At 36.7% G+C, this 120,900-nt stretch overlaps 7 protein-coding genes across 7 annotated transcripts; 4 read left to right on the forward strand and 3 right to left on the reverse strand.

The window, feature by feature from the left end:
- Positions 1-10,939: 10,939 nt before the first annotated feature.
- LOC113199145 (olfactory receptor 4M1) lies at positions 10,940-11,881 on the reverse strand. Its single transcript, XM_026412030.2, has one exon. It carries the CDS (start codon positions 11,879-11,881, stop codon positions 10,940-10,942), a length of 942 nt encoding a protein of 313 aa, XP_026267815.2.
- A 15,077-nt stretch (positions 11,882-26,958) lies between these two features.
- Positions 26,959-27,897, reverse strand: LOC113199165 (olfactory receptor 4S2-like). Its single transcript, XM_026412043.2, has one exon. The coding sequence runs from the start codon at positions 27,895-27,897 to the stop codon at positions 26,959-26,961; it is 939 nt and encodes a 312-aa protein (XP_026267828.2).
- A 22,496-nt stretch (positions 27,898-50,393) lies between these two features.
- Or4q3 (olfactory receptor family 4 subfamily Q member 3) lies at positions 50,394-51,347 on the reverse strand. Its single transcript, XM_026412033.2, has one exon. The coding sequence runs from the start codon at positions 51,339-51,341 to the stop codon at positions 50,394-50,396; it is 948 nt and encodes a 315-aa protein (XP_026267818.2). The 5' UTR covers positions 51,342-51,347.
- An 11,536-nt stretch (positions 51,348-62,883) lies between these two features.
- LOC113199164 (olfactory receptor 11H12-like) lies at positions 62,884-63,867 on the forward strand. The gene has a single exon (XM_026412042.2). It carries the CDS (start codon positions 62,884-62,886, stop codon positions 63,865-63,867), a length of 984 nt encoding a protein of 327 aa, XP_026267827.2.
- A 12,111-nt stretch (positions 63,868-75,978) lies between these two features.
- On the forward strand, positions 75,979-76,953 carry LOC113199128 (olfactory receptor 11H12-like). Its single transcript, XM_026412016.2, has one exon. It carries the CDS (start codon positions 76,006-76,008, stop codon positions 76,951-76,953), a length of 948 nt encoding a protein of 315 aa, XP_026267801.2. The 5' UTR covers positions 75,979-76,005.
- A 3,932-nt stretch (positions 76,954-80,885) lies between these two features.
- LOC113199112 (toll-like receptor 11) lies at positions 80,886-88,441 on the forward strand. The gene is made up of 2 exons (XM_026411991.2): positions 80,886-80,952; positions 85,623-88,441. Exons 1-2 carry the CDS (start codon positions 80,886-80,888, stop codon positions 88,439-88,441), a joined length of 2,886 nt encoding a protein of 961 aa, XP_026267776.2.
- An 8,163-nt stretch (positions 88,442-96,604) lies between these two features.
- On the forward strand, positions 96,605-97,558 carry LOC113199163 (olfactory receptor 11G2-like). The gene has a single exon (XM_026412041.2). The coding sequence runs from the start codon at positions 96,605-96,607 to the stop codon at positions 97,556-97,558; it is 954 nt and encodes a 317-aa protein (XP_026267826.2).
- The last annotated feature ends 23,342 nt before the right edge of the window (positions 97,559-120,900 follow it).

The following is a 120,900-nucleotide window of genomic DNA, read 5'->3' on the forward strand; positions in this document are numbered from 1 at the left end:
AAACTTGGGTATTGTGAATTGCACTGCTATCCATGAAGTGCCTGTATTCCTATACTATGCTGATTTTAGTTCTTTTGGATAAATAGCAAAGGGTAGAATAGCTGGGTCATACGGTGGTTCCATTCCTGCTATTTTGAGGGATCTCCACTGGAGACATCTGTTTGGTCAATTTGATTAATGTTCTTTTAAATTCTGAAGAGTCTTTACTTAGTTTATGTCTAGATGACCTATGTCATGGTGAGAGGTATGTTGAAATCACCTGGTATTATTGTATTAGGGTCTATTTGATTCTTTATATTAAAAAGGGTTTTGCTGTTGTTGCTTTTTCTTTATTTGTTCTTTGTTTTTTATGTATGTGTGCTTATGTTTGGGGCATAAATATTTACAATAATTATATCTTCTTGTTAGTGGATTCCTTTAACCAATATGATATAACCTTTTCTCTTTTGATTATTTTTGGCTTGAAGTCCACTTCAGCTCATATTACAGTAGCTAACCCTGCTTACTTTTGTTCTTTTTTAAAAGGCATACCTTTTCCATCCTTTCACCTCAGCTTGCAACTGTCTTTGCCTATCAAGCGAGTCTTGCAAACAACATGTGGTTCGGTCTTGATTTTTAATACAATTGGCCAACCTATGTCTTTTGATTGGAGAATTTAGACCATTTACACTCAGTGTTATTATAAAGAGATACTTTTAATTTTTAGTTTTTTAAGTTTTTAAGTTTTATTCATTCATTTGAAGTATAAAACCTAATGTTTTGGTATATTCATGGAGTTCCATATCTATCACTACACTCAATTTGAGAATATTATCATTGTCCCAAAAAGAAAACACACACTCTTAACCATTCCTCCCAAATATTCTCAATCAATCAATCAATCAATCAATCACCTGATGGGATTAATTAAGGGGTAACTGAAGGCTGGTGGGGTGTGGCTGGAGGAGGTGGGACATCAGGGTGTGGCTCTGGGTATATATCTTTATCTGGCAAATGGAGTCTCTCTCTCTGCTATCTGATCATCATGTGAGCTGCTTCCCTCCACCACACTCTTACACCATGATGTTCAGCCTCACCTCTAGCCCTGAGGAATTAAGCCAACTCTCTAGGGACTGAGACCTCTGAAACTGTGAGTCCTAAAATAAACTTTCCTCCTCCACAATTATTCTGGTTGGGTCTTTAAGTCACAACAGTGAAGAAGCTGACTAAAACAGACTGTGAGCATTTTTTATTACTGAACATGTGCATATCTCCGTCCGAGAAATGTCTGTTTAGATCCTTAGGTAAGTCAACTTACAGAAAGATGATTTTCATTTTCTGCTATTCTGATTTTTTTCTAATGTTTAATTCAGATTTGATTTTCCTTTAATTTACTAATATTATAGTGAGATTAATCCCTACAGGTTCCCTCCCTTTTTTTAAATTTCTCTGCATGAAATATTTCATTGGGTATGTTTGTGGTGCAGGCTTAGTGGTTACAAATTCTTTTAATTTCAGTTTATCACAGAGGGTTTTTATTTCATCTTCAATTCTGAAGGATTGTTTTGCTGGATATAGTAATCTTTGTTGGCACCCATTTTCTTACAGGGCTTGGTACATATTATTCCAAGTTCTGACTTTTATGGTCTGGGTTGAGAAATCAGTTTAAATAAGAATTGACTTACCTCTAAATGTTGCCTTCTGTTTTGCTCTTGTTACTTTTAAAATTCTATTCTCATTCTGCATATTAGGCATTTTATTTTCACTTTAATGTGTCTTAGAGGAACCTTTATTGATCTTGCCTATTCAGTGTTCTAAATGTGTCTTGTACTTGGATATCCATGTCATTCCTAAGTTTTGGAAATTTTTCTGGTAGTATTTCTTTAAAAAGATTGTGCATTCCATTAGTTTGTATTTTGGTGCTTTCATCTGTGCCAATGATTCTTATATTTTGTCTCAGTGTTATTCCAGTTTTGTTTTGTTTTGTTTTTAATATCCTGGTCATGGTCTTTTAACATCTTTTCTTTATTGCCAACTTTATTTTCAAAACTATATACTTTGTCTTCTAAGCCTGAGAATCTGTCTTCAAAATGATCTAATTTATTGGTGATGCTTTTCTCTGATGTTTTAATGTGACTTATTGTATCTTTCATTTCCAGGATTTCTGTTTAGTTCCTTTTTTCAGAATCTCTCAATATTGAAATGATCTTTTACTTCCTGTATTTTCTTTCTAAGTTTATTCCTTAAATCTTCTCTGAGTTCCTTAGTTATTTTAAGCATAAATTTTCTAAATTCTTTCTCCAACATATCTCCCACTGTTGAAGTGTTGTGAGCTGTTTGGGTATTTTTTTCTCTAGCTTTTTCATTTTATTTCTATGTCTTGATAGGATTAGCATTGCTTCTTCTTTTATCAAGTGACTATTTAGTGAGCTTCTTTCCCTGAAGAGCCCTGGGCTGAGCAAATATCCAGGTAATGATATTTTCACTAAATGTGTGTCCTCTGGTGTCCCCAGTATCATCATCACTTGAAGAGAAGACAGACTCTAAGCCCTATTAATACAATCATTTTAGAGCAAATCTACATACTAATAAAATAAAAATTGTTGAAAATATTTGCCACACTTCCTCTAATCCAGGTATAAAATTTTAGTAATGTCCTGGAATAGGTTGAGAAGTTATTAAAGGTAATAAAATTACTTTTACATTAAATAGGAACTAAAAGTGGAGGACAAAAAAATGGCCAAGAAAAGAAAATAGAAAAGAATAATACAAACCAAGATAAAAAGAAGAAAACAAAGGTGAAAAAAGAGATTTATGGCAGTAACAGGTAATGAATGAGGGAAAAGTGAGGCTAAGAGGATCAAGTGTACATCTGAGCTTGGAAAGCAGAGATAGAATGATTTCAGTTAATGCTTTAAAATATTAGTAGCAGATGGTTTGAGGATACAATACTAAGGGGAACAACTACCAATCATAAAGAGTAATATATAAAAGTACATAAATGATGTTAGAGATATTTATAATAATCCATGACAAGGTGGAAATTTTTCTTATTGAATCTTCTTGATTATGATCTCAACAGAACTTGGGACCTTTAGAACTTGCCCTCCACTCTTCAGTTTTGGATCCTCCAAGGATTACTGGGCTACAGGAGCTACATCCCTGATTGCTATGGATTTCTCACCAGCCAGTTCTTGCTCATCAGCTCAGAGACTTGAGCCTTCATACTTTGAGGGTGCTATAGTACATCTGCTGACTCCTTTATATGAATACAGGGCTTAAGGCTGTCAAACTGCTGCAGAATACTGCACCCTTCTGCAGAGCCTTCTTTAAAATGGTATAGAGCCTGGTGACTACCTGCATGTGCAGTACTTGTGATTGTGGACTCTGTGTGGGTAGTCTGTGGTACAGAAGCCTCCCCTGTGGCTAATATAAATCACTGAGGTACTATCTCCTTGGGATTTACAGTCAGTGGCTCTCCTGCATCAGAGATCCTACTACCTATGGTTATGAATCGCTGGTGCCACTTCCCTCTGCTGGTTATTTTTTAGAGCATTACTATCTAAGCCCTTGGTGGCTGCTGGAAACTGTGAGTCCTGAAGCTGGAGGCTCTCCATGGACTGTCTGTGGCAAGAAGCTTCTGTCATGGCTGGTGCAGCTCACCGAGATTTTACAAATCGCCATGATGGGGGTAAGATGTCAGTTGATCTGTCTTTGCCTGGGCTCCTGCAAAGACTGCATGAAAAGTTTGGCTGGGTTAGCACCCCCTAGAAGTGATAAGCTCTCCAATAAACTCCACACCACTCTCCTTTTCCATGTTGGCGGGGCAGGGGGGCCGCAGTGTTTGTTCAGTAACTTGCAAAAACCAGTGATCCCCCTGCAAGTATCTTCTAGACAGATTACTAAAACAACCCATATCAGAGGTATTCCCCTCTGGTTTTATTTGTGGCTATCTGAATGTAGGGAGAAACTGTGTATATTTAATTTCTTCCAGGGAGGATGGCTAGCTGTGGACTCTACAAATTGGCTACCATAATCAGTGCAATGTTCAGTCCACAATTTGGGTTAATCTGCTTAATTTACCTCACTATCTTTGCTATTCCTATCCCATTTGAACTTGGACTGCTTTTCTTTCCAGCTATTGTTAAGTAAGTTGAGCTTATGAGCTTTTCCTCTCCCTCTTTCTCTCTGTTACCCCTGCCCCCTAACTTCACCCTGGTGAGGGTTTGCAATCAAGTCATTCTGTCCTTATTTTCTGCTCTGGTAACCAAACTAACTAATATTAAGTTTTAGAGCATTTAATCTGTTACCTGCCTCTCTGATTAGCTTTCTTTCACTGCTTCATTTCTGGGCTGTAGAGCGGTTGAATGTTGCCACCTAAATCTCTCTGCTCCTCCGTCTTCAGTTCTAGTTATTACTTTTTATGCTGAATAAAGTTCCATTGCATGTATATAGCCCACATTTTGTGGAGGAGGAGGGTTCCAGGGATTGAACTCAGGGGCCCCCAACCACTGAGCCATATCCTCAGCCCTACTTTGTATTTTATTTAGAGACAGGGTCTCACTGAGTTGCTTAGTGTCTTGCTGTTGCTGAGGCTGGATTTGAACTTGCAATCCTCCTGCTTCAACCTCCAGAACCACTGGGATTACAGGCATGTGCCACCACACTTTGCTCCAAATTTGGTTTTTAAAATAGGTTTTTTAAAATCAGTTTATGGACATTTGGGCTATTTCAAATCTCAGGCTATAAATAAGGTTTCTGTGAGCATGTTCATATAAGTCATTTTGTAGATGTGTTTTCACTTGTCTTTACTAAATTCTTACAAAATTTGGGTCATAAAACAGGAGTATCCGTATGCCTGCCTGAAATTACTTGAAACTTCCACTTGGTTTTCCAAAGTGATTAACCATTTAAAGTTCTGAATAGCAATGTATGTGTGTTCAGATTATTCTATTACCTCACCAACATATAATGTTTTGCATTAATCGTGACTTTTTATTTTCTGAATTTCTGATACTTGAAAATTTCAGACCTCCTTAACACTGGAGAAACTGCCCTTCTGCCCTTCCATGCAAGGCAATTCTTGAAGATAGTGAAGGCCTCATCTGCAATTAATCCAAAACCCATTTTCCAATCACTTATTTTATCAAGAACTCAAAGGGCTAATACATCCCATATCACTATCCCCCTGCTGTGATCACCCCAGGGCCATGTGTCAAGCAGCAAGGGATAGCCCTATGCTTCAGAGCCCTCTGAATTTATTAAAGCTTACTAACTAATCTTAAACATATTTACCCTGCCTCATTCATTTTTTCCCATGGAAACTATGACAAAGGCTCTTGTCCAATTTTTTCTCCTCTCACATTGTCACCAACCCAGCCAAGGTGCTTCCCCACATATCACCCAGTGTGATGTGTCATACCCTCTGTTTCTAGGATTTGTGAATATAAAAACTTCTCTTATGATAGTCAATTCCATAACTGTGTGTCTTACCATACTTGATTAAAATAAATCCTGTGTACTTTTTTTAAATTGGTGAAGCAAAAGGGCCTGCACCTTAGATTACAAACTTTCACACTCCTGCGTTATGACAATTTTGTTAGTAGTTGATTTTGTCAGATGTTGCCACAGGTTCCAGATCTAAAATTGTGGAACTTGAAAAGCTAAGGCTTTTCATACTCTCCATGTAATCTAGAGTGTCAAGTGCCTTGAAGTGAGTACCTGGAGCTTATATAGCCTCCGAGGTCAGGGACAGAGCACCTGAAATTGTTTCAAATCTCAGTAATTTGAAGCATCAATTTCCAGGAAGTCCAGAGGAGATGAGATTGCTGTTGAATGAGTCTGATCCACTAACCATGCAAGACTGATAAGCAATGAGGCATTTAAGTCATCTATATGAAAGCGTCTAGACTTCAGAATGGGCTCATTTATAGAGGCTCTTGATAAACCACTTCCTTTTCTACTCCCAATATTGCTGAAACAAACTTCAGCCTGTTGTGCAGAGTAGTCAAAAAGTACTAAGGCTGAATGCCCAATCATGTGTTGTGGAAGATTTCTCTGATGATTAATCTTACTTTCATGAGCTTACCATTCATTTATATGCCGTCTTTTCTGAAGTATCTGTCAATTCCAAACTTTTGCCTATATTTTTAAACTTGGGAGAGAGACAGAGACAGAGATTTAGAAAGTTCAGGGACTGGGGGGTGCAGCTTAGTGGCAGAACATTTGCCTAACCTATGTGAGGTCCTGGCTTCAATCCCTCACACCACCATAAATAAATAAATAAATAAATAAATAAGAAAAGAAAGTCCAGATTTCCCTTCTAGTGTGTTGAATTGCTTATTAATTTAATAAGTGACTATTAATGTCAGTAATTTTTTTAATTTTTGAGGTTTGTTTTATTACTTTTATGATTATAGCTGTTTTCATGATGTTAAAGAAATCGTTAATCATCCCAATTTTGTAAGCAAACATATTCTTCGGTTTTCTTCTAGGAACTTTGTATTTCTGGCTATTACATTTGGGTGTATGATCCAACTCAAATCAATTTTTTGCATAGGCATTGAAGTAGTGGTTCGAGTTCATTATTTTCCAAATAAATATTCAGTGTTCTGGCATCCTTTTAAAAACTTCCCTTTGTCACATAATACCATGGCTGTGTTTATCAAAAATAAATTTATCGGGCTGGGGATGTGGCTCAAGTGGTATCGCACTAGCCTGGCATGCATGTGGCCCGGGTTCCATCCTCAGCACCACATACCAACAAAGATGTTGTGTCCGCTGAAAGCTAAAAAATAAATGTTAAAAATTTCTCTCTCTCTCTCTCAAAATAAATAAATAAATAAATAAACTTATCACTTGGTGAGTCTGAGTCTGCACATTTTATTTGGTTCCACCTTTTTATATATTCATCTTTGCATCAATTCCATGTTCTCTTGGTTACTGTAGCTTTTTAATTAGCCTTGAATTCTGGCAGGAGAAGGTCTCTAATTTTTTTCTTCTTCTTTTCTTTCTGTTAATCTATATCAGATAAAAGCAGTCTTATAGTTGTAAAAGAAAATATTTAAAACTAAGTATTACATTTCCTGAAATAAAGTGAATATATAAGAAAAATTAGTCTAGAATAATCAACTCTGATATCTAATGTGGTAAAACTATAACATTTTAGGGCTGGAGTTGTGGCTCAGTAGTAGAGTGCTTGCCTAGCACGTGGGAGGCACTGAATTTGATTCTCAGCACCACATTAAAATTAATTAATTAATTAATTAATTAAAGGTATTGTGTCCATCTACAACTAAAACTATATATACATTAAAAATATTTTTAAAAAAATAATATTTAAACTATATAAAGAAGAAATTCTATGAATATCTAGATAGTTCATAAAATCTTTTTTCTCTTCTGTAGCTCTTGGGTTTGTAAGGAACTATTGGCTTTTTAAAGAACTATTTTACTACTAGCCTGAAAATATATCTTTGGAGACCTCTGCTAGTTGTGAAATATATCACTGGGTGAGTCCTGGGCTTTGTCTCCCACACATCTCTACCACCACCACATACACTTCTGGCCTTGAAGAAAAGAATGCAAATCTTTAGAGAAATAAACTACTAAACAGCTATTTCTATTCATTTCTCTGAATTCCCAATTTTATTTGATTTTTAGACTCTAAATATTCTATGTAATTTGGGCAGTTCAGTTAATTTTGATAACTTATCAAGATTTTTATTTCCAAAGATGCTTCTCCAATATATGTATTTGTTTATAATAAAAGGTTCAGTAACTGTGACATGCCACTGGGTGGAAACGGCATACAGTTTTCTGGTTTTCACATTGTCACAGTGTTCTCTTTCTCTCTGCCTTGCAAATCGCTACGTTAGTTTCAGTCTTAGGCTTGTAGTTTAATGTAGCTTCATAGACCTAACATTGTACTTAATATAATATATTTAATATTCAATACCCAGCCTTTTAGCCTAGTTGCATAGTCTTCCCATTGTTAGCCAAAATTTCTTCCCTGGTAATTTCTTAAAAAGACTTCTTTGAAACAGCATTCCTAAATTTTTGTTGCATATATAAAACTATTTTAGACATTTTTATTTAAACAACAATTTTTCTGGATATAAAAACTGAAGATTACACTTACTTGTCTAGAGAAGTGTGTAGCTTTTGTTTCACCCCCACTTTCATTTACTTAATGATATTAATTAGCTTATGGATAAAAGCATGATAGGCTAACTGGCCTGATTCCAGCGGAGCTGGGTGAGTGAAACTTTGTAAACCTTGTCAAGGGAAAACCCCAAATCTCTGAAAGGGAAATACAAAGACTGCCAATGATATTTGTGCTTTTCTTTATATGATCATATATTTTTAACTTTTAATGAATATGCATTAGTTTGGTAATTTTAAACAAAATGGAACTATAGTTTATTCGGATACTAAAGCTTTTATGTTGAACGTAATAGTAAAATCTATCTCCTTAAAATTAAGATTTGGAAAAAAAACATGACATGAATGGAACTTAGGTTCCAAAATTCACACAAGTCAGTATAATTGAAAGGAAAATAACAATCTTGAGCTAAAGATTATTAGTTGACTCGGTCTAGATATTGATAATTTGGAAATAGAAACTCAACAGCACTTTCTGAAGAAGGTGACTGAAAGACAAAAGAAGAAGAAGATTAAAAAACATTTAAAACTAATCTAGAGAAAATAGAAAAGAGTTATGTGGGAAAAAGATGTCAACTGACAAATTTGTCATTTCACTGCTAAGATTACTGGGTTATTTGGAGACAGCATTATATATAAGATTGTATGTAAGATTGTTTGATAACTATTCTACTACAGTGTCCTACCTTATCCCTTCTAATTTTTTAAGTAGGACTCTCCCACTCTTGATACTACTGATATTTGGAGCCAAATACTTCTTTGAGTGGGAGGGTCTGTCCTGTGCCTTGTAAAATATTTAGTAGTACAAGGTTTCAATGGCTGTCCCTAATTGTGACCACCAAAAAAATGTTTCTAACTTGGCCAAATGACCCTGACGTGATAGCAAAAAGGCTCCTTTGCCAATCAAGTCTTCCACGTCTACTAGCTCATTGCTGAATAGTTTCCAAAAGTTTTCCCCATCTCTTGTCAAGACTAGTTTCTAATTTCAGATAATATTTCTAAGTAAGCAATTGTTCACCATACTACTGTCCTATCCTGTTTATTACTATAAACCTTTAACTTCAACAAGTATCTTCTAGCAGTAACATTATACTGATGTTTGAAAAGCATAGCAAGTCAGTAGTCTCTTTCTCAAGAATATTAAACCTAGTAAGATGAAGCATAAGTTTCAAGATGAATAGAAGTTCTGGCTGTTACAGATATAAAGAAATGACAATAACATATTGTGAAATTCTAGAAACATACATAACTCATCCTTTTATTGTATATATGTATATCTTTTGTATTTTTTATTTTGCATTTTTAATGTTCTATTGCATAGCATTAAAGAAGTTTACTTTTATTCATTTCCAGGTGATGAGAAGCCAAATCAAAATTCAGGAATTATAACTCCAATCTGTGCCTTTGGATTCCTAGAAAAGCCATCATGTAGCACTGAAGATAAAAGGTCATCATAAAGAAAACTCCCTAAGCAAACAAGCTTTATGTACCAGCATTCCATTTTGTGTACCTATGTCACACTGCATCTGATTACCTCCTCAATTAAGAAGATGATCTCTGTAGATAAACAGTAATTCTGGGATATCATTCATATTTATTTATTTGTGATGTTGGCAGGAATATATTTCCTCAAAGCCTAGTCATATTACATCATCATATAGTTCACTTCATACAAAGTGCTCCTGTCATTTTATAAAAAGACTCTAGCTTTGAATTTGAAACTTCAGTTTAAGGAATTAAACATATTCTATGAACTCAAATGCTCTAATCTATCTTTTATCTTCTGAAGCATGGTCAGTAACTGAGTTCTTAGTGTCAGGGAATAAGAAATCAATCCCCAGTAAATAATTCACTAGTAGAGCACGAGACTCAATACATCAGGTTCCATGTGCAATAAAAAAAAATGGCTTATAGAGCTGACAAATGAACACGGGAGACAGAATTAGCAAATACAGAAAACAAACAGAAGTGTCAAAGAATATTACTTTTTTATTTTAAATCACACAGTTAGATGTCTATTGAGCTCAATTAACAAAGAACCTGTTTTCACTCTAAAGGTTGTTAAGTAGAGACTTGCTATAAAAACTGACAGTTGACTGGAGGCTCCGGGTGAAAGGAGAGGAGAGTTATAGAATAACCAAATGGTATTCTGTTCTGAATGCATAAAATTTTTTCCATAATGTGGTAAAATCTTGAGTTTGTCACAAACATTTAATGGATACCACCTGAAAGTTGAGACAGTTTGTATAAATGAATCCTCAGTTTCTGTGAACTCTGGGAAGAGCAAGAGATAATGGACAAAGTAGAAAATCTGCTTTCCATACCCAGGAGGATGGTTTACGAAATACTGCTACTGGGCCAAGATTAAAATATGACAATTTTAATTTGGTAACATGAAGTTAGTCATATTCATGTGCTGGTCACTTCTTCATATTCATGATTGATGTGCCTCCAAGGTCTTATTTATTTCATTATTTCTCAACCCACATTTTCCTCACAGCCTGAGTCTCTCTAGGGTAGTTGATCAATGAACAATTAATGAAAACATTTTTGACAGACCATTATTGTATCTCAAATTCTAATAATGATCTGCCAGATACTTCAGGGTGCATGTAAGTAAACTTGTTTCCATTTTAATGCCTTTTTTTTCCCATCGTCATAAAGAAAAACAGAAGAAAATAATAATGAGAGAAACTCAGGTAAAATGAGGAAGTAAAGCAGCATTATTACCACTGCAAATGCCTCCTACTTTAACTCAATGATCATCAGAAGGATTGGAAAATATGTCATTTATATTTCACTTCTCTTTACATAAAATATATCTGTTGACCAACTTCCTCATGGCTGTCTTTACTTCTTTGTTTCGCAATGTGTATATGATGGGATTAAGTAAAGGGAATATTACAGTATGGAACACAGACACTACTTTATCTAGGGAAAACGAGTCAAAGGGACGAGCGTAAATGTAGATGCTTGGTCCAAACATTAGCACCACGATGGTGATGTGGGAATAGCAGGTGGACACGGCCCTGTTGGTACTCTCACCTGAGCCTGAGTGCTTCTTGAGCATAACTAGAAGGAAGGCATAGGACATTAACAGAGCAATGAAACACACCACGGAGATCAGACCGCTGCTGAAGATCATCACCAACTCTTCTGGGAAGGTGTTGGCACAGGCAATCCGGACAACCTGTGTGATGTCACAGAAGTAGCTGTCCAACTCATTGGGCCCACAGAAGGGAAGTCGAACAAGGAGAGCCACCTGTATTATAGAATGGACGAAGCCCCCCATCCAGGAGACAGCCACCAGAATACAGCAGAGACGTCTATTCATGATGGTAGCGTAGTGGAGGGGACGACAGATAGCCGCATAGCGGTCAAAGGCCATCACTGTGAGCAGGAACATCTCTGAGGCTCCAACAAAGTGCAAGAAGAAGAGCTGAGTAATGCACCCACCAAAGGAAATTGTCTTTCTTTCCACAAAGAAGTCCACAAGCATTTTAGGGGCTGTGACAGAGGAATACCAAATATCAAGGAAGGCCAAGTTAGCCAACAAGAAATACATAGGAGAAGTCAGATGGGGATCAAGTCTGATGGTGCAAATGATAAGAATATTCCCTGGAAGGATGAATAAATAGAAGGATAGAAATATAAAAAAGAGGATTAGTTGTACCTCCCGAGTCTGGGATAGGCCAGTGAGAACAAATTCTGTCACCCTGGTGTAATTTGCAGTTTCCATTTCTTCAATTAGGTTTTTTTCCCCATAATATGGCTATGAAAAATAAAGAAATGATAATTACTCCAAATATCATTTAACTAGAATTATATCACTGTTTTCAAAGATTTTCCTCTATTCGCTGTTGTTGAGATTGCATTAGGATACGAATAGATTTGCTTACCCTGTCTTGTATTTGAAAAACCAAGATAGGGAGAAGTAAATGACAACCTTATACATTAGAAACATTGAACCATATGTAATGTATCAAATGTCTGAAAGCCAATCAGCTCTTCCATTCTATAAAATCCATTTTTTTTGAAAGTCAGAAGTAATCCTTCCTCCAAATATTTACATTGATAGGCAATATGTGCAATTTTTCTGAGTTTAGCCAAATTTCAGACTGGTAATTAGAAATGCAGCCTATTCTTTCTAGATCCTTTTTGTTGGGAAAACTTGCCAATTTGAAAACTTAACCTTGTGTTATAACATCACCTACACTGATCTATCCATATTTAATAACAGTGACCCCAGGGTTTCATGTGTATTGAATAACAAAAGCTGTCAGTTTAATTCTTGCCAATAGGTAAACAGCCACCACTGACAGTAATCCAGGTTGTCTGTATGAAAATCTTTCTGACTGTGACCAGATCTTCAGTACCCACTAATACACTGATCTTGAAGTTTATCCACTGTCTTAGAAAGGCAGGAGGAAGGTATAGTCATCTGAAAAATAACTATGCTCATCAACAAAGCATATTTTTTTATTGGTTATTCAAAACATTACAAAGATTGCAGAATCACATTGGTTATACATCCACATTTTTACATAATGCCATAATAATAACTGTTGTAATCTGCTACCATTCCTATCCTCTACTATAATGATCCACTTTGCCATTTTAAGGAAAAAGTGGGGCAAAGATTACATTTAGATTTCTGCGTAAGGTCCAATATTGAATTTGACTCTTTATGTAGAAGAAACCCCATCAAATAAAAATGAGATAATCATTCTCTATCCAAATACATTTTCCCTTTTAAATAATGTTCAAAACTGCCACTCCAAAGCAGATATTTCTTGCAACCAACAGTCATTGCTAGAACATTGCTTCTGTTTTCCTGATGTGATGACTTATAATACTGTCTCAGTGTTTCTTAAAACAAAAACAAAAACAAAAAACAAACAGAAAATATGAAAAAGATAAGGTTTTATAAAAACAAATATATATATATATATATATATATATATATATATATATAACAAGTATTTACAGACACTATGCATACTATCAACTAAAAAAGCCCAGTGTTTCTCCCTTGGAACCTACTGATTCAATTTGCACATAATTTTAATGAACATAAATATATCACTTTCAATATGCTGTATAAGAACTGTGTTATGATGATGAGAGACTTAATAAAAGTAGACACACCAAGAAAACACCAGTATTTTCCAGGAATCTGATAGCAAGAAATGAGAGACGAAAATGAAAGCACTCTGAAAGCCCAGCATTGTGAGACTATTTAGCAAAGAACCAAGTGTTCCCATGCTAGTGAATTGCCCAGTATGGACCTCAGAGAGACAATCATGTTGAATGAGACGACATTTAAAATTCAGTTTAGAAGGATTTTGATAAAAAGAAAAATAATGCCTCCGGTTTTCAACCCTTCACCTTCTTAAAAACTTGGCTGTCTGCAATGACATAGTTTCTAGATTCCAGAAAACATTACTTTAACTTTATTATCTGGAGAAAGCTTTCCATAGCCTTTGTAAGTAACAACAGGGCAAAGATATGGTTGCAAATTCACGAGATACTCATTTACATACATTGATGAGTAAATTAAGAGTTTCATACCATTAAGAAAATATTCACATGGAGCATTTGGCACATTATGATTATTTGGTTCATTTGGATATTTTGATATTATGCAAACAGATGAAGTGATTAGGTTATTTGCTCATTTTTGTTTTGTTTTGTTTTCATTTTTGTTTCTTGTGGTGCTGAGGATTAAACCCCGGTGCTCCACATTCTAGGCAAGTGCTGTACCACTGAGCTATACCCCAAACTTTTAAATTTTATTTTGGGACAAGATCTGGCTAAGTGACCTAGGCTGACCTCAAATTTGCCATTCTCATGCCTCAGCCTCCTGAGTAGCTGTGCTCACAAGGGTGCACCACCACAACTGGTTAGGTTTTTTTTTGCTTAATTAAATAACAAATTTCTTATTATTAAAAGGAGAAGAATATTTTGAAGCAGTAAATGCTATTACAAGACCCTAAGCATTTTTTTTTTCATTTTCACAGGGACAGCAATAGCATTCCAATCTTTGTTAGAAAGTCACCTTTTTCTCCTCTGTCCTATTCTGTACAATCCCATCAAAAAAAAAAGAAGTGGAAACTGTCACTAACCTACACAGAAATAATTTAGGTGAATGAGTGTTGATATCTTGGAAAGACAGATGCACCTCAGGTATATTGAACAGAAAGGATCATTTTACCTTAAAAGGTATCAAAGAGATTTCCTTTTCACATTTCAATGCTCAGGATACAAATGTCAAATTAGAAAGTAAAGATACATACTTTGCATTAACAACCAAAACTAACCTGATTTATTCCTTAGTGAGAAAATATAAAGCATTCATATCTCCCTCTCTCCTCATAATTATCAAGTTGAAAAGAAACATTTAACTGCAGCATCTCAATCCAACAGTCAGGCAGCCAATGAAGCCCTCTATTCCCCAAGCTAACAATGGTCAGTCACTACACATAACAGACACATGCACACACACACACACACACACACACAATTATAACATACCACTTCAGTAAATATGAACATGAATTTATAAAACATTCAAAAATTGTGACCCTGGCCATCATCTATCATTTAACACATGTCAAAACAAATCTTTACATGTGATATCAAAAGCTCTATCCCAGAATATAGAGTTCTGTGTCACTGTAAATTATAAATTTGTTTGTTCAGCAAATGTTTATTGAGGAACTACTGTGTGCTAACTGCTAACAATACATCAATGAGCAAGTAAGATGCAGCTTCTACCTCATTGAACTTCTGTTCTAGAAACAGGGACAATAGATCAGTAAACAAATGAGTGTATAAGTACAGTAAATCATTACAGCTAGTGACAAGGGACAAGAATATAAGATAAGGGAATTACAATGGAGAGTAAATGGTTGTGGTCTATGGTGGTATATAGTAGTGTAGAGATGGAGTGTTTTGAAAAGCTTCTCTGATTTGACAACATTTCAACCAACTCTGAAGGTCAAGAGAAACACATTTTAGAAATGGAGAACAGTAAGTGTAAAGGACCTGCAGGAGGGGAAGGTTTCTGAGAACTGTAAAAGACTTGAAGCTGATAGAGGTACAAGAGCAGACTAGAGTAATTTTGAGTAATGGAACTCACGATAAGAAAATCTGATTTTAACAGCTTCCAGTAAGGTATAGAATAAAGTCCAGGACGTTTATGAATAAGATTTTATAATTTAGGAATATCACCCTGGCTGCTATATGATTAAAATTATAGTGAGATATGTTTGCAGAAAACATGAAGCTCAACTAAAGAGATAGCAACAGTTATTTACAAAAATGAATAGTTTGTTTAGAAAAATACAACTGATAGGATTTAGTAGTGACTCTGCATATTTCTATTTTCAACCTACCAAAGTCAGCTGAAATTTGAACGCAAATCCCTATTTTAGGGGAAGGCCTTTCTTTTCCTCTGTGTCTAAAATGAGGCAGCTCAGGTACTATGAACAATGATTGGATTTACTACACATATTTAGGTATGCTCTGTCACATTCTAAGAAAGACTGGGAATTGTGCCAATAAAATCCAGAGTGAGAAATTGCATTTGTGGGGAATTCTTGGGGGATATGAGCCATCCATGGAGACTGAGTTAGGGCGTTTCTTTCTGAAGCTGCCATTCAGGAAGGATATCTATTCCAAACCATTGCTTACTTTAAAGCACCTGAGTAGGTTGGTTAAGGAAATTTCACTTCATCCTGCCATCCATCCTGTACGCCTCCCCAGTTTCTGGATATAAGCTGCTGTCCTTCAAATACCACCCAGTGAATTCCCGTTCTTCACTTAGTCTACAGGGACGTAGTATCTAGAGGATGACAGTAACACCTAGGAGTACAGGTTCCTCCCTGTAGTGAGTGAACTGTGAACTCTACTCAAGGGAACCAGTGGTTTGGGGAAAACTAGGAATCTGTGCAGAAATTCTTCCTTACTTACCATACAATATTCATCCATGAATCTAGCCAGCCTCTGAGCAACCACACAGAGAATTCTTATCCCATTAATTTGAGGAATCTAAGAAGGCTATCACATAGATCCCAAAATAGTGAAAAATTAATTGAATCAGGAAATACTGGCTTACTGAGATACAAGAGAGATTTTTTTTTGAATCATTGTCCATTCATTTTCCTCAGATGGATATGTGAGTGACTCAGTCAGTATCTCCCAGAGTCAGTCAGTCACCCTGACCACTCTAGGTAACTGCAGAGCTCACAGCCAGAAGGAATGCTTTCAGTATCTACTTCAACAACATAGGAAGAAGGATTAAGCTGAAACTGAGAGACAGGGAAAACAGAGTCAGAGAGGGGGGTAATATTTTTTTTTTTAAGAGAGAGTGAGAGAGGAGAGAGAGAGAGAGAGAGAGAGAGAGAGAGAGAGAGAGAGAGAGAATTTTTTTTTTAATATTTATTTCTTAGTTCTCGGCTGACACAACATCTTTGTTGGTATGTGGCGCTGAGGATCGAACCCGGGCCGCACGCATGCCAGGCGAGCGCGCTACCGCTTGAGCCACATCCCCAGCCCCGAGGGGGGTAATATTAATGAAGGAAACAAGCTATAAAAGGAAAAGATAGCAGTACTATTTTTTCCTAAGGATGGCCACATTACATTGTTATGGGTTACACAGCTACCAACAGGTAGATTTTTTAAAATATTATATAATAGAGAAAAATCCCTAAATAGATTCCTTCAAGTGATATTTTATTGAAAAACCTTCCCCAGAGAAGGAAGACACATTAACCTCTGTAGTATAGGAGCTGTCTATCAAAGTAAAGGAAAAACTGAGGGATGGGTGGTGAAATTGGGGTGGGAGTGCAGGGGAGAATGTAAATGAGTGCAGCAGGAAGGTACTAGATTTTTAGAAAATATATAGATATGAGAAATTATTTCCAGACACTGTCCTACACCATTTTTGAGGATAACCTGGTACTGAGGTATTTCTCTTATAACAGATACAGAGCATTAGTGCCTTGTTCTAACACAGCTAAACTACTTACTAGAGCATAAAGTTAAAAAAAAATATCTTTGAAATAGTGGAGTAAGGAATCAAATAAACAAGGTCATTATTTAAGGCTTTATTGTATCTTTACAACTTATAAATGTTCCATGCATGGAGACACGCATGCACACACATCTGTATTTTTTAAAATATTTCCAAATCTTCTCAAAGAATTCAGATTTTTAATAGAGTGAAGTACTGACTTATACCCCAGTCTGAGATGCACTGAGAAATAATTAAAGCTTTCATTCACATCATAGATCAGCCACACAAATCTCTGTGATGTTGAGAAAGTCATTCAACCTTCTTCTAAAGCAGTTTCTACATAAAAATATGAAGAATTTTAACTAGAATGTTAAGAAATATTCTAGGTCTAAAAGGTTCTATGAAAATAAAATTAGATTGAGAGAAAAATCCACAAAGGTAAAGTAAAAATTATGTGAGAACCATGTGGAGGAGTCACAGTGTCACCATTGTAGATGTGTACAATACCTAAATAACGTGAAGCAGTTTTCCTACTCAAGAGAAATGGAGCTCGCCTGTCTTATTGTGTAACACAGTGAGGAGGGAGTAACAAAAGCATCTTCGTTATCTAGCTGGGTATGGGGGAAGCTGGGGACCTTGAATTTCATCAATAAGCTAGTAACAGAAAATACCAAGATGCCTAAATTACCTTCATTTCCTGTACACATTATTGCCTATGCATAGTAAACTAGTCAAGAAAAACTTATTTAGATTAGGGAAGGGTGGTTTTTAACATGACCATTTTTTAGAATAACCTGGTGCTGGGGTATTTCTCTTATAATAAATATGAATCATTAGTGCCTTGGTTCTAACACAGCTGAACTACTTACCAGCTGTGTAATCCTGGGAACTCATCTCTCTCTGCCTCAATGTGCCCCATCAGGGCAATGGGATTACAATAGCACCTACTTTACAGGTATTATTGTAAGGATTAATGAGTGAATCCATTTTGGAAAGCTTATAAAAATATCTGGGACATAGATCAACCATAATAAAGGATGATTATTGTTATCATTTCTCCTTTCAATATGGAAACCATCATCCTAACATATGCTTCCAAAATATTGCCCCTTAATATTTGCTTTATTATTCTTGTATCTGGAAAACAAGGAACAAGACTAAGAAATAACGTAGAAATAACAACAGGAGCACCTGACTTCTAAACATCCCATCTTCTCCCATTTTTCCCAAACCAACAAACCTATGGCTATTCATAAATCATTATTATTCAATCTCTTAGTCACTCTCAGAAAGTCTCCTTTCCAAAATACCTGAAATTTTGTCTGAGTCTGCCCTTCAACTGATACTGGGGATTGAACCCAGAAACCCTCTACCCTTAGCTACAACCCAGTCCTTTTTATTTCATCTTGAGAGAAGGTCTCACTAGATTTCCAAACTTGCAATCCTCCTGCCTTAACCACAAGTTACTGGGACTACAGTTGTGTGCCACCACATCCTGTTGTCTCTGTTATTTCTAACAAACTCCATAAAGTTGTCATTTGGGCTCCCATGAACTACTACTTTGTTCACACTTCCAATAGAAATTTTAACTCATTGCATCGTAATTTTCAGTGTATATTTTGACCAAAATATTCCAGAGACTCTGAACCCTTTCAGGTCATGGAGCAGGTATACATCTGTCTAGTGCCTAAGTCTTGGCACACTAGGTACTCAATTTTTATGTTGTATGGATAGATGGATAATTACATGGATTTTTTTTTTTTTTTTTTTTTGCTGGGGATTGAACTCAGGGGCACTCAACCACTGAGCCACATCCCCAGCCTTATTTTGTATTTTATTCAGAGACAGGGTCTCACTGAGTTGCTTAGTGCCTCACTTTTGCTGAGGTTAGCTTCGAACTCAATGATCCTCCTGCCTCAGCCTCCTGAGCCACTGGGATTACAGGCATGCACCACCATGCCTGGTGATTACATGGATTTTTAGGTGAATAAATAAATTAACAAATTATTTCAAAGGGAAAAAATTAAATAATTTCAAACATAATTGTTTTGCTAATTCATTTAGCAAATTTTTTCTAGCTCTCCTTTATAAGACCTGATCTTGTTTCCTGGATTTTTTTAAATACCTATTTCACCCTCTACTTTTAAGAGAGTTTTTTTTTAATTTTAAGTTTTTCTCTTGTTTTTAATTTCCTATTCAATTTCAACATTGTTATTACTACCAGTTCCAGTCCCTTCAAAATGACATGTCAAAGACCTCCCTTCTCTCACCCCCTTCACAGTACTCACTTGAAAAGCAATCACAAGAAGTAACTAAAAGTCTCTGGGTATCTCCTGACTGTTTTCCAAGAGGGACAGTATTCAATTTTTGGAAGATCCTCTTTGAGGACCCATAAATCAGAATAGTGTTCTGTTTGAGCTTATTCAAGAATAGCTCATGTTCTAAGTATGAAATGATCCAGATGTCTTCTCCATGTCCTATTCAGATGCCAGTCTAAGCTGATTTATTTGGTGGGATCGAGCCAATGAAGAATCCGTTTGTTCACCACTTCCAGGGCTAAGCCCTGCTCTACCACATCACTGTTTTCCCCTAAGACACTTCTTTACTTGATACTTACTGCTTCTTACCTGTAACCTCTGAGCATTTACATTGTTATCCCCATCATTTTTACTATCTTGTTGTCTCAAAGATAAAGTGATTTAAGGAAACATTGAACAATATTCTTCCACCTACCAATTTACTTTGCCAGTCTTGGTGTAGTCAGAGGCTATGAATGGTGGGAGGTAGAAGATGCCTCTTCCCACATCCATAATAGAGGGCTTTGTCACCTGTGTTTTGGCATATATCAGTTCCTGTCCTGATGTAACAATGAGATAACTAGTACCATGGGTTTTCACTATGAAAATCAAGTCTCTGGAGGCCAGGGACAGCCAAGTAAAAATAAGACCCAGAGGGAATAATTTTAAAGTTTATGTGTGCTTCATCCAATGAGCATAGAAACACAACTTTTGTGTTACACAGAACAAGACAAGAATTTCCCAGGCTTCAAGGTAGAAAATTGATGACAAATAATAGACCCGCTAGTATAAAATGTGCATTTCTAATCCACTGTCCAAGACTGTATTGTTTAGAGATGCTTGATCCTTGGGGAAGTGGAGATATGTCCAAATGCAGTATTAATACTGTATAAATTGTTTAAATATTTTGCCCATGTTTGCAAGAAAGGAATTACATATTAACTCCTAAGCCAAAGTATATTTCTAACTTAATTCAGTGTTTTCTACATGTGCTTAATAATTACCTACATGTCAGACACTGTTGTAGTCACTGAGCATTCAATGAATAACAAGAGAAAAATAATCTACAAATAATAATAATAAATAATTAATAATAATAAACAATAATAATATAAAAATAATAAAAATAATCTACAAATCAACTTATAATTGACTACCCTATATGTAAAACCAAAAATAGTTGTCTGTATCTATAATCAAGAAATAACAGCTTGCACAGCAATTATCCTTCCACTTATGAATGTTGTGAGTTATAAGCTATATAATCAGTTACAGGAGAACAAGAATTTTGTTGCACCAATCCTGCCCAACAAAATTGACCACAGTAAGTAGTATACTGTAAATATTAAGTTAATGTATGATTAACTACATTGTATTTTATTACATCTATGGTCTTCATTCTCATATGTTAACATTAATTACTTTCTCACAGTGTCCACTTTAACAAATAAAATTCTATAAGGAATATCAATGGGTTTTGCCTCAGTTTTATTCTATCAGTCTGATCACAATCTCATATCTTTCAGAAATTATTCTCCTAAAATCACTTGTTTGAGACCAAATAAAATAATCAGTATGAGGTTGATAAAAATACAATGAAGAGGAGCTGGGGTTATGGCTCAATGGCAGAGCACTTGCCTCAAATATGTGAGGCACTGGGTTCAATCCTCAGCACCACTTGAAAATTAACAAACAAAATAAAAATATTTTTTAAAGAAATTATATAAAAATACAAATATACTTTTTTTTAAAAAAAGCAGTGAAGCACAATGGAAAAGGAAAAACACAAATATATTCAACAGAATACTATATACTTAGAAATATTCTATATGAAAATACAAATATTGCCAATTTAACTTCATTTGAAATTTCACAAAATATTGATTTTTTTATCTTATTGTTTTGGCTAAATAATCACATGAAGTTTGATCAACAAACATAAAAGCATCCTTTTTTGTATTTACATTTGAGAACTGCAGAATTTACAATATTTTAATCAAAATTAATAGCAAAATATTTTTTTAAAAACCACCTAATTTAAAAATCATAAAATCAACTCTGAGTAGCCAAAGAGTTGTTTAAGAAGCTAAAGCAGTAAGTAGGAGAAAACCCCCAAGTACAAGCAAGCAAAGAAATCGGAGAACAGTTTTATTTTGCCTGGATGATCTCATTTCTCAGACTGGCAGTGCTCAGCATAGAGAGAAAATTACCTGGCTCTCACAGGGAAAAGGCAAGGGAGGTGAATAATCAGTCTAACCATCCTACTGGGACAAAGCTCAGGAAAAAATTTTCAGTTTCTCCCTAACCAGATTGCTAGAGAGATTGACCATGACATTTGTGTGACAATGGATAGAATAAAAAAGAAAGTATCAGGACCATCAATATCAGCCATATGGTGAGAATCAGGTGGTCTCCATATCCCACTCTAAGCAGGACTCCAGTGGCCTTCTGTGCTGAGGACCTCAGTACATCCTGCAGTTACCACGAGAACCTACAGATTTCACCACCAAGGAGCATGAGTAATTTCTGCTGTATACTCTATAGCAGTTGACTTCAGAGTATCCCAGCAACTTTTGTCACTGAGATTAGTAACCAAAGATCACCACTGTTTTAGTCAGCATTTTTGTCACTGTGACACAACAAGAACAAAGAAGAAAATGAAAAGTTTGTTTGGGACTCATGGTTTCAGAGGCCTTAGTCCACAGATGGCCAAACCATTGCTCTGGACACAAGGTGAGTATGGATATCATGGCAGAAGAGGGGAAGCAGCTCTGAACATGGCAATCAGGAAGCAGAAAGAATTCCTGTCACCAGGAACACAATATAAACCCCAAAGGCATGGCTTTCCCAGACACACCCAATCTGTCTACAATTACCACCCAATTAATCCATGTCAATGAATTAATGCAGAGATTAGATCAAGGCTGTCAAAACCCAATAATTTCACCTCAAAACTTTCTTCAATTGTCTCACAGATGAGTTTTCAGTGAACACCTCATATCTAAATCATAACAACCACAAAACAGGGAAATATGACATCACCTATGAATTGCCTAACAAAAATTCAAAATAACAGACGCATGGCCATGTATGGTGGCATGTGTCTGCTGTCCTAGCTACTTAAGAGGCAGAAACTAGAGAATTGTTGAGCGCAGGCAGAAAAAAAAAAAAAGGGCAAAGTAGTGAGACTCATAATTCAAAAGTCAAAAAAAATGAGCAAGCAAAAAAATCAAGGCAAACCAAATGGAACATAAACCAGACACATGGGCCAATGGAACAGTTCAACAATAACTCCATGCATTTACTCAAGTGATTTTTAACAAAAGAGACAAGAAGACCTGGGCACAGTGGCACACTCCTGTAATCCCAGTGCTCAGGAGGCTGAGGCAGAGGATTGTGAGTTCAAAACCAGCCTCAGCAACAACAAGGCACTAAGCAACTCAATGAGACTCTGTCTCTAAATAAAATACAAAATAGGTCTGAGGATGTGGTCAGTGGTTGAGTGTCCCTGAGTTCAATTCCCAGTAACAAAAAGAAAAAAAAAAAAAAAAACAAGAAGACATACGGGGAAAAGGCAGTCAAAACAATAAATGGTACTAGGAACCTGGATATCCACATGCTGAAGAATAAAATGACCTCTATCTCTTAATAGTTACAAATATCAACTCAAAACAAATTAAAGGCTTAAATGTTAGATTTGAAACTATGAAAGTACTAGTAAAAAACAAAGGACAAATAGTTCAGAATTTTGGATTGGGTAAGGGCTTTTTTAGAAATAACTCCAAGTGCATAAGAAAGAAAAGCAAAAATTGATAAATAGAATTCTATCAAACTAAAATTGTTTCTTCATAGAAAATGAAACAATCAGAGAGCAAAAAGAAAAACTACAGAATAAGAAGAAATATTTTAAAACATTATATCTAACAAGAAATTAATATTCATGATACATAAGAAAGTAAAAAAAAACCTCAACAGCAAAACAAAAATAAAAATCAAATAAAATACACCATAGATCTAAATAGATATGTCCCAAAGGAAGTCCTATAAATGGTCAACATATATATGAAAAATACTGAGAATTAGTAATCATCAGGGAAAAGCAAGTCAAAACTACAATTAGATACCTCACTTAGAACTGTTATTATCAAAAATACTAAAGATAAAACATGCTGATGAAGATGTGGAAAAAAAGAAATCCTTACACACTGTCTGTGAGAAATTGAATTAATATATCCACTATGGAAAGAATACAAATGCCTCAAAAAACTAAAAACTACCACATGATCCAACAGTTCCTATGTGGGTGTGTATTAAAGAAAAGGAATTCACTAAGTCAAAGAGATAGGTATCTGCACTCCCATGTTTATTGCAGCACTTCCATATAATCCAAGAAATGGAAGCAACTGTAGTTTCCATTGAAGTATAAACAAAGAAAATATGGTTCATGTACACAATGAAATACTATTAAGCCATAAACAAGATGAAATTCTGTCATTTGTGACATCATAGATGGGCTTGGAGGACATTCTGTTAAGTGAAATAAGCCAAGCACAGAAAGAAAAAAGAATGCATGATCTTACTCCTACAGGGAATCTAAAAAAAGTTGATCTCCACTCACAGATGTTCTAGGAGAGCAAAGAAAGCAGAAGGGAGACATTTAAAAGAAACAATAAATAAATAAATAAACCTTTAGAACTGAAAGGTTTAAGGCTCTGGATATTAAAGACCTACTGAGTGCCACCTCAATTAATTTTCAAAAATGCCAAGACATGCTATCATGAAATTTTGTTACCCTAGAGACTGAAATTATAAAATCATTAGGAAAGAGAAAATACACTGGCTACAAATAATGAAGCAAAAATCTGAATAGTGTAAGAGCAAAACTGAACCTACAATACAATACGAGAGGATCTTCAAATAGATTTTCAGACTAAAAAATCTACATAGGACAAGGCCAGCCTTCAGATTCAGGAAGAAAGAATAAACATTTTGAATCATGCAAGACTAATAAAATTTACTTCCCAGATGTTCTTTGAGAGTGTGGAGCATTGTGACACAGCAAAACAAGAGGAAGAGACAGGATCAAGAATTCAATGCAAGCTGGGCACGGTGGCCCATGCTTATAATCCCAGTGACTCAGGAGGCTGGGGCAAGAGGACCGTGAGTTCAAAGCCAGCCTAAGCAATTTGGTAAGCCCTTGTTTCTAAATAAAATATAAAAAAAAGGTCTGGGAATATGGCTTAGTGGTTAAGCACCCCAAAGTTCAATCCCCAGTACCAAAAAAATAAATAACAAAATGCAAGGAGGAGGCAAAGGCACGCACTCTTCAGGTGACAGCTGTAGTTGGCACAGTGGGCAACAGAAATGGAAAAAAGAAGAAGGATATTTGTTTTGGTGCCAAGGATTGAACCCAAGGCCTCCATGCTCCCCAGCCCATCCTTATGTGTCTTAAAGCCAAGATGACAACGTTCTATTTGTAAATCATATGTCTCTGTTGGCAACTAGGGGTGAGTTATAGAAAGACAGCACAGGAGAGTGAACTATTTCTTTCTCTTAATCTCCATTACCACCCCTGCACCTGACCATTTCCCTGACCAGTGTCCAAAACACCTCAGAGATTCCAGGAGGTGAGTTTCTCCTCATCATTCTTGTTAGTTCTTTAGAACCAGGCTCATCGACCCTGCCTTGTCTTTGCCTTCTCTCTTCTTCTTGGAACCTTGTCTGCTGTTCTAACCTCTGTCCTGTCTTCTTTATCTTGTTGATCTGAACTTTTCCCCCGAGTATTGTTATTGTTGTTGTTTATATTATTATACTTAGCTCCAAGGAGAACACCCAATATAACTGGCCATTTTAATTATAATTTCAGTGTTTTTCTGATCTATCTTAAAAAATCAGGAGTTATAAGAGCAAAAAAGTGACTTTTGGCACAGGGAAAAAAAATTAAAAATGAGTATAAGGAAATACAAAGAAACGTTAATGCTGATGGTGTGTGGAAGGGCTAAAACATGGAGAAACCACCTCAAAGGGTTCTCAAAAGAGCCCCACAGTTACTATTGGCATCCCCTAGTTCATGCCCAGCTGCCAAAGACAGACAGAACAGAGCAAAATTTCCCCAGAACTACCAGAAATAGTCAGGTCTCAGTTACTAAGAGAAATAAAAGGAATAGTGAATACTGGATCGGCAACTGGGAAACTGACAAGTGCCTAATGTGAAGCCATCGCTACGCAGTACGTTAAGAGCAGAAAGCAATGTGCATTATTTATACCCTTGATCAGTTGTAGAAATGAGGTTAAAACCACTAACAACAAATCAAAAATAAATGTCTAATAATGTTTTATGAGTTTATACAGGGTTTCATAAAGCATACAGAAAATAAACATTGGACAAAAATAAACATCTCTGAACTCTTGAAAGATACCAGACAAAATCTAAAGTAATTCCTCAGAATAAAAATGCCTTTTGAGGATATCCAGCTGTTTTCTAGCTTTCCAAATAAAACCCCAGAAACAAAATGAATTTTTTCCATTTTGTCCTTTTTGAGTATTGAAAACAGTTTTAATCAAAATTTATAATAGAACCACAAGTTCTTGACTTAGTCTTTTCAACAGTTCAAATACCAGTTCATTTGGTTTTAATTAATCTAGTCTGTGTGTTGGGGAAAATAAAAGTAAGATTGCTTTAGTAAAAGTATGACTACATTACTGAAGTGGGAAAGTACTCAAATTCTCCAAAAGGGACTTTTTAGAAAATTTCTTTCCATTTCAACATATGTAAAATTCCCTCATTTTTTTCCCTAGACAGAAACCATTCTTTGAGCAGTTCTTCAATTTATACTAACTCCTTCATCATAGGCAGCATATATTTCTATGTCTACATTTGTTATATATTATATTAAAATTATTTTTTATAAATCTGTCTGTCCTACTAGATTTTATGATATTTGTGAGAAAGACTTAAGAAAGCAGGAAGGAGAGAGGGAACAAGAATGCAGCTCCTGGGAAGTTAGGCTTTCTCTAAGAGAAAGAATATGATTCCCTGGGACTCTCATTCCCTTGTACCACCATCCAAAATTGCCAAATAGTAGTTTACTGCATGTTTCACGCAGATAAAAGTGATTTGAAGGCAGGGGCTGTAGCTCAGCAGCAGAGTGCTTTCCTAGCATGCGTGAGGCACTGGGTTCGATCCTCAGCACCACATTAAAAAAATAAATAAATAAAAAAGACATTCTGTCCATCTACAACTACAAAAATAAAAATTTTTTAAAAAAGAAAGTGATTTGAAGCAGGGAAAGGAGATGCTAAGGAGTGTCTTCCACTATAGGTAAAAGAGGATAAACCTTGTGTGGAAAAGTTTAAGTTTAACCCACCATACAGTAGATTCAAACTGTTCTCTGCTGGATGAAAAGTACAAGATAGTTTCAGGAACTAATTATTAAAATTTTGACAAATTAGGAATCACTGAAGGTACCAGCTAATTCTCTGCTTTTGCAGTTCTGACAACTATCTCTTCTGCTTCTCCTTCAAAGAGGACTTGTGGCTCCAGAGACGCCTCATGGCATTCTTCACATCTCCATTCCTCAGAGTATAGATAAGTGGGTTTAGCATTGGGGTGATGGTGGTATAAAACACAGACACAGCCTTATCCAGTGGAAAAGTGGTGGATGGGCGGAGATAAATAAAGATACAAGGGACAAAGAAGAAAGTTACTACTGTCAGGTGAGATCCACAGGTAGAGAGGGCTTTGCGACGGCTCTCTGCAGACCGTTTCCGAAGGCTAAATAGAATGACCGTGTAGGAGGTCAGAAGAATGAGGAAACACCCCAGGGAGATGAGACCACTGTTGGCCACCACCAACATATTTACCAGGGTTGTATCAGCACAGGCAAGTTTTAGGACGGGGTGGACATCACAGAAGTAGTGGTCAATGACCTGAGCATGGCAGAAGGGCAGCTGAAAGGTCAGGAGGGTCTGGACAAAAGAATGACCCAGGGCCCCCAACCAGGACAGTGATGCCAAGAGGGTGCAAACATTGGCGCTCATGATGGTAGTATAGCGGAGGGGGTGGCAGATGGCAGCATAACGGTCAAAAGCCATGACAGTCAAAACAAAAATCTCAGCACATCCAAAAAAGTGGAAGGTAAACATCTGAGTTATACAGCCCCAGTAGGAAATGGTCTTTTTGTCAGAAACAAAGTCTGCAATCATCTTGGGTGCGGTAGCTGAGGAATAGGCAATGTCCACAAAGGACAAATTACTGAGAAAGAAATACATGGGTGTGTGTAGCCGGGGATCAGAAAAGACTGTAAGCAAAATTAGTGAGTTTCCCACCATGATCACAATGTAGAAGAAGAGGAATAGGGCAAAGAGTATCAATTGCACCCCAGGGTCTTGGGAAAGTCCCAGGAATATAAACTCAGTGACATTGTTGGCGACTTCCATGGGTCCCCAGGCAGGATGGACCTGCGAGTGGCTCTGGTTCACTGCAAAAATAAACACAAGTTGTAACCACTGTAAGCATGGGCAAACATAACAAGAACAATTGCATGAAAATATCTAAGTGATGCTACGTATGGTGGAGACAATGCTTTATATTTCCTAAACATGATTTATGTATGTTTTTCTCATCAATTTTATTGACTCACATTAAACATTTTGTCCTACTTGGTTTTTCGTTTTCTGGTTCTTTTCTATGAAACAAGAACACACCTAGGACTAGCTCTAGCTCAGTGGTTCCTTCAACAGAGAATCTCCAAGAACACACCTCTCTCTCCCTTTTCTCTTCCTCTACTTCCCTTCTCACCTCCTTTGTCACCTCCACTTCTTTCTTCTTTCTCCTCAGGAATTCTCTTTGGAATGAAAAATCTAAAATTATTTATTAAGTGCATAAATTAAGTTTTGAGACCTTAGATAAAAACAAGAAGTCAGAATCTGAGATTGTGTGTCTAAAATTATCGACAAATCTTTTTAATACAATATATAGGCAAAACACCTTTAGAAAAGTGATATTCTATTTAACCAAGAGAGGATGACTCCATTTCCAGATTTTAAATTGGATTAAAAGGTTCAATGCAATTAAAATTTAAGTTACTTTCAGTGTTTCAGAGCAACACAGACAGCAGCCTCCTCCTTACACACAACTCTTGCTTGTAAGTCAAAATTGGGAAGTTTGAGTCCTTACCTTTGACCTGCATGTGAAAAATTTTTTACTTGCCAATAAGGGACACATGAGGAGTGGTTAAATTATATGGAGAAATACTTTGTCCTATGCTGCTCTAAATAATGGAAAAGTTTAAAATGTTGAGGTCCATAACATTCTCAATCTCTATGACTTGAAAAAAAGACTCAAATAAATGTCCTTGTAATCATAGATAAGAGTTAGGAATAAAAGTTTTCATAGAGATAATGTTTAAATGGTGGTTAAAAATTAATGTCCAATGCCATTTTATATAGTATATATGGAGGCTGAAGGCATACAAATAAAAGTTGTAAATAAGAATAATCAGAAAAGAATTATTAAAAGAGACTGTTCATAAGACAAGATCTAAAGAAGTTCCTCAGAATAATAATGGCTTTTTATGACATATTACAAATTACTACTATTCTCCATCATTCCTAAGAACTTAAATTTTCAGCATGGAAAGTGGAGAGAACATTGTCCAGGAGCTGAAGGGTATAAGTTTGGATATGTCTACCAAATGGATTACTTTGGGTAAAAAAATCTGTCTTCTCTGAATCTGTTTTCTCATCTATAAAAGATGGATGATGAAATTATTGTTTCAGAATTAAATGAGATTGTAAGGGTAACTGCTTTGTATTTATTGTTTTTTTTTCATATTTTGAATCTATAAAGTACGATCTCTATGAGTAGAATCCATTCAGTTATTATTAAAAGTTAGATAACTAGAAATTATTAAAGTTTTTATAAAACTTTATTCCCAAGATAATAAACTATAATATCTTCCTGTCTTTAATGTGGGGATACTATGAGTACTGGTACTGATCAACGTTTACTGAACACTCTTCTATATGCAGAATTTTGTATTAAACTCCTGACATATGTTGCCTTATCCTCATAACAACATCACAATTTTATTATCTGCATTTTACACAATAAAACACAAAAGGCTAAAGAAACTTTGTAAATTTTCCAACATAATGGTCAGAGATACACATAATACACATCTCTTTAATAAATGATAGAAATATTATATAGATAGATAGATAAATGCACTAATTTAAAAAACTGAATTTTAAAAATCAATTGCTCTCTTATGGTACAAAGTCCTTCCATTGTAGAATATGCTTCATATCTCTAAATTCTTTGAATATTTTGTACACCATACCAGCAAAGCTCCATTTTTCTCAGTAATCACCAATAAGAAAATCATAAAGATTAAAAAAGAAAGTTTAGGTCAATAGAAAACACTTAAGTTCTGCTAACTATGTGCAAGGTATTACTTTAACCACTTTCCTTATACTAATTCATTTAATTCCCTTAATAATTGTGTGTAGAAGAGTACATCAATACTTTCAGACTATCAGTATTACCCCTCTCAAATATAAGGAAACTGAAGCACAAAGAAACTTACCCAAAATCATAGTGCAAGTGGTTGGCAGAGTTGGTATTTAAACATATACAATGAAATTTTAAAATTTATTTTCTTAACAACTTCTTTGGTGTTAGCTCTGATGGCATCCACACCACCAAATATCTCACTTGAAATTCTTAAACCTGGGGCTGGGGTTGTAGCTCAGTGGTAGAATGCTAGCCTAGCACGTGTGAGGCACTGGGTTCAATCCTCAGCACCACATAAAAATAAGTGAATAAAATAAAGGCATTGTGTCCATCTACAACTAAAAATATTTTAGAAAAAGAAATTCTTAAACCTTTTACAATACTCAAAATAATATTGTTCTGCCAGTTGTGAAGAGTTTGGTTTTTTTTTTAACTAAATAAGACACTCTTTAGAGACAAGAATACAGTTGTAAATGGCAGTATCATTGTAGCATGCAGGGTTTGTGCCCAAATTTTCTCAAACTAAACTTACAGGGGAGATCAACAGCAAGTGATGGGATGCTCCTTGTTAATCCAGACTATTTGCTTTGACATGTGTCCACAATCAAATGGAGGAGGTCCACACGTAAACTATCTTGGCTCTCAGGGATAAGGGGTAAGGTAGCCCAGGAGAGTTGAGGTCTTTCCAGAAGAGGTCATGCTGAGTGAAATAAAAAATGAGTTAGAGTTGACTCAATGATAAAGAGGGTATGGAGCGATCTGAGAAGGTGGGCAGAAAAGAGTGGACAGGGCAGGAGAGACGTTCCAGGCCTCATGAACAGTGTATGCGAAGTGTAAATCATGACAACTTCTATGGAGGATGCTAACAAGTTTGCTCTGACTCACCACAGAATCTACACAAGGAAGTGTCTGGAGATGAGACTAAAAAGAAAACCTGACCAGATCATAAAGGTTTTCATGAGTTAAATAGAGGAGGAGTTTGAAATTTGTCCTGAATAATCCAGGGTACCATAAATTATACCATAGCAGCAGGGCAGCTGGAATGGGAAGTGGCGGAGAAAAGTTAAAAAGAGGACACCTTCAAAATGGGGTCTACTGTAAATAAAACTAACAAGAACCAACTCAAACAGAGAAAATCTGTGAGAAAGTGAAAATAAGGATTCCTGGGACTCAGTTTGCTGAGGTTCAAATTCCAGTTCTATCTCTTGTTAATGGTATAGATTTAGGCAAGTTATTTAACTTCCTTTTGCCTCAGTTTTCCTCAGGAGTGAAATGAGGGCTGGAGGTGTAGCTCAGTGGTAAGACATTTGCCCACCATGTGCAAGATCCTGGGTTCAATCCCCAGCACACACACACACACACACACACACACACCAAGGGGAAATTGTGGCTAAGAATAGTATACATCACACAAAGTGTTATAAGAAGTAAATATATATCACAAATAAAGCACTAATATACATGATATGCTTTAAATGAATATGTCATCCTATTACACATCTTAGCTATTGGAGAACATGGAGACTGAGTGGAGAAACGCAGGCCCAGATAGGAGTGATCTTAGTACACTAACCTTCTTACCATGTTCATCTCCTAATTCTAGTCAGCACATATATTCGTTTGAGTGAAGCCATAGGAAATATAAATCATATTCTTGCATTGCTTTCTTTAAGAGTTCAAACAAAGGTATCCAAAGATGATTTGCAGGCCCTTTGATCTTTCTGAATGGTAGAAACTCAGTTTTATTTAGGAACACCCACATCAGGTCATAAATTAATCAAAGTTCAGAGATCAAAGTATTTCTACTATCCTCATTGTGAGAAAGAGCACAGGATTTAAAAAGAGAACAACTGGGGCTAGACTCACTGCTCCATCTCTTTCAGGCTTTGTAACTTTAACACAATTTTCCTACCTTCTGTTAACTTCGGAGTCCTCTTCTGTGAGATAATGCCACAAACAGTGAGCACAAATTAGATGACAGACATAAAAGTGACCTGCAGATCTAATCACTAGCATTTTAGTGGTGGCATTTCAGAATCAACAGTAGCAGAAATCTGAACTCTGCACCACCATCTCTAGGGCATTGATCAGTTCCACTGTCCTGCCTAGGTGCTTAGGACAAATTTGGTCTCTTTAGGAAAAAGTCAGAGAATGTACACTAGTTTTAATGGGATCTGTGCAGTTAAAGAAACACGGTTGTTCCTTAAATTCTGTGAGCTTGCCTAAATTGTTTAAAATAGAATAATTAGTTTTAAAAAAGGAAGAAAGAAAATGTAGCTTCTGAAATCCTCTGGAAAAAAGATTTAGTCTTAGTTGCTCCAATGGATGAGTTAGAAAGGGCAGAGAGCAAAAATTCTGGATCTCCATCCTAACAGCAAGCTCCACCCCATGGAAAACTCATTGAGCAATAGTGTCCTTGACTTGAACATCCCTCACTAGACATTACCATACATGTGCCTGTTTTTATTTGGGCATTCAACATTAATTTATTATCTATCCATCCTAACCTGTTCCTCGCCTTGGCCACAATTGAGAAAACAGTGTATTAATAGTTTATGAAACTAAAAGGTACAGAATAATAACTTGAGCCAGTAAAGTTTTGAAAATAAATCTGCAAATGAGTTAATGGAACACAATATAGAAGCTGTGTAAGGTATTATCTCATTGATATTCTATGTTTTATACAGTATCAATATTAATTTATCCTTTCATCTAACAAATATTTATTAAGCACATTCTCTATTGCCTGGTATTGGGATGTGAACATAAAGGATAAATAAAACCCAATGCCTGATATAAACCCATTCATTTTAGAGTAATACCTTTAAATAACTTCCCCAAATCCTCTGACTGGGACATAGTTTATGTAAGTCACATACTTTTATAGATAAAAAGAATCTTAGAAATCACTTGATTTTTATTCCACTCAATGAGCAATAGGTAAAATAAATGAATCACAAAGAAGTAATTGAATTACCTAGGTTTTTATTGTTCATGGTAAAACTAGAACTATATTCCAATTCAAATAATATTAATTCATATTTCAAACTGTAATATAACCTATTTCCAAAGTTACTTAGTAGAATTACTAGAACAGATGTTAAAAAGCAGGCAAAGAGTTTTGAGATTTCTTTTTGTCCTTTAATGTAATTTGAATCAATGAAAAATTGCCCTTGCCTCTTACACCCATGGTAAAGATGTCACTGCAGATGGAAACTTACTCTGGCTGTCTTCTTGGGTGTGGTCCACAATTCAGATTCAATAACCTGAGATCTCAGATCAAGAAAATTTTTTGAGATAAAAATGTGATCTGTACTCAGATATTCACACTAAAAGGTAGAGATATGTACAGTGACATAAATGATGATTCATTTGTGAATGTGTCATGAGTCCTTTCCTACAGGCTAAGAGATCCTGGTTCATTCCTCCTGCCTCCCCTTCCCTCCCCTCCTTTTCTTCTCTATTCTCTTATTCTCATTCTCTCTCTCTCTCTCTCTCTCTCTCTCTCTCTCTCTCTCTCTCTCTCTCTCTCTCCTTTCTCTCATAGAATTGTATGAGTTCACAACCATGCCATGGCTTCTGGTTTTAATCTACAAGAGCTTCCATCTGTGTTCCTGGTTGCCCAGAGGAAAAAACCTTCTCAGCAATTTTTATGCATCATCAGAACCCTGAGGGAATCACTGGGCAAGTGGCTGGGTAGCATCTGGAGATTAATGGTAGGTAGAGAATGTGCAAGTGTAATCTACCCTAAATAACTCCTTGCAAAACTATATTGAAGGTTATTTGACACGTAGTAGTTAATAAGTAGGCAATTCCCACAGTTTTGCATAACCTCCTCAAAGTTAGGACAGAGGAGGAGAAGGATGATGCTTAGTGTCATCATCAACCCAACAACAGAATAGTTTATTTGCTTATGAAACTATTAAAACATTTGAATCTATTTAAATTTTGCTGTAGGCACCTGAAAACATTGCCTTGGTCCTATTGTTGCATGAATGTGTTTCTAAGGGATTTGGGTCAAAGAAGCTTGACAGGAGTTGAGGATTATACCTGTGAAATTTAATAAAAAGTTTTTTGTTAAATTGCAGCAGGAACTTTCAGGTGAAGCCTAAAATTTGACCTGAAAATGTCTGAATAATACAATCATAACAAACATAGCATTTACTTTGGTTAGAGTGCTTTTTCTGAGGCAAAAAAAGATTACCATGTTACCACAAAAATAATAAAAGTGCCATTTGTTGTTAACATTGTATTCCTCTATTACTCTAAGTTACAAATAGAGGGGTTGTTTAAAGAGGAAAAAATCAACTTGTGGCAGTCCTGTTTTTAACCAGGTTTCTCCACTCAAATTTCTTTTGATATGGACAGTGTCACATGCTTCAGTGACTGGCATGATACTATGTCAAAAATGGATAGTTTGATTAAGCCCATTACACAAAATATTAAAATAAAATGTGAATAAAAGGTGGACTGTAATTAATCATCATCATCAATATTGCTTCATTAGCTATGACAAATATGACATAATAAGGTAAAGCAATAAGAGAAGAAATAGACTGAGGTATATACACTCTGTACTATCTATGAAACTTTTCTATAAATCTCAACTTGTTCTAATTTTTTATTATTTAAGTTAAGAAATAATTGCATAAAATCCTTGGAAGTGTATTGTCAAACAGAACATTTTAAAACCACCTTGCTGACCAGCAGTCTTACCCTGGAGCCCAAGCCCAGGCCTAGGACCACTCCTACCAACCCACACAGTAGCCCAGGGCTGGGTTAGGCCCAGCACCATCCTACCGGCCTACCTGGGGGGCCCAGGCCTAGCCTACCTCCAAAGCTAGTTAAAAAGGATAAAGAAGGACATTTTATACTGCTTAAGGGATTCATACATCAACAAAACATAACAATCATAGACATCTATGCCCCAAACAATGGGGCATCTGTGTCAAACAAACCCTTCTTAACTACAAGAACCAAATAGATCACAACACAAAAACATTGGATGACTTTAATACACATCTCTCACCACTGGATAGATATTCCAAACAAAAATTAAATGAAGAAACTATAGAACTTAATAATACAATCAATAATTTGAACTTAACAGATATATATGGGGGGGGGAATATTTCATCCATCAATGAGCAAATACACTTTCTAAGCAGCACATGGATTTTTCTCCAAAGTAGACCATTTGTTATGCCACAAAGACTTAGCAAATGCAAAAAAGATAGAGATATTACCCTGCATTCTATCTGACCATAATGGAATGAAATCAATGGAATGAAATCAATGATAAAATTAAAAATAGAAGCAATTCCAATACCTGGAGACTAAACAATATGCTATTGAATGACACATGGAGACATCAGGGAGAAGATAAAACAATTCTTAGAGGTAAATGAGAATTCCAATACAATTTATCAAAATATCTGGGATACTTTGAAGGCAAGTGCATTAAAGTTCATTGCATTAAGTTCATTCATTAAAAGAATAAAAAATATCAATAAATGACCCAACATAACATCTCAAAGCCCTAGAAAGAGAAGAACAAGCCAACACCAAAAGTAGTATAAGACAGGAAATAATTAAAATAGGGGCTGATGGGCTGGGGTTGTGGTTCAGAGGCAGAGTGCTCACCTAGCATGCATAAGGCACTGGGTTAAATCCTCAGCATCACATAAAGTAAAATAAAGGCATTGTGTCCACTTATAACTAAAAAATAGGTTTAAAAAAATCAGGGCAGAAATCAATGCAATCAAAGCAAAAGAAAGAATTCCAAAAAATTGATAAAACAAAAAGCTGCATTTTTTAAATTTTATTTTTAGTTGTGATTGGACACAATATCTTTATTTATTTTTATATGATGCAGAGGATTGAACCCAGTGCCTCACACATTCAAGTCAGGCACTCTACCACTGAGCTATAGCCCCAGCCCAAAAGCTGCATTCTTTGCAAAAATAAATAAAATTGACAAACCCTTAGCCACCCTAACAAAAAGAAGGAGAGAGAAAACAAAAATGACTAAAATTTATGATGAAAAAGGAAATATCACAACAGACACTATTGAAATACAAAAACAATTAGAAACTATTTTGAAAATTTATACTCCAGTAAAATGGAAAATCTTGAAGACACTGACAAATTTCTAGAGGCATCTGATCAAACCAAACTGAGTCAAAAGGACATACACAATTTAAACAGATCAATTTCAAGCAAGTGAATATAGATGCTATCAAAAGCCTATCAACCAAGAAAATCTTGGGACCAGACAAATTTACAGCTGAGTTTTACAAGACCTTCAAAGAAGAATTAATAACAATACTCCTCAAATTATTTCATGAAACATAAAAGGGAGGAAGCCTTCCAAACTCATTCTGTGAATCTAGTATCATCATGACACCAAAACCAGGTAGAGATACATCAAGGAAAGAAATTTTAAGACCAATATCCCTGATGAACATTGATGCCAAAATTCTCAATAAATTTCTGGCAAATTGCATACAAAAACATAATTTAAAAATAGTGCAACATGATCAAGTGGGGTTTATTCCAGAGAGTGCAAGTTTGATTTAACATACAGAAGTCAACAAATATAATTCATCATATCAATAGACTTCTAGATAAAATCATATTATTATATCAATTGATGCAGAGAAAGCATTTGACAAAATACAGCACCCTTTCATGTTCAAAACACTAGAAAAATTAGGCATAGTAGGAACATACCTCAACATTGCAAAAGCTATCTATGCTAAACCCAAGGCCAACATCATTCTAAATGGAGAAAAAAAAATGGAAGCATTCCCTATAAAACTGGAAAAAAGACGTGCCCTCTTTCACCACTTCTATTCAATATAGTCCGTGAAATTCTAGCCAGAGAAATTAGATAAAATAATTTAAAGGGATAGAGATAGGAAAAGAATAACACAAACCATCATTATTTGCTGACAACATGATTCTATACTTAGAAGATAAAAAAAAAATAACCCCCACCAGAAAACTTCTGGAATTCATAAATGAATTCAGCAAAGTAGTAGGATATAAAATCAATACCCATAAATCAAATGCATTTCTATACATCAGTGATGAATCCTCTAAAAGAGAAAGTAGGAAAACTGCCCCATTCTCAATAGCCTAAAAAAATAAAATAAAATACTTGGGAATCAACTTAACAAAAGAGGTGAAATACCTTTACAATGAAAACTACAAAACCGCAAAGAAAGACATTGAAGAATATCTTAGAAGATGAAAAGATCTCCCATGCTATTGAATAGGCAAAATTAATATTATCAAAATGGCCATACTACCCAAAACACTATACAGATTCAAGGTGATTCCAATTAAAATTCCAACATTATTCCTTATAAAAATAGAATATCAATCATGGAATTCATTTGGAAAAATAAGAGGCCCAGAATAGCCAACGAAATCCTTAGCAAGAAAAGTGAAGCAGGACGCATCACAATATCAGATCTTAAACTATACTACAAAACTATAGTAACAAACACAGCATGGTATTGACACCAAAACAAACATGTAGACCAATGATACAGAATAGAAGACACAGAGACAAACCTACATAAATACAGTTATTTTATACTACCCAAAGGCACTAAAGACACACATTGGATAAAGGATAGCCTCTTCAACAAATGGTGCTGGGAGAACTGGAAATCCACATGCAGCAGAATGAAATGAAAACCCTATCTCTCACCATACACAAAACTTAACTCAAAGTGGAACAAGGACCTAGGAATTAGATCAGAGACACTGAGCCTAACAGAGGAAAAAGTAGGCCCAAATCTTTATCATGTTGGATTACTCCCCCACTTCCTTAACAAGATTCCTAAGAGGCAAGAAATAAAATCAAGAATTAACAAATGGGATGGACTATAAGTAGAAACCTTCTTCTCAGCTAAAGAAACAATCAATGACAGAGCCTACATTTAGGGAGCAAATTTTTGCCATATGCACATCAAATAGAGCACTAATCTCCAGGATATATAAAGAACTCAAAAATCTTAACATCATAAAAAAAAACAACCCAATAAATAAATGGGCTAAAGAGCTAAATGGACACTTCTCAGAAGAAGATATACATTCAATCAACAAATATATAAAAAAAGTTCAACAACTCTAGTAATTAGAGAAATGCAAATCAAAACTACTCTAAGACTTCATCTCACCCTAGTCAGAATGGCAGTTATCAGGAATACAAACAACAATAAGTGTTAGTGAGGATGTGGGGAAAAAGGCACACTGATACATTTCTGGTAGGACTGCAAATTGGAGCAATCACTCTGGAAAGCAGCATGGAGATTCCTTAGAAAACTTGGAATGGAACCACCATTTGACCAGTTATCCCACTCCGTGTTCTATATCCAAAGGACCTAAAATCAGCATACAATAGTAATGCATCCACATCAATGCTTATAGCAGCTCAGTTCACAATAGCTAAGCTATGGAACCAACCTAGATGTCCTTCAGTAGATGAATGGATGAAAAAAAATGTGGTCTATACACACAATGGAATATTACTTAACATTAAAAGAGAATAAATGACATTTGCCAGTAAATGGATGGATTTGTCTTACTTGCTAAGTGAAGTAAGCCAGTCCCCAAAGCCAAAGGCCAAATTTTCTCTCAGCTAAGTGGATACTGATCCTTATTGGGGGGTAAGGGGGATGGGAAAAATGGAGGAACTTTGGGCAAAAGGTAGGGTAAGATGGGGAGCGGGCACGAGGGCAGGAAAGATTTTGAAATGAGATGGACATCATCACCCTAAGTACATGTATGACTACACATATGGTGTGACCGGAGAAATGAAAAATTGTGCTTCAGTTGTGTACAATGAATCAAAATGCATCCTGCTGTCATATAGACCTAATTAAAATAAATAAATAAATATTTTTTTAAAACACTTAAAATGTGACTTTTTAAACATAATTTTGAGGGCACTTGTATCATCTAAACTAAAATTTCTTGCATCAGGTTTGCTTCAATATGACTGGAGAGTTATTAGGAATTTTGCTGTCACATGGCAGAGGACTGAATCAAGTTCATCTTTCTGCATTGTGCTTCTCTAGGATCAAACAATTGTACTATTCTTTTGGCTTTGTTTCCCTTTCAATTTGTTAGAATAATTAGTATGAAGTCTGACTGTATGTAGATACTCTTATTAGAGCTTCATCAAGTATTGTTTTGTCCCATTTTCTGAGAGCCTTTTGAGGTAGATGCTATTATTGTCTTTGTTGCATAAACAAAGGGATGCTGAGAGGTTAAGTAGCTGGCCCTCTGTTAAGAGATGAAGCTGGACCCCAAGGAGATTGTTGGACTTTGGAACCTGTACTTTAAAACTCTCACCCCCATCATCTCAGCTCACATCTTGTTTGAGAGTTCCATTCACCTCCCTCTGTTGGATATTGAGAGAGTCTACGATTGATATTTGGGTGATCTGTCAATCCTTGGGAGAATTCCCAGGGTGTGTACCACATTTCCAGGAACATAGCAAATGGTTGTAAATTTAATGAAAGGAATTAACAAATTAATAATGAATGAATTATTAACCCATTAACTCCCAAGTTTTTAATTCTATAAATATTTCAATGAAAATGATACAGATGCCAATAGGTTGTAAATAATAATCTAAAGTTTAAATATGTTTTAATATTATCTTATTATGTAATTAGATCATATATTACACAATTATATTGCATACTATATTTAAGTTTTTAATCTGATTTTGTACATTGCCGCAGTCTGGCTGGGCACAAATCACGAGCCACTAAAGCAGGAACAAATTTTATTTTTTCTACTGCAAGAAAAAACCTCACACACGCTCCTGGGGAATCCTCCCGAAAAGCCACGAGGCTCCTCCAGCAACCCCCAGCCGGAAATAACTATCCGGGAAAACCCTCCTCCTGCACTTCGACAACCAATGGGAACTCCCGGGGAATCCCCGTGAGAACTAAAAATACTGCGAGAACTCAAAATTAGCGCTAGAACTCAAAAGTAGCGGCAGAGGCGGATATTAACGCCTTGCCTGTCAATCAATACTGTTGGCAAAATGCCAGGGGCCATACAGACTCGGCCACGGCTCTCAGCATCTCCCCCCTTCTGTTTAATTAAACAACAAGTAATGTGGCTTAGGGACCGTGCCTGTTAGGTAGTCCAATTCAACATATGGTCCTTACCCGTCATCGGATGAACTGACCTCTAGGCGTCAGCCTCCTGTCTTAGGTTGGTACCACTGCAATCGGATCATACCCGTCACTGACTACCGGTCCAGCATACAGCCATACTTGTGGATAGGCCTTTGCACCAGTGGGGGGGGGTGAGGTTCTTTGCCTCACCTCTGTTGGCCCCCAAACTTGTCCTTGGTGCCAATGGGGGGGTGAGGTTCTTTGCCTCACCTCTGTTGGCCCCCAAATTTTAGACCATCACTAGTAGAAGGGAGGAGGATGTAAAATGCCATGACACCAAGCCAATTGAGGGCTCCTTTGAAAAATTGTACCACCAGTGACACCATCAGCAAAGATGCCAGCATTACCACAATTCGCTGCACCAACAGATAGTTCACAATGCATACAAGTGATACATAGTCCAGGCAAGTTCTGCAAGCAGTTCAAAGTAGAGGAATCTGTCAATATGTCCATTTCCTTCCAAAGTAAATCTACTCCTTGATTGAGCATTACTTGTTGAGTTATTATTCACTGATGCATCAGTTTATACAGTTTGTTGTGATAACTACCGAAGAAGCTGTAGTTTGGTTTTATCTTTGTCTTCACCGGCACTGGGATGAAGATAGGAATTCTGGCAATGATGCTAGGAAAAAAATTATGTAACATTCCAACAGGCATTAAGAAAACAATTTTTTGAACAATTTACATTATCCTGAACAGAATTATTAAATATAATGAGAAAGAAAGGTGAAAGCAAACAAACAGATCTGTTAACCCCCTTATTTGTTCACATATCAAAACAATTTTCAACAGCTGTTTACCCAATCTAAATTAAACCATTAAAATCACGTGAATAAAAAAAATTCGGATCCATTTATTCATGAGCGCTCCTCATATAAGATATATGGACATACACACATACAGACATACAACACAAAACAGAAGTGTGCGCACATAACATACAACATATAAGACAATAATAAAGGCCTTGTTGCTTTACCTAGGTGAAATCTCCATTGCAATGTTTAAAAACTCCACAGTCAAAAAATAAAACACAGTCAAAAAACAAAACTGATCAGAAAAACATTAACCTAGGTTTGTATGAGCTCAAAAAATAAAATAGAACTTTATGATGTGGGAAAAATGCAATAATAAGATAGATATTGAAAAAAGGCACCGTGGTTAATCACTGTCGCAGATGTAAGAATAGCCAAGCTGGAGCTCTGGATATCAGCTGTTATGGATTTCAGTCAAATCATCTTCTTTTTCTGTAGAAATTGTTTTGGTTAACCTCTCTGGAATCCAAATCGGCTGCTGTTCTCCCTGTGGGAACACACAAACGGAACCCCTACTCCAGACAATAACTGGGTCGGGACCTTTCCATTGTCCTGTTAGAATATCTTTCCAAAGTACCTTAGGCTTATGTACATTTTTCGGATACATATGTCTTTCCGCAGCACTAAGTCCTGATGAATCCAAATTTAGAAAGTTTAGAGTAAAAAGGGTTATTTTAAGTTTATCTTTGGGGGATATATACCCCTTTCCAATTCCCTCTTTTTGCTTTAATAAGTACGTTTTAATAGTTTGATGAGCTCTTTCAACTATGCCTTGTCCCTGTGGATTGTATGGGATTCCTGTTATATGAGTAATACCAAAAGATGAGCAAAATTGTTTAAAAGAGTTAGAAGTGTAACCAGGACCATTATCAGTTTTTAACTGTTTAGGAACACCCACAGTGGCAAAATTTTGTAAGCAATGAGCTATAACATCTTTAGTTTTTTCTCCGGCATGAAGGGAGCCCATCAAAAATCCAGAAGAAGTATCAACTGTAACATGTAAATATTTTAATTTTCCAAATTCTGGCAAGTGTGTGACGTCCATCTGCCAAATATGGTTAGGTATCAGTCCTCTAGGATTGACTCCAAGATTAACTTGTGGTAAAAAGGTCACACAATTTTGACATTGTTTTATTATATGCCTGGCTTGTTCCTTAGTTATTTTAAAACACTTTTGTAAAGTATTAGCATTAACATGAAACCTTTTATGAAAATTTGTAGCTTCTTCTACAGTAGAAAAAATATGTATATCATGTGTAGTTTTATCTGCTAAATCATTGCCCAAACTAAGGGCTCCAGGCAATCCTGTATGTGCCCTGATATGTCCTATAAAGAATGGATCTTTTCTATCCCAGATTAGACTTTGTATAGTGGAAAACAAAGAGAAAACAGTAGAGGAAGGGGAAATCCTACCAGCATCTTCAAGGGATATTATAGCATTAACTATATACTGACTATCAGAAAATAAATTAAATACAGAATCTTTAAACATCACAAAAGCTTGTAAAACTGCATTGAGCTCTACCTTTTGAGCTGATTGTTTGGGAACTAAAAATGTAAAAGTTTGATCAGGGGTAACTACTGCTGCTGTACCATTATTAGACCCATCAGTGAATATATTTGGAGCATTCACGATAGGTGTTTTTCTTGTCATTTTAGGAAAAACTACAGGATGCTTAGACCAAAAAGACAACAAAGGATTAGATGGTAAATGATTATCAAATGAAACATTTGATTTACACATGATTATTGCCCATGTATTTAACTCATTAGCTAACTCATCAATTTGCTCCATAGTATATGGAGTAATAATTTTATTGGGAGAAATTCCAAACACTCCCTTTGCTGCTTTTATTCCTTTCAGTATTAATTGTCCTACAGCCTCAGGATACCTAGTAAGAATAGTGTTAGGAGAGTAAGATAAATGTATCCACAATAATGGACCTTCTTGCCAAAATACTCCTGTAGGAATATTTTTTGTTGGTATTACAATGAATAATAAAGGCAAACTTATATCAATTCTGTCCAAATGCATATTTTCCATATATGTTTCAATAATTTTTAATGCCTTTCTTGCTTCAGGAGTTAATATGCGGGGTGAATTTGGATCTGATGGACCTTTTAGGATATCAAATAAAGGTCCCAACTCTCCTGTTGGTATGCCTAGATAAGGCCTTATCCAATTTATATCTCCCAACAACTTTTGAAAGTCATTAAGCGATTTGAGTTGATCTACTCGTATTTGAATTTTAGGTGGACGGACCATGGTTGAGGATAATAGAACTCCTAAATAATTAATTGGAAAATTTAATTGTACTTTATCTATTGCTATCTCTAGATTATAATTTTTTAACAAATTTGTAAGTGTGGCATAACATTCCAACAATGTGTTTTTATCTTTGTGTGCTAACAATACATCATCCATATAGTGAAATATTTGTAGTTCAGGATTTTGATTTCTAAGTGGCTGGATTGCTTTATTAACATAAATTTGACACATAGTTGGGCTGTTAGCCATCCCTTGAGGGAGCACTTTCCATTCATATCTCTGATCAGGACCTTCATGATTCAGTGCAGGGATAGTAAATGCAAAATGTGGACTATCCTCAGGATGAATTGGAATTGAAAAGAAACAATCTTTAATATCTATAGCTAAAACATACCAGGTTTTTGGTAAAGCAGACAATTGAGGAATCCCTGATTGAGCAGGTCCCATAATAACCATCTCATTATTAATGGCTCTTAAATCTTGTAATAATCTCCATTTACCAGATTTCTTTTTAATGACAAAAATGGGAGTATTATAGGGAGATACAGAAGGTTGTATATGTCCCTCCGCTAATTGTTGTTTGACCAGGTCATGGGCTGCTTGTATCTTTTCTTTAGTCAGGGGCCACTGAGAAACCCATACTGGTCTATCTGATTTCCAAGTGATTTTTATTGCCTCAGTGACCCCTTCTGAAAACCCAGTCCATGTCTATTTATTCTTTGATCTATTTGTATTGGTGCTGCTATACCTTGTTCTTGTTTTTCTAATCTTTTTCCTTTCCTAAAACCTTGTCTAGCCATAATAGTGGGTGCATTTTGATTGATATTATTTGTTAATGTCAAACCTAATTGATCTAAGACATCTCGTCCCCATAAATTTACGGGAAGATGATCCAATACATATGGCTGTATAGTTCCTTCACATCCTTCAGGATCCTTCCAATCTAAGACCATCGCACTTCTATGGGGATTAGTTGCCACTCCTAGGCCTCGAAGCGTTTGAGTGGCTTGTTGTAATGGCCAATGTTTTGGCCATTCTTGACGAGATATGATGCTAAGGTCTGCACCTGTATCCAGTAGCCCATTAAATTCATGTCCTTGAATATTTAGTTTTAGCATTGGGCGAGAATCTAAATTCAAAGACAGCATAGCCCAATCTACACCTGTGGAGCCTAAACCCCTGGAACCTCTTTCCATAGTAGTACTGGAAAATTTATCATGTAGGCTGGATATTATTAATAACTGTGCTATTCTATCTCCTGGTGAAATTACTGATATACCCTTTGGAGAACTAGCTATAATTTTTATTTCACCTTCATAATCGGGATCAATTACCCCGGGACTTATCATAAGTCCTTTTAGCGTAGAAGAACTGCGTCCTAACAATAAGCCTACTGTTCCTTGGGGAAGAGGTCCTTTTACTCCTGTGGGAATGATTTGAACTCCCATCTCTGGAGTTAGTACTGCTCTGGCGGAGGCGCAGATGTCCAACCCTGCGCTCCCTCTGGTTCGTCTGATGAGAGATCGGATGGATAATGTGTCCTGGGTACTACCCTGATGGGGTTGCTGGGTTCCTCCATGGTTTTTCTGGGTTCCTCCAGTGCCCCGTACATTTGTGGTCGTGGGCCCCGGAGCATTGGGCCCCCCTGTCCGTTTTTTGGCAATGGAGCCTGATGCCTTTCTCCACGATATCGTGGGTAACCACCTGGTCCTTGTCCATTTTTTGATAATGGAGTACCCTCTATGGTGGTTTGAGAACGGCATTCATTAGCCCAGTGTCTCCCTCTACGGCATCGTGGGCAAATATCTGGTGTTCTATTCCTTTGATACCTAACTTTGTTATACCTTCCTCCTATGGGGCAACTCCTTTTAAAATGTCCTGTTTGTTCACAATTGTAGCATGTTTTTGGCCTGGCATCTAAAGCCTGTTGTACTGCTGCCAAGACTTGTCCTTGTTCATTAATGTCTCTACATAATTTAATATATGTGTTTAAATCTTCATGTTTCCATGGTCTAATGACCTCTCTGCAGCAACGATTTGCTTGGTCATAAGCCAGTTGTTTTATAAATGGCATTGCTTGTTCTGTGTCACCAAAAATTTTGGAGGCTGTTTGAATAAGCCTATCTACAAAGTCAGCGTAAGGTTCATTAGGTCTCTGTATTACCTTAGATAGCTGACCTTGTAAATCTCCATGTCCTTGTAAAGTCTTCCATGCCCTAACTGCATCTGCAGCAATCTGTGCATATACAGCAGGATCATATTGAATTTGTTGCCGCTGACCCTCATAAGGTCCTTTTCCTAGCAACATCTCTAGACTTCTTTGAGGGTAACTGGCTGCTGCATTTCGTCTAGCTGTCTCCCTGCAAAATTCCTCATTGGCAACCTTCCATAACAAATATTGTCCTCCATTTAGCACAGATCTACACATGCTAGCCCAATCTGCTGGAGTCATGTCCAAGTTAGTAATGGATTCGACCATGCTTACAGTGAAGGGTGCATGAGGACCATAGGTTGTTACAGCCTCCTTTAATTGCTTCACTGTTTTGAACTCTAACTCACGGTGAATTCGCTGCCCTCCTGCCTGCTCAAGTACAGGGCATGCTAATCTTTGAGGTCCTGTCTCAGGATCCCATCTATCAACTACGGGGGTTGAGGGCCACTCAGCTATCTCCATAGGTGGAGCTGTTGGCTGAATTACGCCCTCTGGTGATAGATCGGTGTTAGTAGCAGCCTCCTGTTGTTGCTTCCCCCCTGATAGCTGTTTCTCCTCTAAGCTTTCTTCCTTTAAATTTTCTTCCTCTGTCTGACTAGCTTGAGAGACCTTCTCTTTTGCTTGATCTAAATTGTCTTTCTCCATGGTTTGAACCTCTAACAATTTATTTAACACTCTTTCAGTTTGTTTTTTACTAATTTCTAATCTGTTACAAAGATAACGCAACCCAAAAAGATAACACAAAACAAGACCGAAACAGAATGAAACAAAAATGGAACAAAAAATCGTTGTATCAATTTTCCTATTTTCTGGACATGTGCATTTGTGGTCTATTTCTATCTCTTCCTCAGGGGCAAACAACTTCAAACCTTGAGCCAACCATTTTTCCCAGTCTGCCTGAGAAAATTCTAGGGATAGGCAGCTTGAAACAAAACCAAAACAAATCAAAGCAAGAACATATTGTTTTTTAAAATGGTCACCCATTCTCTTGCCTTCCCTTAGGGGTAAGCAATTTCACTTACCCCGAAGCTTCAGACGTTCCCCGTCCGGGCCGCCAAATGCCGCAGTCTGGCTGGGCACAAATCACGAGCCACTAAAGCAGGAACAAATTTTATTTTTTCTACTGCAAGAAAAAACCTCACACACGCTCCTGGGGAATCCTCCCGAAAAGCCACGAGGCTCCTCCAGCAACCCCCAGCCGGAAATAACTATCCGGGAAAACCCTCCTCCTGCACTTCGACAACCAATGGGAACTCCCGGGGAATCCCCGTGAGAACTAAAAATAGCGCGAGAACTCAAAATTAGCGCTAGAACTCAAAAGTAGCGGCAGAGGCGGATATTAACGCCTTGCCTGTCAATCAATACTGTTGGCAAAATGCCAGGGGCCATACAGACTCGGCCACGGCTCTCAGCAGTACATGTGTGTGGTACTAGGAATTCAACCCAAAGCTTCACACATGCTAAGCAAGTACTCTACCACCACACTACATCTCCAGCCCCTACATTTAAGTTTTATAGGTGTTCCACATCTGGGACAATGGGACAAAATTGGTTGATGAATTAATGAATATTGAAAGATCCAAATACTAGTGGAAGTTATTTATTAGAGGAACATCTTCTATCATAGTGACTTCCCTCTAATAATCTCTTCTAGTTTCTAGGGTTCTGAGGGTGAAAATATTGGCAAAGCATGGGTAGAGTTTCCTAATTTAAATTGGCCTCTTCACAATGTGTACTTTTGAGATAGACTAGAAATGCAGACAGCCTTACTTCCCATGATGTGTTTTGAAATATGAAGCCAATCATTCTATCATGATTTCATAAATTAGACTTATCTTTGTCTCCTTTTAGTTATTTTAGTACCCCAGAGGGTCATAAGAGCTGGAAAAAAGAGGCAAATCCACTCCAAATAATTATGGAACCCAGACCAAGATGATCTCAGGTAATATATATCTGAAAGTTTTAAATCATGCTAACAAAATATAACTATATTCTCATATTTTCAAAATTACTGGAGGATCAGTTTCCATTTTAAAATTCTCAACATCTTTGAATTTCTTCCACCAGAATGTGGCCATGTGAACAAAGCAGACTTTTGGCCCTTGTCACAGTCCTCAAGACTAAAACACTCAGGGTCACTGCAGGTGAACTGGGCTGCACGTAATAACCACACAAGAAACAGAGATACCTTTTTCTTTGGGTCCTATGAAGGCTCCTCTGACCTTAGGATTCCGGAGAGAGAGAGAGAGAAAGAGAGAGAGAGAGTGTGCTGACCCTTTTTATTGAGAAGAAGCCATTCAAATGAGGCAAGGGGTCAGGTTTCAGGGGTATGAATTTAGCTTCCTGATGTCTGCTGTCAGCAGGTTGACTGACATCTGGGAAGGCTACACCCAAAGGCAGAGCAAGAGAAGGGGACACACAAAGTGCATTTCCATGGAACATTCTATCCCAAACAGGGCAACGGGATAGTATTACAAAGAAAAGATGGGTATAGCTCAACCCCAGAGGTGAGACGCCTACATCTAAAGACATGCCCTCAACTTCCTGAGCTGGGACAATGCCCAAGTCAGTAAGAAATGTAGTGATAAGTCAGAGCCTCATTTCAGGATGGAAGGCGTGGGTCATACAGAGTGTCCCTCCACAAGCCCTCAGCCTCCAGCCCACCATTTCTTCTCGTTCCAAACCTTATCACAAGAAGTCTCTCAGGTATGAATGTGGACCCTGAAACCCAGATGTCCAGGCCCTGCCACACACTTCACAGTGTCCCTCAACCACGTAGTCTAGGGGTACACACACAAGTGGTGTGGTCCACTGTCAGAACAGACCATGAAACTTCTGGAAGATAGCCATGGTCTGAGCAGCAAACTACTGCATTGGACACCCAGATAATACCAATCATATACAGTCGAAAAAATGCAAACTATTTATTTATTAGTAAAAACAACTTTAACACAGATCGTTGGTTAAACAAATATTTGAAGACTGCAACTGCAAAAGAGAATATATAAATTCTTGCTTTTCTGAATATAATGCTGCCAACCCCAGATATCAACAAAACATTTAAAATAATTTGCCAAGACCCAAATTTTGCTAAGAAAGAGGAACATCAGGAAAGAGGGGTGTTGTAGCCATCTTGATCAGAATGCTTGAAGCTTTGTCCTTGCAATGTGCCTGGCTGATCCACAGCACTACTTAAATCTTTCTGTCAACCCACACAGCACTCTTTGGCTGAGAGTTTCCCACTCTTAGGGATATTACCTTCAGGGTATTCTCCTGATCTTCAGAGTGTTCATTGTAAGCAAAGAACATCTGTTGAAATGTTGAGTGGATTAAAAAGGAAAGAGGAACAACTGCCAGGGGTGCCACTCCCACCCCTACCTGCCCTGTGCTGAAATTCCCCAGTGGCCACCATGCTCCTGGTCTGTGAAGATTCCTTCTATATCAAAACTTAGGTACATTCAAACATACACAGTGCCTTAAACATAGAGTCTCAGCACAAAAATAAAAATGCATGATTTGTTCCCATATAAAAATAGCTTTTACATGTCCAATAGTATTGCAAATTAGCTATAAAATCCTAGTAATTATTAGAGTTTCAGATATTCCGTTCTTAGGTATGCTTTTCAACTAAGTAATCAGGAAAACTTCTCCATAGCAATTGATTAGGGAAGAAAGGGAGAAAATATAAAAATATTGCTAAGAGTTTATCATTGTCTTTTTATACAGCAAATAGAATAGATACATTTCTATAGGATAAAAAGTTGCAAGGAGCCTTATATCAGAAATAGATAACTTTAAACATAAACATTAAGCAAACTTTTTTTTTAAGCATCTCATAGCTTTGGAGCTCCTATACAGATACAGTACAAATCAAGAAGTTAGTCCATATAAATTTGATAAAAATATTTTTCTGAGGAGGGAAAAAATAGCTAAATTATCTAAAATTACTAGCTTTCTTGGTTAATTACACTGTTTTCTAAGCAATCTTGGGAAAGTTGCTTACAGCACTGAGTTTCTTGGTAAAAATGAAGTTCAGTGATATTGTCTATTCCTCAAAGCCCATGTGTGACTCAGGGGTCCTAACTATGAGCACCTCAGGATGGGGATAATGCTTTAAATGATGGATCATTTCTGCTTCTTTTTCTTTAGAGCTCAGAGCTCTTAAACATTATGATCAGCTAAAGCTTATAAAGTTCACCCTACTGTAATTTCACTTAAAGAAAATCTCAGAGTGAAAAAGAGATGTCTCTTCCAGAGAATTCTCTGCAGCAGAACAGGGGCAGCTTTCATCATCCCAGAATTCTCAGGCCTCCTGTCCTTCCCATGTAAACACTGTGAAGAGCATATGTCCATTCACCCAAGTTGTCTGACCATATTTTTAAAATTTGGCACAGTATGGAGCACAGTTCCTGGGTGAACACTAACTTATGGGGAGTTCAGCATGGTTTACAGGCTTTGTTAGAGCAAGGACAAAGGGAATTCACACTGCTTCAAAAGAGATTGTGATGAAATGTCAGGAGGATCCTCCTCACACTTGGAATCTTTCAACCCTGGAGAAGCAGGACACAAAAGGAGATGTAATGTCTTCTTTCGTCCAAGTAGGGACAAATAGTAAAATGAATAAGTAAAGACTTTTTGTGGACAGAATGATAGAAGACTTGATCTTTTAAGGTTCCTCTAATTCTACCATTCAATTAACCTCCATCATTGGTCAGCCATTAAATAATTCTGAGTTCCCTGCTTAATATTTTGTACCCAAGAAAGCCACTGTGTCTCCCAACTCTCATCAAGAGGCATGCATTATAATGATATCTTGTCTTTTGTACCAAAGTCACCAGAATTGTATATACATGAATGTGTAGAATAAGGTAAGAGAATCCCAAGAAAAACTGTTTTCCAAGTCACCTCTTCCCGTTTATCCTTCAAAAGGGCAACAGGTTGCCACGTGCTTTTTTCTCAGCTTCTTCATAGCTTTCTTCATATCAGCATTTCTGAGAGTGTAGATGAGTGGGTTCAACATGGGTGTGATCACTGTGTAAAACACAGAGAATATCTTATCCACAGAGAAGCTGCAGAAAGGTCTCAAGTAGATGAATACACATGGCACAAAGATCAGGCTGACCACTGTTAGGTGGGAGGCACAGGTAGACAGTGCCTTGCTCCTTCCCTGGTGGAAGCGAGTCCTTAGGGTGATCAGGATGACAGCGTAAGAGAAGAGCAAGACCAAGAAGCAGACGAGAGACAGCAGACCACTGTTGGAGACCATCAGCACCTCTACCACATAGGTGTCCATGCAGGCCAATTTGATGACCTGGGGAACATCACAGTAGAAGTTGTCCAGTTCATTAGGGCCACAGAAAGGCAGCTGGATGACCAGGATGACCTGTGTGATTGAGTGGATGAAACCCCCACACCAGCAAGCAAAGACCAACTGAAGACATAGCTGGCGGTTCATGACTGTCAGGTAGTGCAAAGGATTGCAAATGGCAACATACCTATCATAGGCCATGACTGTCAGCAGAAACATCTCACTGGCTCCCAGAAAGTGCAGGAAGTAGATCTGGGCCAGGCATCCTAAAAAACCAACAGTCTTACTCTGCTGTAAGAAATCCCCTAACATCTTGGGCACAGTAACGCAGCTCAGACACAGGTCAATGAAGGAGAGATGGCCCAAGAAGTAGTACATAGGAGACTGGAGCAGGTGAGCATCAGCTCGCACTGTTACCACTATCAAGAGGTTTCCCAGGACAATTGCAACATAGAACAACAAAAATATTAAGAAGAGAAATAGTTGTAGCTCCCAGGAGGATGACAGGCCCAGAAGTACAAATTCTGTCACCTTAGTGTCATTTTCCTTTTTCATCAAGCCAAGAACAGACCTAAAGAAAGAAGAATTGCATTGGAACAAGAGAAATTAAATCAGGAAAATATGATGAAGAAAATTTCTTATTCATCTTTATATCTATACCACAGTGCTTACTGCATAACAGAAGTTCAATAACTTAACAAACCAAATGGAGAAACTTTGTAAACAATGAATTTATATGTCGTGCAAAGGTCAACACATCATAAATATCTGTTATGAAGTGTGAATCACTTAGGAAGAACTAAAAAAGGAATTTGTTTTCTTTATATTTATTATTATTATAATTATTATTTTTCCAGGTCACAGAGAATGGGAAGTTTGTAGAGACTGGGTAAGAAGAAATAAAATATTTATCTTTAAAGTTTAGAGAAGTATACAGCTCAGTGGAAGGTAATGACTAGAAGACACTAATCAACAAGAGAAAAATACCAAGGACAATAACTCATACCAATGAGACAGGCACAAAAGGCCACTATGGCCTATTTTGTATGAAAATATAATAAAAAAAATCAAGGCCACGTTGTTCTAGTCTCTTCAACAATCATAGATACACATAAAGGATACACTAAGACATAATTCTATCCATTTTGTCATATTCTACATTCGCATTCAGACCCAATATTGGGTGAGAATATCTTGGAATATAAATAAAAAATCAGGGAACACTGACATATTTTTTTCCATTGAAGTAGTTAAAAATTAGTAGCTGCTTCCATTCTAAATTAGACAATATTCTCTCTAGAACCAGTTCTAGACAAAATGTAGAATGAGACAAGACTTGTACTTTTCTATATCTAGTTACCTATTCCTTGCTGTAGTTAGTTCTCGCAAGCCATTCAGAGAAAGATATTTGATAAAATTATTTATACTCAGTGCCAGAGATTTGCATAAACAATAAAAATGTACTTGAATTCCTGAAAGAATAATCTTTAATGACAAGAAGTCTTCTCAATAATGTCTTTCACCAAGACATTAGTAATATAATTAGGAAAAAATTGTGATTACTTCTTAATGTGAAAACATAGTACATGACAGATATATCATACCCTTGTTACCGCCACAGAACAGATTTAAAAAAAATAAGTTTGTATCTAATTAGACAAGATCAAAATTAAACAAATCAGAAGGGTAGATTAAACAAGAGAAACTATTCAAAACATAACCCAAATTACTATAAATGATCCTTAAACCCTAGTTTACAACCTACTTCTTTAGTCATATTTAGTATCAGAGACTTTTAGTACTATAAATGTTTGAACAGTTCCTACATATTTAATATAAGAAAAGATTTTGATTAATAGTGATTTCAAAATTTTAAATTTACATAAAAATAGGCAAGATGTGCATTTGCTGTGGATAACAACAATGTAATACACATTTCAAAAAGGTAAAAGAAAAGCTTTTGAAGATTTGCATCATAAAAAATGATAAATGTTTGAGGAGGCAGATATGATTTAAACATTTCACAATCCATACATATATTAATGCATTGTGTGTTATCCCACTAACATACACAATTTTTGTGTTTATGTATCAGCTAAGAAACAAATTCAATTTAAAGACATTTTCCTTGTCAAATTTCTGCAGGGCCAGAGGAGCCACATTAAAAAATGCCAGTTCCATTATCACTCTCTTAGTAGAAGGACAAAGCCCTATCAAGGATTTTGTTACAAAGCCTAAGAATAGCAAAAGAATTTGTTTTTAGTTTACAAGATAGGCCAAAGAAATTTAGAATGCTTAATGAGAAATGCAAGCCTTCGGGGAAGGGCTGCACTGCCAAAAGGGAAAAGAACAAAAATCAAGCTTTTGAAATGACACAGGATTACTCATGATCAGCTGAGCAGCTAGTCTCTACTTTTCCTGAACATAGACTCAGAAAGGTCTATGAGGAAAATACTAAGAAAGATAGTAAAGTTCTCATCATAGAATTTGTGTGTGTGTGTGTGTGTATAATGTATTTTTTGCTATTTTACATATATGTTACACTCAAAGTGTTCTTATAGGGAAAAAAAAAACTTGACCATACAAACAATGTGAAATAATTTTCTAGTTGGAGTTTAAATGCCATCTGAACTCCTTTTGGAGAGGTCAGTTGTGTTTCTAATTTCCCTTGAAACACCAAGAAATGGTATCCTTGAAGATGACACCATGGCAGCATTTCTTCTCAAGAAAAGCATACTCTCTTCTGTAAACATTTTGGGCCTTGTTTGAAATATTGAATTTTAAATTGCATTTGGAATACATAAAGAAGATTTAGCAAAAGCAAATTTAATGATTACAGAAATGGAAAAGAGGAAGTGTAGTAGAATTAGGTAGTCTGTTCTTTTTTTTTTCTTTTTTTGCAGAGCAGCAATGGTTATATTCAAAGCATAAAGTGGACCACTGTTAAATTTCCCCAATATCAATTTCTACATTTCATTTCTATGAAAAAAAAAATGGGCAATGATGTCTCCAAACTGCTTCCTGCTGAAAAGGGGTGAAGTTGGGGGAAGTAACCCAAAGTCCTTATTCTCTATCAGGACAAGTGTGTCCAGTTTAAGGGCATTTAGCATCAGAGTGGTCCAAAGGTCCACAGTGAATTAGATCATCTCAAGACAATATTTTCACTTTCCAAGATACCACTAACCCCAAAATTCCCTGATGCTATAGAAATTTCATTTTTCTGTCAATGCTTGTAAGTGTAAGAATCTAGAACAACAAAGCTCAAATGATCATTTAAATAGAAAATGATGAATGCTAGAGTTACAGAGAAAAAGATCATGGACTATAATAAGCATAAAAATGAAAATGACATCCAAGATAGAAGAAGGAACAAGGAGGTGAGTGGATTATGAATAAACATGTATGAGAAACTTACATCATTGCTTGTGAGGAGCTATGTGGCTTCGAGGAAGGAATACTTTATATTGCCTTTCATCCCACCAACCCCCTTCTCACAGTCTCAAGCTCTGAAAATGAGCAATCATAACATGACCATCACAGTTGCCCTGTCTAACTGCTTCCTTATAAGCCAAGCTCTCACTGGGGGCTGATTGTATAGATTGCAACAATCTTCTGTCCCTAGAGCTCTGGCTGTAGCTGAGGTTTTCAAGGTCCTTACACCACTGCTCAGCCTAATGATCCCTGATATTCCCCAGACTGCTGCTGCTGTTTGAGTTGTCTGCATTTCAGTTCTTGCCTGAAAATTGACCCTGTGCTCTCGGATATAGTCAGACCTGATGCATAATAGTCCATGCCTTTTACTTACTTTCTATTGATTAATTTGGGACTTTGTATGCCACTCATTTTTCAGGTCTCAACCTGTACCTGAGCAAAAGGATTCCCACTGGTTTCTGTCTCAACCATGTGCCTTGGAATGGTAGAAGATGAAGGATTAATACCAAGCCAGTCCTGGAACCTGAAGAAGAAACACTTCCTTCATGTTCCTTAATAAAACACCCGAGTGACCTGACACCTCAAGCAACTTATCTACTGGCACCTACTGGTAGATTTCATCTAGAAAACAAAACTGCTGTCACTATAATATAATTGAATATTTTTTATAAATTGTTGCTGTCAAAGTACAATATTTTAAATGTCATGCACATAATTCACTAATAGATGATGAGCATGTCAAAAATTGTATTTATCTCATTAATGAGAGACAGCAGGATAACACAGTCATAGCAAAAGAGACTATAAATATGTGATTTTTCAATAATCTGAGCACAAAAATAACACAAAATAAATTTTTTAAATTCTATGTAATCCAATTAATGCCTTAAAGGTAAATACAACCCTAACATTTGGGTTTATCTTTTCTACTATGAATAAAAGGATATGGAATAAATTATAACATTTTATGTCATCTAACCAAATATAATTAGACAATGTCTGAAGATCTCAGAAATAGTAATGAACAGCAAATAGTATGATAAACAAAATTACATACTTCTAGAATCAGATGACTTGTAGACAGTCTTGTTAAGCAATATTTGAATATGATATCAACAGGTCACATAATCACTGCTTTGCCTTATTTAGAAATTTTCTTAAATGGTGAAGAAATTATCATAGCCTCCAAAAATATTCTAAACGACAATTTTTTTACTTCATTGCATTTAAATTTTATTCATCTTAATTGGTTTATATATATGTAGCAATATTTTTTTCATTAACACAAGGAAATCTCTTTGTTATACAGACATGTTCAACCACTAATGCCAAATGTTGAGAGCCACAGGCAAAGGGGCCCCAGCAAACTTCCAGCTGCCGGCTGATGATTGGCTCACAGCGGCCCAGCAACATCTAGCTGATTGGCTCCTCTACGGTGATGCTCATTGGGCTGTTTCCCTGCCCTTCCAGACCACGGAGCTGCTCATTGGGGGACTTTTTTGGCTCCTCCCACATGACTCAGCTAATCGGCCTCAAGAGCAGGAGGATTGTGGGAGGTGGTGAGAGGCTTGGGTTGGTGAGAGGCTTGTGGGAAGATGGTGGTGGCAGTTGGGCTCTGAGGGTTTTTCCTGAGGAGCTGTTTTGTTTGGCATGTATAGTTCTAAAAAGTTTCTTTTGACAAGTGGCTCCTGAATTGTGCCCAGTCAGACTGCAGCAGCCAAAGAAATAATTTCTGAAAATCACATGAGTAGTCCAGCATTTCATTTTCATATCTTTATAATCCCAGAGAATATTTTTATTGATTTTATTACTTATCAATTCAGAGAAAAATAAAATCAATAAATATACATTAGATTTTTCTACAGCTTATCTACCGGCACAAATGTGAATAAACTTCCTTTTTCTTCATATCTCTTTATTTTCTAAGGTGTTTGGCTTACCAGGAAATAGCTTTCCTTATTACATGTAAAGTGGGGCCCTCCATAGGCCATGAAATAGTACCAAACCAGTTTTTTGGGAAGGCTTTGAAGGCATTGTTTCTACATATGCAGTATAATCATTGTCTTGAAGTGGTGAGCTGGTCATTATCATTTGAAGAAAGTAAAGAGAAGTTTAACATTGCAATAATATGACATGATAATAAAGAATTCACATTTTTTAAATTTGATCTTAAACATAAGTTAGGGCTAATAATGTAGCTCAGTGGCAGAGCACTTGCCAAGCATGTGTGAGATTCTGGATTCAATCCCTAGCACTGGGAAGAAAAAAAGAAGTTCACTAATACAGAATCAATGTGGTATGATTTATACCATGTCATTGCTTTTCTTCTACAGTGGACTTGTAGTTATAAGAACCAAGAAGTCCATACTTTGAATTTCATTCTAAGATAAGGATGGGAGGCAGAATATGCCAGCAAAAGAGTATCAGACAATTCTCTTCTGCAGGAGTTCTCACATCAGTCTAGTTGATAGAACTTTCCCATTCCCAGAAAGGTAAAAGCTCAATGGGAGAAAGAAGAGATGAACACAGCTGGGTGCAGGATCCTCCATGACTTAGAAAAGTCAGGTCCCATCTTCTGGAACAACTCCATCAGCGTAGCTTCCAAGGCCCTTAGAATTGTGGATTTCAGAAAGGTTCAAATCTAAGTGTCTCATTAGGTATTAATAGATTACTGTTTTCTAACTCTAGATAAAAAATTTACCAATCAAGTTGTTTCTATCATAAGCAATATTTCCAATAGCCTGATTGACATTTTCACCTTTCTCATATTTTCAATGAAAAAAAACAGAGAATTAATCTGAGATCAAATTTAGTCTTGGAAAATATTATTTGTAGATAATTTAAAATAAGACAAATGAAATTTTTTTTCTTCAAACTTTTATAACTCACTGAATTATTTCAAATTTTGTCTTTTTAAATTTTCTTTTATAGTCTGATACAAATATTATTTAAAACAAATTTTAGATTTTAATAAATAAAAACATCCATTATCTTGCACGCACATTTATATTTCCCTACAATGATACATTTAGTATTGTGTCATCTGTCCATATTAATTAAAACTTTTAAACAAAGTAATAAGTTCTGTTTCCTCATGAACATAGAAAAACCACAGGTTAATGATTGACAATTATCTGTCACACAGAAGCATCTTAGCAGAGTAATAATAAGCATAGATTTTTATGAACACCTAGGGTCACACTTTTTTCCCCACATTTCTTAATAAAAGGCAAAAATAAGCATGTACCAACATGTTCTATGAGTAGCTAAAAATACTATCAAAATGTTAACTGATAGTCTTCTGTGATGTACAAAATTAGGCAAATTAATAACATGCCTGATTATTAATGTTTCTGCATTTTCCCTTAGTAATAATTATCAAAGTATCCACACATTTTTTTAAAAATTGATTAACTCAATTTAATACTAGTTCAAGGTCTTAATGTGAACAAAAAATGTTGGAAATAATGTATTAGATGAGTATATCATAGAGCAACAAAATTACTATTGATATCAATCATTTATAAGAATCACTCACCAAAATATTAAATTTAACACATAACTTTTTCATTTTTAATAATACTAGATCTGAAGAAACAACATTAGTTTATCTGATCAGTGAAACCAGTATAGGAAGATTATATAGTTCTGAGTAACTTGTTTTTCTATTAGAAAACAAAGTGTCTCCAATTCACAATATCTAAATTGTGGACCAGCCTAGATGCCCTTTAATAGATGAATACATAAAAAAATGTGGCATATATATGCAATGAAATATTACTCAGCAATAAAAGAGAATAAAATCATGGCATTTGCAGGTAAATGGATAGAGTTTAAAAAGATAATGGTAAGTGAAGTTAGCCAATCCCAAAAAAACAAATGCCAAATGTTTTCTTTGATATTCATAGTGGGATAGGGAACGGGAGCATGGGAGTAATAGAAGAACTCTAGATAGGGCAGAGGGGTTGGAAGGGAAGGGAGGGGACATGGGGTTATTAATGATGGTGAAATGTGATGATCATTATTATCCAAACTACGGTTATGAAGACACAAATTGGTGTGACTATACTGTGTATACAACCAGAGATATGAAAAATTGTGCTCTATATGTGTAATAAGAATTGTAATGCATTCTGCTGTCATATATAAAAAAAGAAAGAAAAAAAGTATCTCAAAAAATAATAAAATGTATTTGTTATATTACAAAATGTATCTGTTATATTATAAAATGATGAAAACATAATAGTTGGTTCTAAACCAAAATGATCAAACCAGTTTGATTGGACCAAAGATTTATTCCAAATTCTTACAAAGAAATTCTTCTTAGAAGTTTCTATAAGAAGTTTGGTTGATGTTCTTGTTTTTATTAATAGCCTAGCACATTTAAATAATTAAAAATTCAGTGTATTTTTCTTATTTTAAAATCATACAACAGCATATTTTCCCTTTATAATCAGTGAGATGCTGATTCACAGTAGCAGGAGTGGGGGGGGGGTGGATGGAGGTTCACCAGATTGGAGAGGGGAATGAGGGAAAAGAAAGGAGGATAGGAATGGGAAAACAGTAGAATGAATCGAACATTGCTTTCCTATGTTCATATAGGAATACACAACCAGTATAACTTCACATCATATATAACCACAAAAATGGGAAGCTATACTCCATGTATATATAATATGTCAAAATACATTCTACTGTCATGTTTAACTAAAAAGAACAAATAAAAAAAATTTAAAAAAATAAAGAGCCTCTACAACCAGACAGGTCAAGGCACACATTTTGTTTTGTTTCTTCAGTCAAGGGCTGCTGTTAGAGCCAGGGGTATTTTGTAGGTGAGCTGATCTGACAGTTTCACTAGTTGGTCTTGTATTGTTCTTTGACATGGCATTCTCATTTTTTGGTCTTATTTCTAAATTTTTGATGATATTTCTTTGTATTATAATGTCTAGTTATATTAATGTTTGTAAATTTATTGTCATCAGCAGGAAATATTTATTAAGCCACTGGTATGTGAGGAATGCAAAACTTCAAGAAACATATTTACTTATTGAAACTAAGAAGGCAAAATACAAATCCAAATACTATTTTAAAAAAAGAAGACGGCGGTAGCTCAAAAGACTCAGGCAGGAAGACCACAAGTCCAAAGCCAGCCTCAGCAAAAGCAAGGCACTAAGAACTCATTGTCTCTAAATAAAATGCAAAATAGGTCTGAGGATGTGGCTCAGTGGTTGAGTGCCACTGAGTTCAATCCCTGATAACCACCGCCCCCTCATCAAAAAAAAAAAAAAAAAAAAGAAAGAAAAAGCAACTTTGTAACATGCCCCCCCCCAAGAAAAGAGGAATTCAATAGTATTTCCCTAATAGTATTTTATACCACACCAGTCCTAAGATTTTTTTTCTGGGAAATAAACCAATGTGTCTGGTTTCACATAAGTTTAGTCATCACTTCACTGTACAATTTCATTTAGAGGGTTAAACCCACATTCTGACAATCGAAATGCTCTAAGCCACTCTATTAAAAAAAATCAACTTATTTAACTTTATTCAAACTAGTATTTATCACCAAACTTTTTTGTTAATGCCTATTAATATCTCCTGAAAACAGTGCTCAAAAGAGCATTTTTTTATTCAAAGATATTTACTGAACTACAAATACATGACAGGTTCTGTGCTAAATAATGACTGATATTGTTCTAATTTTGAGTAGAAAATGTACTATTCCCATGCTGCATGTGTTGACCAAATAGGTAAGAAACAAGTTAGAGAAAATATTTTTGGAATAGGGTTACTTGGGCCCTTTCTATCAATCAAAAATTACATCTCTTGCACCTATGTGTGTGTGCATGCACACTCACACACACACATGCACACATCCACACACAAAAAAAATATGATATATATTATTATGCTATGAGACTGCCGAGCTATTAAGATTAGGCCATTGACTCTAATAAAACTAGAAATATACCATAATGGTGTTTTCCCTTATGCACTATAAACAAAATATTCTTTAAGTCAGCTCTATTTTCTTCCTCACAAGAGGAAAATATATTATTTCTTTTTTTATCTTCTCCATATCTCTGGGGATTTATTTCTACATCAGTCTATATGGCTGTCACCTTTCCCTAGAGAAATCTTAGTTTTACAGAATAAAAGACAAATCATAATTGGCTTTGGTTTCAGAAGATATATCCATATATTTATTTCATATACCTCCCTTTTTCCCATGGTTCTTTTCCCTAAGGCATTTAATCACAGAAGTTAGAGGCAGATGCAGGACTGAGAGATGGGCCTACCCTTAGGCTTTCTGAGATAAGCAATCATTTTTTAAACACAAGGGATCAAATCCCTGGAAATACTGGTCAAGGACAGAGTCCTCTGCAGTCTGTTTGAACTATTAATATAGGCAATACTTGAATCCTTCCTTATAAATAAAAAATTGAAGACTACTCCCAAGGTCTCATCTATATTATCTTCCCAACATCTCCCTTGGTGAGACTCTTGGCAGTTATTTGCAAAATTAATTGTACAAAAGGAGGTTTGGTTTTGGTGAAATTTGTGGAATACACTTTTGAGACTGAGGCTGAGAAGAAAAGACACATTTGACATTGGTGTGTGGCTCCTCCCAAGCTAAGGTTCCCAGATATGCAGAAATCACCTTGCCCTTTTTTTCTAGAGAGAGAATCCTAATTTGTTGTGGTGGTGGTTATTTTGGTGGTGTTCTTAATGAAAGATCTGAAGGACAATATCCAAACAGCTTTAATTTTTGGAAAAACTGGTGTTTGTCATTATCCAAGGTAAGAAGAGATGAATATATTTTCTAAAATGTTAATTTCTATTTTTATAACTATATTACAGTATGATATCTTTTGAGATAAGAGTTCAGTTATGACCAATAATCCACACTAAATAATTTCAGACAGGATTAAAAGGTTGTTCCCCTGGTTACGTTTTAGAGGTTATATCTACATGTAGTTACAGGGTTCCAAATAGACTCAAAACTAAAACAAAAGATTCATTAAACGATTACCACACACTGAGAAATCCTGGTGGGTTATGAAACAAGGAAATCAAACTTAAACTAATCAAAAAGTGTACCACAAATGCATTTTAAAGAGCATTAGCTCTTTGTGTTTTGTTTTTACTTACATTGCATATAAAATAGTCTAACTAGTGAATAGCATGGCTGGGTAAATCACACTAATGGTTTTATATGATAGAAATAGATTTAATGATATCACAGCAAGTAAAGGAAGCACATCAGTCAAAAAACTTGGCCAAACCAAAGTATTGACCAACAGGGAGAAATTCAAAATTCTTCTGAAGGAAGGATCAGTCATAGATAAATGTACTTAATACCAATATCAGAACAGTCTTTGGAAAAAGACGTATTTCTTCTCTTAAGTGAGGAAACCAAATTAATTATTTTAGAGCTTTCTCTCTCCTAAATGGTTACACCGTTCTTTCATTAGATTGGTCATCAAAGACAAGACCATTAAATATTTTGTAAGATCATCAATTCAGTCTAGACCAGAATACCAATTCCTAAATCCTTCTTACATACTAAGTCCATCAGTCTTATTGGTTAATTCCTCCAGTAACAGTTTCCCTTTTCCAAGGGCTTCATAGAGTCCTTTACTCAAAAAAAAAAAAAAATAGCTTTAGAAAAAAATGAACTAAGTGGTAACTGAGCAAAGAACAAAGAAAAGAAACCCAGAGGAAAATTTCTGGGTCCAAAAGTGCTGGAACAAGGGGGTAACTCAGTCTTAAGGAAAATAAAATCATTAAGTGGCATCTACCCACCCTAGGACCTTTGCCATGTATTTCCACAAAGCTCAGCATCCAAACTGTGGCCTCAGTTGGCAAGTAAGTGTGGCACTCCAAACCTCAAGCAGTCCTCTCTGCACCAATAACAGAAATGAAAAATATGACTTTTCCCTTCATGAAACTCACAGTGGTAAAGAAAGAAAGTGATCAATTATCATAAGGCTTAGTATAATAATGTTTTGTTTTTGTTTTTTTGTTTGGGGGTGCCAGGAATTGAACTCAAGGGCACTCGACCACTGAGCCACATCCCTCACCCTATGTTGTATTTTTTATTAGAGTCAGGATCTCACTGAGTTGCCTGGAGACTCACTAAATTGCTGAGGCTGCCTTTGCACTCGATGCTCCTTCCTCCACCTCCTGAGCCGCTGGGATTACAGGCATGCTCCACCACGCCAGGCCATTAGTATAATAATTTCTACACAGAGACATCGGCTATTATGGCAGAACAAAGAATTAGGACATGATTGTGAAGTACAGCAATATTTTCTGAAGGAGTCATTTGATGAACAATGTAAACTGAAAGTACCAGTAGTCCAAATCAAAAAAGAAAGACTAAAAGTCAAAACAAGGAGGGAAAAAAAGGAAAGGGCATAGGAGGAATGAACAAACAGAGAGAAAGAAGAAAGAAGCAACATCTATGTTAAGTACAGAGAACAGCAAGTCATTTAGTGGAAGTACAAACCACCTTAGTGGGCCATATGATTTGAGGGGACAGAGGGAAGGAGATGAGGTTAGGGAAGTAAAGATCAGATCAGAAAGGGTTTTGTTTGTTGTGTTTGGTCATTTGGATTTGGCCTCATGGTCACAATGTCTCATTGCAGCACAGTTTACAGACTCAATGAACGTCTCTGGATCAGGATTCTCTTCTGGATCAGTGAGTGAATTCATCCTTCTGGGGTTCCCTTGCAGCAGGAAGATTCAGCTTATGCTGTTTATGGTCTTCTTCATCGTCTATCTCCTGACTCTCATGGGAAATGGAGCCATCATCTGTGCTGTGTGTTGGGACCAGCATCTCCACACCCCTATGTATGTCCTGCTGGGGAATTTTGCATTCCTCGAGATCTGGTATGTCAACTCCACTGTCCCAAACACCCTGGTCAACTTCCTCTCAGAGACCAAGAGCATCTCTTTCACTGGTTGCTTCCTACAGTTATATTTTTTCTTTTCCATGGGTTCTACTGAGTGCTTCTTTCTCTCAGCAATGGCCTTCGACAGATACTTCGCCATCTGTCATCCTCTCCATTATGCCAGAGTTATGACTGGACAACGTTGTTTCAACCTCGTGGTTTCCTGCTGGGTGTGTGGCTTCCTCTGGTATCTGGTACCTGTTATTCTTATCTCCCAACTGCCTTTCTGTGGTCCTAATGTCATTGACCACTTTGTTTGTGACTCTGGCCCATTGCTGACCCTTTCATGTGCCCCTGCCCCTATGTCCAAACTCACTAGCTATACCCTAAGTTCCCTGGTCATCCTCCTTAGCTTTCTTTTTATCCTCATCTCCTATGCCCTGGTTCTACTAGCTGTTCTTCAGTTGCCCTCAGCATCCAGTCGGCAGAAGGCATTTTCTACCTGTGGGTCCCACTTGGCTGTGGTGCTGCTATTCTATGGTACCATTATGGTAATGCATGTGAGCCCAGGGTCTAGCCACTCTACCTTGATGCCCAAAATCATGACCTTGTTCTATGCAATGGTAACCCCACTCTTTAACCCCCTGATCTATAGTCTCAGGAATAAGGAGATGAAAAGCGCTCTGTGGAAAGTTCTGGAAAAGTTTAAAATTTCTTTAAACATCTTTGGCAGCAGGTCCAGAAGTGTGGAATAATCTAGTTTAGTGTGATGTGGGTAAGCTGGCAAAATATTCACATTTAGAATCATCCAGTCAAAAAAAAATTCACTGATTGCCTCCTCTGTGTTAGACACTGAACTCAACATGGGCTATGCAGATAATTATTTAAATAATTCAGACACAATCCCTTCCCTCAAATAACAGTCTTGTGAGATGAGACAGGCAAGCAAAAAACTAATTACCATCCCAGTGGTTAGGGAGGCTGAGGCAGGAGGATTGCCAGTTCTAAGCCAGCCTTAGCAATGGTGAGGTGCTTGGCAACTCAGTGAGACCCTGTCTCTAAAAAAAAAAAAAAAAAAAATACAAAATAGAGCTGGAGATATGGCCAAGTGGTAGAGTGCCCCTGAGTTCAATCCCTGGTCCAAAAAAAAAAAAAGTCACTAATTACCATAAAATGATAAAATGCAATTAAAGTTCTCTAATTGTTATATATACAGGTTGTAACAGGAACACAAAAAGGGAACACCTAACTCTCCCTGGGATGGGCTGTGAGGAATGACTGTTAGGGAGGACTTCAGTCAACATAATGCTTGACTGTATTTTTTGATGGTGAAGGGAGAAGAAAGCATTATATGTCTACTCAACTTCTAGTTTGAATTCTTTTTCAATCTTATTGTGAAAGGATAGAAGATTTTATATGTGAAGTTCTTGATAGGAACTTGATTCTTTCCTTAATCAACTGTTGAGTTTGACATTATCTAATTAAATCTATAAAATAAGTATGGCAATTCCTTCAACACAGAACAATTAGTGTCCGATTTTAATGAGAAATTGTTTATTAAATTCTCCGATACTATCTTTAACATGTAGAAAGCACTCAATAAATGTTATTAGAATATTAATTGTGGTTCATTTTGTGTTTTCTTCTTCTTTATCAGAATCAAAAGCAATCTCATACCCACCAGCTCTGTGAAAGTCACGTCCTATTTCTCTTGGCAAATCTCCTCCATGTGAACTTCCATGGAACATAGAATATGATTCCTACATTTTTGCCCAAAATATACTGTTTGGTTTGGTTTGGGGTTTTGATTTTGTGTGTGTGCAAATGTGTGTCCATGGTGTTGACAGGCACCTGGCCGATTCCATAACTTGGCTATTGTGAACTGCACTGCTATCAACATTAATGTTCCCATATCACTATAGTATGCTGATTTTAGTTCTCTTGGATAAATAGCAAGGAGTGGGATAACTGGGTCATATGGTGGTTCTACTCCTTAAGTTTTGAGGAATCTCCATACTGCTTTTTGGAGTGGTTGAACTAATTTGCAGTCTCACCAACGATGTATAAGTTTTCCTTTTTCTCCACATCCTTGGGAGCATTTATTATTATTTGTATTCTAATTGGAGTGAGATAAAATATCATTATAGTTTTGATTTGCATTTCCCTGATCATTAGGAATATTGAACATTTTTCCACATATTTGATGGTTATTTGTATTTCTTCTTTTTAGAAGCATCTATTCAGTTCTTCTGCCCATTTATTCATTGTATTATTTGTTTCTTTTGTATTACATTTTTTAGTTCTATACTCTGGATATTAATCCTGTATCCTAGGAGCAGCTGGTAAAGATTTTCTCCCATTCTGTAGGGTCTCCCTTCAGACTCGTGTTTCCTTTGCTGTGAAGAAACTTTTAAATTTGATACCATCCCATTTGCTGATTCTTGGTTTTATTTCTTGAGTTTTAGGCATCTTACAAAGCACCAGTATGTTGGAGTGCTGAACCTGTGTTTTCTTCTAGCAATTGCAGTGTTTCTGGTCTAATTTCTAGAACTTTGATCCACTTCGGGTTGACTTTGGTGCAGGATGACAGACAGGGATCTAGTTTCATTCTTCTGCACCACACTTGTTAAAAAGGTTATCTGTTCCCCAATATGTTTTTGGAACCTTTGTCAAGTATCAGATGACTATATTCATGTGGATTTGCATCTGGGTATTCTATTCTATTCCATTCATCTTCATGTGTGTGTTGATGTTTACACTGTGCTGTTTTTGTTACTATAGCACTTTAGTATAAGTTGATCATATATTGAGATTGCTATTCTTGCTCAGGATTGCTTTGACTATTGGGAATTTTATGCTTCCAAATGAATTAATCAAACACTTTACTCCAATAATGAAACTGCTGGGAAAGAAATTCAGAAAACTATCCCCTTCGTAATAATCTCAAAAAAAAATAAATACTTGGGATTAAATCTAAGAGGTGAAAGGCCTCTACAATAAACTTAGAACTTAGAAGACAGAAAGTCCACCCATGTCCTTGTGTTACCGAAAGCTCTGTCCTTGTCCCCAATACCAATCCAATAACGAGGACATGGTTTTGAGAAAAGGGAAAAAGAAGTTTTATTGCTTTGCTAGCAAAGGAGAAACATAGAGGACTCCTGTCCCAGATGCTGAGATTCTGCCCATCAGGGAAAACAGAGGGTTTTTAAAGAAGGTATTCAAAGGCTAGATGCCTGGTGTGCCCTGCAGGGGGTCCCAGGTGTGCCCTGAGGCTGTGTTGAAATTCACTTGTTAATTTGGGGATTAGTCACTTTCTACTTATTCTGGTGGCATTTTCTTCCTGTGGAGAACAGATAACTCAAGGTGTAACAGTGGTCCACTTTATGATTTGGATATATCCCTGTTGTGCTGTCACTGCAACTTATTTTTCAAATGGGCATGTTTCTTTCTCTTCCTTTCTCCCTGCTCCTCCCTGATCTCTCCTGCTCCCTAATCTCAGGGGAAACAGGATTACCTTTCTTCCCCATCTGGGGCAGATTTATCTGTTCCTGAGTACACACCCACCAGAGGAAACAATGTCATCCATACTTCAGGATGCTACCAGAATATCTCAGAATTAACTATCTCCCAAATTAATAAGTGAATTATAACTCCAACAAAGAACATGTGGAATGTAGCCTTTGTTGTTGTTGTTGTTGTTGTTTGCTTTTTTTTTTATTATTGGTTGTTCAAAACATTACAAAGCTCTTGACATATCATATTTCATACATTTGATTCAAGTGGGTTATGAACTCCCGTTTTTACCCCGTATACTGATTGCAGAAGCACATTGGTTACACTTCCACATTTTTACATATTGACATACTAGTGACTGTTATATTCTGCTACCTTTCCTATCCTCTACTATCCCCCCTCCCCTCCCTTCCCATCTTCTCTCTCTACCCCATCTACTGTAATTCATTTCTCTCCCTTGTATTTTTTCCCCTTTCCCCTCACATCCTCTTATATGTAATTAGACTATGGAACCAACCTAGATGCCCTTCAATAGATGAATGGATAAAAAAAATGTGGCATTTATACACAATGGAGTATTACTTAGCACTAAAAAATGACAAAATCATGGCATTTGCAGGGAAATGGATGGCACTAGAGCAGATTATGCTAAGTGAAGCTAGCCAATCCCTAAAAAACAAATGCCAAATGTCTTCTTCGATATAAGGAGAGCAACTAAGAACAGAGCAGGGAGGAAGAGCATGAGAAAAAGATTAACATTAAACAGGGACAAGAGGTGGGAGGGAAAGGGAGAGAGAAGGGAAATTGCATGGAAATGGAATGTAGCCTTTGAATTGTCTCTTTAAAAGCCCTGTGTTCCTGCCAATGGGCAGAATCACAGCCTTCGGGACAGGAGTCCCCTTTGTTTCTCCTTTGCTAGCAAAGCAATAAGCTTTCTTTTACTTTTTTTCTAAAAACCATGTCCTTGTTACTGGATTGGCATTGTGGAAAAGGACCAAGCTTTTGACAACAAAGATAATCTTGTTCCTTACCCCCAGGTTAGTCAGGGGGACAGGGAGAAGAGTAAAAGAATATATATATATATATATATATATATATATATATATATATATATTCCTTTTAAAATAAGCTGCAAAGGCTATATTCAAAAGATAAAAGTGTACCACTGTTACACTTGAATAGGAAGAATTAATTCTGTCAAACTATCCATATTACTAAAAGCATTATGCAGATTTAGTGTGATTTCTATCAAAAAGCCAATGATATTCTTCACAGAATGAGAAATGGCAATTTGACTGGTAGACATCATAGATCCTTCCTGTCCATGGCTTGGTACAGAGTGAGCAGAGAAAAAGCAGTTTCTCATTCTCCCTGGAAAGGGAAAGATAGAGGGCCACATAATCAATCTCTGGCCAGGTTGATTGATGGGATTCTTCTTTTATTAAAGACCAGTATGTAAACCTGGGAGACATGCTCCCTTTACCTAAAACACAGACATCAAGAAAGAGTCCAGGAAAATGAAGAAACAAGCAAAAAATGTGCCCAATAAATAGGCAAGATAAATCAACTTTAATAAAATGGAGCTGAATAATTATCCTGACAAAGTATTCAAAATAACTGTCAGTAAGTATTCAAAATAACTGTCAAAATAAATATCTCTGAATTAAAGGGAATAATGCATTAACCATGTGAGAATTTTGCAAAAAAAAAAAAAAGAAAATATTTTTAAACTACTATTACCAAAAGCTCAGTCGTGGTCCCAGATGACAATTCATGCCAATTTAATAATAAATATGTTTTATTTATTTATTTTATTTATTTGTCATACATGTTATACATGATAGCAGAATGTATTTTGATTCATCGAACAAGATTGGAGCACATTTTTTCATTTTCTGGTTGTACACAAAGTAGAGTCACACCATTCATGTCATCATACATGTACCTAGGGTAATGATGCCCATCTCATTCCACCATCTTTCCTATCTCCAAACCCCCTACACTCACCTCCCTCCCCTTTGCCCATTCAAAGTTCTTCCATCCCTCCCATGCCCCCCACTCCCATATGGATCAGTATCTACTTATCAGAGAAAACATTTGGCCCTTTGTTTTGACGTAAGCCAATCCCAAGACATGGTTTTAAGAAAAAAAGAAAAAAGTTTTATTTCTTTGTTAGCAAAGGAGAAATATAGGGGACTCCAGTCATAGAGGTTATGATTCTGCCCATCAGGAGGAACAGGGATATTTAAAGAAACTCTTCAAACATTGCATTCCAGGTATGCTCTGGTAGGGATCCTAGGGTGCCTTGATGGTATGTTAGGACTCACTTGATCATTTGGGAGATATTCACTTCCAAGATCCTCTGGCAGATATTTCCTTTCTGTGGTGTGTTCAAGGACAATTAACTAGGGGGAAAGATAACACTGTCTCCCTAATCTTGTTAAGGAGGGGAGAGGGGAGAAGACAGAAAAAAAAAAAAAAAACATGTCCTTTTAAAAATAAGCCTCAGCAATTATCAAGAATACAAGCAACAATAAGTGTTGGCGAGGAAGTAGGGAAAAAGTTACATTCGTACATTGCTGGCGAACTGCAAATTGGTACAACCACTCTGAACAGCAATAGGGAGATTCCTTAAAACACTTGGGATAGAACCACCATTTGACCCAGCTATTTCACTCTTTGGTCTATAACCAAAGGACTTAAAACCAGCATACGATGGTGATGCAGCCACATCAATATTTATAGCAGCTCAACTCACAATAGCTAAGCTGTGGAACCAACCTAGATGCCCTTCAATAGATGAATGGATAAAAAACTGTAGTCTATACACACAATGGAATATTACTCAGCATTAAAAGAGAATAAAATTATGGCATCTGCAGGTAAATGGATGGAGTTGGAGAATATCATGCTAAGCGAAGTAAGCCAATCCCAAAAACCAAAGGCCAAATGTTCTCTGATAAGTGGATGCTAATGCATAATGCAGGAAGGAACATGGGAAGAATGGAAGAACTTTAATTAGGCAAAGGGGCGGGAGGAAAAAGGGACATGGTGGTAGGTAAGACAATGGAATGAGACCAACATCATTTAAGACGGTGGAACGAGACCAACATCATTACCCTAGGTATATGTATGATTGCACAAATAGTGTGACTCTGCATTGTGTACAACCAGAGAAATGAAAACTTGTGCTCCATTTGTGTGCAATGAAATGAAATGCATTCTGCTGTCATGTATAACTAATTAAAAAAATAAAAAATAAATTAAAAATAAAAAAATAAAAATAAGCCTCAGAGCAATGAGGGCTATATTCAAAAGGTGAAGTGGACCACTGTTATAGTACAGAAATCATGGAGCTGAAGAACAATAGCTAAACTGAAGTCCTATTCACCATAGGACTTCAACACAGACTGCACCAAGCAGAAGAGTTAGTGAACTTGAAGATAGGTTGTTGTAAATAATTCATCTATAAGAGCAAAAAAAAAATTTAAGTACAGAAAGGTTAAAAGTTTTAATGGGACACCAGCAACTGTACTAACACATACTTCAGGGGACTCTAAGAAGGAGAGGGGAAGACAATAGATCAATTAAAATAAATAAAGGATAAAAATTTTAACAAAATTGGGGGAGAAAATGGACATCCACAAGAAAGAAGCTAAAAGAAGTTCAAATAAACCCAAAGGAATCCACATTGACAATTGTAATCAAATTGTCAAAAACAAAGAGAATTTTGGAACCAATAAGAAAAAAGCAACTTTTGACAAAAAGATGTGAGAAATAGAGTCCTGTAGTTTATTTTCAGAATATAGTATTTAGCTTTAAATGTAAAAATTGTAATATAATATTTGAAAAAAAACTTGTGATATAATATAAAACTTGTGATATAAGAAAGGTATCTGGAGGGGAGAACAGAATGGAAAGTTTCAAGCTGTTAACAGCAGAGTGTAAAAATTCACAGCTCTTTGAAAAACAGAAGGTGAGAAGAAAGGCCCTTCACCCCCCCACCTGACCAATGGAGATAAACAGTGTACTTGCCAAATGGTGCTTGATCCCAGGGGACTTTCTTTTTTTTTTTTTTTTTTTTTTTTATTGTTGGTCGTTCAAAACATTACATAGTTCTTAATACATAATATTTCACAGTTTGATTCAAGTGGGTTATGAACTCCCAATTTTACCCCGTATACAGATTGCTGTATCACATCAGTTACCCTTCCATTGATTGACATATTGCCTTTCTCGTGTCTGATGTATTCTGCTGTCTGTCCTATTCTCTACTATCCCCCCTCCCCTCCCCTCCCCTCCCCTCCCCTTTTCTCTCTCTACCCCTTCTACTGTAAATCATTTCTTCCATTTGTATTATAAGGGGAGGAAACAAGGACAGGGTAGGGACGAAGAGCTTGAGAAGAAGATTTACATTAACAGGGGTGAGAGGTGGGAGGGAAAGGAAGTGAGAAGGGAAATCGCAAGGAAATGGAAGGCGATCCTCAGGGTTATACAAAATGACATATAAGAGGAAAGGAGGGGTAAGACAAGATAATACAAATGGAAGAAATGATTTCCCAGGGGACTTTCTTACCACAGAGAACAAAGAGAGGTAAGGACAAGAAAAGGTAGATTTCTTTAAATTACTCAATAGGAGACAGTAAAACCTAGGCAACATTCCAGAAGATTGTGTACTCCATAGTACTCAACCAGTGAGGAACTGGGAAAGGGATCTTGTGCTGTAGGAAATAAAACACTGGTTGTACCCAATCTGAGGATCTCTGACCTCCAGGCACCTGATCTTGAAAGACCAGCATTGAAGTAAAGCCTGGCTTTTGCTGTAACTTGTGTCTTTTAACCCATTCTTTGGGCTTGAACAGGTGAGTGTGTTTCCTCACAAAGGGAACCACCAAATCAAAATTTTCTTAGGAGAAAATCTGCAGGTCAGTAGGAAGTGGGAGGAGATTTAAAATACTAGATGGAAAACAAATAGGGGTTGGGGATGTGGCTCAAGTGGTAGCGCACTCTCCTGGCATGCGTGAGGCACTGGGTCCGATCCTCAGCACCATATAAAAAAATAAACTAAAGATATTGTGTCCACTTAAAAAAACTAAAAAGTAAATATTAAAAAAAGAAAACAAACAAACAAAAGACCCTGCCAACTAAGAAGACTATACCAGGCAAAATCACCCTTCAAATACTGAAAACCGGTAAACAAACAAAAGCTATGGGAGTTTTATTACCCCTCCATGTGACTAAAAGACATTTTTTCAAGTTCAAATGGCCCTGATTTAAAACATGAAAACATACTAACTAACTATAAAGGCAAGTATATCATCAAAATCCTATTGTTCTAATACTATATTGGTGGTGAGTGAATCACTTTTTATTTTAATATAAACGTTAAGGATGAGAGTAACATCAACAAGATGGAAGAATAGAAGTTCTTTGGTTCCACTCTCTTCTAAAAAACCCAGCTAGCAAATATCCACAGTCAAGAATGCCTCTGTGAATATCCCAGAGCTCAAGGGTGACAGACACACCCTCTTCATTGCAGAGCTGGGAAAAAACATGGAAAGAGGAAGGTTCTCTGACCACATCAGCCCTCCCCCAAACCAATGTAGTACCACAGATGGACAATTCCCCTGGACCAGCGGTTTCTACAGTGGAAGTGAGTTGGAAGGAGGCATTCGGCTTCCTCACCATTCCAGGACCCATCACAGGAAGCTCAATCCTGTCTCATTTCAAGTGAGACTAAATGAAACTAAGAAGCTTCTGCATAGCAAGAAAACCAACAGAAGGAAAAGGTAATATCTGGAAGGGAAAGAATATTTCTAAGCCATATAAGGGATGTGGGAATAGAAAAAAATCAAATAATCTGATGTTTTAAAAATGAGCAAGCCCAGTGTCACACGTCTATAATTGAGGGAGGAGGATCATGTGTTCAAAGCCAGCCTCAGCAAAAGCAAGGTGCTAAGCAACTCTGTGAGACCCTCTCTCTTAATAAAATACAAAATAGGGATGGGGATGTGGCTCAGGGCCACTTGAGAGCTCCTGAGTTCAATTCCTGTTAGTTGTTTCTTTTTTAAGGGCAAGGCATCTGAATATGCATTTCTTAAAAAAAATGTACAAATAGCCAGCAAGTATATGAAAAAAAAGCTTGGGCATCATTAACTATCAGGGAAATACAAACCAGAATTACAATGAGATATCATCTCACAAGAAAAGTAAAAAAAAAAAATGGAGTAATAAATCAATTATGGAGAATTAAGAAATTTGGACTTTATTTTGTGAATAATGACACCACTGTTTTTATATTTTCATTTTATTTTATTGTATTTTTTTTAAGTACTGAGGCTTGAACCCAGGAGGACACTTTCCATTTTGCTACATCCCCACCCCTTTTTACTTTTAGACAGGATCACTAAGGCTGGCCTTGAACTAATGATCCTCCTACCTCATCATCCTGAATCACTGAGTTGGCAGGCGCGCTCTTCTGGGCCCGGGTCTGTTGATGCCTTTTGAGCAGGCAAATAAATAAGATCAAAGCTACATTTGAAGAGTTATTAGGGAGTGAGGTAGATTGAGTAAGAGGTAATAAAGGTCTAAATAATCTTTTCCTAAAAATGTCGAAATGAAGACATTTTTATTCATTTTCATCAGATTTGTACAGAAACAAGTGTTCCTAGGGTGTGCATTGCTGATGTCCTCGGTATTTTATACCACTTGGTCTGAGCATTCATTACCACCTGGTGTTTTAGTCATACTACGTAAACCTTGAATTACATAAGGTAGAAATGGAAGGGACACTAATTAATAAAACTAAATACTTTTTGCATGTATGAATATGCCACAATGCACCACCACCAAAACCAAAAAGTTCATAGTTTACATTAGAGTTTATTCTTGTGTTGTACATTGTATGGGTTTTGACAAATGTGTAATGGCATGTATCCACCAATATAGCACCATACAGAATAGTTTCACAGTCCTAAAATCTTCTGTGCAATGCCTATCATCCTTCCCTCATCAAAGCACTTGGTTCTAATTTAACTTCCCCACCCTCATTGTCATTGTCTGACACAAAGGCATCCTAATCCCAGAACAAAAGACAAATGACAAAAATAAATATTTTGGTAGTGAGGGTTAGCAAGGAAAAATTGGGGGTGGTGGGTTATAAGGGAATCTATTCCTGAATTGGTTTTTAAAGTAAGGAAAAAAGAATATGAACAGAGTATGTTACACAGGACATTTGTATAGAGAGAAAAGAAGAAATTGGGTTTGTAACAGTAATGACCAGAAGCAATCAGAGCAATAAAAATAAAACAGTTGTCACATAAAAAATGAAGTAAATACTTTTCTCATGCTGAGAAGCAATTCAAGTAATTTAAATATTAATACTTCTTCTACTTAGCTTTCATATCTAAAGAATCCTATCATGCTAAGTGCTTTTTCTAAATCCTATAAATTTTCATTTAATACCCTACAATGTTTGTAACTCAACATTTTCTTGCCAGGGCACGTAATACATACCTATAATCCCAGGGACTTACACAGGAGGATTGCAAGTTCAAAGCCAGCCTCAGCAATTTAGCAAGGCCCCAAGCAACTTAGCGAGACCCTGTCTCTAAATAAAATATAAAATAAGTAAAACATAGTAAAAGGGGGACTGGGGATGTGGCTCAGTGATTAAGCACCCCCTGGGTTCAATCCCTGCTATTAAAAAAAAATTTCATTGAGTTCTGTATCCTTCAGTATATGGAACAACAGAGATTATGAATAGTTTCTCAACTTCATGTCAGAACATTTGGGAATGTATTGTGTGTCTCATTTTTCCTCAAACTATGTCTTCTAGAAGTTTCTAGGTTCTGTATTCCAAATGGTCATGCTCTTTGTAAGTCAATGGTACCTTAAAGAAGTTTCCCATCTCTACTGGTTTCTCAAAGAATGTGTAATCATTAGCTTCTTAAAGACCCACTGGCTTGGAAGAGAAGTTTTTCCCTAATGCTACAGAGGCCAAGTCCCAAGAGAATATGAGATAAAGAAAGCACATTCTTAATTTTTGTGCAGCAGTAAAAGTCATTATCTAGTGATTATAAAAGAAGTCATTTTAAGATTTAGGTCATATCAAAACTGTGATGGCTTCATTTTGGGGGTACTGCTAAAGGTTGTGACACCTCTAAGTCATTCTCCTCTTATTCCATAATTTCTTAAAATTGATTTATGAATGCTTCTGGTTTACAGTATTTTAAAAAGAGATACCTATAATGAAGAGACAAATAAATATAGCTTTCTCTTGAGGACTTCCCTGAGCATCAGTGTGCAGACAAGGCTGGAAGGAAAAACTCTTGAAAATTTTCTTTTGCCTAAAATATAAGCCCTCACAACTTTCAGGACTCATATCCCTGTATATTTTTTAAAGTCTTTTTTTTTTCATGTAACAAATCCCTGACATCTTTCTCATAAAATGTGGGATGAAGGAAATTTATGACAAAAGAAAATATTTGACTTATTTATTAGAAATTTTTGTTTTACACAGGCATATGAGAAAAATCAACCCCAATATTCTATGAGGGGAAAGAAAATACTTTAAAAAAGGAAGTTCCATGCTTGGATCTTATTTTTCAAACTTCTGCACATATTGACAAAATAAATATAACATTGCTGTGTTAATATAGGAAATCTATCAGCCTATGAAACAAAGTGAAAGATCAGGCAAAAGCTTACAGACTCTTTTTCTTCAGAAGATCTTGCAACATTACAATATCAAAAGTCAGTATTGGTGAGTAACTTTATAAAATTGCAGTTTTATGGTGCTCAAGCTAATTGCAACCATGGAAATTCAGGAATAATGGCTTTAAGGTGATTTCTACTCACTATAAAATATGTTCATTTCTGCATATTTAAATAAAGTTAAGTAATATATTTAACTGAACTATAAATATTATACTATAAGTAGGATTTGGGCTAAGAAAATTTAAATAAAGTTAAGTAATATATTTAACTGAACTATAAATATTATACTATAAGTAGGATTTGGGCTAAGAAACAAGTACTTTTATTAAGGGTCAATTTTTGTGTTACATGTTTGCCAGAAACTATGCAGATCATTCCTGACCCAAAATAACAGACTTACAAAATGAGTTTAATTTTATCTAGTTCAACTGTGGTCATATAGGAAGAAATTTAGAACAGGCAAACATTTGTTTTTGTGTGGAAAACTGGTATTTTTTAAAAAATCAGTGTATGCAACGAAGAAAAAAAAATTAAAGTATGATATATTTCGACAATTCTTTTAAAAAATGATCCATGTTTGTTTTTGTCTCTTTACTCATTAAAAAGAGACACATTTTAAACTATTAGTAATATGTCTCTTGACCTTGCAGCATACTGACCTAATGAATATCTCTGAGCCAGAGTCCAACTTTGCTTCTGTAAGAGAATTTATACTCCAAGGTTTCTCTTGTGAGTGGAGGATTCAGATCTTCCTCTTCTCTCTCTTCACTACAACCTACGTGTTCACCATAACTGGAAATGGGACCATTGTTTGTGCACTGTTGTGTGACAAGCGACTTCACACTCCCATGTACATGTTCCTGGGGAATTTCTCCTTTCTAGAGATCTGGTATGTCTCTTCTACAGTCCCCAAGATGTTGGTCAACTTCCTGTCGGAGAAAAAAACCATCTCCTTTGCTGGGTGCTTCCTCCAGTTCTATTTCTTTTTCTCATTGGGTACATCTGAATGCTTGCTTTTGACTGTCATGGCCTTTGATCGGTATCTAGCTATCTGCCGTCCCCTGCACTACCCTAATATCATGACTGGGAATTCCTGTATCAAACTGGTCATTATCTGCTGGGTTTGTGGGTTTCTGTGGTTCTTAATTCCCATTGCCCTCATCTCTCAAATGCCTTTCTGTGGACCAAACACTATTGACCATGTTGTGTGTGATCCAGGGCCACTCTTTTCGTTAGCGTGTGCCACAGCCCCAGGAACTCAAATGCTGTGCTACACTTTAAGCTCATTAGTTATCTTTGGTAACTTTTTCTTTATTCTTGGGTCCTATACTCTGGTCCTGATAGCTGTGCTACGTATGCCTTCAGCCTCTGGAAGACATAAAGCCTTCTCCACCTGTGGGTCTCACTTGGCCGTGGTATCGCTGTTCTATGGTTCTCTGATGGTCATGTACGTGAGCCCAGGACTGGGACATTCTGCTGGGATGCAGAAAGTTGCAACATTGTTTTATGCTATGGTGACTCCACTATTTAACCCCCTCATCTACAGCCTCCGAAATAAGGAAATAAAGGCAGCCATGAGGAAAATTATGGGGATTCCTAACATAATCTGAGGTCTATTGGATTGTTTCTGTATGATCAGGTCAGTATAGTCAAACAAGATGTATTAAGAATTATATAGTTATCCACATCTACAAATGTGAATAGTGATATTTACTATATTAGCTATGAAATTAAACATCTGTAGGCCCCTTTGTAGAATTAAAGTGGCCAGATTACATAGATAAATGGGTGCCTGTGGCTTCTTGTTGAAACTTGTGTATATTAACTGAGGAAGGTACATATTGGGTGTTTTCTGGATAGTTTTCATATGATTTATATGTAAAAAACTTCTTCTGTTCTATTTGATAATATAAATTTATAGTTATGAGATAAATAAAATTATAAGTATGTCATTTGGTTGTTTTGTTAGTTGATTATAAATAAAAGGAGGAAAATAAAGTTTCTTGATTGTGGTTCTTACCCTATGTGCCTTTATTATATGGTCATTCCTGATAAATAAGCCCTTGAATGATTTATTAAAATTTTTATGGGACAATAAAATATTCTAGCCTAATGATATCTAAATGTATGCTGTTTTATTTATATATTACCTTTTTCTAAGCCTCTAAGGAGAAGCTTCTAATTTTATGTACAGCAACATCAGTTGGAATTATTAGAAATACAGTGTCCTGGGCACTTAATTTTTTACCTAAATGAGGAATCACTAAAAACTTCATGGATCCTTTGAGTTTTAGATAATAGAATATTTTCTCCTAAGTATCAAACAGGGAAATTACTTACTTGGGGATAAATTGCAAAAGCTCAAAAAAATGACTATTCATTGTTATTTGTTGTTGAAACTGTGAAAACAAATTAAGAAAAACTTTTAAAGGAGAAAAGCATCCAGAATTCAATCTAATGTAGCTATTTTTATTTATATGTGTTTTGTTTAATATAATGTGGAATTTGTTTCCATATTATAGCAAATTTTATAGTTATTGCTTTTAGTAATCATAATATTCCACTGAGCAAATATGATATGAGTTGTGAATTTTTATGTGGTGAGGTGAACATTTTCCTAGAAGGAGGGCTTTACTTCCAAGGAACTAAGAATTCTTTTTTAAAGGAGTAAGAAAAGTAATTTTTAGGAGGAGAAATGTAAGAAAAATTAATACCACCACCACAAAATAATCTCTTATAGAATTAGTACAGGTTACTGAACACTCCAATATCCTCTTTCCATTTACTACCAATTCTCCTTTTGGACATTATAGTTACCCCTATTTTTTGGTTATAAAATAATATCTCAATCAAATCTTCATAAAGATTTCCTATGAAAATATTTTGCCAACTTAAATTAAGATTCATCGTCTAATTCAAAACAGAACTGTCTCAGAAAATTCAGGATATGGGAATATTACATGCATGTAGCAATTCTACTTTTAGGGCTTTTTGTCTTAAAACAGTATCTTGAAAAAGAGATGATTATTCAGTTCAAAAGGCAGGAATGCATTTGTAAATTTTGGCATGAACATTTCAGAAGGAGAAATATTTGCTCCTTTGATATAAGAAGTTGTCAAACTCCTCATTCAATCTTACTACAGAAACTGACATATATTTCTCACTTATACAACCCCATGGGATATTTCCTATTTCTACATCCCTTTCCAGGGAATGTGATTATTTAATTTCCTGAGCTTGATCAGAAAAGACCTCAAGAAGAACGACTGGCAATATTTCCACTATAATATCACAATTCCTTGACTTTGATCACTAAGTTAATATCTTTATGCAGCCACTAGCTTTTCAACAGTTTTGTCTTATAATTCCAAATATTATGATTGGTTCACAGTACTTTCCATAATACTAAATTATTTACACTACAAATTAACATACTGTATTTTTCCAAATCCAAACTATATCCTTGAGAGAGAAAGAGGGGAAGAGAAAAAGAGTATTAGGGATGGCAATAAAAAGGATAGAAGTTTTTTCCCCCCTCAGCTTTTAGACTTTAGAAAGAGCACAATATGGTAACATTTAAAAATAACTGTGCTGGTTAGTGGTTTCCTCAAGGGAAATGAAAATAGACAGTCAGCATTTTTTACTTTTAAATATGAATCATGAAGTTTATTAGCTGTGACCACACTTTCTACCACTAAAGAAGGAAAGGGCCAGCACTTTGGAATCAGGTAGGTTGATTTCAAATCTAAATTATTTGGCTTTTTTGCCTTGAATTGTTTAATCAAAAAAAAAAAATAGAGCTAATAATAATATGTCAGAGAGTGGCTGAGATGAATAAATGAGATGAATCAGAATACCATCTTATACATATTGTGTATGGAACCAATTTCAATTAACTTTATTCATGTCTTTCATTTTAAAACCCTTTGCATTTATGAAACACTTTCACATAGATGCTCAGTTAAATTTTGCAGTTTCCGTCACTTAAGTAGGTTAGATATTTCCATACTTATTTTATAAATGAGACTCAAAGAAAGCAAATACATTGTCGAAGGTCATGTTCAGTAAGTGAAGGAATTAGTTCTGACTAGGAGTTCAGTCAGCTTTCTGCTGTACCACGTGTCCACTCCTGGGAACTATGGCTGAGTCCTCTGGGTCTGCCTTCAGCACGATGCGGCCATGCTGACCAAAGAGCAGGATTTGTGGAGGACAAATGAGTGTAAGATAACACAAAGGAATTTCTTCTCAGCTGTGTTGGGAGAAAAACTACACAAATTATATGAAAATACATGAAAATATTTAATATGTAAAATATGTACTGAGTGAAAAAGGAAGACCATAAAACATTATTATATAATTTTACATAGAGTCAGGATGTGGGTAACTTAGATTGTTTATTTCCTCTTTTATGTTAACATCTGTCTAAATTTTCCATGATAAAAATGTATGTTACTTCTAATTTGGGAGTGGAACTTAGAAAATTAATGTCTAGGAATGAATACATAACTTCGAGCAATGCTGTTAGACACCACCTACCTAAGCTTCCCTGCTACTCTGTGCATAAGAAATGAATACTGCTGCAGCTAGGATAACCTTTATAATGGTATCTTTGCAGAGCTTCTCAGAGACTTTTCCATGTGGGCATTTTGTAGAGAAGTGGACATTTAGGACCCTGGTAACTGTATTTCTCTCAGAAGCAGCTCTTTATGTACAGGGATAAGTGATCTGTAGCTGCAAACTCTGACTTTGCAATTTTCATTCTTAATGCTTGGAAGAGAAGTAAAGAAAAACAATGGAGGGAAATACCATGCAGTCACATGAATCGCTAATGAACCTTCCCAAACAGGAATGTTTTCCCCAGGAACTTCTATCTATATCTGTCTCTGCCCTGAGCCCCCTGCTTATCACTAGCATAAGCACCAGTTTTCATTAAAAGTTTAAATAATTGTGCTTTGTATACCTACCCACTATTTATCTGTGTTTTTTATAACAATGTATCTTAAATCCTCACCCCTTTCAAATAAGTCATTTATTTGTCAAAATATACATTTAATCATCTTAATAAAAACAGATCCATTTTTTTAATGAAAATTCAACTATCTCCAAAGAAGAATCCAGGATTTAAGGAACTGTATTACTTAATAAAAAGTAATTATTGTGGAATAATACTAACTTTTTATTAAGCAATAATTATTAAGGAATAAATGATAACTTTTGATCAAATATTGCAGCTACTCCACTTATTACCCACCAAAGTGTTAGAAACAAAAAGGAAACTCAGCTTCTATCCAACGACCCAGAATTATCATGTGTATTAAGCTTAGATTGAGCTACCTAGAATAGAAGCTCAAGTAACAAGACATAGTGGTTAGATGTCTGGCTTCTCCCCCCTCACCTCTGTCTTATTAATACTTCTAAGAGGTCTATGGCAACCTGGAGAAAGCAGTTCTAAGACATCATTGGGCACCCTGGCTCTTCTGCAGTTTTCAGGAATCCTTCTTAATATATATTTCCTTTCTCAAGGCCACTTTATTATCTGAAGATGACAGCAAAAGCTTCAGTCAGCAAAAAGAGGCAAACCTATGACCTACTTGTGTTATTGCTTTCACGTAAGTGTGTCAAGTAACGACTCCTAAAAACAAGAGAGGCTGCACCATTTAATTTCTTAAACTAGGCACATTGTTATCAGAATAAAATTGAGGTTGTATTAGGCACAAAATAAGAAATATAATGATAAAAGTTTAGAAGTGGCCCCTTTTCTTAGAAGTCTTACTTTAGGAAGTTGATATTTTACTTACATAAATCTTTTTTTAAATTTTTTTTAAGTTGTAGATGGACAAATACCTTTATTTTGTTGCTTTTATTTTTATGTGGTGCTAAAGAATGGAACCCAATGCCTCACATGTGTGAGGCAAGCACTCTACCACGGAGCCACAACCCCAGCCCCACATAAATCTTCATATACAAATAAACAGCAAGATAAACAAGTTTAATAGGAAAGATTCCAAAGACAAAATTTTAATCAGAAAAAAAATCACTCTGGAGTTTAAGATTTTGTAGTAAAAACTCATAAATATGTGTAGAAAAATAAACTTAACTTTGTTTCCTAATTTTCAATAGAACAAAAATCCTTCACATGGTATTTGAAAACTGCTTGAAATTAGAGATGAGAAAACTATTCAAATATCTATAAAATCAAACTTGCAACAGACATTGTTATTATAAGAGCAGAAGCAAAATAATATCAATTTTTTTTCACTCAAATCAAAAGAGATATGAATCTAAATCTGGGGGTCTTTCTTGTATTGGGATATTAAATAATCAACACCTAGTTATGATTTTATGACTTTCTTCCCAGAAATTTCCCCATGGCTCAAATGTTCTGTAAAAGAAGATCCTACCATTTGGAGAGAAATCAGCCTTTCCCTTCTCTTCTTTTACTCTGCACTTCCAACCTCAGTAGCAAAGTCAAGTTCCCTCCAATAATGTTGTGTTTCCCTCTTTAATCCTCCTGCTTTAAGTCTTGCTGGAGAGTGATATTGGCCAAATTATATTGTGTACATGTTTGAATATATAACAAATTCCATCATATAAGGCACCAATAAAAATTGTGGAAAAAGAAAAGACTGTTAGGAGCATGGGTGGGGAAGTTAGAGATAATGGAGTTGGTAGGTCACTGTTATATCAAGGAGGAAAGCTCTCCTGGAAAATGAAAGAAGACTTGTCCTTTCACATTTCAGGAGGATATGATACAAAATGAGAACTGAAATCTCCAAACAGAAGAGGAAAACGTGAAATAGAAAAGGTCATGAGAAGAGAAAAGGAAGAGAAAATGATACAGTATGAGAGAAGTCAAGAGGTTCACAAAGCAATCACCTCTCTCTCTGGAACTTCCCACTCTGTAGCTATTAACAGGAGTGTCATACTGATGTGTGACCCAACAGAGGCCCTTGTGGAGAAAAGAATTGCAGGAGAAAAGGCCTTTTCTCCTTTGCTGCAGGAGAAGATGAGAAAGAATCCTTCCTGAGGAATTTCAGCTCCTTGTTTCTGCTGACCCCAATTTCCTGAGCTCAGAGATAAACTTGCTACTGCCCTTGTGCCAGGTGAGTTCTGTGGATAAGATAGAAGAGCAATTGGTAGAACTGACAGGGAAGAAAGAGATTAGTCCCTAAAGGAAGAACTTGTCTCTCTTGGGGAAGCCAGCAGCAGGAGGTAAGCAGGGCCCAGGAAAGCTTAAGGGGAATGTTTGGGAAAAGTTTTGCTACAATTTAACTGGCCAAATGAGGAATGGGCAAATGTCCTTTATGGAGGACAGATATAAGTATGCCAGAGGGCAATACCATTAAACCTGATCTCCTGAGGAAAAAAAGAGTACTCTGCAGCTCAGAATTCTAAATCCATAGAATCTCTGTCCCAAGGCCATTGTGTCTCTTTGGCCTGAGAGATATTCCAGCCCCTAAAATCTCCCTACATATTAGAATAGAGAGGGAAAGCCTGTTGGAGACCAACCTTGCAAGTGACTGAGTCACACTCCCCCGCTGGGTGCTGAGGCGCTCAATCACAGAAATGTGGCAGAGCTTCCCCACCCTTCTTGAGTTCGAGGGTCGGTGTCTCGCGCATGGGTGTGCCTTGCTACAGCCCCATGGGTGCAGCTATGCTCACCTGTTCCTTTGTAATATAACCCCTTGCCCTGTTTAGGGTAGAAGCTTCCATGGAAGTGCCTTGTATGTGTCCCCTTCTCTTACTGTGCCCTTGGGTGTAGCCTACCCAGGTGTCAGTCAACCTGCTGACAGGGGACATCATGAAGATAGACTCAGCCCCCTGAAACCTGACCCCTGCCTCATTTAAATAGCTTCTCCTCAATAAAAGGGGTCAGCACATGCTCTCGCTGTCTCTCTTCCTGCAGACTCTTAAGGTCACCCATCACAGCGACCCCAAAGAAAAAGGTATTTGTGTCTCTTGTATAGTTATTTTGTGCAGCCCAGTTAGCCCAGTTCAACTGGAGTGATCCCTGAGCCTTTTAGTCACAAGAACAGAAACCTGGCAAAAGCCCAAAACTAACAGGACATGCTATGTGACATATCAAGGTTCAAGAAACATCTTTCAAAAATGTAGGGAACCGCCATGGAAAGAGAAGGACAGGGCATTAAGGGTAGCAAATGCCATAAACTATAAGGCTGAGTCATCCAGACGAAGATTCCCAGAACTCCTCTCAGGCCTCCTCTGAGCTTCTTGCTGAAGTCTGAGGAGCTGTGACTACGATGCTCTAGCAACTGAAAGGGTATTTCTGGAGGAGAGGCAGCAGCGGTGCTGGAGAGCCAGCTTTTCAGTCCCACTCAGGCAAATCATTGTCATGAGAGCTTAAGGGAAAGATGGTGAAGTTCATGTTTTCAATACAAAATCCTCCTTTGGGTGTCAGTTACACTCTTAGGAGATCAATGCCCTTCACTTGTGCCTAACTGCTATGGCTCATGCCCAGAGCACCAGTCTGCTCTCCTGCCTGCCTAGTTTCATTCTTTCAGGGTCCTAAACAGGAAATGTGTGATTACTACTCATTTCCTAATGGTCAGTCTGAGCCTTAACCATAAAAGAGAAATAAGTAAACTGAGAAAAGGGTCAATGAAAACTTCTACGGTTACCAGAGTCCTAGGACAGAGGTCTGACTCTAAAGGCCCCAGAAACCAGGTCTGACCACTCACCCCAAAAAACAAACAGAAAAGGTAATAGTAAAAAGAAGGAAAAGAACTTTAATCAACATGGTCATACTGGGAAGGCAAAGTGAGATCCAGCATCTCAGCCCCAACTTCAAGTTGATGACATGAGCTGTAGGTTTCAATAGAGGAAGAAATGGAGCAGTGGGCAAGAGGTCTACATAGTTATGCTGTTTTGGTTAAAGTGTGGTCTTGTTGATGATTTTCTCAACTCTTATTCTGCAACATGGCTCTGAAGAAGCTCTTTATCACTTGGAAGGGGAAATTTCCACTTGTTGCTCGGGATGTTTATCTGGAAGGCTTCTGATCCTGGAAGGGCATGATTCAGTTCCCCTTAGATGATCCTGCTTAGGGGAGCAGTCTTATCCTGGGTTTACCTAGTTTATCTTGTCCACCTTCAAGACTGATGCAAGATTTGTATCATCATATCTAAGACCTTTGGAGTGGGGCCTAGAAGTCTGCAGTCATTGCTCTGTGCAGTCAGTGGAGCCTTGCAGGCACATCAACCCAGGATAAAACTGCAGACTTCTAGGCCCCACTCCAAAGGTCTTAGATATGATGATACAAATCTTACATCAGTCTTGAAGGTGGACAAGATAAACTAGGTAAACTTAAGGCTAAGTTTACCTAGTTATTAGAGGAGCACTCCTGAAATGATCAACAAGCCTACCTGCAGAGCCCAGCAGGGGCCTGACTCACAGTTTAAGGTAACAAACTGAAGGCAGGGATGTCAAGCTTTATGCTGCTTTCAGTTATCCATGGGGTATCTGCAAGTCTAAGTAAAGGGTCACTGCTTTTAGCACAGTCAGTCCTTGTCCCTGTTACCCCAATTTCAACATTGTGTTCTGAACACAAAAGTATTGAGACTATGGTTTCTTTAATTACTTTTTCAACTTCTTACCCTGCTTATTTTACCTGCTTTTTTGAATATTTTGCCTGAAGTATCTTTTGGGACTACTTTCCAAAAACTCTTCAGTAGAATTCTTTCGGAATGTTTCCTTAGTCCTGCCTGCATTCTATTTCTTCAATCGTGGCCCAGTAACTTGGCTTCTTTGATAGTCAACTGCCTTGTAAGTAAAATAAGACAGTGGGCCCACATACACCACATAGTTTCCGATTAAATAACAGTGTACATTAATGTCTTTTTATGTTTGTATCATCACCACTTTTTCCTCTTTCAGTCCACTCTGTAGTGGACAGTTAAATTTGCTGCCTTGTCTTGGGATGAACGCATTCATGGTTGAGGGCTCCCCTCCAAAGGACTTAGTAACCTGAGCTAATCATCCCCAGCAGGAAGATAGGGAAGTGTTATCAGTTTCTCCCCTGGATCTACCACAAGATTCTGACTTTTTTTTTTTTTTTTTTTTTTGCTTCCCTCTCTGGGTTTCTGTTCCCTTGTCTCTACTTGCATGGAGTAACACATGAATGAGCATAATTTGAGTTTCCTACTTGATCAAATATCTAATTCATATCAAAATCACAGAGCTTTTTATTCAATATGTCTTCAAAATCCCAAGGATGCTCTGTGTATTAGAAGGGTCTGAGACTAGTGTTATCCATTACTGTAGGATTTAACACTCTTATTCTTTCTCCTCTTATCCTAGAAGCAATGTCAAAGATGGAAAGACGTCTGGTCTCTGCTGTCCTCCCTCTCTTACTGCTGGACTTGATGGATTGTGATCTCATGAGCCAGGCATGGACTGTCCCTGACTGTACCATAGCAGATAGCTCCCTATTGTCAAATCTCTCCTTCTACATCCCATTTTGTCCCTTGGCCCCAGGGCTGCATACTTTTGCATCATGCTCCAATGTTACAGACCTGACACAGACCCTGAGAGCAGTGCCCCAGGATATACAGGCACTTTGCCTCCAGGGCATGGTTCCTGTCCTGCCAGCTAATGCATTTGGTCACTTCCCCTACCTACAGCTTTTGAGGCTACAGCTGGGCACCCTCAAGATTACATCTGAGGCCTTTCAAGGATTGAATCAGCTGCAGTACCTTTCCTTTGAGCATCATGCTCCCTGTTGCTTGAGTCTTTTTCTCCCTCAGGATGCCCTGATGCCTCTCACATTCCTCATTAGTCTTTCCTTTCAAGGCTACTGCCTGAATTATAGCCAGAACATCCAGTTGCCAATCAGCCTTAGGCATCTAACCCTAGGGCACAGCTGTTTGATGGAGCTGCAGGAGCTACAAGTGCTCTTCTCAAACCTTGTGCCTAGTTTTTCTCCTACAGCCAGCCCCAGACCATGGTCTTCCTTCCTAGAAGTGTTGGATTTGTCTTACAACCTGAAGCTGAACCAGGCAGGTGTCAGAGCCTTGAATGGCCTCCAGCTCCATTCCCTGAGATTGGATGGCACCCCATTAAATGCATTAGATCTTTTAGGCTCAGGACTGCTCCATCTGGACTTTCTGTCCCTTGTGGGTACAGGTATGGAAAAACTGCCTGGGAAAGTGTCAGGCTATTTTGAGCTTCGAGCACTTGACCTTGGGAGAAATCGAATCCAAAACATAGAGGATGGAGATCTCTCAAGCTGCCGTTCCTTAGAACATCTCAGCCTTTACGGCAATGGCCTGAAATTGCTTCCCATAAAGTTTCTAAATGCCCTGCCCCAGCTTCAAAGTCTCAACCTATCCATGAATAAGCTGGGACCAACCTTGGTGCTTCCAGATGGGCTGGTTAGCACAAACTTGAGAGTGCTAGATCTGTCCAACAATGAGTTATGTGTTCTTCCCTATGGAGCCTTCTCCTTTATTCCTCAACTTGAGGAGCTGTGGCTGAGTGGCAACAACATCTCCAACTTATCCAGTGAGAGCCTGGAGGGACTAAAGCAGCTGAAGACACTAGACCTAAGCTGGAACAAAATTAAGGTGCTAAAACCAGGCTGGCTCTCCTTTCTTCCTGCTCTCACCTCACTAAACCTGCTGGGCACCTATTTAAGTCATATCCCAGGCAAGGAGCTCCAAGGTCCCCAGAGGCTGAGCCATCTGCAGCTGGGTTCACTTCAGATGCTGGACCTCTATCCTCCCTGGCCTCCAGCTCTGCTCAGCTTAGAGATATGGGCAGAAACAGGTATCTGGTTTAATAACTTCAATGAAGATACCTTCTTGTTCCTGGAGAAGCTGATCTTACAAACTTCCAATGTGGTACTGTCTCCATACAACACCTCAGTTCATTTTCCTTCCCTGCGTCACCTCACTCTTCGAGGCGTAAGCTTCTTTGGCTTCTCAAGTCAAGAGTCTCAGAGATCCTTCCCTCAGTTTCCTGTCCTGGAGCACCTGCACTTCTGGTCTGATTATGGGAGTACAGAAAACCTGCAACTATTTGGGATGCCCAAGCTTCGAGTGCTCGAGCTCGGAGATCTGAATTTCCACTATGAGTCAAGGTCAACGAAGCTGGAGCTGGTACTGAAGGAAGTGCCTCAGTTACAGGTGCTGGCATTGAGCCACCTGAATCTTGGGAACCTCTCCGTGTCCAGTTTCAGGGACTTGGACCACCTGCAGCTACTGCTGTTCAACTCTGAATGGACCCTGGGGTTAGACAGCAGCCTTCAGGAGTTAATCCCCCAGATGCCTCAATATGTTTATTTCTCAGATGTCACCTTCACCTGCCAGTGTGAAAGCTCCTGGGTGGGGCCTTGGGCAACACAGGCCCCCAACACCTTTGTATATGGGCTGGAGAAATCCATCTGCATGGCCAATGCTTCTGACTACTCCAAGACTCCACTGCTCTCCTTCCTTTCTCATCAGTGTGCACATGATCTTGAGTTTCAGGGCTTTCTTGCCAGCTTTACTCTGGTGCTCCTGTTCACTATCCTTGTACTGCTTGGCTGCCCCAAATGGTCCTGGCTTCACCATCTCCGGACTCTTTTTCATGTGTGGTGGTGGAAACTATGTGGGCGTGGCCCCAGAAGCCAATTCCACTATGATGTCTTTATATCCTACTGTGAGCAGGACCAAGACTGGGTGCTGGAAGAACTGGTTCCTACACTGGAGAAGTCTCCTCCAGCAGGTGAGGGCTTGAGGCTGTGCCTGCCAGAGAGGGACTTTGGGGTTGGGCAGGACAGGATGGATGCCCTGGTTGCCAGCATGGAGAACTGCAGGGCCATCCTCTGTGTACTCAGCAACAAAGCCCTGGGGAGTCCCCGGTGCCATCTGGAGTTAAGGCTTGCCACCTATCACTTGGTGGCCAGACCTGGAACAGCTTGCCTCCTACTGCTATTTCTGGAGCCTATTGATCGGCGGAAGCTATGCGGCTATCACCGCCTCACCAGGTGGCTTCAAAAAGAGGACTATTTTGATTTGCCTCAAGGGAGGGTGGAGTGGGATGTTTTCTGTGAGCAACTTCAGAAAAGGCTAAGGAAAGCTGGACAAGAAAGAGATGATTAAGGGTTTGAGAGATCTAACCATACAGGAATATCTTAGCAGCAACCTGGATGCCATCATATATTCTGAAGGCAGAGGGTCTGAGGTGATACATACTTCAAATCTATTAAAATGATACAAATGAAGATACCAATTCCTAGTGAGAAAACATTTTAAAGTACTAGAAATAAGATATTCATTCATAGGACAGTTATGATACTGGCTAGGCCTTTCACAGCACAAAATATCCCTCAAAAAGCAAATACACAAAACATCCTTTTCTGCTTTCCATTTTTTTTCTGAAATAAACATGTGTTGCTTTCATAGTAGTAAAAATAAATAAATTATCTTTCAAAAATGAAAAAACAACTTAGTATAGACTAATTAGTTTAACAATCTACTTACTGTTGGCACGACTATGTCCTTTACTACCAGCTATCTAAACTCATTATAAAGCTATACTAATTTAGAGGATGTGCAACTGATACAATAAAAAGCCAGATGTTATCAAACAAGGAATCCAGAAACCAACTCATGTACACACATACCTTTAGTTTATGATAAAGGAACTTCATAGTGGAGGTAAAAGAAGGTCTTTTCCATCTAAAAATATATATATATATGAAAGGTCAAATGGATTTCTATATGAAAAAGTAAAATTAAACCACAACTTCATGCCACACACAGAAAGTGGAGCCAAGGCAGATTGCAGATTTTAAATGTGGAAGGTGAGATAGTAAACTTTCTAGAAAATAAAGTAAAATGTTTTCATGACTTTGAAATAAGCAAAAAATAATAATTATAAATGAACTGGACTAATAAGTCAGAAAAATCAAAATTTAAAAATTCTGTTTATTAAAATAAAATTGAGGGCTGGGATTGTGGCTCAGTGGTAAAGTGCTTGCCTAGCTCATGCAAGGCATTCAGTTCAATCCTCAGCAACACATAAAAGTAAATAAATAAAATAAAGGTAAAAAAAATGAGAATGGAAAATCAAGCCACACAAATAGTTGAGAAAACATCTATAATAGATGTAACTGACAAAAGGCTTATGTCTAAAATATATTTTTATTAACACATTAATCATACATAATAGTAGCATTCAGTGTGATATTTCCACACATGTACAATGTGTTGATCATGTCCAACCACTTTTATTCCAGCCTCACCACCCACTCTCACTCCAATACCCTCCCCAGTTTCTACTAATCACTCTTCTACTTTCAGATCAATTTCAGTTACTTTCCATATATAGGAGAGTACATGTGGTACTTGCCTTTTTCTGTGTGACTTATTTCATTTTAGATAACCTCCTCCAGTTCAATCAATTTTGCTGCAAATGCCAGAGTTCATTCTTCTTTATAGTCTAATGATATATCATTGTGTATATACACTGTATTTCCTCTATCCATTCTTCTTTGATGGATAGCTGGCCTAATTCCAGGTTCCTATTGTTTTATAAATTATATTTTATATGCCCTTAATCTTTGTACCCTCTTTGTCATATATCCCAACCCAATGATGTGGATGTTTGTTTTGTTTAGTGATGTCCCAAATATATTGAATGCTGTATTTATTTGTGTGTGTGTGTGTGTGTGTGTGTGTGTGTGTGTGTTTGAATGGGGTATTTCAAAAGGCCTGTCTTCAAACTCAGATATTTTTTATTACACTGTCTCTTCTCTGTTATTGAGGCCCTCAACTGAATTTTTGACTAATTGAGCTGTTCACATTCAAGATTTTTGTTTGGTTCTTTTCCAAAACCTCTATCTCCTTATTGAGTTTCTCACTCATATCCTACTTTGTCTTCCCAATTTAACTTCAGTATTTGACAGTGTATTCTCTTGTATTTCATTGAGCTTTTTTATAATAATTGTAATTTTTATCAGGCATTTCATTCGCTCAAATTTCTTTGGAGTCTAATGCTAAAGCATCATAATCTTTCAGAGGTGTTACATTATCTTGATGTTTTTATATCCCTTATGTTCCTACTTTGAGATCTGCAGAATTTGGTAACTCAGATATCTCTACCACTTTCATAGGATGGCTTTCTTAATCAGCAGCTTTCTCCTAAAGACGTGTGTTGGGTTGTTTGTTATGCAATGTTGGCTTTATTTCCAAATGGGCATCATAGTGTCATCTCCCTCTAGCTTCCTTGACTGTTGTAAGTGAATTTGGGGACAATGTGTTACATGTCAGAGACCACGGTCTCTGTAGGACACTCTAGCAGCTGAGCTGTACATAGCAGAGTGTGTAGGGTGCACAATGTTTGGCTACTCCTCCACTAGGAGTGCTGACACCTACTGGGGGATGGGTTTCCTCTGGAACTGCTGATGTTGGCTATGTTACTTGTAAGGATTTCTGGCAATGACTGAACCAGTTGTGTTTCTGAAACACTGAGGGGTCTGAAGCACTAGGACTCTGGTCAGACAGAGGCGCATGCCCAAGCACTTCGTGAGAAGAGGTGGTGACAGGAACCAAGCACCCTCTCTGTGATGCTCACACACAGTCCTAACAGCAGTGTGTGGTCAGTCAAGGTGTGCAGGCAACCAGCAATTGGTGTGGCAGCAGCAGGACCTGTAGTGCTCCCTCTGTTGCTACTATTAGAGTGCCAATCCAGGAACAGAACCTTGGACCCTCTAGCCTTGCATGCCTGGAGTCGGGACAACTATGGGGGCTTTTCTGAATCTTTAAGCTGCAGGTCCCACCAGGAAGCAAATGGGAGCCAAGCATGACTAAGGCAGGCAAAATTCTCTCAGGGCCTTGTATACCCAGGAACAGGGTGACTGCTGGGGGTTTTCTCTTCCTGACTCCTTCAGTTGAAATGCTCACAAGAGGGATCAGGATGTAGCCAGAGCTAGGCAAACTTTCTCTATATACCTCTTTGGCTATGCTCCCACAGTGTTGCTCAAGGTCCCCTCAGCACATTCCTGTGGGGAGCCATCAGGGAACCATGATATTCCTTCCCCACCCTGTTAGTAGCAGGTACCTGTGCACAGGGCAGGAGGAAGGAGCAAACAGAACTGCTACTGCCTTCGGTCTTGGCACAAACATGAACCTGCATGAGACTGGCCACACTTCTGATCTCAGAGGGCAAGATTCCTTATCTCCTGGTTCTTTAAGGCAATGCTTCCCAACCCCCTCCATGTCCCCACACCAATCCCCTATAGTACAGGGCCCCTAACAAGGCAGGTCAGAGTCACTCTGATGGGCCCAGTCAGGCTTGTTAGGCAAGTAACCACTCACCCAATGCAGTGGAATATCTATGGAGACCCAGAGATAGGCATATGCAGGGGCTTCAGACCCATAGAGCAGTCCAAATTCAGACAATAGGTCCTTTCTCCAGATGGCTCCTGGCTACCATACCAGGTAGAGTGGGAGGGGATGTCTTCCAAGCCAGACTACTGTGTGAATTTCGGGCCTATTATCTGTTTAGGCTGTATGCCTATTATGACAACAAAATTTTCCAACAGCTAACATTGCCAGTATCTGTACTTAAAGAGCTTTCTGGGACTCTCTCTTTCACCCTTAACCCTGAAAAGTTGACATTCTCCCACTCCAGGTTTGGAGCTGGGAAGACAGGTGCTAGGATATTTTGTTTCTCTCGTTATATCATTGTCACTGGTCTCTGTGACTTACAAGCTCCCAGCCTCTCTCATGCTGATCTCCAGTGGTCTCCCATGATCACTCACCTCAAAATGAGACCATACATGTGTTGCTTTGATTCTCTTTTGTAGAGAGGAGGGAAAGGCTAGATGCCTCTATTCCATCATCTTGAAATCTCTGCTTCCTGGATTTCATTTCCCAGCTTCCAAAATGTCCTAAGGTTGTTTTCTCTGTGCATCTCTGCACACCTGCAGGTCAAGGGTAGCAGAGGCTAAGGTTGGAGAGACCTGGACATCCTGGAGCAGAGAAAATAGATCCTTCTGAATACATTTTTTAAAGTTTTAAAGTAATAATATATGCTCAATAAAAAGAAAAACAGGCAAGACTGAAAAAGAATACATCCAAACAATAAACAAATATAAGAAAATGTGCTCAAACACACTAATTATAAAGGAAATGCAAATTAAAGCTGCAATGGGATATGGGTACATATTTTCCCAAATGTTTTTGTTTTAAAAACTGACATAATCAAGAACTGGCAAGATATAGAATAATAGGAATTGTCATGTATTATTCATGGGAGTATACCTTGGAGTAAACATTTTAAAAATAATCTCTAGCAGGTTATCTCTTAAAGTTGAACACATGCATTCTCTAGGATCCCACAATTTCATATACATACAACATAAATTCTTAAAAGCATATGCTTAACTATATGCGTATTATTCACAGTGGCTTTTTCTATAACAATTCAAAACTGAAAATAACCCAAATGTCCCATCAGCAATAGATCTATTTTTGTGGTATAAGCATTCAAAAGAATATTAAATGACCATGAAAATCAATGAACTATAGTTATACAAAAGTTCACAGGTAAAGAAATATTATACAGTGATGAAAATCCATGAAGTGTCATTTTACTTTAATGTATGAACATGCACAGATAAATATCAGAAATGTATGAGTGAAAGATTCCAGATACTATGCACATATATTATTTCATTTATACATATTTCTAAAACATACAAATTTACAGAAGGATGATAGTTTTTTTCCTTTGCTTTTATTAGTGCACTATACTTAAATGTAATAGTTGATTTCAATTTAACAAACTCATACATGAATGAAATTTAATTTTCTCCATTACAGTCCCTGGTGCTCCCCATTTCTCTCTCCTGCCTTCCCCTATTCCCCTTCTTCTACCCTACTGGTCTTCCTTTCGCTCATTCATTTATTTGGTGCTTTATAAACAAATGTAAAGGTGGAATTCACTGTGGTATATTTATACAATGCACATAGTGTAATTTTGTCAATTTCATTCTTCTTTTCTTTTTCTTTCCCATCCCTCCTCTCTCCCTCTCCATCTTCTTCTACTCCAACTGATCTCCCCTATACCTTTATGATAAGGTTGGTGGTTACTTTGGGAAGAAGAGAGAAGTCGTACTTAGAAGATCCCAGTAAGGCTATGGGGGATACATGATAATGTTTTATGACTTTGACACAGGCAGTAATTAAATGGGTGTATTTTTTTAATAATTCAGTGAGCTTTATTATATACACTATTTTTTAAGGTTCAAGGTTTTAAAACTTAAAAAGAAAACTTTAAGCCAGACCATTTTGTTTTCTGCTCAAATACTGACCCTTTCTTACACTGAAAGCAAAGTCCTTACAAATGGCCTATCCTAAGCAATCTGCCTCACCCAGTGTCCTTCTGCCTGGTATCTCACTGCTGTCCCCACTGCTTACCCTGCCACAGCCACACCAGCCTGCTGGCTGTTATGCTATCAATCTATTATGCTTTCTTCTGCCTGTGGTTCCTCTGACAATTGTTGTTTGGGCTTGAAACACAGCTCCTCCAGATATCCACAGGTTGTTCTTCCAGTTGGGTACATTGCTTAAATGTCACATTCCTCAGACAGTTTTCCTGTCACTGTAAAATCATGATCACCCATTCCAACTTCTAACTTCCCTGCCATACGCCATGCTCCATTTTTCTCCTTATTATTTTCAATATACTATATACTTATCTTATTTAGGCCTTTGTTTTCTTCTCTCTTTAACAGAATATAATAACTGTGACAGTAGGAGTTGTGGGGTTGATTTCTACATAACTCCAGGATCTGAGAGGCATTTGGCACTTCATACACATTTGATAAATATTTGTGGAATAAGAGGATGCAAATTAAATTTTTTGAACTGTCAATTTTTTGTGCTCTACACAATGTTCGACTCAAAAATCTCCAACAAACTATACAAATACAGATATTTGATAAGCAAAGAATGATTTCTTCTTTGAAATGGGTATAGGGAACCTAACAGCACTTTCTATGGCAGCTAGTAGAAGCATCTCTTTTACTATTTAGTTTTTCCCCAGGAACTGTCGTCCGTAACTTGTGAACACTAGAAATGAAATAAAGAATTTTCTTCTACATCTTTATTTTTCTTTGGGGAATAGTAAAATTTGGCATTTGATTGTAATTTCAAAAATGACCTCATTTTGAATTGAGAGAGCCCCAAATCCCAAAAGGCAATGATGCAAGCAAATAAATATACATGCTACCTTCATCTGGACTTTCACTTCATCACATGTACCCTGAAGTTAGTGAAACTGTATTTAGTGCTCACTCTTGGTAATCTGAAAGTGATTACAAACTGGATGATCCCATTTATTGGAAGTCTCCCACTTGTCTTTTGCTCCATGGAATAATATTTTCTCTCCCCATCTCCGACCTTCTCAGTGTTCCTCCAAGGAGTGAGTGGAAACTTTATAACATGTGGACCACACATGTTCAATGTTTTGCAAAAATAATGGAAAATATTTTCTTCTTTTCTTTGAGAAAACTGAAAGTATTTCATTAGAATAAAACTGGCAAAAAATTAAAGCGATTTCTGATGAGTATTTTTACTTAGTTATCATTTCCCTCTAAAATACATTATATGTATATGTGCATATATATGTGTGTGTGTGCATATATATATATATATATATACATTATAAGTTATTATTTATATATATATGCACACACAGATAGACACATATAAAAAAGCTTAGGATTTTAAGAAAGGATGGATATTAACTGATAAAATCAAATTTATTTATTTTGATGATTTTTTTAACTTGATGAATAAATATGGCATATTTCTTTTTCCAAAGATAACATCTTTCCCAAGCTTATATATGGCTTTTGAATTCTATTTTGTTGTTGTTGTTGCACTACAGGACTTACTCTAAACTGTAATAGTGGACAAGTATTATCCTCAGGATATTCTGAAACAAGAAAGGCAAGTACCAATGATTTGAAACAAATCCTTTGTCGTGATACTTCTCTACACAAAATTAGTTAACTGAAATGATTAAGAGAAGGATCCTAAGTAAGTAGGATAAAAGAATGTCTAAAGAACAAAAAGATTATACATTGAATTATAAGTTATTGAAACAACATAGTAAGGGACAGGATTCAGCTGGCCTAATTCAATACACTAGTTTTCATGCAGGTTCAAGGGCAATGAGAGTCTTAAATAGTAGTTCTTCCAATTTTAGTAACATCTCAATGGCTCTCAAAGAAAGAGTCAATCATCTCTGTGTAGTATGGCCTGAGAAACTCTAATATTATCTCCCATAAACAAATATGACCAGGATTTCTCTAATCAGCATTCCTTCACTTACTGAGTATTATTTATAAAATACAAAGATATTTAAGTCAAATAGTAAAATTTTAATACATTTTTACTGATATGAGTCCCATAATCATAAAACTTAACCAATCTTTCAATTACTCTTGCAGCTCACTATACCTATGGTTAACAAGTACAGGCATATTAAACTTAGCCATATTCACTCACACCAGCTGTCCTACCTAAGACCAATTTCCAAAAATGGTACATCATATTCATATATTCACCTGGAAGTATATAAAAATATTTAGGCAGATCGATTTAGAGGCCAAGGCATAGAAACTTCCTAACACTGCATGCAGCTGCCTACAAGGAAGAAAAAAGAAAAGTGTTGTTTTTTAAATACTAAACATTGGTATGTATACACAAAGTAGCATAAAAGACTATTTATCCTAGAGTGACAGAGGTCTTTTTTATTATCATTATAAAACACCATGAGTAATCACAAGTGAAAATAAATATTAATGGGTGCCCTATTAGGCAATATATTGAGACATGGTCTCTTAAAATATCTTGATTTAGTATTTTATTATATTTCTCTGTTATAAATAATAAAAAAGTTATGAAGTATTTATATAGTGTTCAAATAATTCCACATATGCAGAAAAGTAGTACAATGATGCAGGTAAAGTGAGTATATTCTTAGTACCTAATATAGGGTTTTTAGTGAAGTAAAATTTGCCTCCAATTCATATTTTTTCCTCCTAGCTATTATTGTGACTTTTAAAAATACATTGTTTGTTCAAAACTGAGTCTTGCAAGTTTTCAGGTCAGTTTTGCTGCTCAAGCAACACTTTAATTGTTTATTACCTTATAAAATGAATAATAAAAAAATTGGTGCTTCCAGGAAAAAAAAGCATTCAACATTAAACAGCAATAACCTCTGTCATCTCAGTGACTTCTACACCAATGAACGGGTCCAAAGAAGAACACACACTCTCTGTTACCCACTTCATCCTCATGGGCTTTCCCTCCAGCCCAGAAATGCAGCTCCTCTACTTTGGGCTCTTCTCCATGACCTACACTCTGACCCTGATGGGAAACGCAGCCATCGCCTGTGCTGTGAGGGGAGACCGGCGCCTTCACACCCCCATGTACATCTTTCTGGGCAATTTCTCTCTCCTGGAAATATGCTATGTCACCTCCACCGTCCCCAACATGTTGGCCAACTTCCTCTCCACAAGCAAGTCCATCTCTTTTGTGAGCTGTTTTGCACAATTCTACTTCTTCTTCTCCTTTGGTTATGATGAAGGCTTCTTCCTTTGCATCATGGCCTTTGACAGGTACCTTGCCATCTGCCGTCCTCTGCATTACCCACACATCATGACCAGACAGCTGTGCACTGGCCTCGTCATCTTTGGATGGTCATGTGGGTTCATCCTCTTTCTAACTCCATTTATTTTTATTTCACGGTTACCCTATTGTGGTCCAAATATCATCAACCATTTTGTGTGTGATCCTGTTCCACTGATGATGCTGTCCTGTTCTGAAGACTCCACCACCCAGTTCATTTACTCTGCCTTCAATTCTTTTTTCATGATTGGCACTTTGCTGTTTATTCTTTGCTCTTATGCTCTGGTGATTCTAGCTGTAGTGAGGATGCCCTCAGCAGCAAGCAAACGCAAGGCTTTCTTGACTTGTGCTTCTCATTTGGCAGTTGTCACCCTTTTTTATGGTTCTATTTTGATGATGTATGTTGGCCCTGAATCAGGACACACGGTAAAAATGCAAAAAATTATTACCTTATTTTATTCTGTGATAACACCCCTATGTAATCCTCTAATATATAGCCTGAGGAACAAGGAGATGAAAGATGCTCTGAGGAAAATCTTCAGAACTGAACAGGGTGTTCATAAAATATAAATAAAAATAGAGACAAACTATATCTTTCTAATGTAACTTACCTCAGCAAGACAAGGGTGATATGTATCTACAATGTAATCATAGTTTAAGGATTGCTAGAATGAGGTTCCATTATCATCTTAAACAGCACTCACCATGAGAACCTGGATTGAAAATATTGTCCAGACTTAAAAGGCAGGATTTATTATTTTTAGCATTACATATTTTGGGGTTTTTTTTGTTTTTGTTGTTTTGTTTGTTTGTTTGTTTGTTTTCCATCCTAGAGATTGAACTTGGGGCCTTATACGTGGTAGGTGAGTATTATATCACTAAGCTACACACCCAGCTCCAAATGTTTAATGGCTAGTAAATGTAGGTATTTTTATTAGGTCTCTTTCCTAAAAAAAATTTTGCATGTTTATTCTTTCAGATAAACTATAATTTGGTTTATTTCCACTTCAAAAAAGCTTTCTTTGTATTTTTATTGAAATTTGATTGTTTAAGATTTATTCATGAATTTAGGAAGAAATAATATCATAAATAATGTTCACTTTTCCTAATCAAGAATATTATCTAAATTATTTTTGATTTATTTATGTGTTATTTTATGTATTTTAGTAAAGTTTCATAGTTTAAAAAAATTTTTTTAAGGCGGGATTTATGTGAGTTGTGCAGGAAGGAGTGGTTTATATTATACTTTTCACAAGAAATATAAATCAAATAGCTGAACAATTACCTAAAAATTACAGTAAGAGGAAGAAACTATAAATAATTTAGAAACTCAATGAAAATGACTTCAATGTTGAGTTTAAAGTATTCATGATGTTAACACTCATTTTCATCTGCGGGTCTTAAGGAAAATTCATGCAATTTCCATTATTCTCAATTATATGAAAGGAGCAATAAAAGTAACTCAATAAATTATTGTGTAATTACAAGGGTATTTTTATATTTGTAATTTTGTTTAAGTTAGTTATTGACCAAACTTTATACATTCAACTTAAATTTGTCCTGATATTAAGTTTCCTGCCATATGATGGAATTGCAAATTATTTGATACATTAAGAAGCACTTCCTTGAGACACAGACACGCTTTTGCTGTACCACAGCTTTTCTTCAGTTCATACCTCTGGCTTCAAGGTGGGAAGTGGAGCAGGTTTCACACAGCCTTCTGACTGGAAAAGAAAGGACCCCAGGCTTGATTCCCAGGAGGATTATCTGAATATGCCAATAGACAAAAGATTCATTGCACTAGTCAGAGTGATTTATTCTGTCAATTGTTGCTGCTACATAACAGGGACAGGAAGAAACAGGAATGGAATGTAGAGGATGCATTGGTGCTTCTTTTGGTACTTTCATGTTTAGCAATATCATTGGACAAGAAAGTAAAACATATATAGCCTGACAAGGCAGAGCAACTAAGCTCTCAGAATCCTCAGAGATCAATGTCTGGGAGACCCCAGAGTCAAATGACTTACATAATCCAAATTGTTCTTCAAAGATGAAGAGCTACAATAGTGGTGGAGGAGAGAGATAATGAATATCTTTGATAATTAGATCAGTTTTGGAGTTGAGTTTGAGGTACCTCCAAAATATCCAAGTAAAAATATTTTCTACCAGTCAGATAAAAACACTGTATAGACAGACATAGTGGCACACGCCTGTAATCCCAGCAGCTTGGGAAGCTAAGAAAGGAAGATTGCAAGTTCAAAGCCAACTTCAGGAACAGCGAGATGCTAAGCAACTCAGTGAGACCCTGTCTCTAATAAAATACAAAATTGGGCTGGGGATGTAGCTCAGTGGTTAAGTGCCCCTGAGTTTAATCCGAGGTACAAAAAACAAAACAAAACAAAACAAAAAAACACCATATAGCAGTTCTCAGTTCTCTTTTGAAAATTCTAAGGATTTAACTTGTAATTTGATGTAATTTTGACAAATGAGTGGTGACCAAAATTTTCAAGAATAAAATGGGAGCATAGCATTAAAAGATTTGAGGGCCTAGAATCTAGTCTCACAGAACTTTAATGTTTAATGGCCAAAGGGAGGGTGGGGTCTACAACCTATAACTATAGCAGAAATGTGGAAGTTTATGCTATGTTTTTGTGTATCAATTTTTTGTGTTACATTTTTTTGTGTTACAATTTTTTTAAAAGTTAGAATGTGATAAATATTTAGAATGGAATATTATTCAACATTTAACCTTAATAAAACTGGGTGGCAAAGGAGTGGAATAAGTTGCACCCCTGACATTCCTACACACACTCACATAAACCTCTTTCATTATTTTTCTCCACCTAAATCTATTACCCTCTAGCTATATAGTTTACTTAATTTCAGTGAAGTAAAGCAAATGTTAATTAAGCAAATCTGGGACTTTTATCTGTTTTGTTCATTGCTTTATCCATGATCATTCAGAAAATTGCCTGAAACAGAGACAATGAATTATTATTGTTAACAAATAAGTTCTTATATTAAAATGTGAATATAAATAATATAAACATGCATAGTCAATTTTACATTTAAATACAAAAATGAGTTTAACTATAAATGTAAGTTAGATAGAAGAGAAAACCTCCAATGTTAAGTGGTTACATCATCATTTTCTTGCTGAGGTTTTCTCATTTTTCTCTTGTGAACATATAATTCCATTTGTATAATATAAGCAGGAAATATTTGTTAAAATAATAATCTTCCAAGATATCCCAAAAAAGGAAAGCCTTCACAAATCATTGCTCTAAAACTACACGTAGACAAGGCAAAAGAGAGGTAGATGGCATGGAGAGTACCATGAGCCAACTATGAGTCTCAAGACTTTTTCAGCATAAAAACCCACAAAGATAATTGTCCTATGTACAAAGTTTAGGCATTTATTATGATGTTATCAAAATGTTATTACTGCACCAGGTGAGGTGGCACACACCTGTAATCCCAGTAGCTCGGGAGACTGGGGCAGTAGGATTTGGATTTCAAAGTCAGTCTCTGCAACAGTGAGACACTAAGCAACTCAGTGAGACCCTGTCTCTAAATAAAATACAAAATAGGGCTGGGGATACAGCTCAGTGGTCTAGTGCCCCTGAGTTCAATCCCAGTTATCCCCCCCCAAAAAAAATATATATTATCACTGCTCCATATGTGGAGGATTCAACACTGGGAATTGAAAAATCCAGAGTGGCAGAGTGGTAAAAATCAAATCCAACTACAAATGATGGCACATGTCTCCTTCCAGCTCAGTATTAAATGAAAAAGAGCTCTGTGAGTCTCTTTTCCTCCTCCCAAATGACAAAAGGAAACAGAAAACACTCAGAGCCCCACACCCTGCTCAGAGGACACAGAAATTACAGTTGAGACATCCCAAACATACTGCTCACAAAGGTGCCTGGCCCTCTGACAGCCTGGATGCTTCCAAACCTGTTCTCAGCAGAAAAATGACCTGGCACCCACTGCGGGTAGACCACTTTATTCCAATTACTATCAAATGCCAGTTTCTGCCCCACAGTCACATCCAGAAACCCAAGTAGGACATAGTGTCCACCAAGGGCCCTTAGCTCTGCTAGTAAGTGACTTCCTGGTCCGAATTGTTCAATTGTTTCTTTGATTTTTTGCTACTCCACTGGAACATTTGGCTTTACTGGGCATGAATGAGCTAGGATGACCCTGGCACATTCAGGCCACCTATCTCAAGCTCTCCCTGTTTCACTGACTCAGGCCAAAGACAATGTGATGAGGCAGAAGCCAAAGAGCTTGCTGCAAATGCCTCAGAGCCAGGGTTGTAATGCTAACAACTGAGAGATCACAGAGAAGAAAAAGATAAGCCTATGGGAAACCTGAAGAATTATTGTAAAAACGTACACTGTTTAAACTTGCAGTGGAGAAATGTATGGGAATGTTCTGGAGAATGATACTTTTTCAGAAAGTTTGACTCTGCAACATTTTCTTGGAGAGATTTGGTGTTATGGGAGAATTTTCCTGAGTTACATCTCATCTTGGACTAAAAGGGCATGGACTGGTATTGGGGTACACAGATTATCATCATACTGAGAACTTCATATGAAAGAAGCTATTCAGCCATTAAAATGGCGGTTTCTACAACAGATCACTGAGTAGTTAAATGGTTTTAAGGTGTAGTCTGAAACCCCAACTGCTGTAAGATGTCTTTCAAAGTATAAATTTGCAGTATCTTTGAGTTTGCATTGAAAGGATAATAGGTTGGAGTGGGTGACAGAAGCAACCTAGTGATCTAGGTGATGTGATTCTGGATAATTACCCTAAATTTCTCCCAGCCAACAGTGTGTAGCAAAGGCAGAGTAGGCACTTAAAGACCCAGGACTTCCATCAGTTTGCTCAAGAAATTATGAGGATCATTCTTCCACCTTCTGGCGTGGAATCTATGTGCATAAAACTTGAAGAGCAGAAGGTTCTAAAGAGAACCACAGATGTCTCACTGAAGAAGGAAGGTTCTGAAACCTGTCCTTCTCCCTCCTCCCTGTAGATGTCATCTTGCCCAAGACTGCCCATCCCTATCCTCAGGGGATGATACTGTATTTACTTAATTGCTGAAAATGAATAGGATCTGAACTTTATCTCTTGAGTGGGGTTTTTGCTGAGATAAAGTACTTAATATTTTTTTCTGATTAAGTGATTTGCTGTATTGTAAACTCCTTGAAGTCAGAGATGAATTAATTTTCTCTGCAGAGTCCAACTTCCAATGTCTCTTCATCAAATCACACTGTTTATCAAATATAGTACCTCATTGACAATATTATTTAATAACTAAGTCTCCAAAGTGACTTAAAGTGTTAACCAGAGTGAATGAAAGGCATAAATTAAAATGTTATACCTCTCCAGTAGCCAAAGTCAGATTAGATATTATTGACATTAGAAGTCTTGGAAGAAATAGCTAAAGTACACATAAGCCAAATATTATCTCTAAGCCACTGTGAATTGTGTCACTTTTAACGGGTAGCACCTCCCTGATACTCTGCATGTAAAATCGTCAGGCATACACCCCTGCACAGGACAGACTTGTGGGAAAGGCCCAGGGATATGAGTGCTGAATGTGACCCCATGTGATTCTTCACACACTGAGTGTGACAGTCACTGGACTTCAGAGTGAGCATCAGTCCCACTCTTGGGTGACCTGTAGGTGTAGGAGAGGGCACGAAATTAAACCACCACAATAATAATAAGGGACAATGAGGTTTCTCTTAGGAAGCGATTAGAAAGGTACTCAAGATTTGGGGAGTTGTTCAATTCAAATTTACTATCTGTTAAAGAAGGACATTTACAGAAACTCTGAGAGTCCTTGAAACGACTAGTCACATCCATTTTGAGTCTGACTCTTTAAATTCTGGAGGTAACAGGTGGGCCCCAAACAGAGAATAACCTAGGTGTCAGTCTCACTGATGGATTCAGGGAAACCCTTCACCTTTTAGCTTGCCACTGGAAGGAAGGCAGATGGGGGTTAAGTGAAGCACTGTGATTGTCCCTAATGTTTCTAAGAGGCAGTGTCCAGAGGCAGAATATGGCCAGAGAGGGGTTCATAAAAAAAATGGAGGGAGGGCTTTCCAGCAGTCTTCTATTTTTTGTATAACTGCCAAAGTGAACTTTTTGGAAGGAAGAACATATGTCAAAGCTGCCCCAGGTATCCAAATCCTGTATATCAAAATTGGTTCTAGAAATGTTAAGTGTACTGGCCTGGGAGTCCCTGACTGTGCTGATGCAATGTTTACTTCATTGTAAATATTACTAAAAACAGGGTCAGATCTCTTATTATGATTATCTATAAACATATTTTAAATTATAGAAAAAGGTGTGTGATATCGTTCATTTCCAAATTCACATGCCTAATATAGTTGGCACTATAATAGAATACACATGAATTATTTATTTGAAAATCTTGTCAAAGTGATCTTATCCAGCACCTCTTTTTTTCCTGATATATTTTGGATGGCATAATAACATATTTCAATGAGGCATAGTTGAATCCAAGATTAAAACCTGAAATTAAGATTTTTAACTCCCTCTACTTGAAAAAGGACAGTTGAACTTTATTATCAGGTGAAAAAAAATATAATGTTCTAAAGCAGGAACAGAATAGTCTTTAATATGATAGACTTACATAAAGAAGATGTGAGCAGAGCGATTCTGAAAGACAGAGAAGTCTGTTCTTAAAATCAGGAGACAAAGAAAAGATAATACTCTCTGACCTGGGAATAGGTTTAAACTCACAGGAAGGTAGGCTGAATGACAGATTCAAGATTCTTGACTTCTTCAAATTCTACTCAGATGTCCCCATTCCACATTTCAGATCCCAGCATGTTTGATTATTTACTACTACAATATTAAACTGCCCAAAGCCTAATGACATAGAACAATCAAACCATTATCCTGTCCAATCAGTATGAGAATTTAGTGTCCTCAGTTGGGAAACATTTTTACTCTGCATGGTATTAGCTCTGTGTGCAGGCATGGTTACACCTGAAGCAGACAAGAAAGATTACTTAAATGGCTCACCGCTACTTGGTGCTGAATGTTGGCTGGCTGTTCAGCTAATGCTTTCAACTGGAGCTTCATAGTTTTGCTCCAAGTGTTCCCAGCTGCTATGGTGGAAGCTACAGATATCATAAGACCCAAACTTGGAAGTTCCATAGCATCACTTGATCACATTTTATTAGTCAATAAGGGTCAGTGGACCAGCCTACATTCAAGAACAAGAGAAACAGACACACTCTCATGATAGGAAAATGGCAATCACATTATAAATGAGCGTGATAAAAAGTTATTCCTTGGATTATCATTGGAAACACAAACACAGTATGCCATGTTCTATCCTCATAATGACCAAACATCTCTCTGACTTGAAAATTATGTTCAATTTATTCTCCAAAAGATTCATCTCACTATGGCATCAGGCATTAATCCACAATCTGTCATTTAACATGTTCCATGAGGTTCTTGGGAGCAAAACCTTACAGAATAACTACAATATTCACTTCTATTAAAAAAAAAGAAAGCACTTTCTCTCCTCTCCTTTCTTTTTCTTCTTTCCTTTTGTTTTGAATAATTCAACCATAAAAATAGATCTAGCAGAGAGATGTGTGTGCTATTGGAAAGTGTACATGCAGTAACCAAGATGTAAGTTTTAGAGCTTAAGCAGGTTAGGAGGGTGGTAGGGGAAGGGCAATTGACCATGCAGTTTGTAATGTAATAAGAATTAGAAGCGTATCAGGTTTGTGGACAGTCTGGTTCAGGGTGTACACGCCCAATCAGAATGCCAAGTCTCTATTCACAGGGAAAGAAATAGAAGGCTGGGGATAGAAATGGAAGGTTGGTGGCATATAGGAAGATTGCCAAATAAGCTAATAAGTATAACAGAAGCCAGGTTTCTTTCTCCAGAAAAGTGAGTTAGCAAGTAAAGAAAAGTTGAAAGACTAGAACAAACACCATGAGTCAGAATGAGATTGTGTGTATGGACTCATCACTTTCAATATATACGCATAACTATAGAAATAAATCTGTTAACTGATAAGGCCTGGCAGCAGTGATGCTCCCATAACAAGAAGAAGACCTACTGTGTTCTACTTTAAGGAACAAGTACTCTTTAGAATAATTGGCTGATTCTGTGGCTGGAATACAGAAAATACAAAATAATCCTTGAATGTGCACTTGGTTGCCAGAAATCAAGGAAGTGCTTGAAGATTTACAGGAGCAAATGAAAATTATAAAAATGCAAACTTGTAATAGGTCCCCACCAGTCAAATCAGGAACAATTTGAACATGTAATATATGATAGTTACACATTTGTAACATTCAATAAATAATTTTGAGTACATAGAGATATAACTAAATGAATAAATTAGAAGTTTGATGAGCAACTCGATATTTATATACTCATAGTACTCATCATCATCTGCTTATTGACAACAAAGGGGAAAAGACTCACTTTATGGTGGGGTAGTCTAACAAACACCATTTGAATCAAACTGAGCCTTATCACAAATGGGAATAGAAATCATGCAGATGATGCAATATACTAGAAGGATGTAGGATCTCTGCCTGCCAAGATACTTAATCTGTTTTTTTTTTTTGTTTTTTTTTTATTTTTTTTTTATTGGTCGTTCATAACATTACATAGTTCTTAATACATCATATTACACGGTTTGATTCACGTGGATTATGAACTCCCGCTTTTACCCCGTATACAGATTGCTGTATCACATCAGTTTCCCTTCCATTGATTGACATATTGCCTTTCTAGATTCTGATGTATTCTGCTGTCTGTCCTATTCTCTACTATCCCCCCTCCCCTCCCCTCCCCTCCCCTTTTCTCTCTCTACCCCTTCTACTGTAAATCATTTCTTCCATTTGTATTAACTTGTCTTACCCCTCCTTTCCTCTTATATGATATTTTGTATAACCCTGAGGATCGCCTTCCATTTCCATGCAATTTCCCTTCTCACTCCCTTTCCCTCCCACCTCTCATCCCTGTTTAATGTAAATCTTCTTCTCAAGCTCTTCGTCCCTACCCTGTCCTTGTTTACTCCCCTTATATCAAAGGAGTCATTTGGTATTTGTTTTTTAAATATTGACTAGCTTCACTTAGCATAATCTGCTCTAATGCCATCCATTTCCCTCCAAATTCTATGATTTTGTCATTTTTTAATGCAGAATAATACTCCATAGTATATAAATGCCACATTTTTTTATCCATTCATCTATTGAAGGGCATCTAGGCTGGTTCCACAGTCTTGCTATCGTGAATTGAGCTGCTATGAACATCGATGTAGCAGTGTCCCTGTAGCATGCTCTTGTTAGGGCTTTAGGGAATAGACTGAGAAGGGGAATAGCTGGGTCAAATGGTGGTTCCATTCCCAGCTTTCCGAGAAATCTCCATACTGCTTTCCAAATTGGCTGCACCAATTTGCAGTCCCACCAGCAATGAACAAGAGTGCCCTTTTCCCCGCATCCTCTCCAGCACTTATTGTTGTTTGACTTCCTAATGGCTGCCAGTCTTACTGGAGTGAGATGGAAGATACTTAATCTGAATCTAATTTTAAATTATATAAGGCAAACTGAAGAACATTATACAGAATAACTGGCCTGTATGATTAAAAAATGTTATGGTCAGGGAAAGACCTATAATCTGGTACCACTGGAAGAGAATAAAGGAATTATGACTATTATGGCAACCATGGAGGTGTGCCACTCAGAAATACCCTCAAAACATAATCTGCTAACCAGCTGGGAGGAGAGCAATTAATTGACAACCTCTGGCAGCAGTACATTTTGGTTCCACCACAGTATTTAGGTAAAAATCATGCTCTCCCCCAGCTGATCTCCAGCCTACCTTGAAGCAGAAAGTGCTCCATCTGGCCAAATGCAGAAAGTCTTTGAGCCAGTACTCCACTTTGGTCTAAGACTTTCTCAGACCTACATCACAGTCTGAGGCTTTTCTTAACCAATCCTCTTTCTTTCCTCTCCTTCCACAAGTGTTAGACCCATGTCTCTTCACAAACCTTTCCATGAGCTACAGAGGAAAAGGAAAAGAAAAGTGGGAGTGTATCTCCTAAAAATCAAAAGGAGATCAGTGGTGAAAAGGGACCTAGAGTTGGGAGGTTGGGAGAAAGAAGGAAGTGCTGGGAGTGATATTGACCAAATTCTATTGCCCTATTGTCTGCATGTACAAATATGTAACATCAAATCCCAACAAAATGTACAACTATAATGCACCAACAAAAAAATGTGGGGGGGTAGGAGCTTTCCTTGACTACTACTGCTGCCTTTCCCCCTTGCCTCTTATAGATATTTCCCTCAAAGAAGAATGTTGTATATCTTGTACTTCCCAAAGGATCCCAATGATGCTACAACTAAGTACAATGTATGATTCTAAACTAGGATATATTGCTACCAGAAAACTGTAAGGACAATTGGCAAAATTATACTAAGTTTGTAAGAAATGAATTGTAATGATGTAACCATGTGAATTTCTTGATTTGATGAATGTGTTAGGCTCTGTAGAAGACTGTCTGGGATATTTTTTGGTTTTGTTTTTTAGAAAAAAACACAGAAAAGGATTTGGGTATATAATTTGAAAACTTATCCTCAAATCATTTGGAAGAATTATTTTGTTGTAGTGACTCCAAGGCTTCACAGTTTTATCAATGTTTCAAAATGAAAATGAGAGTCTGGTTTATAAACAGTTCAGTAGAACATAATAGTTTTTTTTAAAGTCCAGGGGCTGGGGTTGTGGCTTAGTGGTTTAGCACTCACCTCGAACGGGTTTGATCTTCAGCATCACATAAAAATAAATAAACAAAATAAAGATGTTGTATCCATGTATAACAAAAAACATATTTTTTAAAAAAAGTTCAGTTAACCACATAGCAGCAATTCCCTTTTTTCAAGGAGAAGGAAATATCCATTGAGTTTGTCTCAGTTCTGCTTTAGAGCAGTGTTTTTCACAGCTGTTATCCCTGTCTTCAAGGCTCTTGCCTCTAATTTCTGATTCTTCTTTTCTTGCCCTTTAGTGATGGCTTTGGTTGGCATCTGAGTAGCCCTCTTTACTAGGTTCTGCCTCATAAAACTTTGGGGACACAGAGGCCTCCTCAAATTTCAATTTTCTATCTTTTTAAAATCCTAACCTTAATGATATTGTTTTTGTCAATTAGTATCCCCTAACTTGCATATGAAATAAAGGTGAGACTTTAAACTTTACTTGTGTTGTAGTCCTGAAATTGGAATAATTAAATTGATTGAGAACTAATTTACAGCATGATCTGCACTGTGGTTACACAATGATGGCAGTGATCGAAGCACCTTATTTCTCTGCAATGACTTTAGCTAAGAATTTAAAGACTGAGCTTCATAGGAAGATAATAAGTAAATAATTCATTTGCAGATAATCTGTTTACATTCTCTCTCTCTCTCTCTCTCTCTCTCTCTCTCTCTCTCTCTCTCTCCCGTGTGTGTGTGTGTGTGTGTGTGTGTGTGTATGTGTACATAGTACACACACTATAGACCCATAGCTACCAAAATATCATGTTACTAGTACTGGCATAAAAATAAACACATGAACCAATGGAACATAATAGGGATTCCAGAAATAAACTCATACCTCCATAGCCAATTTGTTCTCAATAAAGTTATCAAAAGTAAACAGGATATCTTCTTCTGTAAATGGTACTAGGAAATGTGGATGTCCACATGCAGAAGGTCAGAACTTAACCCCTGTTTTTCACCCTGTACAAAAAACAACTCAAAATGGGTCAAAGACCTTAACATAAGCTATGAAAATCTAAAGCTATTGGAAGAAAATAGGGAAACAATTCAAGACATTAGTACAGGCAATTTTCTGCACAGGAAGCAAGAATAATAATTAACAAATTGGATTACACTGAATTTAAAAAGTTTCTGCACAACAAAGAAAACTATCAATAAACTGAAAAGACAACCCAAAGAATGAGACAAAATATTTGTCAACTATTTATCTGATGAAGGATTAATATCCAGATTATATAACTAAAAAAATTAAAAATAAAGAACAATTCATCTAAAAAAAAAGCAAATGATCTGTATAGAGTGATCTTTTGAGAAGTTCTCTTCTGAAAAGAAGAAATACAAATAGTCAACAAATATATGAAAAAGTGTTCAAAACTATTAGCCACCAGAGAAAAGGAAGTCAAAACTACAAGATATCATCTCACCCCAGTCAGAATGTTACTTTCAGGAAAACAAAAATAATAATTTAAAAATTCTGGGGAAAATGTTGAGGAAAAAAAATCTCTCATATACTGTTGTGGAAATGTGAATTAGTACAATCATTGCAGAAAACAGCATGGAGATACTTCAAAAATCTAAAAATAGATCTAACATGGTCCAACTATCCCACTGATAAGCATATATCTAAAGGAAATTAAATTAGCTTAGCAAAGAGGTACCTATACACCCATATATATTTCAGCCCTATTCCACAATAACGAAAATACAGAATCATCCTAAGAACCCAGCAACAAATGAAAGAATAAAGAGGATGTGAGATAAACAGATATATGCCAGATAGGTAGGTAGGTAGATAGATAGACAGACAGACACAATAAAATATTATTCATCCATAAAGAATCAAATCCTGTCATTTGCAGAAAAAGGGACCAACCTAGAGGATATTATGTAAAATGAAATAGTCCAGACACAGAAAGACATATATCACATATTCTCTCTCAGATGTGAAAGTTTTAAAAACTTGACCTAAATATACAGTATTAATTACTAGAGTTTTGGAAGTATAGGGAAGTATACAAATAGAGGCTGGATTTGATCAGTGAAAGATGTATGCAAGTATTGAAATATCCCACCAAAAACCATTTATATGTACAATTAATACATTAATTAAAAGAAAAAAACTGAGCTTTTCATTGATATTCACTCAATGCCCCAGTACATTCACAAAATCCATTCACAGTTAAGAATAAAGAAATAGAAACCATCACTAGTTTGAAGTGCTAAAATGGCTCTATGAGACTGGGAGAAAATGCAGAATGTGAACTTTCTCCCTAAGGAGCTAAGAAGAACAGTGGTGCATACCACCAATGTCTGAACTTTTAAGTGTGCACAGATCAAGGGACAGGTTTATTTCATCTCACCTAAGCTCTGGTGTAACCAGCATTGTTTAGATGCCTAGAACACGTAAGATCAAAAGCAAGGGGTAGGAAGCTTGCTATAACCTGCCCAGCTCAGCAAATTTAGAAAAAGGGAAATATTTCAAAGTTTCTCCCAGACCAGTAAAAATGATTACATGTAAAAATTTTGGTAAATTCTATGGCTATAATATCTAGTCATACTGATTAATAAAGTTTTTCCTTATCAAATCCATTCAGTAAAGACTGGGAGAGATGGCTGTTTCTTTAAATGCATGTATACCAATGCAAAGCTTTAAAGAATAAAAATAGTCAAAAAATGTGATTCGATCACATAAACAAAATAAATTTCTAACAGATTCTAAATACATAAAGTATAAGTTACCTGAAAAATATTCAAATAATTGTTTTGAGATAGTTCAAAAAGCTACAAGAGGACACAGAGGCAACTAAATGAAATTATACAAATAATAGAATAACATAAGAATATATAAAAAAGAGATACACACTTAAAGGAAACAAATTCTACAGTCATACTAATACTATGACAAAAATGAAAAATTCACTGGAGAGCTACAAGAGTGGATTTGCTCAAACGGATGAAAATGTCAGCTATTTCAGATACTTGTGGTATGGAATTATATACTCAGAGAGAAAAATAGAAATAAAAATGAATGCACAATCTCAGGAATTTGTTAAACACCAAAAAGTGAAATAATATACCAATTATGGAAGTTGCAGATAGAGAAGAAAGAGAGAAAATGTTGAAGGAAAGAAGGAAGGAAGAAAGGAACGAATGGGGGAAGGAGAGAGAAAGAAAAACAAAAAGGAAGAGAAAGAAAGAAAGGAAGGAAATAAGGAAGGAAGGAAGGAAGGAAGGAAGGAAGGAAGGAAGGAGGGAGGGAAATTGTATATATAGAAATACTGGCTGAAAACTCACCACATCTGAAAAGAGAAAGGGGCATACAGATTCATGAAGTCAAAGGATACAAAATAAGATGAGTCCAAGAGAAGTCCAGAGTAAAACATACTATAATGAAGGTACCAAAAATAAAAAAAACAAGGAGATAATTTTTAGGCAATAAAATAATGCTGACAGAGAAAAATTGCCAGGTCTTATCTGTCCTAGACATCTAAACCATGCTGAATGCATTAGAGCTCCGATGAGATGAGAGAACGTGATTATAAGAACATAATTATTGGCAAAAATGGTACTGCAGAAAATGAAGAAAAATCAGAATTTCCCAGGAAAGCAAGAGCTGAGGGACCTAATCATCACTAGACTTGCCTAGAACACATCAGATCAAAAGCAAGGTGTAGTTCCATATTGGAACTCCAGCTGGCTAGGTACCAGGTTTCCAACTCCCCGCTCTCCCCAGCAGTGGTAATCCAGCACAGTAGCTTCCCAACTACTACTCTAACATAAAAGAAATGAAACTGGGGCTGGGGATGTGGCTCAAGCGGTAGCGTGCTCGCCTGGCATGCGTGCGGCTGGGTTCGATCCTCAGCACCACATACCAACAAAGATGTTGTGTCCGCCGAAAGCTAAAAAATAAATATTAAAAATTCTTTCTCTCTCTCTCCCTCTCCTCTCTCACTCTCTCTTAAAAAAAAAAAAAGAAATGAAACTTCTTCAATTTTGAAACAAAAGATGCTAAACATCAACACTAAAGCCTATGGACACTGGCAAAGCTATGTATATAAATATAGACAGTGGTGGTGTAATACAATATTGTAGTACAAAATGTTTTATTCTAATTTAAAGTCAAAAGATAAAATGGTAGGGAATCCAAAATGGTGGGCCAGAGGAAGGCCACATTCTGTGTCCCTCCCTGACCCGGGTATCAACTAGTGGGAATACTGCTTCTCTAAGAGTGATAGAGGACTCCTACACAGCTGCTTTCATGCAGAAATCACTTGCCCCCCGCACAGGACTCTGGGTCTCATCATTGGAGAAGGACTCCCAACTCCCAACACCCAACTCCCAAAGTTCTAGCCCATGCAGGTCTCCTGAGTGCCTTAGTAGGATCACCTATCAGCACTGCTGCAGAAATCTCAGACACTTCTGCACTCCCATGCAGGACACTCTGCTGCTACCTACCCATGGAAACTCCAGCTGCCACTCCTCTGTGGACCCCATATAATGAGGGGATCCTCGGTAGCCTCTATCTTGTGACTCCATTCAGCAGTTACAGCCATAGTCCTCTACCCGGTAATCTACCTGGACCTGGGGGCACTTCACAGGCTCTGGAGGCAGTCAAAGCTGCAATACTGAATGTTACAGAACTCATCTCTGAACACACGGCACAACGCCCCCAGGTTCCCCCAACCCCACTTGACACCCCAGCTCTGGAAGCAGACTGCCTCCATCTTGGCTTACCTTCCTCACCATATTTGGTGGGGGCAGGTCCCATATTGGAACTCCAGATGGCCAGGTACCAAGTTTCCAACTCCCCCCTCTCCCCAGCAGTGGTAATCCAGAACAGTAGCTTCCCTACTCAAAACAGTTCTCAGTAGGATGGGTGTGCAGTGCAACCAGGGTGCCACCCACAGGATCCCTGGTAAAAGAGGTCGCTCAATTGGAAACTGCTAAGGGAGAGGGAAATGAGGCAAAAGTGTAGAGACCAACAGAGAGACCAGGAACTGGGAAATCTTCAGGCAAATAGGGAGAGAGTACTGGGCCCTCAAGTCATACAAGTGGACCCAAAAAGAGACCCTTGAGATGTAGTTTCCCTGAAGGGACTGGCAGGTGGCACTCCCCCCTTCTAGGCATCCTGAACCAGGACCAGCCTTCCCACCCTGGTTACCTTCACCATCTTGAGGACAGAGATACCAGCTAACAACAGACAACCCCACTTATTGGATGAGAACAGAAGCATGAAAATACTGACCGCTAAAACTATCAACAATCCTGGTTTCTTTCTTCAAGAATTTCTTTTTCTCTTTTTCTTTTCTCCCTCTGTCCCCAAGCCTTCACATCCCCAACATATGTGAAACTTTCCATGAATTAGAATTCTGAGGACTGAGTCATCTGAATAACACATTATAGATGTGTTATATATGTTATTGTAAAAACAATAACATATACAACGACAACACATCTATAATATGTTATTATTTCTTTTCTTTTTATCCCATCCAATTTGTATTATTCCAAAATCCTTTATTTTTCTGAATACATTTATGTGTTTGTTTTATGTACTCTACTGTCTTCCCACATACTTGTCTACCCAAAATTACTTCTTATCTATTCTCTTTCTACTAACTCTCTTCATTAGATTTCTCTTTCACATTTCCTAAGATATATTAACTCTATATCCTCACATCCTCAACATATTACCCTATGCCTTACCCCCAGTTCATTGTTCACCATCAGAAACTATAAACCCTTTTACAAACCTACTGATTACATTATAGATAATAATCAAATTCAACATTTCTCTATATTGTGAACAAACTGTAAACGTCTTAATAGCAATGAATTGTTCATAGGTGATACATTGTTAATATTGGGATCTGTTAACATTGTCCTTCCCCACAAAAAAAGAGGTATTGGAACACTAAAGGATAACTACAAGCCTATAGGGTAAAAACAATAACACCCCAGACCCACAGAGCTAGAAGGGAAGACACACAAGCAACATGAAAAGAAAAGGGAAGAAAGTGCCCCAAACAAATCAAGATACCACATTATTAGAATCTATATCACCCATAGCAGAAGGAGTTCCAGATGTACATGATTAAAATGTACTGTGAATTGAAGTATGATATAAGAGAGGAAATGCAGGAAGCAAAATATCACTTAAACAGGGAGATAAAGGTTCTAAAAAAAATCGAACAGAAATCCTTGAAATGAAAGAAACAATAAACCAAATTAAAAGTTTAATTGTAAGCATCACCAACAGAGTAGACCACTTGGCAGATAGGACATCAGATAATGAAGTCAAAATATATAATCTTGAAAAGAATGTAGACCACAGAGTGAAAACGGTAAGACGCCATGAGCAGAACATTCAAGAAATATGGGATAGCATAAAAAGACCAAATTTAAGAGTTATTGGGATAAAAGAAGACATCGAGTTCTAAACCAAGGGAATGAACAATCTATACAATTAAATAATATTAGAAAATTTTCCAAATATAAGGAATGAATTGGAAAACTAAATTCAAGAAACCTACAAGATGGCAAATATACAAAATCACAACAGTTCCACACCAAGGCACATTATAATAAAAATGCCTAACATACAGAATAAGGAAAGAATTTTGAAAGCTAAAAGAGGAAGAAATCAGATTACATATAGGGGAAAACCAATTAGGATAATGGCAGATTTTTCAACACAGACCCTGAAAGCTAGAAGGTGCTGGGACAACATATATCAAGCTCTCAAAAAAAAAAAATAGATGCCAACCTAAAATCTTGTATGTAGCAAAATTAAGCTTTAGTTTTGATGACAAAATAAAAATCTTCCATGATAAAAAAAATGTTAAAAGAATTTACAGCTAGAAAACCAGCACTACAAAACTTTCTTGGCAAAATATTCCATGAAGAGGAAATGAATAACATTTTTTTAAAAAGCAGAGGAAGGTAATACCCTAAAGGAAAAAAATAATCAAAGAAGAAAACACATCAAGTTAAATAACAAAAATAAACAAATATGGCTGGGAATATAAACCATGTCTGAATAATAAACCTGAATGTTAATGGCCTAAACACATCAATCAAAAGACAAAGCCTAGCAGATTGGATTTTTAAAAAAAGACCCAACAATATACTACCTTCAAGAGACTTATCTGATAGGAAAAGACATACATAGAGAGAAGGTGAAAGGTTGGGAAAATTCAATCCACTCACATGGACTGCAGAAGCAAACAGGGATTTTCATCCTCATATCAAATAAAGTAGACTTGAAGCCAAAGTTAATAAAAAGAAATAGAAAAGGACATTTTATACTGCTCAAGGGAAGCATACACCAACAAGACATAGCAAAAAAAAACTATATATATATCCCAAACAATGAACAATTGGATGAACAATCTATGTTCATCAAATAAATTCTTCTCAAGTTCAAGACTCAAATTGACCACAAAACAATAATCTTGGCTGACATTAACAAACCTCTCTCACCACTGGATACATCTTTGAAACAAAAGTTGAACAAAGAAACTATAGATTCTCAATAATACAATCAATATCTTTGACTTAACTGACATATATAGAATACTTCATCTTTGATCAAGCAAATCAACTTTCTTCTCAGCAACACATGGATCCTTCTCTAAAATAGAACATATACTATGCCACAAAGCAACTCTTAGCAAATACAAAAAAGCATAGCTATTACTCTGCATTTTATCAGATTATAATGGAATAAAATAAGAAATTAATGATAAAATAAAAAATAAAAACTACTCCAACACTTGGAGACTAAACAAAATGCTACTGAATGAACATTGGGTTACAGAAGACATCAAGGAGGAGATTAAAAATTCTTAGAGGTAAATGAGAACATGGACACAACATGTTGAAATCTCTGGGACACTGAAAGCATTACTAAGAGGAAAGTTCATTGCATGGAGTTCATTCCTTAAAAGAAGAAAAATTCAACAAATAAATGAACTAACATTACATCTAAAAGCCCTAGAAAAAGAAAAACAAATCAACACCAAAATCAGTAGAAGGCAAAAAATAATCAAAATTAGAGTTGAAATGAATGAAACTGAGAAAAAAAAGAAAAGAAAGAACTGAAAAAATTGAAGGCATTCCCTTTAAAAACTAGAACAAGACAAGGATGCCCTCTTTCACCACTTATATTTAACACAGTTCTTGAAACACTGGCCAGAGCAATTAGACAGATGAAAAAGTAGGCCCTAATCTTCTTCATCTAGGATTAGGGCCCAACTTCTTTAATAAAACTCCTATAGCACAAGAATTAAAACCAAGAATCAATAAATGGGATGGAATCAAACTACATAGTTTTTTTATCAGCAAAAGAAACAATCTGTGAGGTGAATAGAGAGCCTACATCTTGCTAGTAAATTTTTACCCCCAAACACATCAGATAGAGTCCTAATCTCTAGGGTATATAAAGAATTCAAAAAGCTAAACACCAAAAAACAAATAACTCAATAAATAAATGGGTCAAGGCCCTGAACAGACACTTCTCAGAAGAGGATATTCAATCAATGAACAAATATATAAAAAAATTTTCATTATCTCTAGCAATTAGAGAAATGCTAATCAAAACTACTCTAAGATACCATCTCACTCCAGTCAGAATGGCAGCTATTATGCATACAAACAACAATAAGTGTTGGCGAGGATATGGGGGAAAAGGTACACTCATACATTGCTAGTGGGACTGAAAATTGGTGCAGCCAATATGGAAAGCAGTATGGAGATTCCTTGGAAAACTTGGAATGGAAGCACCATTTGACCCAGCTATCCCTCTCCTCCATCCATACCAAAAGGATTTAAAAATGGCATACTACAGGGACACAGCCGCATCAATGTTTATAGCAGCACAATTCACAATAGCTAAACTGTGGAACCAACCTAGATGCCCTTCAATAGATGAATGGATTAAAAATGTGGAATATATACATATATACTCAGCAATAAAAGAGAATAAAATCATGGCATTTGCCGGTAAATGGATGGCGTTGGAGAAGATAATGCTAAGTGAAGTTAGCCAATCCCCCCCAAAAAAATGGTGAATATTTTCTCTGATATAAGGTGACTGACTCATAGTGGGGTAGGGAGAGGGAGCATGGGAGGAATAGATGAATTCTGGATTGGGCAGAGGGGTTGGAGGGGAAGGGACGGCGGGAGGGGATTAACAATGATAGAGGAATGTGATGGTCATCATTATCCAAAGTACATGTATGAAGACATAAATTGGTGTGAACACACTTTATATACAACCAGAGATATGAAAACTTTGTTCTATATGTGTAATAAGAATTGTGATGCATTTTGCTGTCATGTATTTAAAAAATAAAAGCAATTTGAAAATAAATAAATAAATTTTAACTTTGAAAAAAGAAAAAGAAGGACATCATATAATGATATAACAATCAATTATCAGGATATAACAATAATAAATATACAAGTACCCAACAGCAGAGCACCTAAATATGCAAGGTGGACACTGACAGATCTGAAAGCAGACACAGATTGCAACACATTTACATTAATACACTTCAACCTACTACATTCAATTTTGAACAGAAAATCCAGAAAGAGAACCAATGTAGAAATAGCTGCATTAAACAATACTATAGACCAAAATGACATTCTATTCGGCAACCACAAAATACACAACTCCTTAAGTGAATACAGAACATTCTCCAGGATAGGTCATATCTTAGGCTACAAAACAAATGTAAACGAATTTAAGAATATGAAAATCATGCCAAGTATATTTTCCACAGCCACTGGTATGAAAACTGAAATCAGTAAGAGAAAGAAAAGCTGAAAGGTTCACTAGTATGTGCTATTTGGCCCACTCTTGAACTTGATTAAAGAAGAAATCAATAGAAAATAGAAATAAAGTAAAACAAAATCCAAGACACAACATAACAAAACTGGAATGCAGGAGAAGCTGTACTAAGATGGAAGCTTACAGGAATAAATGCATCCAACAAAAAGAAAAAAAAAAGTCTGAAAAGCCAAACACTAAACCTCAAGAAAAAAGAAAATGAAAAACTGAATTAGGCCCAAATTTAATAGAATAAATAAGATAATAAATATGTGGAGAGAAATAAATAAAATAGAGCAGAAACAATAGAAAAATCAATAAAACACAGAGTTCATTGAAAAGATAAAATTGACCAACCTTAGCTAGACTAACATAGAAAATAATAAATAAGTCTCAAATAAATAAAATCAGAAATAAAAAAGGAGAGATCATAATGAATAAATCTCATATTCTTTTCAAGGTCTTTTTTGATTCTTTTTTTTTGGCTTTTGCACTTAGTGTATATTGAAACCATCTGCTATTTGGACTATAACTCTGAATTAAGACTGCAGAAAGTCAATGGCTGAAATCAGAAAAATTAAAGCTATTTCAGAGAATGTTTTGCAAATATTCATTAAATTTTAATATGTCGTATGAGAGAATCAGATATGTTAGCTTTTCCTTTACTGTAATTCTTCCCTTTGCAGATTTTCATTGTTGTTTTTCATTTCCTCCTCATGGACTATTTTGCCAATAATGTTCTATAGTGCATGCTTTCTTTCGTAAATTCTTTAGCTTTTGTTTATCATGGAAGGATTTTATTTCATCATCAAATTTGAAGCTTAATTTTGCTGGATGTAAGATTTATTGTAGCTATTACCACATTTTTATTTCTCTTTAATTATTCCCCAGGAACCTTTTGCAATACCTGGTTATTTAAAGCACAATAAGAGGTAAGAACCTATTTCCACAAGCTCTGTATTCCTCAGGGAATGGCTGGGCTTAGGATTTCATTGTGAATAATTAAAATTACAAAACTATCTTATATGCTGAAGAAGTACTTTAATAATAACAGGGGAGGGGTTCTCAAATCGCAAAAGGCCATGATGTAAGTAAATAAACAGAAAAGGTTACCTTCATCTAGACTTTTATCTTGACCATAAACATGAGTATTCAAACAATGGAGCAAAAAAGATTTTCAAATTTACTCTTCAGAACTCATGGCAGGTTACAAACTGCAGGGTCCAATTCTCAGAAGCCTCTCACATGCTTTCCACCTTCTAGGGTGCTATTTTACTCCTCCTGCAGAACTTTCTTCTCAGCACATACCACCACGTGAGTTACATTTTTCCATACCATGCAGCAACATGTCAACTGTTGTGCATCTTTTTGCTCTGAATATGTAATTATTTGGTTCAAACAAAATTCAGAAACAGAAGCTTAAAAATAGTAATTTTCTTTATGTTTCAGAGTCTAGGGAACATATTTATCTAGCTTTCTTATCATTTTAAAATATTATTGAGTATTATTTACAAGGAGGCCTGGGGATTTTGTGTGAAAATGTATAATGATAAATTTTTAGAGGTAGATTTATTATCAATATTATCTTAATTCTGTTGCTGGTTCTATGAAAGAAAAATGGAAATCTCTGATTCCATTCTAATATCTTATCTGTGCAACCATCATGTTGCTATCAGTTTCATTTAGTTTAATATGCTTGGGTCTTATATGAAACTATCCTCTTTAGAATACAAGCCCATTTTGCATCTGTGTGTTTTTTTATTGATGCACTATATAACCTTTGGATTGCAACTTTAGTATCCCTGACAAACATTACAACAGAAGATTCAAGCAGGGTGAGTATTGTCTTTGGTTTACTGTATGATGGTAGGGTTTCAATTTCGGTGAAGTAAGTAAGTAAAGTAGCTACAGTAGCATCCTGAGAAATTAGGAAATATGACAGAATATAAAGGACTAAAACAAAATGAATTATTTTTTTAGTCAAATGAGTTATAAAGAAATTTATTAATTTGATGATGGAGTTCATTTCACAGATATATATATATATATATATATATATATATATATATCAAATCATCACATTTCACACTTCATGTGTGTGTGTAATTGTATTTGTCAATCAGATCTGAATAAAACTGAAAAAATAAAAATATTTTAAAAAGAAAAAAAAAGAAATTCAATAGCTACTAAGACTTGTGGGGCAGCTAAGTGAATATTTGCTTCAATAACAGATTGCAACATTAATCATATATAAGCATTCCCAGGTAAGGACATCTTTGAATCATTTTAATATTAATTGTCTCATATTAAAATGAGACAAGTAATATTAAAGTTCTGCCTTCTCTCTGCCTATCCATATAATCACAATACATGTCTACAATTTAAAGATTTAAACTTGTAATAATCTTGACAATAGATTCACCTTGCAGTCTCCAGAATAAAATGGCACTCATACTTCCTCCAATACTGTACAACATTCTACCCTGAAAAAAAATGATTCAGTCATTCAGGATAATAAAACATTAAGTAAGGAATTTGTTTTAACCTTACTACATGGATCACATTCAATCAAAGGAGAATCTATAACCATAAAAACAAAAATACAAACAAAAGAGTCTTGTTATTTCAGAAATTACACTGTGGGCCATACTACCATATTTCTCTACCTGTCGTGAAGTGATTGACAGATGAAACAAATAAATTGAATCACCAGGCTGCATTCACACTTCAAACATTCTGCATCATTCCACAAGCAATGAGATAAGGTTGATCCTCAACGTTCTTTGGGATTGGTTCCAGAATGCCCTGTGGATACAAAAATCCCCAGATATTCAAGCCCCTTGAAGGAAATGTAGTGTTTGCACATAATCTGCCCATTTTCTCCCATATTCTTTAAATCACCTAGAGATAATTTATGAAACATAATATGATGTAAATATTGTGCAAATGATTATTAGACTGTGATGTTTGGGGAACAATGAAAAGGAAAAAGTTATTCTTAGAGCAGATGCAAATTTTTCTAACATTTCCATCTGCAGTTTATTGAAAACATAGCTGTGGAACCCACAGTTACAAAGGGAAGACTGTATCAACAACAGTCATTTCACTTTAAACACTAAATGTGATAGCCAAGAGCAAGGTCCTAAGCAAATAAGGCACATAAGAGTTAAACTTCTTCTCTGTGACAACAGACTGTGAGGGGGTGGCACAAGTGAGTGAAGCAAAAAATCATGTTTCAAGGTTGTTTCAA

Source organism: Urocitellus parryii, chromosome 6 (genome assembly GCF_045843805.1).
Source record: "Urocitellus parryii isolate mUroPar1 chromosome 6, mUroPar1.hap1, whole genome shotgun sequence".
NCBI classification, from domain to species: Eukaryota; Metazoa; Chordata; class Mammalia; order Rodentia; family Sciuridae; genus Urocitellus; species Urocitellus parryii.

Excerpts from the sequence above, each read along its gene's own strand:
- Or4q3 (XM_026412033.2), bottom strand. The coding sequence starts at position 51,341 with ATGAAAAAGGAAAATGACACTAAGGTGACAGAATTTGTACTTCTGGGC.
- LOC113199164 (XM_026412042.2), top strand. The coding sequence starts at position 62,884 with ATGAACGTCTCTGGATCAGGATTCTCTTCTGGATCAGTGAGTGAATTC.
- LOC113199145 (XM_026412030.2), bottom strand. The coding sequence starts at position 11,881 with ATGGAAACTGCAAATTACACCAGGGTGACAGAATTTGTTCTCACTGGC.
- LOC113199165 (XM_026412043.2), bottom strand. The coding sequence starts at position 27,897 with ATGGAAGTCGCCAACAATGTCACTGAGTTTATATTCCTGGGACTTTCC.
- LOC113199163 (XM_026412041.2), top strand. The coding sequence starts at position 96,605 with ATGAACGGGTCCAAAGAAGAACACACACTCTCTGTTACCCACTTCATC.
- LOC113199128 (XM_026412016.2), top strand. The coding sequence starts at position 76,006 with ATGAATATCTCTGAGCCAGAGTCCAACTTTGCTTCTGTAAGAGAATTT.
- LOC113199112 (XM_026411991.2), top strand. The coding sequence starts at position 80,886 with ATGACAGCAAAAGCTTCAGTCAGCAAAAAGAGGCAAACCTATGACCTA. Across the intron at positions 80,953-85,622 it reads ACTTGTGTTATTGCTTTCAC|GATTTAACACTCTTATTCTT; the intron begins GTAAGTGTGTCA and ends CCATTACTGTAG.